Source organism: Ambystoma mexicanum, chromosome 3q, assembly GCF_040938575.1.
Source record: "Ambystoma mexicanum isolate Mex_15411 chromosome 3q, UKY_AmexF1_1, whole genome shotgun sequence".
NCBI lineage: Eukaryota > Metazoa > Chordata > Amphibia > Caudata > Ambystomatidae > Ambystoma > Ambystoma mexicanum.
Window position 1 is genome coordinate 131509064 of NC_090926.1, and position 144179 is coordinate 131653242.

General features: G+C 46.8%; 1 long non-coding RNA gene across 1 annotated transcript; it reads left to right on the forward strand.

Moving 5' to 3' along the window:
- The first annotated feature begins 32851 nt into the window (after positions 1-32851).
- On the forward strand, positions 32852-76947 carry LOC138582216 (uncharacterized). The gene is made up of 2 exons (XR_011304982.1): positions 32852-33316; positions 75507-76947. It is a non-coding gene; the product is annotated as an uncharacterized lncRNA (long non-coding RNA).
- The last annotated feature ends 67232 nt before the right edge of the window (positions 76948-144179 follow it).

Sequence of the window (144179 nt, forward strand, 5' to 3'; positions counted from 1 at the left end):
TATGTTGAGGTGGGGGGTGTGTCGGATGTGTATGAATGTTTGTGTTTGAATGTATTTTGAGTGTATGTTGAGATGCGGGGGTGGGGGGGTGTGTCGGATGTGTATGAATGTTTGTGTTTGAATGTATTTTGTGTATATGTTGAGGTGAGGGGGTGTGTCGGATGTGTATGAATGTTTGTGTTTGAATGTATTTTGAGTGTATGTTGAGATGCGGGGGTCGGGGGGTGTGTCGGATGTGTATGAATGTTTGTATTTGAATGTATTTTGTGTGTATGTTGAGATGCGGGGGTGGAGGGGGTGTTGGATGTGTATGAATGTTTGTATTTGAATGTATTTGAGTGTATGTTGAGATGCGGGGGTGGGGGTGTGTGTCGGATGCGTATGAATGTTTGTGTTTGAATGTATTTTGAGTATGTTGAGATGCGGGAGTGGGGGGGTGTGTCGGATGTGTATGAATGTTTTGATTTGAATGTTTTTTGTGTGCTGAGTTGGGGGGTGGGGGTTTGGGTCTGTATGGGTGCTTGTTTGAGAGTTTGCTGATTTGGGGGGCTAGGGGGTTCGGGTCTGTATGGGTGCATGTTTGTGTGTGTGTGCTGAGTTAGGGGGGTGGGGGGTTCGGGTCTGTATGGGTGCATGCTTGAGTGTGTGTGTGCTGAGTTGGGGGTGGGGGTTTGGAGTTGGGGGGTGGGGGTTCGGGTCTGTATGGGTGCATGTTTGTGTGTGTGCTGAGTTGGGAGGGTGGGGGGTTCGGGTCTGTATGGGTGCATGTTTGTGTGTGTGCTGAGTTGGGGGGTGGGGGTTCGGGTCTGTATGGGTGCATGCTTGAGTGTGTGTGCTGAGTTGGGGGTGGGGGGTTAGGGTCTGTATGGGTGCTTGTTTGAGATTTAGCTGATTTGGGGTGGTGTGGGGTTTGGGTCTGTATGGGTGCATGTTTGTGTGTGTGCTGAGTTGGGGGGTGGGGGGTTCGGGTCTGTATGGGTGCATGCTTGAGTGTGTGTGCTGAGTTGGGGGTGGGGGGTTCGGGTCTGTATGGGTGCATGTTTGTGTGTGTGTTGATTTGGGGGGTTTGGGTCTGTATGGGTGCATGTTTGTGTGTGTGTTGATGTGGGGGGTGGGGGGTGGGGGGTTCAGGTCTGTATGGGTGCATGCTTGAGTGTGTGTGTGCTGAGTTGGGGTGGGGGGATCGGGTCTGTATGGGTGCATGTTTGTGTGTGTGTTGATTTGGGGGGTGGGGGGTTCGGGTCTGTATGGGTGCATGTTTGTGTGTGTGTTGATTTGGGGGGTGGGGGGTTCGGGTCTGTATGGGTGCATGTTTGTGTGTGTGTTGATTTGGGGGGTGGGGGGTTCAGGTCTGTATGGGTGCATGCTTGAGTGTGTTTGGGGCATAGTGTTTGGTTGGGGGTGAGGGGGCCATGGGGCATAGTGTTTGGTTGGGGGTTAGGGGGGTGAGGGGGCCATGGGGCATAGTGTTTGGTTGGGGGTGAGGGGGCCATGGGGCAAAGTGTTTGGTTGGGGGTGAGGGGGCCATGGGGCATAGTGTTTGGTTGGGGGTGAGGGACAGGGGGCATAGTGTTTGCTTGGGGGGTGAGGGACAGGGGGCATAGTGTTTGGTTGGGGGTGAAGGGGCCATGGGGCATAGTGTTTGGTTGGGGGTGAGGGGGCCATGGGGCATAGTGTTTGGTTGGGGATGGGAGCCATGGGGCATAGTGTTTGGTTGGGGGTGAGGGGACCATGGGGCATAGTGTTTGGTTGGGGATGGGAGCCATGGGGCATAGTGTTGCACTCCAAGAGTGAACTCAATAATAAAGCTAAAACAGGCACAGTTAGGAGATGTACATCCTTTGCTTTTTTGAGGAAACCTGACTCAACGAAGGCCATACTCCTCTTGGGTAACCCAAACAGCAAACTATAGCAGTCCAAAATAACGGAATGTCCAATCAAGGGTCAATAAAATATATATAATTTAAATAAACAGACGATATACAATAACTAAATCGAAATAAATGATAGCAATGGAAAATGTGTAGTACAAAATGTAAGTTTGAAATGCAATAAAAATCGTTACCCCTCAGAAACATATCTTTTTCCATGTGTTTAATACAAATTGGGGGTTGAAAAAGCCTCCTGACATGTCCCGTCTACCGCCCCGCCCACTTTTACTTTTCGGCCCACTATAGCCCTCATGTAAGGTACTTTCGGCCCTCTGTCAAAATCAGTTGTGCACCCCTGCCCTATGCATACCCAATGCCTAAATGGCATATTGTTGCACCTCCCCTCATCCACCTAGGAAGAGTCCTGAAGACCTTGTAACGAGATGTGTATGTAAACCATTAGAATCTGATTAACCCTGTAAAATGTATGAAATCAACTTCTCAGACTCTACCTACAAGTCAGGCAGAGCTGACTTACCCTTAAAGAACACTTACCCAGACTTTACATACAGAACACCAAGAATGGACTTCCATTCCCATAACTCCAGGAATACTGGGACAAGGAAGATGAGCCGAGTAATGCAGAGCAGATAAGACCCAAGTGGACGCCAAGTGAACCCGTTTGGCTGCCGGTCTCGCTTCAACTCAGCTTCGCGTCCCTTTATTAGTCGGAAAGAGGAAGTGTTCATCATTTACTGCGAAACCTGCAAAGCCTCTACTGCTTTCCTGACTCCTTCCATTTCGCAGCTGCATTTTTTTTTCCTATAACTGGTGCGGGCCCGCGCACCCAAGCTGACGCCAAGTGAACCTGTTTGGCTGTCGGTCTCTTTTCAACTCAGCATTGCGTCCCTTTATTAGTCGGCAAGAGGAAGTGTTCATCATTTACTGCGAAACCTCCAAGTAAAGAACTTTGCTTTGTGTTGGCGGTTTATCTATTGTTGGACTCATAATCTTTGTGACTGGACTGCTCTGAGAATCTACTCTGCTGACATGGCTTGTTTTTCTTTTTTCTCAGAGCCTCTACTGCTTTCCTGACTCCTCCCATTTTTCAGCTGCATTTTTTTTCCTATAACTGGTGCGGGCTTGTGCACCCGTGCGCGTACCCAAGTGGACACCAAGTGAAGCTGTTGGGCTGTTCGGCTGTTCGGGTTTTGCGGCGGGTGCAAGGACCGGACTAGGGCCTTGGTGGAGCTGGTAATATCAAAATGCAATTGTTTGTTGTATTTTGTATCGAGGCCCAAGTGAGTTGTATTACGTGGAACCCCAGGTCAGATTTTACTGTTCGACATCTTCCTGGAGGAGTTTCCTCGTTTTCCCTCTTTTTTCGTTTTGCATAGTGATGCTGCTGTATGACACACATAAATTCATTGCCTTTAATGAAAGTGTAACACGTGGATTTACAATACATAGTTCCGCTCCAAGGGGCTGATTCATGGAATCATTTGCGCCGAAAAACGGGGATTTGTGCATCATTCTGCCCGCAAATCCGTTGAACAAATGCGATTTGCGGGCAGAATCCCCGTTTTTCGGCGCAAATTATTCCATCAATCAGCCCCCATATATTTTGGGGCCAGTGATCCAATCGCTGTGCATGTGGATGTGAGGGGCCTGACTACATAGCTGAACAAGCATATGCCATTGACTGGCTTTAATGATAGAGTGACGCTCGGATTAACAATACTTAGAATACTTGGGCCTGTTACATATTTATTGTAGCCTGTGATCCATTTGCTGTGTATGGGGTTGCGAGGGGCCTGATTACAAAGCTGAACAAGTATATGCCACTGACTGGCTTTGATGATCGAGTGACACCCAGATTTACAACACAAAGGCCTGATGTACATTTTGTGTAGTGTCTGATCTAATAATTTTGCACGTGGTTGTGAGGGGCCTGATTATAAAGTTGAACAAGCTCCTGCTACCTATTGGCTCAGAACTTAACTGTGATATTTTGGAACACCTATGATTTGAAGAACTTCCCCTTTCCAAATAGTTATGTGATTTGTTTCTTATCTTAATCTGACCTAGGGGATAATACACTACGATTGTGTGTATTTTTTGTTATTTGGCTGCAAATAGACTAAAAACAGACTCTTACTGTGTCAGAACTGATTTAGTTTAGTTTAGTTTATTCATTTATATTGCGCACCAGACACGAGGGTATGAGGCCGCAGGAGCAACAAGGTTATTCGAAGTTTGGTTACATGTTACAATGCAGTACAATAATTACAAAGGTTTTGTGGGTGTAATACAGTAAATACAATGGAAAGTAGATGGTTGACGTAGTAATGAAAAGGTGATGGTTTGCGGATATACATTTATACATATTTACAAGGTAGATAGCAGTGAGGTTGGAAGGATGGAGTTAGCAGTCATTGTTCTTTATCCAGTCTATGTAGTTGAGTCTGAAGTGTGTGTAGGTTTGGAGTGTCCTTAGAGAAGGTGGTAGGGAGTTCCAGCGTTGGGCTGCTTTGACCTGGAAGATGTTGCCACCCATTTTGGTGCGTTTGAATCTGGGAACTGTGAGGAGATTGGCGTTGGTGGTTCTAGTGGGTCTGTTGGAGGTGATTTTACTTATTCTATCGATTAAGTAGCGGGGGCCAGCGTTGTTGAGGCATTTGTGTGTTAGAGAGGCTATTTTGAGCAGGATTTTATCTGTGGTGTTGAGCCAATTATGGGCTCTCCTAATGTTGGAGATGTGTTCTCTCTTGGGGATGCTGAGCGCTGTTCTGAGAGCGTTGTTTTGGAGCGTCTGTATTTTGTTGGTAACCTGTTTGCTGATTCCTACGTATAAGGCATTACAATAGTCCAGTTGTGATAATACAAAGGCTCTGGCTAGTGTCATGCAACTCTGTGTGGATAAGAGGGTTTGGCTGCTCTTATAAGCTTACATGTGTAAGCCGTGCAGGATGCCATAGAGCTAACCTGTTTGTGGAAGGAGAGGGAGGAGTCGATGTATATCCCTAAGGTTTTCACTTCCTTAGCTACTTTGATCGGGTTCCTGTCTATAATGAAGCTGGAGTAGTTGAGGTCCAATTTGGTTAGGTTTGCGGTGGAACCCAGTATGATGAGTTCAGTCTTGTCATCATTCAGGCATAGACTGTGAGATGCCATCCATGCCTGGATGATGAGGTACACCCTGTTCACCAAGGCCAAATCATTGGTGTAATCTCCCGTTAACGGGATGAGGATCTGGGTATCATCCGCATAATTGGTGTAGGTGATACCCAGACCATCTAGATCATCAAACAGGGGCTTCGTGACGTTGTATAGTGTAGGGGAAACGCATGAGCCCTGGGGGACTCTGCATGTGATGCGGATGGGGTCGGCGGTAGGGGTGTCACGGTATTCGTTTTATGACGGTACGATAACCTTCTTGCCAAATGACGGTATATCATGGTTATCGCGGTATAGCAGGTGGAGTTATCTGATCTTAACAAATATTTTCTAAAAGGTCATAAATTGACAGATGTATCATCACAAACAAAAACAGGCACCCAGGGCCAGAATTGAGCTTTTCAACATACTTTCCACTGAAATGCCTTGCTTCCACCAAACACAAACCCACGTGTGGAGAGGAGGGGGTGGGGTGGAGGCCTGCTGCAACTGGCAAAGCAAACTGAATAGCTTTTCGTAAGTGGTCATTTAGGCTTTTTGCTTCCCCACTGGCTACTGGTGAAGATGAACATGTTGCCATCTTGATACCCTGCATGCCACAGATCAATGGAGGCTGATGGTAGTATACGCTTGTGCACATATACACACACACACACATTTTTTTTCATGGTGTATGAACCTGGCGCCATAGGCACCAGGACTGGCACCATGAGGGCTTTTGAAGAGGATGCCAGGCTCTAGAGGCCCGAGTCATGACTCCACCTGGCCAATGGGTTTGCCAGAGGGGGTTTTGGGCAAGGGCCGTGACAGCACTCCCCCCCTAAGGCCCCTCCCATGGTGTTCCTTCTGTCTGGCCCAAGTTTGATTGGGAAGTTCTGATGGAATGTCCTGATTAGACACACACACACACACACACGCACTCTCTCTTTATGTTACAGCCTTTAGTTTACTTGCGGGCCAAAAGGTGTTCAGTAATCACTGACATGTTACCCTTTGGTATGGCAGCAGGGAATACCCACAGAGATGAGTGAATTTCGCAGTGTGACTTATTATATGTACATTCAATGATAGAACCAGGGAAATCCCCCATCACCATATGTTTAGAGAACATTATCCATTATAAATATATAAACCCCAAAGCCGCCACCCCAAAGTAAACCCTTTTCCTTCTTGGCACTGTATCTATTCTTCCTATTGCTAACATATTGATTTTGTGTAAGGCACGTGTGGTTTATGGAATGGCATTAAAAACTGCTCCAATTAAAACTACTTGGCAGAGGCACATCCAACAGTGCAAAACCAAGACTGCGCAGCAATTGCTTACTGCAGCCTTTCCAAATCAGATTGAAAAGCACACTTAACGGTATGAACGGTATAACGGTATAAACAATGTGACGGTTATTATTGTTCAATGAAGTGGTTCACGGTGTCTTTAACGGTATACCGTTATACCGTTACATCCCTAGTCGGCGGCAGCTGTGGTGGAGAAGACACGCATGGATCTGTTGCTGAGGAATGACTCGATTCAGCCGATGGCTTCTTGGGAGAAGTGGGCAGCTGAGTCCAGGTGATTGCATAAGATTTTGTGATCAACTAGATCAAATGCCGCGGAGAGGTCAAGGAGAAGCAATAAGGCCGTTTTCCCATTGTCTCTAAGTGTGTCAATTTGAGCCTTCAAGTCGATGAGGGCTGTTTCTGTCCCGTGTTGGGGTCTGAAGCCTGATTGTCGGATACCTAGGAGATGGTTTAGTTCAAGGTACTTTTGGATTTGTTGGTAGGCTGTCTTGTCTAATATCTTGAGCAAGAAGGGGACAGTGGTAATGGGCCTCTAGTTGGTGGGAATGGATGGGTCCAGAGAGGGCTTTTTGAGAAGGGGGAGGACCCAGGACTCTTTGAGGTTGCTGGGGACGGTACCTGAGGAGAAGGAGGCTTTGATGAGTCTTGTGATGAATGGCGAGAGGTCTCTTGCCGCATCTTTAATAATTTGTGGGGGGCAGAGGTTGCCCTGACAGATGGTTTTAGGCTGAGGATGATTTTTTCCACTTCGAGAGTGGAGACTTTGGAGAAGCTAAAGCGGGTGGGGTTGGGCAGGGGCATAGGGGTGTGGGGCGCGGGGGCATGTTGGTGGGGCGGTTGGTTTGGCTAAGGAGTCTTTTTTATTTTTTATTTTAGTTTGAAGGCTTGTGACTTTATTGTTAAGGTCTTTTTGGACACTGGTGCACCATTGTTTGTCCTTCACACAGGTGTCTGGGATTAGCACAGGTGTTTCCAGTTCTTTGATGATCGTAAACAACTCTTTGGTGCTCAAATTGGATTGTGCGATTCTCAGGTTGTACGACTCTTGTTTGGCAGTTATGATTTCTTTTTTGTAGTTGGCCGTTATTTTATTGAGCAGTATTTTGTTGTGGTCTGTGGGAGAATGTCTCCAGGTTTGTTCCATTTTGCGTTTTTCTCATCTAAGGGTTTTGAGGTGATTGGAGAACCAGTGGTTGAGATGCTTTTTTCGGTTTACATTTTCTTAGTTTTAGAGGTGCAATGGAGTCTAAGGCAGTGCGCATAGTTTTGCTATAGCCTTCTACAAGGTCGTGAGGGTTGGAGAAGGCAGGGAGTTGGTTAAGAGTAGGGAGGATGAGAGGTATCAGTTTTTCCACTGTAATATTTTTTTTACTTCTCGTGGGAATGGCTGAGGCTAGCACATTGTTGGTGATGGGGCTCGAGGCTTCAAGGGTAAAGGAGAGGAGATGATGGTGGGAGTTATCAGTGATGGAGGCCGCGCAGTTGTAGTCTGCTACCCAGTCGAGAGTTCTCCCTTTGTTGTGAGAATAGTAAGGATTGATAGCACAGCATTTGCAATTGATTCCTTTATATACCACGTTTCATCAATACTTGGTTTTTATTTGGTATGGCAGGAACCTTGAGAAGTGGCAAAACGCAAAATATGCCATCTGGTAAAAGTTTCATGCCAGTTAACAATAACATCGGTCTGGAGAACGCAAGCATTATGCTTAATGAGGATATTCCTCTAGTTCAGAATACAAATGTTTGTACTATCATGGATATGTCAATTCCAGGAAAAACTGATGGTATTGATAACATTCAATTCACCCGATTCCCCTGGGCCCTTCCCCTTTCTTTAGTGTGTGCTGTGATGTCCCCCTATGGGCTTACCTTGATCTTTAGTAGGGTGTGCACTCCATCCTGCATTCACAGGGGCGCGATTCACTCATGTGATTGGTACCAAAGTCTGTAGGCTGAGTTCAGATGCCAAACACTGTTTTATGCCTTCACAGCGGGGCTGAGTGTTCAAGGCACCAGTTTCTTCACTGGCTAGAAAGTCCTTCCCACAAGTGAACTTTGCGTGAAGAATGTGGAGTGTCCAAAATTGTCCGTATTGTCTTTGTTTGCCGGTAGTTTTGTGGGCAAGTAGCGCTGCGTGTAGAAGCTCGCTGCTGGTAGGTTTACGCAGCGCCTTCCATTCGAGAACATCTGGTAATGTCTCTCCCTTTCCCTTGCAGGAGAAATTATGTGGTATTAGCGCCTTGAGTCCGGGTTTAGCGCTACGGGAGACTTGGTGGTTGGGTAAATATACACAGAGGCTTTTGTTAAGTATGCACCGCAAGCGCAGTGAAATAAGTGTCCGCGTTATTGGGACGAGCGCAATGAATAATGTCTCTTCTTTCTTTTGCAGGGGTTTGTGCGCTCGTACAACTGACCTGGATTGCAGCGTCGTGGGAAGATTCGGTGAGTGTGCGCAGCGTTATTGATGTGCGTGTGTTAACGCAGTTCTTCTTTGTTCTTACAGGTTCCGTTGTAGAAGTACCCTCTTGACTGGAGATAGCTGCGGCGTGGAGTAAGAACGGAGGTTCTTCCGGAGCAGGTAAGCTGAAGCAGAATGATCCGGAGCGGGTAAGCAGAAGTAGGATGATCCCGAGCAGGTAAGCAGAAGCAGGATGATCCGGAGCAGATAAGCAGAAGCAGGATGTTCCGGAGCAGGTAAGCAGAAGCTGGCTGATCCAGAGCACGGCAAGTGTGTTGCTGATACAGCTCACAGTAAGCAACACGAAGCACTGGAAGAATCTTGGGTGTGGTTTATATAGCCAGCCACACCCAAACAGTAGAGAGCTCATGAAGCATCATGCACTTCCTGTTTGGCAACAGGAAGTGGTAACCAGGAAGTTACTACAAACACTAGGAAGGAATTAAAGGAGGGATTTGCTATGGGTTCTTTGTGTGCCTATGCCAGACCTGCCAAGCCTCCACCCAGCTTGCCCCAACTACCTGCCTGATACCCATGACAGTGAACGAACTGTGATACATAATGTGCATCAATATCATAGGCGGCTACACCCGTCGCGGCATTAGCTGGGACCTCGACCTTTGGGACAAATGTCAGAGGAACCTCTCTCATAGGTAACTGAGAAACAGGCAACTCCGAACGCTTTCTGAGCAACAGAGCTAAATCGAGCGCTAGAGCGGCGGAAGGAGTGTCAGACGAAAAAGCTCTCTTATAGATATTCAATAATTCTGTGGGACAACAAATCTTTCTTTTTATACATTCATCCTGCAGGTATTCTACCATTACCTGTATCACTTTTCTCTGCATTTCTGGCATACACTGACTATACGTGTCATATACTTCTACGGGAGATATCAACATGTCTTTAAATCCATCTAAGTGCATCTCTTGTGTAAATTCACGTTTCTTCACTCATCAATTTACAAAGAGGAAGGAACCGTTTCTGTACAAAAATAGCATCCAAACTATCACCATCTATTTCATCATTCCGTAACTTTTCTAACTCCCTTCTAAACTCAAAAACCCTCTCGACATGCTCATATACTTTTCCGCAGTATCTCTTGAATATGCTAAAACATTCAGATCCCTCAACCCTTGTGGGAGATCTACATCATTCAGTCTGTTCCACATTACGGATAAATGGATTCCCATCTCTTCAATAAAGACATTTTGCTCAGGAAGACTTTCTAGATTAGAGAGTGTAGATAAAACATCAGATTGTTCACCTTTCTCCATACACTGTCTAGCCCATGCATTCAGATCTCGTTTCCTTTCTTTAGAAACTGTATTGCGAGTTACAATTTTCGATTCTGCTCCCTTATCAAGTACAAGCGAAGCAGGACCTCTTGGAAGAGAAAGAGTAGACAAATCTTGTACAATAGGTAACGAAGGTGATATTACTGGTGTCAAAGACAAATCTACCGGACCCATGGCAGCAGGCAAAGGTGGAGGTACAGGTGGAGGAGAAAAACAGGAATAGGTACATAAGGAGGTAGTGCAGTGGCACCAGACCTTCGTTCATTTAAATGTTTATCAATCAATTCATCTGATGCATGAAAATCTTTAGACGGATATATTTTCTGTATACCAAGTTGAAAAGCCCTATCCATGTTTCTAGCTGACTCTGACTGTTTTTGTTGGTCATACAATAGCGCTTTCTCTGCGTTTGACATATGTTGGCGCGCATGTTTCTCTCTACTTTTAAACTGCTGCATAGCTTCTTTTTTCCAATTTTGTAATATATCAAATTCTGCAGGTCTAGCTTTTTTCTTTAACAATATAGATTCCAAATATTCTATATGAGAAATCTCAAAGCTACCATTGATTGGCCACTGAAGTTTGGAAACATGTCTAGTTTGCCTGTGCCAAATATCATTAAACACTATACTAGCAATGCCGTACTTACAGTACATAGTACATGCCGGTGACCCCTCCTGTGGTGCCGGACGGCCAAATTCCAAAGATTGTCTCTGCGGAATAATGCCCTGAAACAGGCAGACAATTTCTCAGGCATGTCAGATTACTGGCGTTACCTGGCAATAATTGTACTCGTGAGAACAATACTCCAAATCAAATATCAGGATACTTAGGAATCGGGGCACGGCTCACCTGATTCAAAGGACAAAGGGAGGTCCGATCGGATTACTAAGGACAACAAAGGACCCTCGTGGTTGGTGATTTTGGCAAAACTGCCCGCACCCTCGTCAAGATGCTGTCTCAGACCGGGAGCTCACCGTCCAGGGATGGGGCTCTGTTGCGGTGTCGCTTCTCATCCAAGAAGGGGCCCCCTTTCTCACCGTCCGATCATGGTCCGATAGCCGCGTCAAACTCTTCAACGAGGTGGCATCAATCTTGAGGGTCTCTATTCGGGCGCCATCTGTAAGAACAAGAAAATATCGAGGCCGAGTACCACAAAGGAAATACACCAATCACGGGCTGAAAAGATTCAGAGATCTTTTATTCTGCACAGTTTACAAAGCAACACAGATAGCTATCTGGCTCTCAACACCCCGCAATGAGTACCAGCCTATCAGAGAGAGGTGATAGAGTGCTGGACATTTAAACCTTCATGCTTTTATACATTTCTGAGTAATATTGTCCAGCCCCTCTTCACGTTAATAATTCATGGTCTAGAGTTCGTGCCTAGTTCACATACAGCTTATACCAGGGATTACATCCGTTTGTATTTCCGCAGTGATACAATGACAGTGTATGTTCTCAAATCCTACAATAAGCATCTTTTACGACTATCTTACATTTGTGTTCGGCCTGTGTCCACGCTCGATGTTTGCTTTACATTGTTCCAACGTTTATACAGAGATGAGTCTTATGTGCACAGACAATGCTTGGACAACAGTTCATGTGTAGTACAAGGTTTCCTTACCTAGTCTAAACAGTCGGCTGTTGGACAGTCTAAACAATAACAGACTCAAAGGTCGGGAAGCTTGGTTGCAAGTTGAAAACACAGTCCACCATTTTAGAACAGAAAACATACAAACAGAAATCAAAATGGCAGACAATTCTTAAAATGGTGGTGAAGTCAATCCAAAATAGGAACTTTGCAATGCGGTTTTCCCCATAGAGCGACTAGGCTTAGGCCAATATAAATCTAAAGGAGGCACTATATGATTTCCGTTTTACATTAAGCTTGTATCCTAGGTCCAGCTGGAGTAAGAAGTCTGCGGCTGCAACTCTTCAAGAAATTCAAATGCTGCTTTGCCAACTCAACAACTGAACCAGCGAGGACCTGGATAGGCAACCTCTTCCTGTAGCTATGAGGGAACATTGTGCAACTGCTGCTCTTCACCCAAAGTGTCCTGGAAGCCAGTCCGGTAGGCCTGCCATCCAGAGAAGAGATATTTGTAGGTCCAGAAGAGGAGTGCCTGGACATCTTGAAGCCAAGATGTCCATCTTTGTCACTGAGGGTCCGGAAGAGAGTTTGTGACCACTCGGATCCAAGCTGCTGAGTATCGCCCGGTAGAGGAGGTACGCTGGCATATTGCTGCCCAACGCACAGAGCTGCCAAAGTTCCACATAATGGAAGAATCCTTCAAGGGGCACTGCTGCCACAACATATATCCACTTTCCTGTGCCGGAAAAGGTCCAGGGCCGGCGTCTGCAGAGGTGTGTCTGCCGGTGGGTTTCCCGCCACCAAAAACCAAAGAAGACGTCCCGTGGGTCCACACTTGCTGGAGGTCCGCAGTGCAGTCCAGTGCAGTGGTCGAGTCCAAGTTACCAGAAGCCATCCTGTCATCCGTGCTGTGGCACTGAAGAACTGAAAAGTGTCCCACTGTGATATACTGGAACACGATAGCTGCACCACTGCACCCGTCATCACCAATGACCACCAAAGACCGTTTCTTTTTTTTACAAGCCTTGTCCAGGTCCACAGCAAGTTTCATCTTTGTAGCACATCCTGAGTAGCAATCCGACAATGGAGACCACTTGTCACGACCCGTATCTAGAAACCCCCCTGGCCAGCCCATGGGCCAGGAGGGGCCTTGGATCGGTTCTCTAACAAACTCTGGCATCCTTTGCTGAAGCCCTCTTGGGGCCAGTCCTGGCGCCGTTGGCGCCAGGCTCATACTTCGTGAGGACTTGTGTTTTTGGGACTACTTTGTTTCCAGTGCCAGCCTACATGGAGTCACCCAGATAGCTTGGTTCCCTTGGAACCAAGCTATGCGGTATAGTGTTTTGGGTGTGGTAGCCTAGGAACTACTTTACCTGGACTACTTTTATGAAGCTATTCAAACCACACCCGAATTGAATGACACGCTTTGCGTTACTTTGCAATCCTGCAACGTGACGCTCATCGTGTTCAGCTGTACCTGCGAACCTCGGAAGAACAGCATCTGAAAAACAAAAGGACATTGTTAATAGCAGCAGCTTATCTGTAATTCCATCGCTAGCTGCCCTCAGCTCCTGCAAACAGCATCCAAAGATCAGCGAGCCTTCCGGACTGACGGATCTGCAAAAAATGGAGAAACAGGACATTAGAACATTTAACAATCGTGCCGGAAGCTTACCTCACGAGTCGCCCATCAACCAGCATTGCCTTGGGACTTCTTGCTCTGGGTGAGCACCGCAATCGACGGGAGCGAAAAGGCAACAGGTTAGCAAAGGCAAAGCATCATAGTGCTGCGCATGGCGCCTACTTACCGCATCAAGGCGCTCTCGATGCACCATCATTTACCGGCGAGTCCCAACTCAGCCAACGTTCCACAGTGAACTTCTGCGCACCTAAGGAAAGAGAAAAGACATTATTTAAATCAAAGAAAGGCATACAAGCATAACAGTAATAAGACCTACCTGAAAGACTCAAAAGGGCCAGCATCAGTGAAGTAACTAGATCGCACTCGCCCACAAAGGACAACACGCCCCTGCCAAGAAGGCAGGATGGAGAGCACACCAAAACTCATAACAAGGTGAGGAAAGGTCCTGGGGGGGTTGCTGCGGGCAATCAGGGTGTTGGTAGGCTCTTACCCCAGTTGCCCAGTCTTGAACATTGCCCACATGTATTCCAGGCAGAACTTCTCTGCTGATCATACCTGGGAGCCGCTGAGAAGGATACCAGAGTCCCCACAGCTGGGTGGCTTCCCCGTGGATACCAGGTGAGCGTAACACCACTGCGATAGACCTGCACTGCTTGGTTCCCTTCATCTGCTCGACACCGACATCCTAGCGACTTCTCCTTCCAGAGGAGGTCCATCCTCGAAGTGTCCCAATAAGTAAAGCAAAGAAACACCACCATTTCACCTGCAAAGGCACCAAAGGTACTGTGATGAGGAAGAGCAACTTCCAACCTCAGGATTCATCCACGGGTCCCAGATTCCTCTTGGATCCTGTTCTCCTGTGGCTTCCCAGATACTTAGGGGTACTGCGGGGTAGTGGGATCTGTAGAAGAAGAAGCAGACCATTGATGAACATTTTTGAACTGGGCTGTAATATACAACATAAAGTACACCTTAACTTTTCCTTGTAGGTTGCCCACATAGTAATGCCTTTTTGTTCCAAAGGATAGCATTCTGCCAATATTCTGAATAATGCCTGTCTTTTTACATTAATTGTCGCACTCACCTGGACTCTGCAGGAGCAATGGATCCCTCCGGTGCTCCCTCCTTCCTCAGGTAGTTATCTTCCCTGTTCTGGATAGGATCCCAGACTAGTAAAGGGCTGACCTGCTGATACAACTAAAAGATATCAGTGCACTGCTCCTGTAGGTATCCAACCCTCTCCCCCCCAGGTTCCCTGTGTGTGCTCTCTGGGTGTCTGTGCTAGGCTCACCGTAAGACTAGTTTAGTGGGTTCTCCATCCTGCAAGTCTTGGATTGCTTGGAGTCCAGTTACTTCACTGGATCCTTTGGTCCTTTGATCCTTGATTGCCAGGTAAATTCAGTTACTTGAGTCTCTAGCAGTTCGTTCGGATATGCTATGGGCTGCTGGGCTCTATGCGTGCCGGAAAAAATGCGTTCTGTCCATGTATTTTGTAGACCGCTGTGTGATTCGTAGAGTGCAGCAAGAGCTCACTAGATGCGGAGGTCCCGGGACACTGGGCCGGCTTGCAGCGCCTTGGAAGAGTTCCCTGGATGATACGACTCAGGTCGTGTAAGTATTATGCTACGCTTCTTTAGCTTTGTTCAATGCGCGGCTAAACCACTTATGTTTTCTCCTTTGTGTTTGCAGGGGCCTGAGCGGTAGCGCTGAATAAAGAACTCCTGTGGCAGATGTTCCGCCAGCTGCGTGGACTGCGACCAGAAGTCACCAGATGATCTTGAGCGGAGCTGAGGACAAATCAGGTAAGTGATGGTAACGGGTGAATGATACGAAGCTGGAGACTAACTCTCTGCTTCTTCGGATCCGGAGCTGTGGTAAGCGTGTGGATACAGAAATAACACGAAGCACAGGCTGAAAGTTGGCCGTGGCTTATAAAAGCCTAGACCGCTGCTATCCAAAGCTGACAAGGGAACAAGCACTCCATGTTAGATGAGCAGGAAATGGAACACTTACCAGGAAGTGTGCCTAACACAAGTTTTTGTTATCATTGCCACAGGGTTTTACCCTAAATGAGACTGAGTGGTTAGTCACTGGGAAAGCCTTACACGCCAGGCCCTGACCCACATAGCCCCTGTTTGCCTGTTGACTACCCTTCTAAGGGCTAATGAGAAGAGGTGCCTAACTGAGAGCCCACTACCCATGACATTATTATCTATAAAGTTACACAATGCTTAGTAATTTTTATGCTTTTTAATAACTGTCAACAGTTGGTGCAGTTGGTGCATTGTTACTGGTATCACATTGAGTTGTATATATTTTTGCCATTATTAGAATAGTGTTGTCCAAGATCAAAGTGTGTTATTTATTGGTATAAGATAACCCTAACTTTATCTTACTTACTAAAATAACTTTGTTAGCACGTAACATAGTGTGTGGGCATTTCTTTGTGGGAGCCTGGGGCCTCCCTGTACCTAAGATCTAGGCTGCATCTCCTCCCTTGAGTCTCAGGCTTGGTTGCTCGTCCATGGCTACCATTAGAGAACCTTGGCTTGGGTGCTCTGTGTCTCTACCCCAACTATATAGTAGGTGGAAGTACAGATAGCCCTTCCAGTTTTAACACTGGTGGGAGCAGTGGGATCACTGGTTTTGTGACTCAATGTTTAACCTTGCTACTTACAAAATATCCACACTTTTCTGCTAATTTGAGGTTTAGTGATATACATACTAGAAAAACCACACTACAAACAATGGAACTTATTGCAAATGGTAAATTGACAAGGATGAGCTTAGAAGCTTCAAAGAGTGCTTCTGAGAGAGAGACTTAGAGGATAAGTCTAGGGCAGCCCTTCTGGATTTTGTGATGAATCTTTGGTGTCATCACTTCCTCCCTAGTGGGGGGGGGGGTGCCCTCCGATGTGAGGCCGCTATCCGATAGTCGAACTGGTGGTGGTACTCAGTGGGAGGGGACCCCTCTGTGGAGGAAAGGAGGACTATCAAGGGAGAATGCGGTATAACAACTACCACACTCACCCCAAAAACACATCCATCTACACTGTTGGGGCCAAAACACCCCCATCCTCTTTACTCCCTGTTTCTACACTTATAGTTACTTTATGCAAAGAAGACAAGTCTACGAGTATGAGAGAAATCATCTGTGACAAGGAAGACTAAGGAAAACGTGGGAAACTATGGCTCTGTAGGTACTGGCAAGAGGAAGAAGAAAAAAGGATTAAAAAGCCTGTTGTGGAACTAAGGCAAATGTACTAGCTCTCACCCACACACGGCCATGACAAGATGGACTTCTCTCATTGTCTGATCCTCCCTGGAGGAACTGCAAACTGGAGTGAGCTGCTGTGCAGAGAACAGGGACCGAAGGAGACCGGGATGCTGACCAGACAGCAGACGTGTGCCCACAGAGCACGCTGCTGAGATACGAGGACCACAGCGGGAGAAACAGGCGAGCTGGAGAGCGGAAAGAGGAACCACTGTACCTGTGAGAGACCCTGGGATGTGGGCCTGCCAAACAACTTCCAAGGGCAAGAGAATCCCAGAGAAGCTGGAGAGAGAGAAGCAACCCGTGGAGCAGTGGTAAGGAGCACGTTGCTGGGGTTGTGAGAATCCGTAAATAGAATTATGTTAATGAACTGGGAATTGCTGTACAAGGCAGAGGAAAGACCCTGTTGAGACCCTGTAGAGTGGAGGTGAACCAATCGGTTTATAGTCATAGCATCGAATGCCAAAGCATTGAATGCCTTACCATCTAAAAAAAAGCATTTAAAAAAAAGCATCACATGCATTTTTTTAAAAATAATTTTATGGGGGGAAACCAACCCCAACTCCCCCAAATTTTAACCTTTTAAAAAACCAATATAATTAAAATAAACCCTTTACCTTAAAAAAAAAACTACATTAGATGCTTTTTTTTAAGATGGTAAGGCATTCGATGCTTTGGCATTCGATGCTATGACTAGATACCGAACCAAGCCAGGGCAAAAGATAAATCCCCAGGGTAAAACCAGTTGTTGAAAACAATCTGAGTACAAGAATCGACATCATCCTTGTACCACGACTTGGAAGAATCCAAGAGAACTTTGTATGAGAAACAGTGCCTGGCAGGATAGTGAACCGGATCCGATTAAGAGACATTATAATTTCAAACCAGAAAGACCGAAGAATATCAAACGAGAAATACTGCTTGGCAGGATAGTATACCAGGCCTGATTACGAGACATTATAACCTTGAGAAGGGGATCTGGGACCTGAGTGTTGAAAGGACTGAAGAATTGGATATGTGAAACAATGCCTGGCAGTATAGTAAAGCAGGCCTGAGTGAGAGATATTGTAAGCCTGAGAAAGGGGTCTGGGACCCAAATAATTGGAAGCAAAGACCAGGGGAAGTGAGAGAAAACATCTGGCAAAAGTCAAGAGAAGACCGGGGGGAAGAAGATTATATCTTCTAGAAAAACTACAGACATTATTGGGAATATTGGAAAAGAGCCTGAGAAAGGCTTTGGGAAGGGAGATATTGTCCCCCATCTTTTTGGAACTGTAAAGAGTTGCCTAAGAAGGCCTGATCTATATCAAAAGGCCTAGTGATGGCAGGGGAAGAGGGATATTCACAAACTGCCTAAAACTACTGAGGGAAGAGTCACCATTCTAGAGTCAGGGTGGAACATGTTGTATAGTTTTCTTTTGACGTGTAAGGGACGGAAATAGGTTTTGGGACACATAACAGTGGATTATTTTTCTTCTGATGGACATTTTGAAACAATCCTTAGTTTTGTTTGAGGCAGGGAAACCCCTTTTAGTTATAGGGACACATAGGGTGTTTCCTTACTTTCTATTCAATAAAGGTTTATGCCAACAAACATGCCACCTTTGTGTCCCGATGTCTACTTCTGCACCCTTATAAAGTTCAGGCAAATTGTGATACTCATGATGAAAGTGGGGAGGTCTGATGAATCCAATGGAGTCATCACGGATTTACCAGTGGTGACCTCCTCCCATGTGGCCAGGGACGGCAGCTGCTACCTCATCCCAACCCTAGGGGCGGTTATATGAGGAAGGATCACATGGGAGGAGACAACTACCGGGGAGATGTTATGGCTTCATTGGATGAGGCGCAGTATCCCCTCTTTACCGATGAGGAAGACTCCTTGATACCCAATCCCCTAATCGCCTATTGCCATGTGTTTGTTCCCCCTTAGGAAAATTAAAGAAACCTTCTCCCATTATCCTTTAGGTCAGATTCTCATCTATGACCTGAAGAAAAGAAGCTCTAACAAAACCCTTTGCACTCCTGGTTCCCCTTCCTGTAGAACTGATCTTTCATGTGGAATCATTGAGAGAAACCCTCCAAATTCTGTGCATCAAGTGACATCAATGGACTCCAACTCCCACACAACCACCAAAGTACTGATATGAGGAGGATGAAGGAATTGGTGCAAAGTAACAGGAGCCTGAAGCTAAATGAGAGCGTTAGTTGTTTGGTGAAACCACCTGTGCACAGGACATTTAAAAATGGCAACCACACTATGAGAGATTGTTCAGGAGAAAGTGTTGCATCTTCCACAGAGGCATGCAAACGCTGGAGACATGAGCCTGTGTGGCGGAGAAAGGGGAGCTTGCCAGCAGAGATGGAAACACACGTTGCCTGAGCAAGACGTGCTGTGGGGACACCAGGGGCCATGAGAGAGTTCCTGTGCGCTTGGCAGTTCGAAGAGGCAGCATATCCTTACCAGGACCTGAAGGGAAGCAGGCGTGCAGGAGCAGAACCGCGTGGGAAGCCGGAAAGACATCTGAGCAGCCCAGAGAGGGAGGCGAGCAGCAGAGTTCTGCCGCATAAGCGTGAACAAGCACAAAGACACCAGACAGAGCCGATGAGTCAGCCCAAAGCAAGTGGAGACCCTGGGCTGTTTGGGCGACCGCACCAACAACAATATGAACATTATGAGATTGCCCAGACAGAAATAATAAGAGGATTGTTGAAAAGTAAAAAGGGAAGAGTGCAGACCTAGACCCCAATAACATGAGTGCTTGAAATTCAAATGTGGGGAAAAGGTTGAACGAACATTGAAACAGACAGATATATAAAACCAAGAATGGCATATGCAGTTTTGAATATAAAGAGGAATTCTAACACAAGAAAGAAGTTCTGGCAAGAGAACTATGCCAGGCAGTTAAAATTATATACATCTACTGCAATATGTAACTATGTAAGCTTAGAATTACCTTGTCCTCGTGCCCTGATACCTCCGGGTCTGGCGCGCGTTACAAATAAACAAACATATACGAAGTCCTGGCAAGAGAAGTATACCAGGCAGTTGAAACTATATAAGAAGTCCTGGCAAGAGAATTATACCAGGCAGTTGAAACTATATAAGAATTCCTGGCAGGGAAATATACCAGGCAGTTGAAGTACAAGAGATGTCCTGGCAGGAGAGTACACCAGGCAGTTGGAAGTGCATAAAGAGTCCTGGTAGGGGAGTATAACAGGCAAATTCCAAACCTTTAAGAAATGATAAATAAGAACAGTGTTTGTTAAAAAAAGAAGGAACTTGTGTTAAAGAAACATCACTACAGAGCATTTTACCAACAGGATTGTTGTGGTCCAAGGAGAGTCGCAAAGAACTGTTAGATCAAGAGAAATTGCCATCCCATTAAAGAATCCAGAGGAAGGTGTATCACCCTTTGGATCCAAGGTCCTTTTCATCTTGGAGAACATTTACGTTTGAGCCATTCTAGTTTTCATTTATGAACACTTTTTTCCCCAATACCAGGTTAAAGAGATTTCCGTTCTCATTTCATTATTTTGTTTGTAGTGTGAGGGTCAGGATAGAATGTTTGGACACAAGGACAACTTTTGATTTCTGACATCCTGACACAGACAGATCCTTAGTTTTTGATTTTTAGGTAGGGCAATTCCTTTTTCGAATAGGGTCATCGAGGCATTTTCCCAACCCATTTAAGTCGAATAAAAGTCTTTAACCAAAACATGACAACTTTGTGTCCAGCTTTCATTTCTGACCCCTCAAAGAGGGCTCTGATGGGGACCTTGCCCCTGATGCAATTAGAAATTCTACCAATGTAATTGCCACCTCTCCTGCCACTTCTATTTCCAAACCCAGCATTGCTATTCAGGGGTATGCCCTGAAACCTGAACTATTGAAATTGAAGCTACAAAGAGAAAAGTTAGCCTTTCAGTACAAAAGGTTGGAAACAGAAGCTGAGTTGAAAAAGGAGAAATTGGCACTACAAGTAAAACTTAACAACAGAGACACTGAACATTAAATAATCCAACTGGAGAAAGCCAAGGTGGAGACGTCAGCTACACCAGTTGACAGTATCAGTTTTTCTGCATACATTAAAGATTTGGTGGGTGTGTATTGTAAGGAACTCATGGTGGCAACAATAATGACAGACGCAAGTGATCACAGTTCAAGGGTTTTTATTAAACGGTACAAATGGGTGATAAAAAAAGCCTAATCTAAATCTAAGATGGAAGAATGCTATGACCATCAAATAATAATAAGGCAGTCCTAGTGGCGTCTTGTCAAACAAAAAGGGCCTATTCTCAAAATAAACTATTACCAATCCTTACTGCTAAGTTACAAAATAGTGTGGGATAATATTTAACAGAAAAAAAAGAATTGTTCACAAAATGATAAGTCAGGATGGTATAACTGGGTTTCCCTTCCCCACATTTTTAGCACGGGACAAGGCGGGACTCTCAAGCACAGCACACTCCTGGCTTACAGTTTGTTTCCAAAATAACTGTGGCCAAGTCTCTTTTACACCAAGTCTCTTGCCTCAGAGGGCATGGTGTACTATAAACAACAAACAAAACGTTCCTTTCCGTAATCTTCCAATCGGGTGATTTCTCTTCACCTGTGGATCCTGATCAACCGGGTTCCAATCCTTTTGCAACGTTGGCCTCCCTCAGTCGGGTTTGCTTTTGCCAGTTTCACACAGTTCACTTATTCGTAATAGCTCGTGGGATTCACTTCCAATAGCTTTTTCTAGCCCCCAATCAGGCTTTCCATATTTTTCATTTGTACACCGTTTCCCTCAGCTGGGCGCACATGCCTGTTTCACAATGTCAAAACTTTGGCAATGGGTTAAGGACTTTCGATTGTACAAGGGATTTTGGCTCGACCCTTGTATGGACCACCTTAACTCTTTATTCCGGCCTTTTGTTACTATAATGTTCACAAGAAAAGGGGGCAAGCCAGAGTCTTTCGAATGGATGCCCACGTGGCGCTAGATCACTCTGCAGCTGGTCTTTCCCAGGGCTTTAAAAGTTCACTAGCACACAAGTTCTTTGTTCATAACAAGTTGCCGTTTGCAACCTTCGCTCAACAATGTCCGGTTTACTATTGGCTCTCCCTCTGACTCACTGGCTGTGCTGACCTCCTTGTTGTTTCTTGTCTCTGGAGTCAAGGATGGTACCACGGTAGTAAGCACACCTCCCTGCCCCATTTATCAGTGCGGCAGTGTCCTGTACATGGTTGGCATCTGTTACACCACATGTCAGCTGTAGTTGCCAGTCTTGTGATTCCTTTCACGGAGGCTTCGCGAGTCTGGGTCAAAAAGGGCAAGGGCACTTCCCTCCTTGTTAACCTTTCTGGCCTTACCACCTTTCTACGCCATTTGAACTCCTGCCCTGGAATAGCTGCTTCCTCGTGTGTTTGTCCTTGCTCAAACTCTCGTGCACCACCTTTTATCCTTGTGGGAAGGGAAAGGGCCATAAGGTGTGTGTAGTTATTGTCAATTGCCTGACTCTGCCTGACCCTTGTGTTGGGACACGTCAAGTAAACGGCTCTGCTGTTAGTCTGTTGTTTTTCACAGTGTAAGAAAGTGTTTGTGTTGAAAAAGGGGGGGGGTAGAGCTTCTAAATATTCTACAGGGTAGGATGGGGGAAACGTGTTATAAGGAAGGGTGTACCGCATTTCACCCATCGGTGTCCCACTTCCACTCCCGAAGACCCCCATCCAGGTGATCCTCCCCCACTGGTCTGCCCCTAGGAACTGGATCCAATAGTGATGGCGGTGTCCTGGCCAAATGTATGACAGACCTCCGGGCACTAGCGGGTGATAAGTATGTGACTGTCATGATCTCTGCTTCCAAAAGGTCAGGGTTTTCCCAACTCCCTTGGAAGCAGATCCATAACCCAGGTTCCGAGTGCCAACCAGTCCCAATTGGGACCTTTTGGACCCAGTCCTGGCGCCAGTGGCACCAGGCTCATAAATATGCCCAGTCCCAGTGCTGGAAGCGCCGGGCTCATAATGCTTGGGTGGACTTACCTGCAGCAGACCATGCTGCTTACTTGCCTGCCAGTTGAGCCTCTGATCCTCTTCTGTTTGGAACTACTTTTCCTGTTGGGTGGGGCTGGAGCCACTCCCTAGATTTAGAACACTGGAACTCTTCTGGAAGGCAGGAACTCTTTTCTTACCAGGAACTCTTTTCTTACTTAGGCGTGGCTCTGGAAGGAGACACCTAAGCACTACAGGAGGCTATTTAAACCACACCCGGTGGATGAATCTTGCTTTGCGTTATTCTGCACCCTCTGCAGCAGGACGCTCATCGTGTCTTCTGCATCCAGTCCTGGGCCTAAGGAAAAAGGCTTACCATTCTGAATCCAGTCTTCAGCAACACCTATAAAGACAAGAAAGAACAGGTTAGCATTCCGGCATCGGAAAGGCAAAGGCTTACCTACTCTTCGTGCGCTCCGGAGGTCTTCATACTGCATTCCGGGATCTGAAAGACAAAAGCTTACCAACTCTTCGCACGCTCCGGAGGCCTTCGGCGCTGCATCCGCATCTGAAAGACAAAACAAGGTGCGTTTAAAGACATTGGGGAACTTTAATACTCACGTGCCATTACTCCTTTCCACATCTAATCCAGTGGGTATTCCGGCACCCTGCAGCCGCTCCGAACTCGTACCTGCAAAATAAAAAGACAGTTAGAGCGCATCGTGAAGCAGGCAACAAGCGCTTACTCACGTGCTTCCAGGCGCTTCTATTCATCACACGGGCTCCATCTTCAACTCACTTCAGCCCGTCATCCCCGGAACCCTGCAAAACAAGAGACATCATTACTAAAGACTTTAAAAAGACATTTGAATGACTCGAAACTTACCGTTCGTGCAGTAAACGACGGACAGCAGTCCTCTGAAGTCAAGAGGCCTGCGCTACCTATCCAGTGAAGAAACTGGCTACAGCACCCTGCCCCGAGGCAGATGGAGAGCTCGGCATTCACTTACCTAAGGTGAGAGCGTTAACCTTTGGGGTCTACAGGAGAGGAGAAGAGGAAAGAGATAGGGACACCCCAATAACCCCAGTTCATTAACCCCATATTTTCTATCTGCAGACATCTTACTCTACACGTCAGGCATACAGTGCACAGAGGTCCAGCCCAAAGAGCCAACCGGGTGCTACACATCACCTTTGAAGATACGGTAGTCGCCCAGTCAAGACCGGCGCCTCTGCGAGAATCAGGTGAGCGTTACAGAACGCAAAGCCTACCGCAAAACTCTCGCCCAGGCGCTATGGAAACCTCAGATACTGACCCCCTAGCCCGGTTACTTGGGGAACTAAGGGCAGAAGTGCATGCAACTCGTCAGGAAACGAATGCTCTAAGAAGGGAACTAATTATTTCCAAGGAGAGAACAGACAATCTTGCTAGACAAGTGCTACAGTCACAAGCCGGACAGACCCCGTTACCCGCATCAGGGGCAAATCTTCCTTCAACATCCTCTATGACTCCAGTGCAGATCAACCTACCTGGGAATGTACCTCTGGCTCCGCCCGAGCGATTTTCTGGTGACCCAAAGAGGTTTGCAGTATTTATCAATCAGTGCCGGTTGCACTTCTTATGCCGGCCAGCAGCCTTTCCAACTGATCAAGCTAAAGTAGCTTTTGTACTTTCGTACCTTAGTGGCAATGCGGCAGACTGGTCGATCCCTCTAGTTCATCAAGATGATCTGGTTCTCCATGATTTTCAAGCCTTTCAGCTTAGTATGGAAAAACTGTTCGCAAGACATTCACAGGGACAGGCCTTGGACAATGAGCTTCTTTCGTTGCGACAGGGTAATCAAGACCTTTTGGCTTATATTGCATCTTTCAATAGACTAATAGTGGAAACTCAATGGCCTGAGGACAAAAGGATTACGCTGTTTTATAGAGGTTTACGTGGAGAGCTCAAAGACGTTTTAGCCCAAGTAGTGAATCCCCCACAAGACTGTTCGGATTACATAGACTTGGTCGTTCAAATAGATCACAGGCTGCAGAACAGGAAGGCCGATCGTTCCAAGTTTGATGCTCGAGTATTTTCCAAACCGCCAACTCCTTCCAAAGGAGTAGACTCCGGGCAATCCATGCAAATAGGGGGTCTGAGAGGTCCTTTAACACAACGGGAGCGGGAAAGGAGGAAACAGTTGCAATTATGCCTATATTGCGGAAACTCAGGGCACTTTCTTCGAGACTGTCCGGTGAAACCTGCCAAGAAGGCAGTAGGAGCTGCAGTTACCAAAGTTACAAACTCTGAGCAGGGAAACGACCTCGCCCGACAAGAATAGAGGTCCTCTTGCCGAGCGTAAAAACCAGTTCCGTGACCTCGCATTTCGTGATACCTATGGTCCTCATTAGCCCTGATAATCCGGATCGATTACATGCAATTGAAGCTTACGTCGACAGCGGTGCCATCGGCAATTATGTGGATCATGAAATGGTTTTGAGGATGAATCTAACTCTTTGTCCCAAGGCTGTAAAGGACGTCATTACTACGGTGGATGGTACGGAGATAGCCTCCGGGCCAGTAACGCATACCACTCAAGAAGTGACGCTAGTAAGTCAAGATGGACACCATGAGAAGATCGTGTTCGATGTGATCAAGGCCCCTCAGTTTCAGATTATTCTAGGAATACCTTGGTTAGAGAAACACAATCCTCTGATCGATTGGCGAGCAAGAACGGTCCAGTTTCCAGAATGTGTCTCTACTTGTCACCCTCCACCTGGTGTTGCACTGGCCGCAATTTCTTCAGAGACTCCCCAGTTACCTCCCGAATACCTAGAATACCAAGATGTTTTCCGGAAGGATCAGGCTAACTCTCTACCTCCTCATAGGTCTTATGACTGCCAGATAGACCTGATACCTGGATCTACTCCTCCTTGTAGTAGAATTTATGCCCTCACCGAGCCTGAGAACCTTCACCTTCGACAATACCTGGCAAATGGGTTTATTCGTCCTTCCAAGTCCCCTGCTTCTTCAGCTTTGTTCTTCGTTCCAAAAAAGGAAGGAGACCTTAGAACTTGTATCGATTATCGCTCCCTGAACCAGATCACCATTAAGAATAGATATCCGTTACCTTTGATCCCTGAACTCCTGGACCAAGTCAGAAAAGCATGCATATATACAAAGCTGGATCTTAGAGGAGCTTACCACTTGGTACGAGTAAAAGAGGGCGATGAATGGAAGACGGCCTTCCGCACCAAGTATGGGCTATTTGAATATCAGGTCATGCCCTTCGGACTTTGCAATGCCCCGGCCGCCTTTCAATATTTTATGAACGATGTCCTCAGAGAGCTCATAGATGTATGTGTTGTTGTTTACATTGACGACATCCTCGTTTATTCTTCATCGGAATCTGAACATCGGAAACACGTGAAAATGGTCCTCGAAAGATTGCGTCAACACAAACTTTTCGCTAAGTTGGAAAAATGTGTTTTCAACGTGACTGAAGTTGAATTCTTGGGATTCATATTATCACCTGGCGGGGTGCGTATGGATTCAAAGAAGGTCGATGCAGTTCTCAAATGGCCATCACCATCCTCCGTAAAAGGTGTGCAAAGCATGTTAGGCTTCGCTAACTTTTACCGCAGGTTTATCCCCGAGTTCTCTCGAATAGTCCGGCCCATCACTGCCTTGTTAAAGAAAAACAAACGTTTTGAATGGTCTACCGAGGCGGAACAAGCTTTCCAGGATTTGAAGACAAAATTTATCTCTGCACCAATCTTAAAACACCCTCGCCCCGAACTCCCCTACATCGTGGAAACTGATGCTTCAAGCCTTGCCATGGGGGCAGTTCTATCACAAAAGGACCCGGTAACCAATCAGTTGCATCCCGTGGCATTTTGGTCCCGCAAATTCTCGCCTCCTGAAGTCAATTACACGATTACTGACAAGGAACTTCTGGCTATCAAGTCTGCCTTTAAGGCTTGGCGGCATTATCTGCTGGGGGCCCGACACACCGTTACTGTGATTACGGATTACCGAAACCTGCAATATTTGAAAAACGCAAAAGCCCAATCCTCTAGACAACTCCGTTGGGCATTATTCTTTGCCGAGTTTGACTTCATAATTACCTATCGACCAGGTACAAAGAACGGTAAAGCCGATGCCCTTTCTCGGATGGGAGTGGAAGAACACTTGATCAACCCTAAACCTGTACCAATCATTCCCGAACAAAGAATTCTGGGTGTAATCGCCAAAGAATCCATAGAGGAAGTTAAGGATAAAGCCAGGCAACTTGTAACTCCAGCAGATATACAGAATTGGCATCTGCAGGGAAAGGACTTTGCAGTAAAGGACAACTTATTGTATTTCCAAGAACGATTATACCTACCCACCACAGATTTACAGAAAAAAGTAATCTCTTGTTATCACGACTCTTTAATGGAAGGTCATCCCGGTATAGCCAAGACCTCAGAAAAGATCAAGCGCTACTTCTGGTGGCCGTCTTGGAAAAAAGATATCAGAGACTTTATAATGTCCTGTGGAGTATGCGCCCAAAACAAGAGTCAAAAGGAAAGACCAGCAGGCCTCTTACGCCCTATTGACATCCCACCTCGCCCTTGGCATACGCTTTCTATGGACTTCATCACCGATCTACCTCCATGCTCCGGATACAATACGATTCTAGTAATCGTGGACTTATTCTCCAAGATGGCGCATTTCATTCCGCTCAAAGGCTTGCCAACAGCAGCAACTCTGGCCCGAGAATTTCTCGAAAACATCGTCCGACTGCACGGTTTTCCTTCGGTTCTAATTTCGGATCGAGGTAGTCAATTTATTTCTCATTTTTGGCGAAGTTGCTGTCGGTCGGCTCAAATTGATGTGAGACTATCGACCAGTCACCACCCTCAGACCGACGGACAAACCGAGAGGACCAATCAAACTCTGGAACAGTATTTACGCTGCATGCTGCAACAAACTGAAAACACTTGGAAAGATATCCTTTGGATAGCCGAGTATGCCTACAATAACTCTGTCCACTCGGGAACTGGGAAAACCCCGTTTTTTCTTTTGTACGGCAGTCACCCTCGAACCTCGGAGTTGGATCCCCTCCAAGATCTTGAAACACCAGCAGTAGACTACCTGCATTCTACAATCACCCAAGCCTTTAAGGAAGCTGTTTCTCACCTTCAAAGGGCTAAAGAACAATACAAGAAAGGAGCAGATCAACATCGGAAGGAAGCCCCTCACTATCAAGTAGGGGATCAAGTCTGGTTATCCACCAAATATCTATCTCTAAAAGGGCCACGCACATTCAACCCAAGATACCTTGGTCCCTATTCCATCACTACCATAGTAAACCCAGTAGCGGTCAAGTTGGACTTGCCCCCGCACATGAAGATACATCCGGTCTTCCACGTCTCTCTATTAAAACCCGTGCAACCTCAAACCCGACTAACCAAATCTCCAAAACCTATCCTAGTGGATGGAGAACTCGAGTTTGAAGTCAAAAGCATTCTGGACTCCAAGATCTCCAAATCTAAACTATTCTACCTAATTGACTGGAAAGGCTACGGCCCCCAAGAGAGATCCTGGGAACCTGCTGAATATGTCCACGCTCCTCGCCTAATCAAAAGATTTCACCGAACATTTCCTGACAAGCCAAAACCCCCGGAGAAGCCCGGTTTGGGAGGGGCCTTGAGGGGGGGTACTGTCATGATCTCTGCTTCCAAAAGGTCAGGGTTTTCCCAACTCCCTTGGAAGCAGATCCATAACCCAGGTTCCGAGTGCCAACCAGTCCCAATTGGGACCTTTTGGACCCAGTCCTGGCGCCAGTGGCACCAGGCTCATAAATATGCCCAGTCCCAGCGCTGGAAGCGCCGGGCTCATAAATATGCCCAGTCCCAGCGCTGGAAGCGCCGGGCTCATAATGCTTGGGTGGACTTACCTGCAGCAGACCATGCTGCTTACTTGCCTGCCAGTTGAGCCTCTGATCCTCTTCTGTTTGGAACTACTTTTCCTGTTGGGTGGGGCTGGAGCCAATCCCTAGATTTAGAACACTGGAACTCTTCTGGAAGGCAGGAACTCTTTTCTTACCAGGAACTCGGTGGATGAATCTTGCTTTGCGTTATTCTGCACCCTCTGCAGCAGGACGCTCATCGTGTCTTCTGCATCCAGTCCTGGGCCTAAGGAAAAAGGCTTACCATTCTGAATCCAGTCTTCAGCAACACCTATAAAGACAAGAAAGAACAGGTTAGCATTCCGGCATCGGAAAGGCAAAGGCTTACCTACTCTTCGTGCGCTCCGGAGGTCTTCATACTGCATTCCGGCATCTGAAAGACAAAAGCTTACCAACTCTTCGCACGCTCCGGAGGCCTTCGGCGCTGCATCCGCATCTGAAAGACAAAACAAGGTGCGTTTAAAGACATTGGGGAACTTTAATACTCACGTGCCATTACTCCTTTCCACATCTAATCCAGTGGGTATTCCGGCACCCTGCAGCCGCTCCGAACTCGTACCTGCAAAATAAAAAGACAGTTAGAGCGCATCGTGAATCAGGCAACAAGCGCTTACTCACGTGCTTCCAGGCGCTTCTATTCATCACACGGGCTCCATCTTCAACTCACTTCAGCCCGTCATCCCCGGAACCCTGCAAAACAAGAGACATCATTACTAAAGACTTTAAAAAGACATTTGAATGACTCGAAACTTACCGTTCGTGCAGTAAACGACGGACAGCAGTCCTCTGAAGTCAAGAGGCCTGCGCTACCTATCCAGTGAAGAAACTGGCTACAGCACCCTGCCCCGAGGCAGATGGAGAGCTCGGCATTCACTTACCTAAGGTGAGAGCGTTAACCTTTGGGGTCTACAGGAGAGAAGAGGAAAGAGATAGGGACACCCCAATAACCCCAGTTCATTAACCCCATATTTTCTATCTGCAGACATCTTACTCTACACGTCAGGCATACAGTGCACAGAGGTCCAGCCCAAAGAGCCAACCGGGTGCTACACATCACCTTTGAAGATACGGTAGTCGCCCAGTCAAGACCGGCGCCTCTGCGAGAATCAGGTGAGCGTTACAGTGGAAGGCTCCGACATTCTTCAGTGGTAAGAGGCATTTGAAATGGCTTGTGACATCCATGATGTTGACCAGAAAGACTGGGCTAAGTGTTTATTGAGTAGGGTACCTCAGACTAGTTATGACGGTATTCTGAAACTGAGTGTGGAAGAAAGGGGCCAGTAGGAGTGTATGAAAGCTGCTTCGATCACCAGGTTTGGCAAGACACCAGTACCTTAAGAGGTTCAGGGAACATAAGAAGAGAAAAAGTATGTCCTGGGTCACCAAACATCTTTCAAGCAGGTGAGATTCCAAGCCCCTTTAGGGCGCAATATCACAACAACAAAAACTACTTCAGAGGAAGACGAGGAAGAGGATCAGGGAGTAGCCGCAGGAAACAATACAAACAAAAGGCAAATCAAATAGGGTTTTGTCAAACAATGAGATAACACTACTCAACAGAGGTCTCTCGTTTGCTCCGAGTACCATGTCCGACATGACTGAATTCCAAATCGATTTATACAAATTTGTTAGGAAATTTAATTGAAAGCAATTCTTTCACAATAAGGTTACAATGTATGAATCATCCGTGCAAAAAACAAGAACCTCTGAATGCCCTCATAGTAGAAGACATTGAGAGTACACATTTGTTACTTTCTCTCACATCAGACCCACCCAAGACCAAAGAATTGACTTGTCAGGAATTAGGAGTTCACTCGCGAAATCGTGAACTTCAAGAACTTAAAAACAGTTCTGAATTCATTGACACATTCTACAGAGCAGTGACCTCAGAGATCCACAATTACATGCATCATTCCAAATGGGGGTACAAGATCCAGGAACCTAACCTCAGTTATGCTGAAAGGGCCTCTCGGATTAATTTAGCCAATGATTCCAACATTATGATAAAAGAGGGCGACAAAGGCGGCAATATAGTCATTCTCAATAGAACAGACTACCTACTAATCAAAACTAGACCATCCACACCAGATCTACAAGAGGCTGCTATAAGAAGCTCACTAGCAACCCCACTGAACAAACTGTTCAAAAACGAACGCTTTTGATTAGAGAATGGTATACCAGAGGTTTACTTACAGATCAGGAAAAAGCATTTCTAATGAAACCAAATCCGGTCATTCCAACAATGTACTTCCTACCCAAAGCACATAAGCATTTTGAACATCTTACGGATGTGCACCCCATTATGATCGGTATGAATTGGGCAACAGAAGGATTATCAGAATACATTGGCACAGCTACCACTATTACCATCCTATCTTAAAGAATCTACAGAAACTCTTGTGATTCTGCAAAAGATCTCATGGCATTCACAATATAAACTAGCAACATTAGATGTAAAATCACTTTACACTTCCATTAAGCACAATTTAGCAATAGATACTCTAGATAATGTCGTCCGTAACTATTCAGCCTCACACAGCACTCATGTCGACATGATCAAATCTTTTTTGCAATTTACACTAGACCATAAACAATTCCTGTTTAACAACCAATACTTTTGCACAGCAAAGGGTGTCGCCATGGGAGCAAAATATGCACCCTGTTTAGCAAACCTCTTTATGGGTTTCGTTGAGAACACATATCTATGACCCTCACAACTATGACACAGAGATCATTATATGGAAAAGGTACATAGATAATGTGCTGGTAATTGGGAATGTTTCCCTAGACCGATTTGACTCTTTTGTAAGATAATCTAAATAACAACACCTTTGGTATTGAGTTCACAGGGTGCATAGATTGAAAATGAAACATTATACGCACAGACTTATAGAAAACCTACCGAAAGTCAATTCGAATCTGTTTGCGACTAGTTGTCACAAGAAACTGTAATCAATAACATCCCAGTAGGAGAATTCTACGGTGCCAAAAGAAAATGTAGTTCCAATGAGATTTATACAGGCAAATGTGACTTACTCAGGTGCAGGTTCAAGGAATGGGGGTCCTCCAATAAATGTATTGATAACACTCGAATCAAGACCAACTTCCTACAAAGAGAGATGTTCAAAAAGAAACCTCAAACCTCGCAAGAACCATGCCAAGGAGTCAGTTTCATCATGAAATTCTCTCATGACAGCAACCGTCTATACAAATGACTCAAAAAACATTGGCATTTACTTATGCTAGACTAGGACCTGCACAAATACATTGCCACTTGACCCAAAATGATCTTTACCAATGCTCCGACTTTAAAGGACAAACTGAGTCCCTCTTTTCTTAAACCAACGCCTGTTCCTTGGATTGAAATCAATTGCCTCAAGCACACCTTAACAGGTTTCCACAAATGTGGCAATTGTAATCTTTGCAACTTTGCTCTGTCAACAACAAAGTCCTTCACTTGTCATGGAGGTCTCAAGTTTGAAATTAAGGATTTCATAAACTGTAGATCCAAGTTTATCGTGAATACATTTATTTGTGTATGTGGAGAAGTGTTCATAGGGAGCACCATTCGCGGGCTACGAGTATGGATACCAGAGCATTTATCCAGCCTAAACCATCAAGATCCTAAGCTGCCCTTGGCAGTGCACTGGCAAGCAAATCACCAATTGGCCATCAAGAAAGACATACGTTTCATCGGACTAAACAAGCACGACTACATACGAGAGGTGGCGATCGACAACTCCAACTTTAATCACGTATGATTTGTAAATTACGGTGCACTAAATTTGGTTTAAACACGGAACATGAACTCAACGTTTTCCTGTGACCCAGCCATACGTTTCTATTTGTCAGGATAACATTCACCATCCACATTCCTTCTTTCTGCCCAGTTAACCCAACTTTGTTCCAATTTGTGATGAATGTTAAGCCTATGAAATGTCATTACTTGTTTATTTTCTATGTATCTCACTTTAACAAGCCCTGATGTCTCAATTTGTCTATTGATTTCTAGCTAAATGCGAGAAAGGCCTAACTGAGCGATAACAAGGGCATTCTAGCCAGGTCGCCAACATAATAGCATGTGATGCACTATCAAGTTTTACTTTCTCAGCAATGACCGCTATTAGTGATCCTATTTTTGAGACAAGCCCAATGGGGGATCACTCCCACTGACTCATAGACCTTAGGCCTACCTTAATACAACCACATACCAGTAGGTGCAATACAGATTGGACCACCTGCACACAAGCTGCAATTATCTGACATATTCCACTACTTTTTGTGTCAAACAATGAACATATAGCTAACAGCTTATGTCTAAGTACGTTTTTCGGCACCTACACATGTGCTCATATTTTCAAACCCTTCATGCAGAACATGTCAGCAATCCTCTTTGCACAATTTTGTTCCCCGAGCTTATTGCGCACAACGCATCACCAGTCGCATTTAGCAATACATATAAATGTTATTCATAACAGACTATCCAAATGCTACTCCTTACCGCTATCCATGTACATAACGTTACAAATACCTTTTACATTATGCTTTATATCTTAATAATCTGAACATACTTTTTGGAGCCATGTATTTCAGCACTGGCGCTTTAAGAACTCTCAAGTCCTACTACTAACAACACACACGCAATATCACGTGATCTCTGAACACGGAGATCACGTGTTTCATTCTGGTACGATATCCTTTTACACTGTTCCGGCGCCTGCATTACATCCCAACATGCACGCCGGACAATGGCAGGGACGGTAGCTGGACAGACCCGAAATGACTGTTGGTAAGTCATCACATGACTTTTTAATCACATTTCTTGTCTGCAACACGGCCGAATACTCAGGAAGTCACTAATGAATGCACCATGTGCTTTTCCAAGATATCGGCCACCCACCTTGTTTTTGAGGGAAACTGCACTTCACTCAGTTTCAACATCCACAACCATTTGGAATAGGTGAGTTTACTCTGTAGCGTAATCAGGCTATTTGCATGGGTTTTTACACCGGATGTAAGTTTCTAACCACTTTCTGGAAACACCACTTCTTGGATCCATAGTTCCAACTTATGCACTTTATGGACTTCTTAGCACTTTAATAGAAATACACAAGCACCTTATGCCATTCACCAGCAACCATAATTTGTTTGCTTTGAATCCTTACAAGGCACATTCCATGTGCACTAATCTGTTGCACGCATTATTCAAGACCTGCCCATGGAATAGCATGCATTGTCTTTGCAGCAGCAACGGACACGGCACAAATCGTATTGATACATGGATCACTAAGATCATTACTGAACCCCTTTTCTTTTTTTGGGGGCTTCTTCTAGCGCCAAGGTTTCACACGTTTTCTGCATCCTAGCAGCATCAAGAATCTGACACACTTCAGTGCAATTTGGCATGGTAACAAGTGGGTAAGAAACAGAGCATACATACGGCAATTTCTGCCTGGTACCAATTGGTATACAATACCTTGTTACACTCAGTTTGACACTTTCTGCTGGCATTTACACTAATGTTCTAGATGCTTTATATGTCAATAAGTTGGAATCTAACAAGTTCCTTCCTGCCAATTCCCTGGCGCAGCTACACTGTGTTTTAAGGATTATGTTATGCACAGAACACACAGGTCTGCTAAATCCTAGATGAGGACAATATAAATTTGGGTTCGTGCAATTTACTGAATGACATGGGCAATGCCAATGATTTTCTTAACGACATAGTAGATAGCAAAGTGTATTATTTGTTACCGTTAACATATATTAATTACTTTTTTGGTTTTTCTGTTTCCTCCCTTTTCCATTTTTCGTTCCTCATTCAATTCATTTTGATACCATTCATGGTCACATTGTCACATGGATACTTAACTTTTAATTTTGGGATTTACTTTGATTCTTTTGTGTTACAATTTATACCAACATGACCTTTTGTTTGTTTGCTTAATATTCTGATTATACAATCATTAATTCACCCTGAAAAAGACTGATGTGGTCGAAACACGTGTCAGCACAGTTTTTTTGTTTAATAATGACCATGGAATAAACATTGACAACTCAATCCACCTATGCTGATTAACTCTGTCATATTATTTGCTCTGCAAACATCAGCGCATGCACATGGAACAATCTCTTTATCTGTTCTCTTACAGTAGGCAGGGGTAGCCTTGAGTTCCATAGTCTGCAGCTGATAACTGACTCAGTATTTCATTTTTCTCATTTACCTTTTTAGCCACCTTATTTGCCCAAACTCGCTTACTATGTCTTGGTTTGATTGGGTGAGTGCTGCACATATGAACATGATCGGGTGGATTGATAGATACTAGAAAGTGGCTGCAAGTGGCAGTCTAGCAGAGGACGTTGTGGATTGTTGTCCTGTGCTTGTAATGAGGAGTGAAGCTCTATATTCTGCTACTAGTGTCTGCTGGTGAACGTGGTGCACAGTGCTCTTCTGGAAGTTCTACATAAACTGATCATAGCGCATCAGCATGCGCATGTAGAAAGTGACTGCAAGTGGCAGTCTAGCAGTCTGCGGTTCAGTGGATTGGGCTTGAATATTTACGCACCCAATGCCCAGCAAAGCAAAATCAAAGCCCAGCCGGAATAACCTCCGCAAAGCAAAAGGGTCTGTGGGGGAATTGTGTAATCAACAAGGCCCATGGTTGAGGCCCAGGATACATTATCAGGCGAAGGCGTACAAGTGAGGTTATATCCTAAGGGGAAAATTACCTCCTTCTTCCACGCTGAGTCAATGGTTCCGATTTTGGAGGAGAGGCGGATAGCAGATTCTGCCATAGCCCCAATTCACGATATTCGCCTATCTAATGTGGGAAGTGAGGCATAGGACAGTTCAAACCTGGAGGACATTGATATTAACTCGTTATTAGAGTTATGCTACTCACTCATTACAACAAAGTATTGCACCGGTTGCTAACATGCCCGCTTTGTAAGGTACGGATAATGCTGAACCTGAGGCTCCTAGGAGGGCTGAGACAAGTGATTCTACGAAAGGCTTGGATAATAGATTGTCGGCATCCCCTAATCTCATTCCAGAGTCTGACTCTATGGACAGCTTTGCAGAGGCACATGCAGGAGTAGAGCCATTTGTTGAGATTCAACTATTTATGGTCACAATCCAGTTTGCGAAGAAGATTTTATTGAAATTATGTAGAAAGGTTCATGACAATATAAAGAATAATGCAGCCCCAATGCAGATCATGTATTTGAGCTTAGCTAAGGATCAGAAGTTGTCAATCAAAACTGTGAGAGACAATATTGTGAACACCCCCACAGTGTCAGGGGAGACATGAGAATCCAATGACTCTAATGTTAAGCTGCCTGTGTTTATTGCAGTGGAAGTGAATGAGTCAGAAATATTCGAAACCTCTGACATATACATGTCATGCAAACAAGGAAGCACTGTGACAGCGTGCAAGCCATAGTAAGGAGAAGTGAGACCAATCCAGCCATGAGGCAGCAGTTGGTCAGAAATCACTTTCCCCCCACGGCAAAACAACAATGAAAGTTGTAAAATGAAACAGCAGTCAAATAATGCTGGAACCTTGACTAGCCGGCTGTTGAACAGCAATACATCTGAAGCCAGTATTATCCTAAAGGTTGCCTCAGTAGATTTAGTGCAGAAGGTTGATAATTCTGTAATAAATAGAGATGGAGGCACCAAGTACAGCTCTACTCCAGTGCGTGTAAAATTTGGTGCGATAAAGTTGCTCTATGCTGGACATTTGAACAATTTGGGGTGTTGGGTAAGGGCACCAACCGTGATAAGATAGAAAGCAACACATTTAACATGAAACAATTGTACCAGAAACATAAAGAAGGATTAACCTGTCAAATTTGCTACAGCTGCTGCAATAAATTCCTCCTTTATGTGTTCTGGAATCTGACGATTTCGACCTTGTTGAGCCGCTTGACTGTATTAATCCTAATCTTACACAAGCAACCTTGCCACACCCACCGGGCCCCCACCACCCACCTCAATTGCTAAAATATTATCCTCACATTGTGGGAGGGAAATTAATGCCTTACACTAATCAGCAGACCCCCATTGGGTCTGCCTAATTCTCTCTTTCTAGCCAGAGTCTGAAAGGTGTGAAAACCATCAACATACAATTTTGAAAGCAACCAACTTTCTTGCAACATAAATATGGTAATTTAACCAACAGGGTAAGTAGCGAATCTACAAGCCATTTTAAGACTTGTTGTATATCTTCAAGTGAAGCACCTCCTACATGAATGTTTTCCATTGTCACCTTTTGAATATGAACCATTAACCTGGATGGAGGAATCTGGTGTGTCCCCGTCCACTTGTACCCCTTCCTTATTAGTTGCACATGATGATTATGAATCATCATGGCTCTATCACAATTATTACAGTGGTGCCTCTCTTTCCTTCTCCGCCCACATCTCTGAGGTCTCTAAAAAGTCAAATTTCCGACTGCACCTCCTCAGAGGTACTCTGCCTTTCCTCTCCTTCCCCCAGAAGATCATGTTATCTCAAGCTCTGGTTCTCTCTAGCTTGGACTATTGTAACAGCCTCTTTCTAAATCTACCTGCCTATACTCTCCGCCCTCTGCAACTAATCCAGAACAGGACTGCAAGACTTGTCCTTGGCCTCAAGCCCTTGGATCGTATCTCACCAGCTCTGAAATCTCTTCACTGGCTCCCAGTGGATGCAAGGATTAAATTTAAAACCCTCTGCATTGTCCACAAGGCTTTCTGGGGCCTGGGTCCAAAATATCTTCAGCAATCCCTCCGCAAATACCTCCCCTCTTGAGCTCTTCGCTCCTCTACCTCCAACTCACTCAGGGTCAGTCGTTTTTCTAAGAAACAAGCTGGGGGTAGATCTCTGTCTTCGGCTGGGGCCTCCCTCTGGAACAGCCTCCCTGCCACTCTAAAACTTGAGGAGAACCATCTCCGGTTCCGGAAGCGCCTCAAGACCTTCCTCTTTTCTTCTGCCTTCGCTCCCCCTCTCCCCTGCTGATCTGTTCGCTCTTGGCACTGTGCACCTGGCCACCCTTTGTCTTTTGGGCCCAGGTACCTGCTCATCCTGTCACCCTCCCACACTGCCTCCGGGCCACCCCTTGCACTGGGGTCTGTATCTGTAACCATACAGCCCCCCCTTTTTCTTCCTGCACTTATCGGACCTACCTTGTCTGCTGCCTTAAACCTAGCACTTGCAAATTGCCAGCTGCATTAGCACTGTTTGTTGCCTTTATTATTTATTTATTGTTATTTATCTGTTTCTCCTCTGCTTCGCACTTTCCACCTCTCCCCCCTTCAATGCACTTTTCCCCTCCCCCTTCTCCCATGCACTTGCGCGTTCTCAATGTCACTGGGTCTAGCAAGATCGCTGTTTTGTTCTCCCCTGTTCCCCTCCCTTGCCTTGTCGCGCTCTGAAACACTTGTGCACGAGCGCGATAGAAATAAAATATCAATCAATAAATCAATCTATGGAGGCTAATTTCTAATATCCTTACTGGGTTTCTGACGGGAGGAATCATGGGAGATAATGAAGATCTTGTACTGCTAGGGGACGATTTGAATCCTCAATGTGTATGTTGTAAAGAATATGTGGAGGCTTTAGGGGTGAAAGGTGAAAGGACCATGAGGCAGAGTTTCAAATGAGCAGGGACAGACATGGTTTGAGTTTTCTAGATGATTGGGGATTAAGGATGCTAAATGGATGTAAAATGGTTGATTGCCCAGGACAATATTCCTGGTCATCAGGTAATAAGAAGGCAATGCTGGATTATTATTTTGTCAATTATGATCTTCTACAATTGGTGCAAAGTATGGCTATTCACCCCAATAGTTTTAGTGACCGTGCTATGCTTACTGTGCATATATCCCTTAGCGAGGAAGATTATGGGCAACGAAAAATTGGAAAAGTTGATATTAACCATGCAGCGAACTGCATTCTTTGGTCTAGGCAAAATATGGAGAGTGCTAAGAGTTGCAGAGGTAACTTTGGGAACTAATTGCATCAACATTCGCCCATCGTCCTGTTCCCGGGCAGGAGCCCCATCGCATTCGTCCCAGCTGCAGGAGCAGCTCATCGCCCATCCACGCATCCTTGGAGCTGCAGGGCAGTATGTCGTGCCGAGCCACCCTCCTTACCATGGCGATTTGAATTCACGGGTGTTCACCTGCATATCAGTGTGAGTGTTCCGACCTTGGCCTCTTCATGTGGCTTACTTGTGCCCTAACGCCGTGTGCAGCCTGCACCATTATAATCACTTGGAGCATGCATTCCAGCTCCTAAAATGGCCGCCACACGGAGTGCGAAAACTTTGTTTACCACGGTTGCCTAGCAGCCTGCTCAGCCCGCCTATTTGCCTGATCCGGGGCGACCAGAGGCGGAAGCCGGCCCCACTTGGCTAAGGCCCATCTGGACAAGGCCAGCCTCTCTGCGCCTGTCCGCAACACCCGCACGCCCACGCCAGGACCCCTGCCCGACTGTCATGGCCACTGGACTGGAACTCCAGTCCTCATCCCCTAAAGAGTCCAGCTGACCCAGTCCTGGCGCCTTTGCCGCCAGGCTCATAAACCTTTTCCCCTGGGCATGTGCTATCCCATTTCATCTCAGTCAGCCACTCCCATCTGGCCCAGGCGTGGCCATAGGAATCCAAGAAGCTGCACATGCAGAAGCATTTCGGAGTGGCAGGGTGGAACCATATAGCAGAGCAAAGGGGCGTGGCCGAGACCAGGCTATTTAAGCCTGCCCCGCCTGCAGGCTTAGGCTTCGCGTTATTCTGCCCAAGCAGCGTGACGCTCACTGCCGCCTGAGAAGCACCCTACCTATGTTCCTGTGCAACCCTTCCGACGAAGCATCCATCCTGTTCTCCAATGACCCATCTCGGAGGAACCACTTACCTGCTGTAAAGCAAAACCATCGCGGAGAAGCATCTTACCTGCAGAAACAGCAAAACCATTGCAGAGAAGCATCTTACCTGCAGAAACAGCAAAACCATCGCGGAGAAGCATCTTACCTGCAGAAACAGCAAAACCATTGCGGAGAAGCATCTTACCTGCAGAAACAGCAAAACCATCGCGGAGAAGCATCTTACCTGCAGAGTCAGCAAAACCATCGCAGAGGCACACTTACCCATTTTTTCTCCATCAGAACCAGCTGAATCATCCCTGAAGCGCTTCTTACCTGCTCGCAGAGACTCCATCCTTGACCGGCAAGAGCGCACTTAGCTGACTCTCGACTCGAGCACCAACTCACCAGTCAGCTTCAACGCGGTCACAGACTTCTTTCACCGCCGTCAGGTCTGCGCTCTGCAACTCTTCTCAGGACGCCGCCAGACCATCCCTGCAGGAGAAAAGGAGAAATAAGGTTAGAATCCTGATAGGAACATTATTTAAGGTCGCGCGCCATCTCATCTCACGCTTACCTTAAGATTCCAACTTGTCATCCTCTTGGGAACACTTCGAAGTCCTGCACCGGCGTAATGGCTCCGCTGGGCCGCCGTCACCTGCAGGAAAGAAAGAGACATTGTGAGAGAACAAACTTAAATCATGTGACATGGAATTAATACCCATATGAACAATAATTAACACAAAAACTCTTACCTTCAAAGTGGTTGGGTCACAGCCGGTCTGGGCCACCACATCAACGGACCAGTGAAGCAACTGGGTCATCAGGAAGCACCCCTGCTGAAGAGAAGCAGGACGGAGAGCTCGCCCTCACTAAATACCAGGTGAGCCTACTCATCTCAATTTGGCACGAAAGATCCGAAGAGAGTCACAATACCTCCACCCCCTTATTACCTCTCGTGTTCCCGCAGGGGAAGTATCAGCATCCAGAACAGTGTACTGGGCAGCAGCAGGGGGTGAGAATCTATCCAGGGGAGCCAAATCCTGGGAGGGCTCCAACCGTGCCCGAACGACCGGCAGAGACCAGGTGAGTGTAACACTGACTCAACCAAGGTACGCACCAATGTACTAACTTCTACCATTCAGCGTAAAATGCAAAGTCAAAAACGTTACTTTTTTACCAGATTGACATGATCGTTCACACCGTTTGACTACCACTGGCTCTACAAAGCTACCGCCACGAATATTATGACAACAGATGCTCAAATAGCCACAACCACCCTGCGCCCAACTGTACCATGCTAACATGCATATTACCTGACTACAAGCCAGTACCTGCCGCTGTGCTAACAATTCAGCGCCTATCCATTGCCACCTGGATACCTGTTCTACCGATCATGGCCAGATAACCAGCTAACCTAATAGCGGCCCTCGCTACATCCAGGCCATTAGCCCTATGTGACCTTGTACATGCTGTTTGCACACTATTTTGCTACTAGTTAGTGCCTGTACTGTAGCTCATGCATATTGGCATATAACTATTGTGACTTAATACTTGAGCACCGATGTTACCATTGGTTGCTACTGCCACAATGCTGTTGAGACTATGATTTTGCCTATCTGAAATTAAACGCATATGTGGGATTTGAAACAGCCTGATGTGACCGTGATTTTAACTATCTGCTATTTTATCGCGACTGTGAGATTTTCAAATAGTATATCTGCAACTCTGATGTGCTGATGAGATTGCAAATCAGCCTACTGGCAACATTAACATGCCTTATTAATTTGCCTGAGAGCTCTGAATTAGCCTCTGCCCCCTGTAGGCACAAGACTTTGCCTTAACTGGCATCTTCCAATCTTTCCTTTCGCTATTGGCACCACAACCCTTTTTATTTCAACGTGATTGTGACCATGATATTTCTCTGTGACATCTGATCTGACTAGCTGAACATATATACTTGCTAGACTAGCCTGCCCTCCGTGATATCAATTCATGTTAGACTAGCCTACCTACCCAACTGTAGGCGAATAGCCTGATCAACTGCCTTACTAACTTTAAACAAACGTTTGCGCGTGCCACAGATCCTCTGAACGGGATGACTTTACTCTGTTAGACCATTGCCCCCAATACTCTGGCTTAGAGAACTGGCCACATGCTCAACCCATCATCATCACCACTGCCTCCCTCCTGTGATATCTTCGGGCAACAAACAATTTACATTAGAGCAATACCACTATGATGCTCCTAAAGCTAGTCTTGTACATACTACTGAGTCTCCCCTCATTGGGTCAACAGTTATCAGCAGTGCCGCCCGCCAAGCAAAAAATGTCATACCATATGGCCAAACCGACACCCTTCCTCCCCCCCTTACAAATGGACTTGCTATCAGACACTATCAAACCCACCCCAATCCTACCCAAACTAATTCAAACTAGGGAAAACAGCCAAACAAAACTTAACAGCCTTGACAGTCTTTCCACACTCTCCCCATTGCAATGGATCGAGCGGTTCACAACTAAGCCGATTCCAAATCAACCTTGCTGTGGCATCTATAGAAACGAAAGACTTGCCTCTAGGTTCACCATTTTGTCACCTCTAGTTAACATTTATCATGAGAAATCATCTAAGATCACCCACAGCTCCATACAGAGCTCACCATGTCTTACTGCCTCTGGCGCCCCACCCAAAAAACTGAAACTAAAGCGAGACAAACGACCAACATCCCCATCCCAACCTAAACCTCTGCATCTTCCAGCTCAGACAAAGCCTGCACTCATCAAAGGTGCACCTATTAACGCAGACAACGATCTTCACTTCCTAGCAGTTTCAGAGACTTGGCTGCATGGAGCAGTAGGGCCCTCTCTCATGCTAGCTATCCCAGACTCCTATACCATCACACGAGCAGACAAAGAAAATCATAAAGGCGGAGGGATTGCCTTCATAGCCATCACCAATTTAGCACTCAGACCTGCAATCACCTTCTCACCCAAATCTTGTGAACTGCTAACAATCAAAATACCTACCTCCCACTCTAGCACACCTACTGCCCATCTTATATACCGGCCTCCTGGCCCACTAGGAGACTTTGAGGAATTATCTCATTGCTTTCTGATAACACCAAACCAACGTCACAAATTGTAATACTTGGTGACTTTAACCTAGGCCTAGCTGACCCGAACAACCAGGCTGCTAAATCCTTGGAAGAATCTCTAAATGAGCTGAACTTTACACAGAGAATCAACCAATCCACCCACATGGAAGGACGAACACTGGACTGGTTGGAAGACTATAACTGCCCCACTGTAATCACTGCCATCAAACCACAATGCTGGACTGAACACTCCTTCATCACCTTTACTATTAATGCCAACCGTCCAGCCCGAGAAACTAAACCTATTGCACCTCCTCTACTTACCAGAAACAAGTGTAACATCACAGCTGAAAAAAGAGCCCCCCTGCTGATCCCAATACTCAACGGCAATAACTCTGAAAATCCAGAGGAACTAATAGATCTCTTCAACAACACCATGACAACGGCCCTTGACACTATTGCGCCCTTGAAATTATGCAAGAGTAAACCTAAAGATCACCTTAATACCTGGTACACAGCACAATTGAAAGCCCCGAGGGCCGAAAAAAGAAAATGCGAGACCACCTAGAAAAACTTGCCTACCAAGGAGAACAAAAATATAATCACAGAAATCACTGCACGCTACAAAGCAGAGATCATCAAAACTAAACAGGAAACATACAACGACAGAATCCAAAATGCCAGTTCCAGCATTAAGGAACTATTTGGAATCCTAAGGGAATTAGAATCACCTATAGGCCCAGACGACTCGCACCCAAAAGACAAAGCTTTGTGCACTGACATCCAAAACACCCTGGCCAATAAAATTACGACCCTCCAAAAGAAAATCGCCTCCAAGAGACTTAATATCAATGGCTTTGATACAGCTCAGAACTCAGAAAATTCTATCCTTAAGAATACTCTACCTGCATTCAAATTTTCTCAAGTCACCACAGCAGAGGTCGCAAAAATCATTAACTCTTTGAAACCCTCACGATGCCAAGGTGACATTTGCCCTGCGCAAATCATAAAAGATGCAGTGAAGGTTCTCACCCCTTTTATCACTAGGTTAATAAATGCCTTGTTCAAATCATGTCAGGTTCCTACTAATCTAAAAGACGCATGGGTACTTCCCCTGCTGAAAAAAGCCTCACTTCACCCTACCATCCCAACCAACTATAGGCCAATAACTAGTCCCCTTCCTTCTCAAAATCATTGATAAAGCAGCCTACCTCCATATTCAGTCCTGCCTAGAGACCAACAACCTCTTAGGGCTTAGACAATCCGGATTTAGACCTCTTCAAGGAACTGAAACAGCCCTTCTAGATTTGAAAACACAAATAGACTTAATAAAATACAATTGACAATGTGCATCACTTCTGCTACTAGACCTGTCCGCTGCCTTTGATCTGATTGACCACAATATACTTTGTAAACACTTATCATCGGCAGCAAACTTCTCCCCAGAGGCCACAACTTGGATTAAATCCTTCTTAAATGACCGAATGATGAGAGTATTCTCCCCTTCAGATGCAGCTGACCCCATCCCCATCATCTGCGGGGTGCCTCAAGGCTCCTGTGTCTCCTCTAAACTTTATAACATGTTTACTAAACCCCTATTCGACATACTGGACCGTCTGGGTGTCATCTACACCAACTATGCAGATGACACCCAGATACTAATCCTACTTTCTGGCAACTACGATGCCGACAACGAACGACTAAATAAAATGTACCTTGTCATTCAGGCATGGATGGCCACCCATAGCTTGTGCCTGAATGATGACAAGACTGAAATTCGTATATTAGGCGCCCCTATCTACCTAAAAAAAAACTCAACCCTAAATACACCTCGTTCACTATAGACGGCAACCTGATTACTACAGCGAAGGAAACTAAAACCCTAGGATTCCACCTCGATTCCACCCTGAACCTCAAGAAACAAGCTAGCGCCACTGCGACAGCTACCGCCTATACCTGCAAACCTATTCACGCATGTAAAAACTCTCTCTCTACCAACAACTGTATGATCCTGGTACGAGCATTAATCTTGTCCAAACTTGATTATTGCAACGCCCTCTATGGAGGAGCCAACAAACAAGTACTAAACAAACTCCAAACTCTGCAAAATAATGCACTAAGAACCGCCTTGAGCATCCCAAGAAAAGACCACATTTCGGAAACAAGAAGAAGACACAAATGGCTCTCTATTCGGGACAGAATCTTCTTTAAACTTGTCTCCATCTCCCACAAATGTCTTCAGAATGCCGCCCCGAAACACTTGATTGATAAAATTGTCCCTAAAACCTCTTCCATACCCCTGAGATCAGCCAATTCCCACTGCATTATTTTGCCTTGCTACAACCTAAAAAGAGCGGGAAGTACTAGCTTCCCGGTACAATCAGCCCTGGCCTGGAATGCTCTCCCACTGAACCTTCACACGGACCAGAACCTCCAGAGTTGCAGGACCAAAACCAAAAAACGGCTCCTCTCTCCAAGGACACTGCACGTACTGTTTGAGTCTATAATCTAGATTCCACTGGCCCCACCATTATGTCTAGCCCTCCCACTGACTAATGTATATCTGTATACTTATTTTATGCTAGTAATTGTTGCTTTTGACTGTTATTTGACGGATTTAGTGCTCTTTACCACGTCTTACTTTGCATTCTGTATTCTCTATCACTACCTATGTGTGTATGTATGTATTCTAAGCTGTCTTGACTAAAGCGCCCAGATACCTCAGGGTGTGGCACGCTGTATAAATAATAAACAAACAAACAAACAATTAGAACATTTAGACATCAATGAGATTGAGAATTGGCTGCTGCAGTTTTCTAATGATGTTGCAGTTCATAGGGCTGTCTATATAGAGTGTGAGACAAAAGTGGTATGGTTTACAATAACACTATTAGGGATAATAGAGTCATGCACAGAGATATTTGTTGCATCAAGAATAGTAGATCTGACCCTTCTATTATATTTCAAACTGTTAAGGCAATCAAAAACAAGTATAGAAATTGAGTCAGGTGATAACGCTGTTCTAATATAAGTGCATCCTGGCAAAACATTGTATTCGTATTGTACTCACGAGATACTAGAGGCATATGGCAACTATTGGGGAAGGGGAAAAAGATCCTTAACCCAATAAATGAGACCCAATGGTGTGAGTACATAGAAGCCAATTTACAACATGAGAATGATGCAAACATAGTGAAACGAAAGGCTTTAATATATAAAGCTGTGATACAAATAGTCAGGGATGACATAATAATGAATATTGGCAGACTAAAGGTTTTGAGATCTCCAGGACCTAATGGACTAGCCAGTATTGTATTAAAGCCGGTCAAGTGGCACAGCGAGTAGAGCGCTCGCTTTGACATCCGTGCAGAGCCTGCTAACGCAGGTTCGAATCCCGGCAGGGCCAAACTCAGCCTTTCATCCTTCCGAGGTCGATAAATGAGCACCACGCACTATGGGTAATAATAAGCAGCGCTCAGATACCTCCGGGTTCGTCGCGCTATATAAATGCCAAATTGTTATTATTATTATTATCCAGAGACCTGGGATAGTATTTTGGCAAGCTTGTTTAGAAAGGTCGGACAAACAGGTAACATCCCTATATCCTGGAGAACAGCGATATTGATACCAGTATTCCATAGAGCGGAGCGTAATGAACCCAGGAATTATAGACTTTTGTCTATCTTAAATATAACAGGGAAGATGTTTGCTTCATTTTTACTGAACAAACTCCAAAATTTGCCTGAATCACTCAAACTTTTAGACAGTGTGAAGTGTCAGGAATAAAACTCAGACACAAGTTAGCCATGTTTTTGGTTAAAGACTTTTATTGAAAATAAAAGTGGTTGGGAAAATGCCTCTCTGACCCTGCTCCAAGAGGAATTTCCCTACTAAAACCAAAACTAAGGATCCGTCTGTGTCAGAATGTTCAAAACAAACTGTTCCATGTCCAAAGTTCTATTCTGCACCTCACACTATAAACTACATTCTAAGGTGAAGATGGAAATGTCTGTAACCTTGGGTGGAACAACAAATAACTCCAACAGAGAAAGTCTTCAATGAGGAAGGTCCTTGCTGCAGAGGGTGGTTCTCTTCCCCTGGAGTCCTCTACTTTGTGATGTTTCAAAAACAACAGTTGCTTGTGCCTTCCTCGACTGGCAACAACACTGGTAGTTTTACTTTTGTGTTGTGTCCTTCAGGATTCTTGGTATTTTTTTCTGCCAGTGCTTTGCTCCTCCTGTCCTGGTTAACACACTACTTTCCTAGTCCTGATATTTCCTCTCAGGGCCGCTTTATTTCTGATCAACACAACCCTTTTCTTAGTCCCGATGTTTCTTCTCAGAAACTCTTTATTTCTTGTTCATCTCTTGTAACTGCCTGGTATACTCTCCTGCCAGGCAGGGTCACTTGTATCCACACACTTGTGATTGCCTGGTATACTCTCCTGCCTGGGCTGCTTGTATTCACACATTTGTAACTTTTTCTTTATTACATTTGTTCTGCGCACAATAAACCCGTGGGCGTGATGGCGCAGACAAAGACAAAATCATAAATACATAAACGCTACATAGCGTGAGAGGTAAAATTCTTCCTCGGCACAAGCAAAGTGACTTTAGACTGTGATAGCAAACTCATCATCAGAACTACTGTAAAACATTCATCAATAAATACAATAGCTATAATAGGGAGGGATACAACAGAACATTTCCGGTGAGAGACTGTAACACTTAAAGAATCAAATTACATTTAGAGGCACCTTTAGGCAGATATTTACAATGTCTAAGAAAGGTAGGTAGGGTGCTAGCCCCACAGCTCACTATGATGCAATCAGTATTAGGTTGCGAGCACCAATCGCTCTGATCTATCCTACGGGTGATAATTAGGTCCATGCGTCTAACCACTACTGGTCCTGTTCGCTGACACAGCCAGGCAAGAACCTTGTTGCGTAGTGTTTCTTTAGACTCTTTTCCTTCAATTTTCTGGACATTAGTTAGAATAAAATTTCTCTGATCCATTATGAAGTCATATGTGTTCACGTCCTTTATTTTTGGCATTTGTGACTTCTTTAGTTGTACGTTCGGGGGGGGAGTACTCTCTTCAGTTTATAATTCAGAATTGTATGCGGATTTACGTCTTTGTATACAAAGTTCGCCTCACGTTGCGATTCCAAAGGAGAGGTTTCATGGGATCCAGCTGTATTGGGGATGAGAATCTTTTCCTTACAATCCACAACTACCCCAATAGGTACCAGTGAGCCTTACAACACCAATCAGTTTGAGTCCCTTGGTCTATTATTTCCCTTTGTATAAGGGCCTGACAGGCAACCTTCACACTAGAAGCCTGTGATGAGACACCTATACAGATAGATCCATGCGTCTGGGAAGCAGTGTTCACTTTAGTCAGGCGAAAACTCGATGCCCAATTATTCAAGGGCTCCGCCAGTAGGCCAAGATCAAATGGGTCTTTGCATGCAAGTAATTCTTTGGCAATATTAGCCATATGCTCGGACCACTGGGAGGGAACAATGGAGAGAGCAAAAGGCTTTGCTTGCGCTGAGTTAGACACCATGGGTGTCTCAGTCCTTGGGGGTGTTTGCACTGTGTGGCCAGCCTTCACAGACGGCCTATCAATATCCTGCATTTGGCTTGATACTTTATGTGAAGGGGCAGGGTCTTCAGATAGGGACATTTCCATAGCAGGGAGTTTACTCTGCTTACTAAGCACTCTCAATCTCCTGCGCTCACTAAGAGCTGCAACCTCCGATACACGATCCCTGTTAGTCGTTGGTGAGAGGGCCGTAGAGTCTGCTAATGCCCCCAAGGCCAATTTAGATATAGGGTTGGCCCCAGTCTCCTTGTGTGCTGCCATCCCAGTACTCATATTGGGCCAAACTACAACCCACAATATGAGTGAATAGAAAGCAGCACATTGCAGAAGGAGAAACAATCAGAAACAATCAGCCAGCTGACAGCAAAGACACGAGATTCTTACCACGCAGGACGCGTCTTACTGGAATACTCTCCTGCCAGGGCTGCTTCTTCTTATATTCACACACTTGTAATTGCCTGGTATACTCCCCTGCCAGGGCTTCTTGTATTCACACACTTGTAATTGCCTGGTATACTCCCCTGCCAGGTCTTCTGTTCATACAGGGTCTCTGCCCTCTCTCAAAGTTGCACATATACTTTGTTTGATAATGTACCTTCTTGATATATTATCCTATTTGGGTTTCCCCATATACTTGCACTGTGTACATTCACATATTTATAAAGGTGTTGCTCTTAGTTCACTTGCCTCTTTAACAATGAGTCATTTTGCTTTTTCTCTCTTGTTTGTTTCCTTTACAATTACTTGCATTCGGTGTGGATGCCGATTTGCCCCGGTGTCGCTGCTGTCTCTGCGTGGACTTGCGGGCTCATGTGGCATTCCTGGATCCTTCTGTGGTCAACCGGTGAAGATTTTCCATCTGCTTCCTTCTCGCAACCACTTCCTATTTACTTATTTTCTTTATTTCTTAAGCACTGGAGACAAAGGTCCTGAGGCATAGGAGCGTTGAAACATGACAGACAACAAAGAACACAACACAGAAAAAAACAGTGATTGGTAGTAAGGGTGGACCGGCTAAGTTGTGTTAGGCATCCTAAGGGGAATTATTCAAAATGAACAGTTTTCAGCTTTCGTTTGAAGATAGGAAGGCTAAGGCAGAGCCAGAGATCAGGCGGAAGGGTATTCTGTAAATGTGGGGTAGAGAATAGAAAATAGCCATTCTGTACCAGTGCCAATTTGGATTTTGGTGCCCATAGTAGCCCTGATTGTTTGACCTCAGACAGCGTCTGTTAGGGAGCCATTTCAACTGATCATCCAGGTACGATGGACTCTGGCCGAAGAGACAGGAGTGTGGTATTCAGAGGGTGCGATACTGGATTCTCTTGGCAATGGGCAGCCAATGCAGTTCTCTCCTGGCAGATGACATGATCCGACTTGGATAATCCCATTACCGCCCTAACAGCATTGTTCTGCACCACTTGCAGATAGTTGAGTTTCCCTTGCCCACCCCCAATAGACTGCTAGCACAGTAGGCCAGTCAGCTACCAATAAGGGCCCTGGCTACTGTGGGCGAGGAGCAAGAGTAGTGGTTCCCCTGCTGCAAAGCTGGCTCCCAGAGATGCTAATTCAGTTCCTCACATACCTGGCACTTGATGGGGATGTGGGGCCAAGGATGGACCCCAAGTGAAAAGGTAGGCAGAGACACTGTGGCTAGCATGACTATAGTGGACAGAGCCCTGCTCAGGCCACAGGACCATATAGGTGCTCCTCTGAGAACCGTCAGGTTATCTGGTGGTCCTCCCAAACTTGCCCCTGTATCCTTAGTCACCATCCAGATTGATGACAAGACAGCCAAACTGCCTGTAATCGTACAAGACAATGTGCCTGCCCAGGTGCTGTTGGGAATTGACCTAGTTGAGTTGGGGTCTGTTTCTGATTGGCCACCTCTGGCTGCTGCTGCTGCAGTCACTAGGTCACAGGCGAAGAATCCCGGGAGGATAGCTCAGCGGCAACGTGTTCGCCTTGGAAGCAAGACGACACAAAGCAACACAGGTTCGATCCCCGGGTCCGCGCTTAGAAACCTCTGGGTATTTAAGTGCATTATAAATACGCAACTAAGACAAAAAAAAACAATTACACAACAACAAAAAAACTAAAAACAATTCCTGTAACAGCGCCTCAATGCCCGCGGGCTGTGTGAGCGCTTTGAAAAAATGCAAATAAATAAATAAGAAGGGTCTGACGGATAGTTACCCAAGCCAATGGGGAACCCGAAGGCAACAAGGAAGAGCAAAGAAGGCCACCTCTGTGAAGCAGACCCTTCTCTAACTGCTTCTTCTGCAGCTCCCACTGTGATTCATGCTCTTGAGGGACTAGGCCCAGTGGTGACCCTAAACACAACTCCTGAGGGAGAAGACCCAGAGGACCCTCCTCGGGAGAGGTGCTCACAGCAGAGGATCATTCTGACCTCCAGTGCTTGTTGGCTGAAGGTAGGCCCTCTAGGGCGGATTTCTGTAAGGGTCAGCGAGAATGCCACTCTCTTGAGGGTCTGAGGAAACAGACCCCGGAACAAGGTGAAATGTCTAGGTCTTTTAAGATTTATTGGGAGGGTGAGCTCTTTTATAATGAGCGCACATTGAGCCAGAACCCGCTGCAGTTAAAAGGTTGATTGTACCCAAGGTCTACAGGCCCTTCCTTCTGCAGTTGGCCCATGAGGTGCCAAGCAAAGGCTCTCAGCCCAATTCTACTGGCCCAGGATGGTAGCAGAAGTGGAAGCCTTCTGGAAGTCCTGCCTCACTTGTCAGTTGTCTGGCAAGACTGAAGGCAGTGTCATTGCCCAACTGCAGCCTTTGCCAGTGGTTGGCACACCATTTGAGAGGGTAGGCAAAGACATTATCAGTCCCTTAGACCCTCCCACATCAGGTGGACACAGATTCATCCTGGTACTGGTTGATCATGCCACCAGGTACCCTGAAGCCATACCCCTTTGGACCATAACTGCCACAGTGGTTGCCAGGGCTCTCCTGGGCATTTTCACCAGAGTAGGTTTCCCTAAAGAGGTAGTCTCTGAGAGGGGATCCAACTGCATGTCTAGTTCCATGCAAGCAATGTGAAAGGTGCATGGTGTTACTTACATGTTCTCTACATCCTACCACCCCCAGACATATGGTCTGGTTGAGAGATTTAACAAAACCCTCAAAGGCATTTTGGGGGAGACCCTGAGAAGGAAATGGGACTTTCTATTACCATGCCTGCTGTTTGCTTATAGAGAGGTGCCCCAGGAGGGTGTTGGTTTCAGCCCCTTTGAGCTCCTCTTTGGCCATTCAGTGAAGGGGCCCCTTGCCTTAGTCGGAGAAGGGTTGGATGTTACATCTCCAGGTCCTGCCTAGCAAGTAGGGGGCTATGTGTTAGGCCTCAGGAGGAGGATGGCACAGATGATGGGCCAGGCATCAGCAAAGCTCAAGCCCAGCCAAGAACTGAACAATTACTGCCATGCCCTTAATGCCTCTCAGGTGGACTGGACTCTTGGCCAGGAAATCCTTGTGATGGGGGCCACCAAGCCTCAAGCTTTGGCAGACAAGTGAACTGGACCTTTCAGGAGAATCTTCAAGATGAGCAAAGTCAACTATCTGGTTGACATGGGTACCCCTGGTATAGCCCATCAGTTTTTCCATGTTAACAGGCTCAAGCCATACCACCAAAAAGAGGAAGTCTTGTGCCTTCTGCTAGCTTCAGGGCTAGAGGAGGAGGAGAGTGAGCCCCTTCCTGACTTGCTGCACAACAACCCTCAGGATGGCTCAGTGGAGGGAGTGCATCTCTCTCCACATCCGACATCAAAGCAGCAGAAGGCCTGCAGGGCTTTGCTCCAGCAGTATGCCCCTCTGTTCTCATTGGGAACAGGCCTTACCCCATGGTGCAGGCATGACATTGACACTGGTGACAGTGTACCTGACAAAAGCAGATGCAACAAGGTGTCGGACACTGTAAAGAACGACATCCAGACAGAGGTTGCCAATTTGTTGGATGAGGGTGCAATTGAACCCTCAAACAGCCCATGGTCCAGCCCTGTGGTTCTTGTTCCCAGGGTCAGTTCCCAGGCACGTACCACAGATTGGAGGTTCTGTGTGTACTACAGAGGAGCCATTTAAGTCACCAAGACTGATGCTCACCCATTGCCCAGGGATGATTAGCTTGTAGACATCATAGGTGCTGCCAGGTTTTTGAGCACCTTTGACCTCACATCAGGCTATTGGCAAATAGCTCTGACCTACCAGGCCAAGGAGAAAACTACTTTTTCAACACGCGAGGGGCTCTACCAGTTTAGAGTCCTGCCTTCTGGGTTGAAGAATAGCCCTGTCAATTACGAAGTCTAATCAATCATGCCATCAGTGGACTAGAAGCCTTCAGTGTGGATTATCTAGATGACATTGTGGTCTACAGTTCCACTTGGGAAGAGCATTTGACTCACCTGGATTAGGTGTTGCAGGCCATGAAAAGGGCCAACCTCACTGTCAAGACCACCAAGTACCAGATAGCCCACGAGAAGGTCACTTACCTTGGTCAAGGGGCAGGAGGGGGTCAAATCCAACCTCTCCCTAGCAAGGGACAAGATGTACAGGACTGAGAGACTCCCACTACTCAAACCTAGGTCAGAGTTTTTGGGGCCTCACTGGGTACTACCGAAACTTCATGGCAGACACTGGCACCATAGCTACAGCTCTAACACCACCCAAGCAACCTAGGAAGGTTCATTGGACTGAAGACTGTCAGAGGGCCTTTTAGAGCTTGAAGGAAATTCTTTGCAGGGCACCTATGTTTTGTGCTCCTGACTACAACAAACCCTTTATTGAACAAACTGATGCCAGTGACACAGGAACTTGAGCCGTCTTGCCCCAGTTGGACAACAAAGGGAGAGAGCATCCCATAATCTTCATCAGTAAGCAACTGAAAGGTAGATAACTTGGGCCACTTTTGAAAAGGAATGCTTTAGTATAGTTTGTCACCTTAGACGTTTTACACCTTACTTTACTGGGTCTACCTTCAAAGTCCAAACTGCCCATAAGCAGATGAAGGGTGAAAACCCCAAACTGCTCAGGTGGTCTATCAGCCTGCAAGGGGTAGACTTCACTATTGAGCATAGACCAGGAAAGAGTCATGATCATGCAGATGGCATTTCCAGAAGTTATGTTGACCGTTTGGATGAGGGTGACCATCTCGTGGAAGATTAGCTCACCCTAACCTTAATCGGAGTGAATGAGATGCAGGAAATGCTTTTGGAGGGACAGGGAACTCCTCATCCTTGTCCTGCCACTTCTCTGTTGGTGATTTCTTTCTGTTTTTCTGCATAGGATTCCAGTTTGGACCCCTGGCAGTGCAGATCTTCATTTTTGCCTTTTGGTGAACAGTACCCACGAGATACCCTTAGGGCACCCATGGGTAGGGGTACACCCTTGTACCCCTAGTGTATGTTTTTGGGCGCACGTGTGTCGCCCCCAGAGCAGGGTTTGGGTCGGTGGCAGCTACCTGCTGACTTGACAGTGCTCTGGGGATCCTGCCTTTTTGGGATACCCAGACCCTGTCATAGCAATCAATGGATTCCTACACAAAGGCAAGGTGGCCACTGTAGCCTCTTGATTTCTTTTTCCTTTACCCCTTGTTTCTCAAATCCTGAGAAGCCCTGGCTCTGTTCCCTTCCCCTGAATGGCTGTTGGGTGGAAGGGCTCTGGAGCTGCTTCTTTCCAGACTGGCTGGAGCCTTTCCAGGAACAGCTTGTTCAGGGTACACCCTTGGGGTGGCACCTGTATGAATGGAGTATGGAGTCAAATCACCTTCTGTGTTGTGGGTGTATGGTTTTGGTGGTGTGAGACAATGCCCGAGCCAGTCCCGACTGAAATGAATGCAGTGAGTGCTATGAAAGGCTGAGGAGTTTCCCCCAATCCAGAATATGTGTTGTTTGTGTCTACGATAGGGTGAATGGCCTGAATGTATTTATTAATTTATTTATATAGCACTGAAAACACACAGGCATCAGAACGCTACGACAGAAAGACAATTTACAAAGAAGTATTAAAACTTAACAACAAAACAAATCAGGAAACCATAGAAAAGAGCAAATGGAGAATATAAACAAATCTAATCAATTATGAGGTTAGGATTCGAGGAGACTTGGACAGATAGGCAGATACTGAGGAAGCATGGTAAATTACTAGTCCCACATCCTACCAATATACAATATCTATTCTCCTGAGCACACCAATCGTCTATCTCAAGTCTGCCTAGGATCTTCCAATCAGAGCTTCTAACCACTCCTGGCCCAGTTCTTTGGCAAAGCCATGCCAATACTTTATTCCATAAGGCTTCTCTCTGCTCTTTTCCACAAGTTTTCTCAATGTTGGTAATGATAACACTTCTAAGGTCCATAACAAGGTCTTCTCCACAGGTGCCGGCATTAGGGATTTTCTTAGTCGCAAATTACTAGACATAGCTGGGAGTGTACGAGCATTTGCAGATCTATGAGCCCCTGAAAGAACCGACTTCGATGTATTTACGGCAACTGGGTGTAGCATATTAGGCACCAGCAATCTCTCGCTTACTTCAGAAGATGAAGACAAAAACATAGCCCTAGGGATGGAGACGATTGCAAAGCCCGGCCCATGAGATGTTTTCTGTATGGATAGTGGGGACAGGATCACTTTCCCTAATTGACAATCGGTCTGGCAACAGCTGTCTACTTTATCCAGATATTGGAGTTCCCCGGGCAAAGGTAAAAAGTCTGTTTTGTCTATTTGAGAAGAATTATCTATTTTAACCAGACAGGATTCCTCCACACATTTATCCAATGAATCCATCCATGTACAAAAATCAGTGAAGCTGTTGCAGATGTTCAACTCCTTAGACATATTGGCCTTTACTCGTGACCCTTGTTCTGGGTAAAGTGAGGCTGAGGACACAACTCAGATTCAAGTAGCAGCTGTGCTATTACAGGTGAATGTAGTTCAGGGTTAGCCCTAATCCCCATGTTACCAAAAGGAGCAGATGGGACCATAGGAGGGGATGTCATTATATGCATTTTATTTATTAGGAGATTTTCAAGGTTGACGGCCCCTGTGTTTACAGAGTCATGCATTTGGTAGGCCAGTTATTTACATCCATTGTGCATGTCAGTGGTATCACTACTATTAGGGGGGGGGTATTGGTTCTCTCAGAGTGTGATCTCTGCCTCCTGCAGGAGCACAAAACCTGAACCTCAACAATGCAGTCCCTGGTAGGAACTGGAGCGATGGCCACAAGAGGAGTGGCTGAGGTTTCAAAGGCATGCTTAGGAGAAATCAGAACAGGTTTAATGATTATCTGGGAGGTTAATGGCTTTTTATGAATAGTTTTCCTTTTTGTGACCGACATAGTGCCTCAGAGGCAGTGCTCACTGTGTGCAGTGCAAAGTTTGACAGTAAATAGCACCTCGCTATCCACTGAGACAGTACCTGAGGGACTCAGCTTCCCACAGCTGCTGGGTGAGCACCTCCAAGTGAGAGACTCGCAGCCTCTCCCTGAAAACCATGAATGCGGCACACCCAGTTGGCGGGCCAATTGTAGCCCCTGTCCTCATCGGCACCAGCTCTCGGTGCAGCAACTGTTTTACATTACAGGAGCGGCCCCTGAGTTCTAAAACAGAAATGTCAAGCCACACTGCCTCCTGACAGCCGCTTCCGACATAAGACCAACACTCTGACCATATTCAGAGTGCACCCAACGATGAAGAAGCACTACTGACCCGATAAGCGGAGTCTGTGAATGCCTGTGAACCTAATTGAGTGCTGCATGCATGAATGCACTTGAGTGTGATTGGCTGCCTGAGCCTGAATCGGGCAGAGTGAATGGGGAGTGTTTTGTATAACAGGGAACCTCAGGCTCACCTTTTCAGAAGCTGAAACAAAAAATCTGAAGCAAGCAGCTGAAGTCATCTTAAGCATGTATCCTGGGTCGCGCTGGAGGAAGAAGTCTACGGCTGCAACTCTTCAAGAAATCCAAAGGCTGCTTTGCTGTCTCAAGGACTGAACCAGAGAGGACCAGGATAGGCAACCTCTTCCCATAGCTACGAGGGAACATCGTGCAACTGCTGCTCTTCACCCGAAGTGTTCTGGAAGCCAGTCCTGTGTGCCTGCCATCCAGAAAAGGGATCTTCGTGGGTCCAGAAGAGGAGTGCCTGGACATCTTGAAGCCAAGAAGTCTGCTTGTGTCGCCCAAGGCCCGGAGGAGAGTTTGTGACCACTGAAAGCCGAGCTGCTGAGTATCGCCCGGAGGAGGGGGTACCCTGGCATAGTGCTTCCCGATGCCCAGAGCTACTAAAGTTCCAAATAACTGAAGACCCCTTCAAGTGGCACTGCTGCCATGACATCTTCCCTCTTTCAAGAGCCAGAGAAGGTCCAGGGCCGCTGTCTACAGAGGAGTGTCCGCCAGTGCGTTTCCTGCCACCAAAAGCCAAAGATGACATCCAGAGGGTCCAGACTTGGTGGAGGTCCGCAGTGCAGTCCAGTGGTTGAGTCCAAGTTGCCAGAAGCCATCCTGTCCTCTGTGCTGTGGCTGCAGCACTGATGAACCGAAAGGCGGCCAATTGCAAAATACCAAAACCAGACCTCTGCTATCGGCACTGCAGCCAGTGCCACCAAGGGTCACCAACAACCATCAAAGACCTTATCCTCTTCACCCAAGCCTGGTTGAGGGCCACATCAAGTTTAATCTTCGTAAAAAATCCAAAGCCGGTGTAGCAACCCGGCAACAGAGACCACCACGATAGATCTGCATTGCTGCCTTTCTGACACTGCCTGGTTTGCTTCTTCTGCTTGACACAGACATCCCAGTGACTCCATCTTCCAGAGGGGGTCCCATCCTCGAGGAGTCCCATCAAGTAAAGCCAAAGGTACTGTGACAAGGAATAGAATCTTTCAACCTCAGGTTTCATCCATGGGTCCCAGATCATATTGGATCCTGTTCTCCTGTGGCTTCCGAGGTAATTTGGGGTAGTGGCATCTGTAGAAAATGAAGCAGACTATTAATGAACATATTTAGGCTGGGCTGGAATATACAACAAAGTACACCTTAACTTTTCCTTATACTTTTCCCAGGTGGGGGGATACTCAAACAGTAATGCCTTTTTGGTCCTCAGGATAGCATTCTGCCAATGTTCTGAATAATGCCTGCCTTTCTACATTAATATCTATGAAGTTACAAATGCTTAGTAATTCTTATGCTTTTTAATAACGGTCAGCAGTTGGTGCATTTTTACAGAATCTAAGTATACTGTATGTATAGTATTATTAGAATAGTGTTGCCCGAGTTCAACGTGTGTTATTCATTGGTATAAGATTACTTGAACTTCATTTTTACTTAATAAACAAACTGTGTTAGCACATAACAGTGTGTGGACATTCCTTTGTGAGGAGTTTTGGGGACTCCCTGTACCTAAGAACCAGCCTGCATCACCCCCCTTGAGTTTCAGCCTTGGTTTCTCGTCCATAGCAACCATTAGACAACCTTGGCTGGGGTGCACCGTGCCTCTCCCCCAACTATATAGTGGGAAGAAGTACAGATACCCACATCCAGTCTTTACATAGGGACTGAACATCTGGAAGCAGCAAGGATTGGTGTTTTTCCTCCTTTGGGGTGGAAGGTATGGAGGGGTGTTTCCCAATGAACGCTAGGGTATGGCCCTGTTGAATGATGGCTAGCACCCATTTGTTGGTGGTGATGTTCATCCACTGTTCAACAAAGTCAGCTAGTCGTCCCCACAGGGGTGCAAAAGTGGGGGTTCGGGAGCATGGCCTTGTCATGGTTGCTTTGGTACCCAACTTCTGAAGGAGGCTCTGTATCGTCTCTGGTTTCCTCTGTAGGGCCGAGATCTACCCTTATAACCCTCTTGGGCAGCACTGATCTGGGATGTTTGTGGGTGGTAGGAGGATCTGTAATCCCTCAAAGTCCATGTGAATCTCTTTTTACCAGAACAAAATGACTGGGGACGATGTTGTAGAGTGCCCAGAGAACGAACTGTATCAGCGTCAGTCTTGATGGTCTGTAGGGTTTCCTCAACCTCCTTTCCAGAGAGGTTGGTGCCATCAAGGGGCATGTCGACTACCTGTGATTGAACTTCTGATCTGAAATTGGTGGCTTTTCAACCATCCTTAGCATCGGAGCACTGCTCCATTGCCCATTTGGTGGAACCCAGTATACGCTATATCCACAGCGATAGAAAAGGTGTGGTCTCATGCCACCTCTCCATGTAATAGCGTGAGTGCTTCATTCCTCTTGGTAGGAAGTCTAATATTGGTCCGAGCTTGAACCATAGCTCATGGTCGTAGCGGTAGAGAATCACAAGCAAATTTGTCAGAATGATGGTTGTCACAGCTGTGGATATGGCCTTTTTACTAAAGGTGTCCAGCTGCTTGTCCTCTATCTGGAGGCATCATGTAGGGAGAGGAAGGATTGGCAGTATGCTTGTGGGAAGCTGCAGAGACAACTTTGTGGGGCCAAGGTTGCGTGCATTGGCATTTGGGGGCTGACTCTGTAACTTTATCAAAGCTGTCCTTATTGAGAATGTGTTTCTCATTACTCGAAGCCCCCCAAATATCCTCCAATTCTGGAATAGCTGCCATTGATTTTCTGGAAGACTCCCGTCATTGGTATAGAAATCCCTCCTTTCCCCGCTCTTCAGGCAGAAGGTCAAAAAAGTGTTGCCGCTTGTGACATGAATGCATGAAAGGAGTCAATTCCATCTGGTGGTGAATCTAATGGCAGTAGGTATGCTGGTTCACCATCACCTGGCACTATATCTTTAAACTCATCTGTAGAGTGCGTGCCTGTAGAACCATTGGATGGGTAGTCGTCTGTGTCTGTCCATACCCGTAAGAGTTACAGGTGTTAACAGCGGTACTGCATCAGACGGTCAGGAAGGTGGTTGGTGGCATTAAACCATCCGTTGCTGGGAACCTGTCAGGTTGCTCTGGAGAAGGTAACTGGCACAGGAAGTCATTGCTGGAGTTCAGAAACTAATGTCTGCAGTGTGGAGAGTATGTCCATTGACACATCCCTAGAACCAGACAGTGGAGGAACCTGGGTAGGAACAGTGGGGTTCTACCTCAGAGAAGGGGTCCTTGAGGGCCTCTTGGTATGGGAAGGTTTTGTATTGGTGGGGCTGGCGGTGGCATGTTCACCAAAGGAGGCACAGTCGCCTCTCTATTGTCTCCGGAGGTCTCGACCTCTTGTAGCTCAACCTCTTGTACGTCCAAGTCCATGTCTGCATCCTGTTGTAGTAATCGCTATGAATTACCAATGGATGGACAGGTACATAGAAAAGACTGAAAAAACAGTGGCTGGGCACGTGTTGACCTGGGAAGGTAGGCCAGAGTGGACAGAACCTCCCCCCGTTCAGTTATTCACTTTCGGAAGGTGGAGTCTAATGGCCATTGGATTGGCATCATTGGCACTGTAGATGTGCTAGGTGATGGCATAGTAATGGTAGTAGACTTAGTCTTTGACGTAGACGAAGACTTGGTCATTGACGGAGTGGTGGACGGGCCAGGAGGAACTGACTTGGTAGTTGACAAGGCTGTCCTGGATGACGCTGAGGTGGACAACAGGATAGTTGACCGTGTTGTTGATGTGGATCTAGGTTGACTATGGATTGTCAACGCAGTTGTTGACGATGAAGGGGTGGATAGATGGACTGTAGTTGTGGACAAGCGTAATTTCTTAAAGTTTGTTCGGACGATGAAGTCGTCGATAATGGTATCTTAGGTGCTGAAGTGGTCAAAGAGGTGCCCGTGGACGAGGACATCAACATCATAGACGAGAGTATAGCATAGGCGTGTGGTCTATGACTCTTTTTTTGCTTTCTTCCCCCGGGAAGATTCCTCATGGGACCTCGACCTTGAAGAAAGAGTTTGCTCTATGCGCCTTTTCTATTGCGGCTGCACAACTCTGGAATACAATTCCATTCCATCTTTGTGCACTACAGATCTAGCCTTTCGTTGTTCATTGAAAACGTTCTTAATCTAGCTTTCTCTTCTTGGACACTTCTTTCCTTCCAGTTTATAGCACCATGATGCCCTTCCTGGTGATGGTCTGCGCTTTAAAAAATGGGCCGAACATAACATGCGTAGGATGATGCTGTGAACTGTGAGCTCCACATTTGCCTACTACATGGGCAACTTTGAGAAAGGAGCCAGCTGTCCCAGGTGTTACAATTTCAGCCTACAGCAGTGCTTGTCCCCAGCCACTCCCTTGGAGCCAGTATCCTAGTGTCCTTTATGCTGCCACCTCTATATGTAGGCCTTAGAGTCAGTTCACAACAGACACAGTGGTTCGAGAAGCAAAAGAAAAATATGAAACTTAAGTGAGGACATTGTCAAATTAAGACAGCTTAATTTAGACAAGAACATTTGGAAATTCAAAAAAGATTTGGCATATTATAGGGAGGAAAGAGCATACCCCTTTTTACAACCAGATTTTTACCAAATTGCCAAACAATGGAGAAATGAGTTTCCACCAAGGTTTGGAGGAGGAACACTGAGAAAGAAACAGTTTGTTACATTCTCTGAAACCAGTGTGAGCACGAGTGCGAGCAACCAAGATGATGGAGAACAAGGTCCGATGGCATCAACGTCCGGTCAGTCTAGACCACCACAACAGGTTTTTCGGGGCAGAGGCCAAACCAGAGGCGGCTACAGACAGGGGTACATATGAGGCAATGGGAAAGACAACAGGGAGCACAACAAACCCAGTGCCGACACCAATTTTCAGATTAACAAGCCACGTAATGACACTACAAGAGATCAGTAAATTTAAGGGCCTACATTTTGTGCCGACAAAAAGTGCAGTTATTTTTTTTAGACGTAACTAGAACTCAGAAAGTTCTTTAGACTTATCAGATTGAAATACTTCTTTAAAAACAACATGTACGACCCTCCGCCCAACTTTACTGGCCAAGATTCCATCGTCATTCAACCTGCCAAAGAGTGCCATCAGTCCAGAAATTGTCACCTTTCAAAACAGCATTTTGAAACAGATAAAGGAAAGGGGGCACACATTAAACTCATACAAAGATAACCTATCGTTAGATGAACATAGAGCCCTCCAAAATCTCCATAAACAAAATTGTAATAAAGCCAGCAGATAAATGCGGAGGGATTGTTGTCATCTGCCGCCGCCGAGACTGGCGGATACTTCCGCGGTATCGCTGGCAGTATGGGTTTAGAGACTGGTAGTTCTTTCTCTATGTTTATGGCTCTAGCGGCCGTCCCAGTTCCCTCAGCGCGGAGACCGCTGGGAGTATTTATTCCTCCTCCTCCTCCTCCCGGTGGACGCTACGTTGCAACTCCTCTGGATTGTTTCCCAGCTTCCGGGTTTACGCTTACTGCTGACACTCCGTCTGGATCGTCAGTGCTTTTGTCTGTTACTAACTTCGTCCTCTGTACGAAGTTTTCCTTCTCTTTGCTACTTTGCCTCTTACCGGTTTCATTCCAGTTCCGTCGCCCGGGTCGCGTCTCCCTCCTTCGAGACCCGGTGCCTTTGCTCTTTCTGCTTCTCCTCTCAGTTTTCCCTGGTCTCCTCTCCAGTTGGATTTCCAGTCTATTTCCTATTATTCATCTTTCTCTTCTCTTACCTGAGTCCTTTGCTTCCTGTGTCCTGCCGGGCTGCATTGGATACCAGCCACGCCTTCTGGCTTCACGTTTGCTATGGATCCCTGCTGTTTTGAGTCCTCACCTCTTCCAGCTACATCCTTCATTCCTGTCTGCAATACCACTTCAGAAGTTCCTACTTGGAGTCGGACAGAGTGCCGTTCGGCACCTGACAAGGGTTTTTTCTGCCGCTTGGCTTTTTCCCTTGTGTATCGGCTTGTTCCCGGGGAGGGAGCCACAGGCTTGCTGTTCCATCAGCGTTCACTGTGGCTTCCCTCCGTGACAGGCAATTACCACCAAAAAGGAGAAAGACTACCTCGCCAGACGAAACCTGTCCTCCGAAGGCTTCGACTCAAACAGCTCAGGTGAGGAGAGTGTGGAAGCAAAGGGGGAAGTGGGAGCAAAAGGGTCACAGAAAGGACAATTGTCCTTTGGGACGTCCAGGTCTATGAAGCTCAAGCCCTCTTGTTACTCAATAATACGGCAAATTGTGAACAATTTAAATAAGATCTGACCACTTGTCTACAACAAGATTTATCAAATATATGTAAAGAGGCAGAGGGATGGATCTGCGGCAATGAGAACGTAAAGTGAGACTGCACCGCCAGGAAGGTTGATTTTTTTCAGCAATCAGGTCCCTCCTAAAACCTTTGTCCACCTACATTTTTCATCAAATCATTTTTCCTCCAGATGTCAGCATACATCAAGGACACCACAGACATCAAGTGCTTGGAGGGTGTGGTAGTAGAGGCGAGCAACCTCTTAGTGTTGTTCGATGTAGAATCACTCGACACCAACATACCTGAACATGACAGTATGAAGGTCATTGAGGCATGTCTAAATAGCAGGGAAACAGGACCGGATGTGGCTCCTAAAGCCTTTATAGTAGAATGTGCTAGAATTGCTTTGATACAAATAGAAATTATATTTAAAAAGTGTCTTTACAACTAGATAAGCGGGACCAGCATGGGGGCGACATTCCCCCCAGATCTGGCAAATCTATACGTAGCATGGTTTGAAGACATGCACATCTTGAATGACACTAATCCATTCTGATAACGTCTGGAGGCGTTTCATCGACTTATTTTTTACAATCTGGAGAGAATCAGTTGAAAGTCTCAATGTTTTTCATGTGTGGCTGAACACCAGAGATCCAAATTTAAAATTCAGCATGACACAAGATGGCCATGCCCTACCTTTTTTATACATTTGGATAAAGAAGGGCCAGGTGGAACTTTTCACATCTCCATATAAGAAACCAACAGACAGAATCAGTGCCCTACATTTTGGGAGTTCTGTCCGAAGGCACTTAAAGAGAATTTACCTTTCGGACCATTTTTGCGAATCAGGAGGAACTGCTCAAAAAAGACAGATTTTGCAGTCGAAGCAGCCAAGTTGGAGCCAAATTTGGTCTCCCGAGGATACCCAAAAAATGTTGTCAGGCAATGCCATAAGAGGGTGTCCAACACAAATAAAGCAGAATGCATAGCCCAATGTCAGAGAGGACAGGAGAAGTTAGTGTGTGTGTCACAATTTACAGTTCGTTAAGTTACTTTATAATGAAAGAAGTGTGAAAAAACAGGCATCTACTAAAGACTCCAGGGTTCAAGCTGAACAAACCGATCTTTGCGATTTAAAAAAAAGTCTAAACATTAAACAAAAAACTAGTGAGAGTGCATCATGAGAGATCCAATACAGTGAGTAGGGGCACACCCTCTGGGGTTTACCCCCAGTCCTAAGCTATTTAAATGCGGCCAATGTTCAGTGTATAACTTGACAAAAAACATGAAAAGTATAGAGATTAATGGGATTGTGTAGATATTTAGCAGGTTTACCAACTGTAAAATCAAGTATGCAATATACAGGATTAAATCACTGTGTAATTTGGCATACTTGGGGAAAAACCAAACGAGAAGTCCGACAGAGGCTATGCGAGCATCGCTCCTGTGTCAGACACAAGGTTCCAGATAAACCCCTTGTGAAACATTTTGTGCACAAAAAGCATACAGCAGAGGACATTTTTTTGGATTGCCATTTGGCAGGTACATCAAGTCCCAAATGGCAAAAATGAGATTTTACAAAAAAATTGAACAGAGGCTAATCCAGAAATGTGACAGTGTAAGGAGAGGCCTCGAAGTGGGGTCCCCTACTAACCAGGCCACAGTGTGACTGTGCAAGGGTGACGACATAGGAGGGTGAGAACAGCTAGTGCAATATGTACTTCTACATTCTATGTCAGGACGGAGGCAAGCATTATGCTTCATCTTCATTTTTTTAAAAAAATATTTATTTGTACATTTTATACAAGAACAGTTAATCATCAATAATAAATAACCAAAAATGATATAATTACATACAGAATAAAATATCCATATTTACATTCAGACAAAGAACTAGTACAAATTCAGAAAGTTATCCCAAATCTTTGAATGTAAGGTCAGTTTCCATGGTCTCCTGTAAATTACTCTCTCCATGTTTGCAAGACAAGTCATCTCTTCAATCCAATCCGTAACTACAGGTGCAATTCGTGATTTCCAGCCCCTTAATATCATCTTGTTGCCTATACAAGAATTTTTTTCTCATAGACTGAAATGTCCAAGTAATTCATCACCTCCTAAGATCATCGTTTTGAAATCTAAGGCAACATGTACATTTAAAACTCACAAGCAAATATTACACACATCCTTCCAAAATCCATGCACTCATACACAGTCCCAGAGTAAATGTTCCAAGCTACCTACCCCATTCCCACAGCACCAGCATTCGTCAGATTCCACCATACCTCTCTTCATCATCCTTTGCGGATTCCAGTACACTCTGTTGAGGATCTTTATTTGCCTTGAACGTTCTTCCATGTTCATAGAGCAAAGCTTTATATTAGCACACATTGCCAAACACATCTCAGATGAAATCACACACCACAATCTCCTGCCCCAATCTGCTTTTAATCAGAATTTTCTTTATAATTGGATACAATTTGATTGTACACCCTGCTAGCAATTGAACCACTCTCTCTCTCCTTAAGAAAGAGATTCTCTATTGCATCACCCTACTCAACCACCTCTCTTATACATCTTCTCAATTTCCTGAAGTCACTTGTTAAGCAATTGTCAATGTTAAATTGTGCACATAACTCTTCTTCATCAATCCACTTACCATCCCTAATTACATCACCAATCCAATATATACCACTTAGAAGCCGCTCCGGCCATAATAAAGGCTTACCCCATCAACTATCGCCGGATTCAACCAAATTGAAGCATGAGAAGTCTTCACAGCCACGAGCCCAACATTTCATGCACATTTTTCCAAGTCTCTCTCAGAAACACACTCATCGGTATTTTCCTACATTGCCTATTTGTGGCCGTGAGGATTGCCCTAGGAGGATGTGGACCCAATAAACTCGCCTCTGCCAGAGCCCACCTATCCGGTGGCTCTTTCAAGAAGGGGACTATAAAGTGACTAGAAAAGGCCAAGTGATAGGCTTTGAAATTCGGAAAGCCCAATCCCCCTTTCTCCATAGGCAACTGAAGTTTCCATAACTTAAGTCGTAGTGGTTTATCATCCCAAAGAAACGACTGCAGAAATTCATCAATTTTCTTCCAATAAAACTGACTTATCTTCATCGGAAGCATACCCAGTATGTAATTGACTTTTGCAACCGCATTCATTTTTAGAGTGTTCACTTTGCCCCAGAGCGATAATCCTAACAAAGACCACCTCTGAATACTCATTTTCAGATCTCTACACACCTCAATCATGTTTTCTCCCGCCATATCATCAACCACTGGTGTACGCCAAACACCCAGGTATTTCAATCTTTTGTCGCACCATTCGAAACCCCATTCAGACACCAAATGCTTATCACAATATCGCGTAATCGCTAAGACCTCAGATTTAGACCAATCGACCTGATATCCAGCTACATCATGAAACCTGCCTATTAGGCTCAACAAGGCAGATAATGATACTGCCAAATCCTGCAATACCAGCAGCAAATCGCCCGCATAAAACCATATATTTTGTTCAACTCCTTGAAAGATTAGACCTCGTACCTCAGCATCACACCTCAACGCAATTGCCAAGGGCTCGATGTCTAAAACAAATAATAGAGGAGATAGTGGGCATCCCTGTCTTGTACCCCTCTGTAATTCAAAAGAATCAGACAGTTGTCCATTAGTTTAGACATTGGCCGTTGGGCAACCATATAACAAGGCAATCCAGGAAACAAAGTCTTCACCTAAGTTCATAGCACACAAAACTGAAAACAGATATTGCCAATTAACCCGGTCAACCGCTTTTTCAGTGTCTAACGAGAACACTGCAACATCGTCCTCCGAGTCTTGTGCCTGTGTCATCATCATTAACAGATTTCGAATGTTACTAGAAGTCCTACGACCTTGAATAAAGCCTGATTGATCAGAATGTACTAGCTTCACTAGTAAATGTTCAATACGTATGGGCAATAATTTCGACAATATTTTGTTGTCTGTATTTATTAAACTTTAGTGGACGATAATTAGACGTCAAGCAGCTGTCTTTACCTTTCTTTAAAAAACAGAAATAGTGGCATGACTGGTAGAAGTCAGCAACAGGCCCACCTCTTTAGATTCAGCAAACATATCCCGCAATAACTCCATTGCCGAATCCGGTAAAATCTTGTAAAATTCAGGCGGCAATCCATCCGGCCCTGGAGTTTTGCCTGAATTTAGCCTTCCGATTGCAAACTTAATCTCCTCAGTAGTCACTTCCTTATTGAGAAGTGATTTTTCCAATTCTGTAACCTTTGGAATCTCTAAACCATCCAGAAAAGCACCTCGAAGACCATTGATACCAGACTCATTCTGATACAGCTTCATGTAATATTCTTTGAAAGCTGCATTAATCTCATTAGGGTGAAACGTTACCCGACCATTCGTCCCCATTATCGAGGTTATTGCCCCTTCAGATTGTTGTAGTCGTAGTCTATAGGCTAGCCAACGGTCGCGTTTTTACCCATATTCAAAATACGAGCACCTTAACCTGTACAAGTCCTTCTCAGATCTCACTGTTAAAACTTCATTCAATTCTCTCTGTAACTTTCTAAGTGCTGATCTTTTGTCAGAATTATTTGGGTCATTTATCAAATCCTTCGTGATATCTTTGATGCGCTCCTCCACATCCAATCTCACTCTTTCCAAGCTCTTCCTCTTACTACTAGATAATCACAACAATAGACCCCTCATTGTACACTTGAAGGCCTCCCCAACCGTCTTAATACTAAGCCCATCTGTTCTGTTTTCTGCCACAAAATGTTCAGCCTCTGATCTAATTTTATCCACTATTGTCTCATCTTGCAGAATAGAGGTATTCATTTTCCAGCTAAACGCCCCATGAGTATCAAACACCAATTTTAAATTCAAAAACACTGGTGCATGGTCTGTGACTGCAATACTGCCAATCCCAAAACTCGCTAGGTTCGCTGTCATTGTGCCAGCCGTGCGGAACATGTCAATACGTGAATGTGTATTATGAGATCCAGAAAAAAAGGTGTACTCTCTCAAATCTGGGTTTCGTAGTCTCCAACAATCCTTCAAGCCAAGCTAAGAGACAAGTGACTGAAATTAGCAAAAAGTAGGATCTCCCCTCTGATTCACACGTGACCCACTACGATCCAAGGTCGGGTGAATAGTCAAATTGAAATCGCCTCCCAGAATAATATTAGGGGAACCAGGATATTTCAACAATTGAGTGACTTTTCTAAAAAATCACCATCGTCCAAGGAGGGAGCATAAATGTTACAAAGGACAAATTTAAACCACTGAATGTCCACATGAAGTATAATGTTCCTTTCCTCATCATCTGAGCATAATCTTAAAAGTTTAATCAGGGTATTCTTCCTCACCAAGACTGCAACCCCTCTACTCTTAGAGGTAAAACACGAGGCATAAAAGTCACCCACCCATCGCCTCTGCAATTTATTGATCTCTTCTTTTAACAAATGTGTTTCTTGTAGGAAACCGATGTCACTATGCATATCATTTGTCTGAAGACATTGCAACGATTTGTACAAAATACTGAAAAACTACTAGTCCAATAATTCAGCAAACACTCAAAAAGCCCTCCCACTCCCCTGAAACAGAAGTTCGAATCCAACGTTAACAAGAACTAAAATACCCCAAAAAAAACCCGACCCCCTCCCAATTCCACATAATAATTAATAAATAGCACTCCCAACCATCATGCCCACAACAGGAACAAAATGTATTAAATATTCTACCAATCTAAACTCCGCCTATAAGCATTCCATCTGAACTCGCATTCATCAAGACACAAATAGAAAGCAATATGAATCCTTTTGCTTGTCCTCAAAACACCTCATCACATATCGCTCTTCAACAGGTAAACAATAAGTAGGGAAAAAAGGAATTATTGCAAGCATTGTCAGCACTTATGTGTCTATTGGATCCCAGCTGAGCATATATCAACTGGAAGACGGTGGTAACCCCTCCACCCAGTCGCCAGGCAGGATCATGTCCTATCCATGTAATTTGGATAACCCAGCCCGTTTCCAACCTATCCCACTCCCTTCTGTTACAATACACATTGGCCTTTCCATAGGTGGTAACATCAGATATCTTTTGGAACCTATTAGAAATCAGACATCATAGTAACGCAGAAATCAAACGTATAATATGGCTATAGAACCTGCCTTATTTGATTTTACCCCAGCAGAGGATTCAGGGAATGACCAAGCCATAAAAAATGTCACTTTCAGCAATCAATTGTTAAATGGGCGCATTCATCTAAATGCAATTTAACATTTCCCAAATGTGATCTTCCCCAAAAAATGTGTGGCTATAGAAACCAACCAGGATAATGTACCAAACATGACAATGCTGATGAAGGGGGGAGGAGAGGCAGGTGAGCTGTATTGCACCCATCATCATAAATTTGGAAAATGCCAACATCCCCAAAAACATTCCAAGCATCCATTCTTCCCTTGCGCACCTCACCATACATCACAACATGGCCTGATGTATACCTGCCTTGCAAATGCAAAACACCATGTAAGAGCATAATACAAATAATGAGTAAGCAGTCAAGATTGTGACCTGTAACCCATGAGAGAAGAGAGGACAAAAAACTGCACCCGCTCCAAGGGTATCAAGAGTTGTCAACCCCAGACACCCAGCCTGAAAACCAGAAAGGAGGATAAACACACGTCCGACAATTCAATAGATGCCAAAATACAATCCCTTAAGTGCATTCCACCAGTATTAATTCATCCTATAAGTATCGGTACATATCAGTTCAGCCATGTGTGGGAGAAAAGTTAAACAGCAGTCTTCAAATGAACAAATGCATGAAAACAGAATAAGAGACGTGAATCTACTAGAAATTGCAAGGAAAATGTATTTTAAAACTGTTCCTCCGACATCGCTCCTCCCCAGTAATCGTGTAATTTGGTCCTGCCACATGTGTAGTACAGTACATCAGTCTGAAAGTCACCAGGATTCGAATAATAATGCGGCTTTAAAGTTGCTGAAAACCTTCCAGAGTATTTATTAAAAATGCCAATAGCACTCCAGACATCACGCGTTCGAGTCATGAGCCATAATACTCACACTGATCTCAATCCTCATCGAAGCCGTCTGTCCCAATCCACAAACGAAGTAACACAGGATGGCTAGGGCAGCTCGAGGTAGCAATTGGCACCCATTCTGCAATGCTGATGAATCTTTTCCTGCAAGCAAGGCTCTGTGCACGCAAGCTCGCTCTGCCCCCACAAGAGCGACAGCTCATTCCTCATGCGTAGCTTGACGCAACGTAACGGTCCGTAATGCAACTCATTGGTGGAATAGTCCCGGTCACCTGATCAGCACAGGGTCCTTTTCTCGAATGGGTATATTTCCTGTTGCTCGGTGGTGACTTTTTCTCCTTCAGGCAACACCACAGTCATTGGATTAAATCTGTTTAGGAAAGTCTTAACCTGAAGATTCTTTGCCAATTCCTTTACCCCCTTAAAATGTCTCCTGGCTGCCATGAAATCCCTAGGGAAGTCTGGATAGATATAAATTGGCTTTCCTCTGAAGACAACAGATCCTTTATCTCTTGCTGCATGCAATAAGCTTTCCTTCTTTCTTGCGAGGACAAAGGACACAAGTATGTGTCTTGGCTTAGAGCCTGGCAGTTTGCTGATCCGAAAAACATGGTCAAAATCCCCCTCCTTAAAGGATTCAATTCCATAGCAGTCCTTAAATATATTCAAAATTAGCGGAATCAGACATTCACTTTTGGGTTCAGGATTTTCTTCATTTCCAATCAGTCTAACATTTCTCTCCCGTAGTTTCATGTCCATTTCCATACGCTTGCCCTTCTCACATTGGAGGTCTGTCTTCAAGATGTAAGCCCTGTAACTACCTGCCATCTCTGAACTCATAGTGGTAGACTTCTTCTCCAAATCCTCCCCCCTAACATCCAGATGGGAAACCTTTGAGTTCAGCTCAGCCAAGGTGGTTTTGACTTCTACCATGTCCAGGGCCACCTGTCTCAAAAGCTTATAAATGTCCTGACTGCTAGGATTATCTTCATCCATCTCCAATAGTTGTTTCTGTTTTTTAGAAGTTGGGTTTTCTGGTTCTTGAATCTTTTTCTTGGAATTCATAATCAGTAATAAAATAGCTTCAGGGAGGAGGCCAGGAGCTGAAGGCTTAAGCTGCTGTCACCTTGGCCAACATTCCGGAATCCATGTTTCATCTTCATTTATTTCCTCTCTCCAGCAGTTTCAACAAATAACACTATTTCAATCTTTTCATTTGAAAGAAACTTTTTTTTCTTTTTTTTTTTTTTTAAACAAAAACAACTTGTCCCATCAGTTTTAGGCTCAGTTTTAGGCCCACTTTACTCCCAGTTTCCTGGTCACAGGACCTAGTCCGGCTACTTCCTGTGCTCTTCCTCTTCTTTCCTGCTCTCCAGAGATAAGTACCCTTATGTTTTAGCTGCGTAGTAAAAGCAGTTATATTACTATATTGTCATTGACTAGAAAGTTAGTTGAAGTATAATTATAGTGCGCGCTTCACAAGCAACGCAAATACGGAAAGGGCGCATAGACTATGAGGAGTTTACGAGGTAGTATTGTAAAGGAGCCAGTGGCCCCATGCTGCACTACCCTCACATTAGGGGCTCGCCGGCCCGCCTTCTCACACCAGTGTGCGCTCAGCGCGAAGCAGAGCAAAACAGCCCCCACCTTTGTGGGGATGGAGCTGAACCTCGCGGACACGAAGAAACGCTCCCCGCGAGGCGAAGCAGCTTGCCACCACCTTCAGGAGGGTGGGACTACGCCAGCACGGCCACAGGAAACGCCACAGAGACACACAGCTGAGCGTAGAGCTCATTGGAGGGCGATGAGCCCCCACCCTCCAGTAGGAGGAGCTAAACGAGCAGCGCACATAACGCTTCACTCATAGCTCATACGATCGTCCTGAGAGGCACAAAGTCAATTTCAGTTTGCCTCATACCCGCAGAGTGGATTCAATAAACAAACATCAATTGATAAAGAGAGAGCTCTCTAGTCAAACAGCTGAGAAGCTCTTACATAGCATTCTCAGCTATCTTGAAGCCTGCTTAGCAGATCAGGGTGCAGCCTCAACCACACAGTTAAGTGAGCTAGTGGACGTGCCACTAACCCTGCAAAGGTACCAATAAGGCACTTACCAGCACAGAGACATGGCAGATTTTGAGTGGAGCAAAGAAGAACAGGAGACAGTCTATCCAGAAGATCTAGCCTATAGTTTTAAAGAGGTGCTGGGGGACTCACTCATTGAGGCGGTGGCTCAAGGGGTCAGGCCCCTCCAAGATAGATTGGAAGAAATCGAATTATTTCTGAGCCAGAAAGAGAAAAGTACCCTAACAAAGCCCACCACGTCCACAAGGGGCATGCCAGAGGACCCACAGGGGTGTATGACGGTCCGGAAGAGCAAGAATTTAAGGGCCCCAGAGGCTACCGACGCATTGAACAGATTGCAAGATGCTTTCATGATTAAGTCGGGAGTGCCGAGCCTCAAGACCCCCTACCCAGGGGAAGATAATATGGGCGATGAAGGGGAAGGGGTCCCCGAAGAGGAACCCTCAGAGTCTCTGAGTTCCTCGCAAGAAGAGGCCGACAAAGAGGGAGATGAGGAGATACTGCATCCTCCGAAGAAGAATTTGAGGAAGCTCAACTATTTAGAAGATGAAGAGACATCGGATATGTTCCACCCAGAGGACATCCGTAATCCAAAGTCTTCAAAAAAGTCCTAGATTTAGCAGGTCCACTGGCAAAAATCATGGATTTACCCGGGGGGCAAAGGACACAGGAGATGAATTAGACCAAGGAGTACTAGCGAACTGGGCTCACAGAGCTGTATGCCTCTTAGGAAACGCTAACTGCGCCATCTCATCCGACAGCAGAAGGGGGCTGCTACTCAAGGTAGACCCCAAACTAGGAGACTTGTCATCATACGAAGAGGGTGAAGCAGCTCAAGGACTATTATTTGGAGAGACCTTCTGGAAGGAAATGGAAAGGTTCGTGGGAACCTATACCTCCCTGGAGAAGGCACAGGCCTCCATAAAGAAAATATTCCCCAGAAGAGTTTTTGGCAGGAGCGGCCGGTACAGAGGCCGAGCGAATGGTTGCTATCAAACCTCCAGAAGGCCTCAGTCCTACAGAGCCCATTATTGGGAGAACAAACATCCAGACACCTTCTTTCCACCAAGAGGCCGTTTCCCTAGCCACCAAGAGGCCGTTTCCCTAGAGGAAGGTGAGGTAGAGGCCAGGGAAGAGGACAGAACTTCCCCACAGGTGAGAGTTTTTGCATATCCACCGCTACGGGGTGGGGGGCACAGCGAGATTCTGGGAAAATTGGCATGCGCTTTCCAGCAACGCTTGGGTATTGCAGACAGCCAAAGGCTTGCGCATAGAGTTTACAGAGACCCCAACCCAATCCCGAGCCCCCAGTCCACTATTCTCGGCGCAAGCGGAGAAAGACTCATTACACACAGAGCTGTGGAGCCTAGCGGAGAAGCGAGCAATAGAACCTTGCAAAGCAAATCCGAGATTTATAAGCAGTATGTTCCTGGTATACAGGAAGGACAAAGTGAGACCAGTGATACATTTGAACGATATGAACAGCTGGGTGGTCTACCACTATTTCAAGATGGAAGGGACTCATCAGCTCAGAGATCATCTCAGACAGGGTGACTGGCTCTCAAGGATAGATTTGAAGGATGCCTACCTTACGATACCAGTGCAAGAGGATTACCGTCCCTTTCTGGTGTTTGACTGGGACGGGCAATTATGGCAATTTGCGACAATGCTGTTTGGGCTAGCATCGGTGCCATGGTCGTTCACGAAACTCATAAAACCCGTAGCCGCAGCAATCAGAGAGAAAGGAATAAGAATAATAATTTACTTAGACAACATTCTGCTGGTGGTGCAGAGACACGCTCCAGTACCAGACAGACTGGGTGGCGAATCTCCTGGCCTCTCTCGGGTTTCTAGTGAATCGAGAGAAGTCAGAGATGAGACCGGCAAAGAGGATAGAATTCCTAGGGTTCGTCATAGACACCAGGGCAGCTAACCTGGAGCTGCCGAACAGGAAGATGAGAGATAAGAAGCTGCCTCAGCAAAACAGTTATCTCACTTCGGATGACAGCACGAAATGTAGGTTTACTAGTAGCGTCAATCCAAGCAATATTCCCGGGGCCCTTGCGTTATCGAGCTCTGCAGCGGCTGAAAATAAATCCCCTACAGCAAGGCTTGCGGTACCACCAACTAGTACCCCTATATCTAGAATCCAGAACGGAACTGGAGTGGTGGTTGCAGAACATGGAAGCGTGGAACGGGAGAGCCATTTTTGGCGACCTGCCCAACATAGTGATAGAGTCGGATACCAGCAAAGCGGGCTGGGGGGCTCGCTGCGGAGAACTGCAGACGGGGCAAGTGGAGTTCGGAGGAACTCAAGCTACACATCAACTGTCTAGAGCTGTTAGCCGGTTCGTTTGCGATCAAGACTTTCACAAAGTGAATTCATGTATTCTGCTGAAAATGGACAACATATCAGCAGTCAGGTACATCAATCATTTAGGAGGGACGAAGTCCAGATTATTAGCGGAAATAGCCAAGGTCTTCAGGCATTCCTGCCTGGAGTCAGGGACTTCAGTAGTGGTGGATTATCTGCCAGGTTTGCTGAATGTGGTGGCGCACATGAACTCCAGACATTTAGCAGACTCCAGCGACTGGATGCTGGACAGGGAGATATTCCAACAAATAGAAGAGATCTGTTTGCGTCCAGATTGAACGCTCAGAAGAAAGAATTTTTCAGCTGGAGGCTGGACCCAGCAGCACCAGGGGTGGATGCTTTCCTGCAAGTCTGGACAAGAGAGATGCACTACGCATTTCTGCCTTTCATGATGATGAGCAGAGTGCTGATGAAGGTGCACAGAGAAGCAATGACTCTGATAATAGTAGCCCTGATATGGAAATCGCAAGTATGGTTTCCTGCACTCATGGAGTTAGTGACAGATTACCCGAGAATTCTACCGCCAGGAGAGAATCTTCTCACGGACCCAGTTGGGTCGTTTCATCCTCTGAGAGAGAAGGGGATTCTCCTGCTGATGGCGTGTGGATAGCAGGAGACGCTGGACCCTCCCGGGAAGTTCGACGCAGGCTGTAAGCCTCATCACAGAGTCGTGGACCCCATCGACTAGAAGGAGCTATGACGCAGCTTGGAACATGGTCGCGAAAGTGTAAAAGGAGAGGTGTTCAACCCGTTTCAGCCCCTCTATTGGAGATACTAAACTTTTTAGCAGAACTTCTGCAAGCTGGAAAGGCCTATAGAATGATATGAGTGTACAGATTGCCGATATCAGCAGGTCACACACCTATACAGGGGGTACCAGTAGGAGAGAATATAACAGTTATCCGACTGCTGAAAGGAATAAGATTTAGAAAACCTCCACAACCGAAGTATGATTCATTATGGACGTTGTGCTAAGGTTACTAGCAGGTTGGCCCAGTAACAGGTACCTGTCGTTAGAACAGCTGTCAGGAAAATTAGCGATGTTGTTATATATGGTATCATTTAGGAGAGTAGCAGATGTCAAAGTACTAGATGTGAATAGGACAATATATGGACCAGAAGGAGTGACTTTTAATCTGGTCAGGTGAACGAAAACAGACTCTTCCCCGATAACGTATCCATATATGCAGGATCATCCGAAGCGGTGCGTGGCAGCGTGCATAAAAGAATATGAGAATAGAACAACAGAGCTGAGATTGATGGGGACACCCCAATTGCTTAAAGCGCGTAGAAAGCGGCACAAGGGCATAGCGACAGCCACCATAGCGAAATGGGTCAAAGAGATTATGGCCCTAGCAGGAATAGATATGACTTGATTTGGAGCGCATTCTGTTAGGGGCGCAATGGCTTCAAAGGCGTTGGTACAAGGCGCGACTTTGCAAGATATTTTAAGAGCAGCCGATTGAGCTAGTGATACCACCTTTCGAAACTTTTACTTTAAACCTGTACATGCAGTAGCGGATTCAGTGGTAAGAAGCTTTGAACAAGCATAATGCTTGCCTCCGTCTTGACATAGAATGAAGATTCCCACTGCTAATAGCGCAGGGAGCTCTCTCTTCTATTAAAGACAAGGAGGCGAGGATTACTTTCCCGCCCGAGATACACGGGAGAGTTGATGTTGATTTATGACAAAGTTATGGATGTATACCAATCTGTTTACATTAATTCCTTCCCAGAATAGGGTGTGTATCCGCCTCCCTAACATATACTGTTGTTTCTGTCATTAGGAGATGATCAAAAGAACAGCGGAGATGGCTCTGGAAGTAAACGAGTTGTGGTGAGCAAGACTGCAAGTTGGAATGCGGGAGATCGGCTCAACAGAGAGATGAAAGTTCAGAGACTATGTTGGTCTAGTTGCCAGTTTAGTTTTCGGTTGGATTGCAGTTGAGAAGCAGTCAAGAAGAGGAAGAACACAGGAAGTAGCCGGACTAGGTCATGTGACCAGGACACTGGGAGTACAGTGGGCCTAACACTGATGGGACAAGTAGTTTTTTTTTTTTTTTTTAAACAAAAAGAGTTTATTTCAAATGAAAAGATTGAAATTGTGTTATTTGTTGAAACTGAAGTAGAGAGGAAATATATGAAGATGAAGCATAATGCTCGCCTCCTTACCTTTAATAGAATCAAGAGCTTCCTGCGCTATTAGCAGGGGGAATCTTCATTATAAGAACTTTGCGTCATGTTATGAGGAGAAATTCAAAGTTGTGGAGCACCAAAGCATTAAATATATATGTCATCCTGATCAAACAAAAATCCTTTCACGATGGTAATTTGGTGCACAACACGTTTGTGCAAGGTTCAAATGCATGCTGCAGTGTTTCTCCGGCTTTGTTTTTATCAAAAAAGAAAGAATAAACCAACACTTTTATATATGCAAACCAGTTAATCGTACAGTTGAATTCAACGGCACTGCTAGTGTCCGAGAACTGGCGTAGGCACGTCATCAGTTGACGCGTACCCAGTGTCAAGTTGTAAATAGAGAATTACATGGCGGTACCTTTAGCAGCACCGCAGAGGTTTCCTTGTGAAACCAGGCAGTGAAAGACAGTCCGGTAACAACGTTTATGAAATGGCATAATCTAACAACCGCTTTTATTTGTATAGTAAGAAGCTAATATACAATTAATATTGCCAAAGCAGAATTTCATTTTGGAACTGCGTCATTGATAGATGTAGTAGAGGAAGGTGTGATTAGGGACCACTGTATGAAACACCGAGTTTTTTGAGCATCGTGGTACTGGCACAGGAGCTAGTAACTCGCGAATTAATAATTCAGAGAGAACAGCCAATACTGTAGGATTTATACAAGGGCAGATTAAGCACATATTTTCCGTCGGAGTGCAGAGGCTTCAAGTTTAAAAGGATTAACATATATTTGGCCCCAGAAAAAGGTGTAAGAGTGAGGATGCAGAAGCAAATGAACAGTCAATAATCCTTAATCTTCGCGATACAGAAGGGTTCAAGCATTGCTGGATTTGCGCAGTGGGTGAAGATACAGTGAGCGCCCTAGAGGGAGTGGATGGGATTTCCAAGAAGCAAAATGTGAGTGAGCATGAACATTTGAACAGAGCACAGTGGCTCCTTGTTGATATGATATATGTGTACAGTAAGAATTTGTGCTCAGACGAGCAGTGAGAAAGCGGTATACATAAACATTATTTATTTTTCCTTTGCCTCTCGTTTTTCAGTATTGTTAACTGAATGGAAGTATCCAGGTATAGAGATTAAACCATGCCACTATAATGGATAGCCTAAAGATGGATTAATTAAACTCATTGGGAGAAGCAACCTGAAAGGTAAAAAGATGTTGGAGCGAGAAAAAGTAGTTCTCAACTGGGAGTAATGAATTGCACTAGACAAATTGACAGCGCCTGTTAGTATGTGCTTTCCTTTGTAGATACAGACATTCAAGTGTCCAACTGTTATATTGAAAAACAGTCAGTTTGGAAACTGCACTAAAGACAAGAAAATTGACAACAATGAAGGGTCCCAAGTAAGTTGTGTGCTTTTGTTATTCCTGCGTGAACTGCGACAACCCAGGGTGAATGAAATATTAGATGGAACTGTTGACTGATTGACATATGTGTTGTTTGTAGGAGCTGTAAATGAAAAAAGAAGGTTCTTCTCAACTGCTCCCAGAAGCATTGATTATGAAGAATGAAGTCGGGGCAAACATGTTCTTGTGTCTTGATGAAGGCCTCAAGAGAAAATGTCAAGGGTAACTCCACAAAGGGAGTAGCCCCCGAAGTAACAGGCTGAATAACAATGGTGTCGACATTCTGTTTTTTCTAAAAATACATTGCATAACCAGGTTATTGGGGTCTGAGACATAAAACATGGAGCCAATTATTGGGTTTGGCCAGTCGTGTGTGCCAGCCAGGTTTGGCTAATAGAGACTACTCAGGTGACGGTGTTCACTTAAATGGCCACCCAGGATCAATCCCACTCTTGAGTCCAGACCTATGCTTTGTTCTGTTAGTAGGCATAATGCCTAGAAATACGGAGTTAAATAAGAATATAATGTTGGCGCACTTAACTAACCGTATCACTGAGTTTCTGTTAAACAATTGAGTATTGATTTTTATTAGATGTGATTCACCAATTGTGGAGTACATTACTGTTTTGTAATTGTGTTATAAACTAATAACATTTATTTTGGTACATTAGAGGTTGGGTTGCTTCTGAATAAATTGTGTGGTTGGATAGAGAACAGCATGATTTGAATGGAGTAATAGAAAGCCAAACTGAGTTAAAGTATCTCTTTTAGGTGCTTTGTTTTTTTTGGTTAGTTGAATCCCTGCTGTGGGAGACACTGGTACTGGCCCCACCTTTTGGAGGACCTCTATATGTAGTCCACCAAACATTGCTACTGCTTTATGTGCTCTGAACTGTCTGGCCACTTCAATTGAATTTGTTTGGCTAAGGCAAAACATTGACTGGCCAAAGGTGATCACAGGTGTCCTTGATGTAGATAATAGCATATTTTAAGGCTTCAAATAAGGGCCTGATCATGGCTAGAGTATAGGCTATTTCCAGCAACAGTGGATACAGGCCTGTTGGATAGGTTGCTCGAGCTTCTGGTTTTTGGTGGATAACTTGAAAGGCCACACAATCTATGGGGTCTTGTCCCAAATTTATTTTCAAAGATTTGTCTGGCATGCTATAATCACATGTGTTCTTCTTTGGTCTGCTCTTTGAAGCGGTCTCTGGCAGCAGCTGGGAGACACCACTTCTTGATGCTGCTAGTAACAGGGGGGCTCATCAGTATATTGATGCAGCAAGTGGTGGCAATTCAGGGTAATCTAGATGTTTGTCCAGGCCTGCAAAGGAAGCTGGGCCGATTGGTTTTTGCTAGTTTTTGTTACGTTATCTGTTCTCTATGGTAACAAGCCTATAATACAGTGGTTAACAGTCTTATTTATATGGTCCGTTAAAACATTATCAATAACTCTCAAACCATACTTTAAAATTGCACTTTATCCTCAATTGAAGTATTAAGAGTCAAACGAGTGCAATACCCCCCTGCAAATTACTTTACGCAACCTCGCGATAGCTTTTGATTTCAACTATCCCAACATGAAATTACACAGAGTTGTAACAGCAGACATTTTGGTGGCTAATATGGAAAATGCCCACCATAGCTGTCCTTGACTAGATAGGCAGTGGCTTACTATTGCAATCTCTCAAATATATATATATATATATATATATATATATATATATGTTCAATGAAAAAACTTTGTTAAAGGGACGTTATGGTTACAAGTAAAACCGAAAAACCTCAGAAATTCACCAGTTATGGTAAGCTAAGCAACCATAACCCGCGCCACCACCATGCACTGATAAGACCAACACCCAGGACATCAAAGATGACATCAGAAATGTCATTGATAACATCACATGTGAAATTCATTTTGATGAAAGGTCCCTACAAGGGGTTGTGTTTATATTGTTGGTAACAAGATGTCGGGGGTGATCGGGAGACCTATCATGAACTACTTAATCTATTAAAGAATGTACTCATCTAAACAACATTGTATTGGAGTGTTGTTGTTAATACAAGAACCTAATCATACATAAACTTAGGCAATGGCTGCAGCATGCACCATAGAAGTACAATATTTATAATCTTGCAATTTTTTGAATAGTAAAATAATGCTACCTTATCAGGATTTTGAGTAATATTAAACATTGAATAACTAGCTAACAATACATATGAAGACCACAATGCATACAAATCAGAGGCACATACAGGGAACATAAAGTAAGGAAGAAAGAAACTGCATCATCAGAAAATGTTAACATGTCATGATGCCTAGCCCCGGAGAACCAGGCCAGGCCCAGCACCCCCGGAAGCAGGCATCATGCCCTCAGGTAAAAGCCCAGCGGCCCCTTATAGGGGCTCTTTGGACTCAGTCCTGGTGCCTTTGGCGCCAGGCTCATGTTGGACATCAGTCCTGGCGCCATAGGCGCCAGGCTCATAAAGGGAGGTGTTTTGTGCACTTACCTGATGCAGACCATGCTGCACGCTTCAGGCCTCTCTGAGACCTGAAAGGGACTATTTTTTCATAGGGACTATTTTTTCACTCGGGCGTGGCCAGGGAAGGATACATACCCAGTTGGGGAAGGATACATACCTGGGACTTCTTTGGAGGCTATTTAAGCCACGCCCAGACAGCAGCTCATGCTTCGCGTTGTTCTGCTTCCTGCAGCTTAACGCTCACCGTGTCTACTCCTGCTCCTGGACTCCAGCCACGCCCGCCTCGAACCTGGAAGACCTGCAAGGAAGGAAGAGAAGAGAAAGGTGACAACCAAGGACTATTTCAAACTTCTTACCTGCATCCGGAATCTTCTCGCCAGCATCCCTGAAGAAAGACTTCCATTTAAAAGCATCGCGTTGCTCGCTGCAGCGCCACGCTTCACTCACCTGTCCTCGAGACATCTCCCGGCTCCATCGCGGCTGTCAGCATCGGACGCCACATCTCTGCACCTAGGAGAGAGAGGAAGAAACAAAAGGTGAGCAGAAGGAAAGCCTGATTAACAGCCATAATACTTACCGGCTTTTCTTCCACATTTCGGGTCGGCGCCGCCCCGTTGGCAGGTACCGTACCCCGGCCCCTATGGGGAAAGGACAAGAGACATTTCTGGGGAATGATAAGGATATTTAGAGGGATCCACCTCATCACTACTCACCTCGGCAGTTTAACCCCTCGACGCATCGCCTTCATTCTGCACCTGAAATAAAGGACAGATCACAGGTTAGAAAAACAACATAAAGGGGGCCTCACTTGAACTTTGAACTTTCATACTTACGGCGCATCGCTCAGGAAAGTCAAGTGGATTTTGCCAGCGCCATTCTGAAAACCAGTGAAGTAACTGCACGAACACACACCCCTGCACCAGAAGCAGGATGGAGAGTTCATCCTTCCAAACCATAAGGTGAGCTTAAACCGGGGTTTGGAGGAAGTTAGGAACGAAGGGGGAAGGGGGAAAGGGGGGAGCTAGCACACTATTCTGCAGACTGTTAATCCCCTTTCGAATCTGCAGAAGGATATTCCTACGGGCCAGGCAAGCACGATTTGGAGGTCCTGTCCAATCGGTGTTCCGGGTCCTGCGCATCACGCTAGAAGAGGCCACAGCAATCCAGACTAGACCAGCGCCCCCGTGGGAACCGGGTGAGCGTTACATAACATAAAAGTTTATCTTCATGTATACAAATGAATTGTGTGTTTGAGGCCTGCTTATTGCCTCATGTATGTGCACCATGAGCTGAGACCAAACCCCAAGAAAAGTACTTTATGAACATATGGCAAGGTTAACGTCTAGATATATAGCACCTTTTGAATCTTAATATTCTGTCTGTCAATTAACAGAACCACCTGGCCTAGATATGTCAGTGAGCAGTGGCCGTGATATGTGATGTCATCAACGACATTTGTGATGTCATCTTTATGTCCTGGGTGTTAGTCTTAGCAGTGCATGGTGGTGGCGTGAGTTATGGTTGCTTAGCTTACCATAACTGGTGAATTTCTGAGGTTTTTCGGTTTTACTTGTAACCTTAATGCCCCTTTAACAACGTTTTTTTCATTGATTTCATAGGTTTTTATTTGTGCAACTTAACCATAACGTCGCTTTAGTTTTTTCAGTGAATTTCATGGGTTTTTACCAGTGCATGTTATTTTCCTACAACTTATTAATATCATGCTTACCCCCAATATAGCACCATTGTTGTCCAATTTACAAAGTTTCACCTTAAACCTCTGCCATTTACCACCTTCTAGCATCATTTTTAACACTTCTATACACTTTTTCCACTGTTTTTGCGTCCGTTGACGTCCGCGAACCTCGGACACCATTGCGGACCATGCCACATGACCATGCACTCGCGAGCGGCATGATGATACGTCATCAGACGCGTTTGCACTTCGCGATCGGGTCCGTGCTTCACGGACAGTTCGGAACTGCATTTTCTACTGATCTATGAACTTTCAAGCTCAAAATATACCCTTGCACAGCTCCTACACCCATTCTTACTAATCATCCATTAACAATCTAGTATAAAGGAAGAATATTAGCAAAACTGCCATTTATCTTAAAAATGGCATCAGCTATTGCCATCCCTTCTTAGGAGCGACCACCAGCTAGAGGACCTACACAACAAAAAAAGCACAGTACTCCCAAAGACAATGAAGAGCACCAATGAGATGAGATAGAGGAAGTGCCTTCCTCTAGCACCCAGAGAGAATCATGGGTGGCAGTTCTGCACCACTGTTGGGAATGTACCAAATTCTAAAGCTACAAAAGTGAAATGCACTGAGTGCAACTTAATCACAGACACCCTGGACATTACTCCTACAGGACCACCTCCATGCGCCGCCACACCAAATCCAACCACTGCAATGCTCTCAGAAAGGTTGTTTCTTTCTGAGCAAGTAGTAGGCTGTCTTCCTCCACATCATCTTCATCAACCAATACTGTAACCACACAGCCTACGTCTGTGGGAAATAAAATCCAACCAGCTATCTTGCAAGCAATAAAAGAGGCTGTTGATCCATATCTTTCGAAGACAATAGTTCTTTGTGTATATACTGCAACACACCACTCTGTAGGGGGAAGCAATTTCGAAGTGCGTTTGGAGCTGTAATCAAGGAGCATGAGAAACACTGCCCCTTACCTTAGAAGTAACACACGCGCAGCATCTTCCCCTGTCCACCTGCCCCTCCATATTAGTGCTTGGTGCTTCTCCTGCAAATCAAATAAAAAATACATAAAAAACAACAAAAAAAAGGTTCCTTCACAAACCACCTTTCACAGTAAAAAAATAGAACTAAAAAAGAAAAATCTTAGAGACTCCATCTACTTTACATTTCTCAGTAAAGTAGATAAGACTCAATAAGATTTTCCAGCATTTCCATTAGCATTTTGTGTTATGCTAGTGGGTACAAATTGGCGTTCCTGGAACGGGGATAACGGCCCGGCAGCCCAAGTTATCAGCCCAAGCGAAGTGTGTCATGCCACTTACCTGGGTTTCGGGGCACGGCGGCTGATTCCGGCATGCCCTGTCTTGGCGGGTCTACCCGCGACTCAGGCTGGGGCGTTCCCGGCACTCGGCGGTCCCTGCCGTTTCCGGGTTTCCTGATCGGGGGACTGTGCATGCACGGGCGCCCGTGTCTCGCCCTCCGCGCATGCGCAGTCCATAGGGCACTCGGGAGACACAGGCTTGCGGCCCAAGCCTCGTTCTGGGGACATCAACACCAGGGAACAGCATGGCTTGCGTTTCAAGCCTCCCGGGTGCTGGCTGCCCTTTACTAGGGGCCAGTCCATGTGAACAAGCCGCGTCTCAACACGTTTTGTTTCCGGATCGTGTCTTCGCCTCATTTAGCTCCTTGAGCTGCCTGCAGTTCCTTGACCCTGACCCAGCACCTGGTTCCTTCCTTCCTGGCTCTGGCTTCTTTTCCTGGTTGTTCCCTGGCCATGGGCTGGCCTTCCCTGGCTCTCTTGTTCCTTGGGCAGGGTTCCCCTTCCTGCTCTGGGTCTTCTGCTCCCTGTTTCCCTCCCTGACCACCTAGGGGACTTTTGCCTGGCCTCCTACATTGCTTGGGGATTCTGACTTGGGGTTTCACCTGTCATTCTGTTTCCCTCAAGTCCTTGGGTCCTTGTCCCTGGTTAGTCTTCAACCCCTTGGTTCTGTCTGGCCGCCTGCCTCTGCCTGGGTACTCTGCCTTGCGGACTTGTCTCCGTCTTCAGTCTGCTTCCTACCTGGAATTTCTACTTTCGCTAGGCTCGCCGGATTCCAAGATCAGATCATCGCTTCAATTCAAGTTACGCCTTCCTTGTCAGTGTGTGCACTGTCCTAACGCCACGCAAATCAGGGAAGTGCGCCCTGTGGCGTTGGGAGACGGTTCACCTCTCACCCGGCGTTCTCACGGGTGAGTGTTGGGCCGGTTTCTCGCATCACACAATCATCAGTAGGTCCTCCAACAGCCTGGCTACCTCACCACAACCATCGATGGGAAGTTCAGGTACTCTGCGCCCTCGAGCCGCTTTTCTTAACAGATTGAGATGCCTGCCTTCCAATTCTGAGATGGATGAAGCCCACGAACTGCGGGATGAGATACGGGCTCTTCGTGCCGAGATGGCCACGCTTCATCAGGAAAACCTAACATTACGTCAGATGGTGGCACAAGGTACCGGAGTCGCTTCTCAGGCCGTGGGCGCAATGGCTCATACTGCACCGATCAAGTTCGATGGGAATCCCAGACGTGTGGCTGAATTCTGTAATCATTGCAGGATACACTTCCTCTCCAGATCTACCTACTTCAACCAGGATAAGGCCAAGATTGGGTACATTTTGGGTAATCTGACCAGAAATGCTCTTGCTTGGGCAGCACCTTTGGTTGCAGCCAATAGTCCTATTCTCAATAACTTTATGGCCTTTGAAAAGGCATTTTTGGAGGTCTTCCAGTCACCCAATCTGGCATCAGCAGCACAAAACCAATTGATGGACATCAAACAAGGAAGCAACGATATAATACCCTACGTAGGGTGTTTCCGTCAGTTGGCAACTGATTCCCAATGGCCTGAAATAACTCAGAAGACCCTGTTCCTTCGGGGGTTAAGAGAAGAGTACAAAGATGAGTTGCTACACATTTCAGAGCCTGAAACCCTCCAGCAACTCATAGAACAGGTTCTACGGATAGATCATAGACTGGCAGAAAGAAGAGTGGAGAGACGTCTGGTAGAGAGAATGTTTCCCAGACCCCCTGCTGTACCAACAGGATCTCCTGAGTCTTCAGATTCCTGTCCAGAACCCATGCAATTGGGTGCCGTGAGGGGCCCATTATCTGAAAATGAGAAGAAACGTAGGAGGACTTTGCGTTTGTGCTTATACTGTGGGGGCGCCGGCCATTACTTGGGTACCTGTCCTCTACGCCCTCCCAGGAAGTCGGAAAACTAGTGGGCCTGTCGTGTACCGGAAAGGCAACGACAGGTCCCCCATCTCTTCCGGTTCTTTCTGGGTCAAGCCTCGTGCTCCAGCCCATGCAACCGGCAGTCTTGTTGGTGTTGAAGATCGAGTTGTCCTGGCTTGACAGAACAACGATGGTCTACGGTCTATTAGATTGCACTGCCTCTGGGAATTATATTGATGAAGTTCATGGTATATCAATGTATTCCATGAGAATGTCCTGCCTGTGGCGGTCATAGACGGTACTCCTCTATCATCGGGTCCCATAAGACAACATACCATGGGTCTCCTTCTCCGGATTGAGGAACACAGGGAACAGATCGCCCTGGACATAATCAAGTCACCCTCATACCAGGTGGTTTTGGGGTTACCTTGGCTGCTGCGACACAATCCTGCTATCAATTGGGAGACACTACCCTGGTGTTTGCCTCCACCTATTGCCTTCGGAACTGTTGTCTGTCCGGCATGCCCCAGAACTCCCCTTCTTCAGCACCACTTGCATGTGGTAAGGACTTGCCTGTTCTTTATTCTTTGTCACAAGTCCCACAGGAGTATGCCGATTTCCAGACTGTATTTTCTGAGCCTGGAGATATACCCCTACCACCTGACAGATCTTTTGATTGTTCTATTGGCTTGTTACCAGGTGGCGTGATCCCTCGCGGGAAGGTGTACGCCCTGACTCAATCCGAAAAACAGGTCCTACAGGACTACCTGTCAATGAGGGGTATATAGCGCCCTCGAAATCCCCCGCTGGGTTCCCTCTGTTTTTTGTGAAGGAGTGCACCTTACGCCCATGCGTTGATTACAGTCAGATGAATGACATCACACGGAAGGACAGGTATCCACTGCCCCTGATTCTTATTATCATGGAATCTGTCCGAACGGCTCATGTCTTCACGAAGTTGGATCTCCGTGGAGCCTACCATATGGTCCGGATTAAAGAAGGCGACAAGTGGAAGACGGCCTTTAAGACTCCATTCGGGCATTATGAATATCGGGTAATGCCATTTGGACTATGCAATGCCCCGGCCGTCTTCCAACGGTTCATGGACAACATCTTCGGTGATCTGATCGGCATCTTGTTAATGGGTGTATCTCGATGACATTCTCGTCTTTTCCAACACCAAGGAAGAACATGTGATACACGTCCGAGAGGTGCGTCAACGTTTGTCTCAGAACCAACTGTTCGCCAAAGCCGAGAAGTGGTGCTCTCATCGGGTGAATATGGAGTTTTTGGGCTACGTGATCAGCAGTTCTGGTATCCTCATGGATTCCGCTAATGTTCAAGCTATTCAGGACTGGAAACAACCACACGACCTAAAGTCTCTCCAAAGATTCTTGGGGTTTGCCAATTTTTATCGGCGTTTAATTCCCCATTTTTCACAGGTTACGGCCTGTTGACACGATTAACCAGCAGCAAGATACCTTTCCTCTGGGACTCACAGTCTGCCTCAGCTTTTGACACTTTGAAGACGGCTTTCAGTACGGCCCCCATATTACATCATACTAACTACGAGATGCTGTACATCATCGAAGCCGAAGCTTCCAGTTTTGCTGTTGGTGCCGTTCTCCTGCAGAAGGAATCTGGATCCGGCATTGAACATCCCGTGGCGTATTTCTCCCGCAAACTCTCTTCCAGTGAACGGAATTATTCCGTAATCGAAAGAGAACTATTGTCCATAAAAGCTGCATTGGAGGAATGGAGGCACCATCTGCTTGGAGATCATTTTTCTGTGGAAGCTCGCACAGACCATCGAAATCTACAGTATTTGCGTTCTTTACAGTGCCGTACCTCTTGCCAAGCTCGGTGGGCTTTCTTCTTTTCGCACTATGATTTCCATAGAACGTACATTCCCAACACACAGCACTTGAAAGCCGATGCCCTATCACGTTCCTTGGGAAATGACAACGAGGGCAATTGTTCGGAAAAACCACTGATCTCCTCCAAGCATTTTTTGCTCACGCTCTCACCTCATCTCCAGTCTATTCTACAAGAAACCCTTGCAGACCCCGGTCGTACGGACCTTCTAAAACATTCACAGATCACAGAACGCAATGGACTGCTATTCTATCAGAACAGGCTATACCTTCCCACAGGACCCCTTTGGAGGAACATTCTACATGGATTCCATGATTCTCAGGTCAGCGGTCATCGTGGAGTTAAGGCTACTCCGGAATTGATATCGAGGCAGTTCTGGTGGCCGGTTTGGAACAAGGAAACAAAGCGATATGTGGCGGGTTGTCCACTGTGTGCCCAAACCAAGCCACAGAGGAGGAGGCCCCTGGGGTTACTTCAACCTACTGAAGTGCCGCCTTACCCATGGCATACCATCGCCACCGGTTTCATTGTCGAACTTCCTCCATCAAACGGATACACCTGTATCATGGTGGTAGTGGACTGTTTCACGAAGACAGCTCATTTTATCACTTTTCCCAGGATTCCCACGGCATCCCAGATGGCCTTGGCATTCTTGCACAACATCTACTGGTTACACGGTCTTCCGGAGAAGATCATATCAAACCGTGGTTCCCAGTTCTTCTCTTCCATTTGGCGTCAGTTGTGTAGTCATCTTGGCATCCACAGAGCTCTGAGTTCGGGTTATCATCCTTACACTAACGGCCAGACGGAAAGAACAAACCAGACCTTGAAACAATACCTCCAGTGTTTTGCCAATGCCACTCGATCCGACTGGAAGGCGAACCCAGTACTGGCAGAAACATCCTATAACAACACGGTCCATACCACCACCGGTCTCAGCCCATTCTACTGTTCTTCCGGACAACATCCTAAATTGGTACCTTTTTGTCCTGTGCAGCCCAGTGCCGTCCTGTCTGCCGATCAGTTGGTCATCGCCATCCAGAAACCACATGACCTGGCATCCAGTACCCTTGCAGAGGTACAGGAGCGTATGAAGAAACAGGCTGACAAAGAGCAGACACTTGAACTTGATTTTCAAGAAGGGAATTTGGTCTGGTTATCCTCTAAAAACCTGCCAGTCCGTAACCTGCCCACTAAACTGGCTCCTAGCTATTTCAGGCCATTCAAGATCACTAAACGCTTGTCTTCAGTTGCCTTTCGTTTATAGTTGCCCCAGTCCTGGCAAGTATACCCGGTTTTTCACGTATCCCTCCTGAAGCCTTACGTAACTGACACCTATGGACGTTCCTTTTCCCATCCTACCTCCATTAATGTACAGGGGGTCCCGGAATTCAAAGTTCAGGAGATATGTGATTCGCGCATAAGGCAGGGGGTGCTCCAGTTCCTGGTGGACTGGAAGGGTTACCCTGCTTGTGATCGCACTTGTGAACCACGAAGTAATGTGCATGCTCCCTGTCTGGTTCGCAACTTCTATCTCCGCTTCCCTTGGAAGCCTGGGGCCACGGGTCTTTCTGGGAGGGGGCATAGTGTCACGCCACTTACCCGGGTTTCGGGGCGTGCCGACCGATTCCGGCGCGCCTCGTCTTGGCGGATCTACCCATGATTCAGGCTGGGGGGTTCCTGGCACGAGCAGTCCATAGGGCACTCAGGGAGACACAGGCTTGCAGCCCAAGCCTCGCTCTGGAGACACCAGCACCTGGGAAGAGCACAGCTTGAGTTTCAAGCCTCCCGGATGCAGGCTGCCCTCTATTAGGGGCCGGTCCATGTGAACAAGCCGCGCCGTCGGGGATGAAGGCCATTTGCACCCCGGGTTCCCAAATCGGGAACCCGGGGTGCTGAAAAAAGGATTTTTCTTCCTACACCGGGACGCTGTAGGAAGGAAACTCCTTTTCCAAGATGGCCACCATGGAAAGGGAAGGCAGGGCTCCGTACAGAGCACCTCTTCCCTTTCCATGGCAGCCTGCAGAAGGCGAGAGAGAAACCTATGACAAGATTACCACAAGCACATTTATTTTCCATTTCAAACCTATCCCACTTTCGAATAACTTTACCACGTAGCCGGTCCCAGGTGGACACGGCCACTTTAACCCCATTTGTCATCCCTTGCGGTCATGGCCAGTAGCCAGATTGTGCGGATCATGACCCGGACAATCTTGCCACTGCCCATGGCCACAGGCTATACCTCAGTCACCAAAAGGTTCTCTGGATTATCTTGTCCAAATTGGACTATTGTAACGCCCTATATCTGGGCGCTAATGAATATATCGTCAGAAAAATCCAGACTCTACAGAACAATGCTCTTAGAGCAGCATTGGATATAGCCAGGAAAGAGCCGAAGTAAGGAGACCGAATAACTGGCTGTCTTCCAGCGACAAAATCCTTCTAAAAACTTCCTCACTTACTCACACATGCCGAAACAACAATGCACCCCGCTATCTCAAAGATAGAATTATCTGAAAATCCTCCAACTGACCTACCAGAGCTGCTAATACAAACTGTTTGCTAGTACCCAGGGTCAAACTGATGAAAGCTGGAGGCAGCAGCTTCCCAGTCAAAGCGGCTCAACTTTGGAATTCCTTACCCCACTTCCTGAGGGCGGACCAATCTTACTCCCTCTTCAGACATAACATTATCAATTGGTTCAAAGAAAATGACCACTAAACATATTCCAGCTACTGGCCTACTATCCCCACTCACTGGCACTGTAAATAGATAACAGAATATAGACTGTAATAGACCTAACTTAGCTGCACTTCTCTTCCTATGTAATGACTTCCAACTTGTTTACTGCATGTATATACCGTGTTGTTGTACCCGATCCTTAACTTTATTATATTTGTGTATTTCTGTGACCATGTAATCCTAAGCTGAATATATTCATATATCCTGCGCCCTGCGCCCCTCGGGTCTGGCGCGCATTACAAATAATGAAAGAAAGAAACAAACAAACTATTTTTTGTACCTACATTATGACACTTGTCAAAAAATAAAACACGGGCACATTTGCAAAACCATGCTTTAAGTTCCTCGCCAATGCTCCTTACATGAGTTTGCTTGAAATCTGCCCATGTTTTATTTTTTCAAAAGTGTCAAAATGTATGTAAATACAATAGTCATAACATTTTTTTAAAAACTTTTTTTATTGATTTTTACAACAAAAAACATATAACCATCACACCCGACATTTTCAGTTACAAGCTTATTCGCATACATATGCATATTATTTATTGCTGTCTCCCCCCCCACCCCTCTTCAACTCGAGCTTCCACTTCAGTTCTTCCGGTTTCCCTTCTCTTAGGGTTTATCCCCTTCGCCATTCTCAGATGTGTCATATTCACTGGAGTTGGCAAGGGAGGATCCCGACAATGTAGCTACCATTTTTCTCCATGCTATCAGAGGTCCCACTTCATTATCTTCTCCTTTGCTGGCTGCCCCATACCATACTGCTGTCTCAGCGTCTGCCCATTTCAAGAGGTCGTTCCACCATACCTCTAATCTGGGTCTATGGCCAGCTTTCAATCCCATAGCTATTCTCCTTTTGGCTAGAATGTAGGCCAGGTCCTTGAGTTTGCACACATGTTTCAGGTTGCGTGGTCTGGTAAATCCCATCATGCATGCCCACACGAATTCCACGTCTAGCTTAATTCCCTTTTCAGATAGTCGTAGCTTAATTTCCTCCCAGAATTTTCCCACCTCTGGGCACGGCCAGAACATATGGATCATCCCAGCATCCACCTCCTCGCACTTGGGGCATTTTTGTACTTCGGTACTCCCAAATCTGGTGCTCTTCCAGGGAGTCATATACGCCCTATGGGTGACATATAACTATCTGCTGCAGCCTCGCGTTTCTAGACACCTTTTTGTGGTGTCTCTGAGCTCTTTCCCACTGCTTGTCCTGCATAGGCACTCCTGCTTCCTCCTCCGAGTCCCGTCTCAGTTGGAACAACTCCTTACCCATTCTAGTCATCACCAGTTCATAAGTCCGGTATATTTTGTGCTCTCCCTCCGAGATGTCATACATTGTTTCTATGGCAGTATCAGGTGGTTCTGCTAGTGCTATTTCAGACCACGTTTCCTTCACCCGTTTAACTATTCTCGTATATGTGATATATTGCCCCGTATGTATCCCAGTTCCGTCCACTATCGTTTGGAAGTCCAGTGCCTTCCCCTCTTGCCATATATCTCCCAAGGTCGCTAGGCCTACCGGCTCCCAGTATCTGCGGATCCCTCTCCTCACTTGCTCATCCACCTCGCATAGCGCCACAAGTGGCGCCTGCGGGGAGCATGGGGTCGGGTTCCCCATAACTCAACACATTTTGTGCCATGTCTTCCAGCCCAGTTCCAGCAATCTCGATCGCCCATGCAACTCTGGTTTGGGCAGCCATATCAGTTCTTTTAGGAAATAAGGGTCACATTCTCCCCCCCCCCCAGCAGTCTAGATTCTGCTGTCTCGTCTTCTAGCGACATATTGTAACTGCCCTGCCAGGTGGTATATCTCAAAGTTTGGCATGTTTAAACCCCCTCTGTCATATGTATACTGTAATTTCCCTAAGGTCACTCTATTTCTGGAGTTGTGCCACAGGAAACCTCTACATAAGCACTGGCGTTTAATAAAAAAACGTTTGGGAAACATGCGTGGGATATTTACGAAAAAATTAAGTAGCCCAGGCAGGACTACAATCTTAAGCAAGGCCGCCCTCCCTACCATGGCTAGGGGGAGCTTTGTCCAGAACTCCATGCTGTTCTCGATGCCTTCTACTACTTTTTCCGTGTTATGTTTGTGTTCGTCTGCAATTGTGTGGTATATGTTAATCCCCAGACAATAGTCTTATATCTTAGCCTCCACTTGACAAAATCCATTCAGACTTTACACAAACATTCAAGGTTGGGTCTATAATCTTTCTCAACACTTTTGTCCCAATTCGTCAAACGGCAACAAAGTTATAAGCAATCTAAAAGTGTTGAGAACCCCCCTCTAATTTAACCCCCTCTCGACAAAATCCCACCATATTTTACAAAAACATGTATATCTAGATTTAAAATTGTTTTGCAGACTTTTGTGCAGATTTGTCAAATTGCACTGCATTTATAAACCTTTGCAATATTTTGGGACCCCCCTCTAATTTTGTTCCCTCTTGACAAAACAGCTCCACACTTTCCTGAACCATTCAGAATAAGGTCTAGAATAAAATTCCAAAGTTTCATTGAGTGGCGCCAAATTTATGAGCCATCCAAGAACTGCTTTTGCCCAACCCTGTAACGCAGAAATTGGCATAGATGTCCCCAAACATCTGAAGTGTTAGTGATCATAACAGGCCTGTACTTGAACATACAGACTGTTCGCAGACTTCGGCAATGGAAAACACCCATTCTTTGGCTTCTTACGACCATAACCCATCCCATCCTCATCACTACTCACCTCCCCAGAGATTGATAAGTTTGACAAGTGCAATGTTATGTTTTTTAACATGTTTAATATGTTTTTACCACGATGTTCGCGGACTCCGGCCACTGTCCACTAATCCAACATGGTGGGTGTTTCCAAAAATCTGACGCACTTCACTCTTTTCACCATCCAATCAGTGGGCGTGTCCGATGTCCGCGGACATCACGTCGCCCTCTAGGTCAATCGGATGCCTGTTCACGGACCGAACCCAAATATCACTCATTTCATTTTACCTACTTTTGGGCCATTTTAAAACAAACTACTGGACAGATTTACACCAAATTTACAAAAGCACTCTTTTGGGACTAAGCCGCTGCTCCTGCCGCAAATTTGCTGAAAATCCGTCCAGTGGTTTCGGCTCTAGACGTGAGCAAAACATTTTTCCCATTGTGTCTATAGGAAAACAACTGAGGTTTTGGGACCCCGCCTTGATGAAACCTCACCCAACTTGCCCAAAAAATTAAAATGGGGCCATATATGTTTTTGCAAAGATTGGGAAGGATTTGCCGAGGGGGAAGCAAAGTTATAAGACGCACAAAAAGTGCTCTTCCTATGGGTTAGGCAACTTAACCATAACTACAGGGCCGCTACCGCAGGCCCTGTAATGAAAAACATTACTCCTCTTTCTGTGGCTTGTATATGCTTAGAATCACTTGTTTTGCATAAGCAGCGATCTAATGGTTGGTGGGGCGTGTCAGGCGTCAAAAGGGGCATACTAGCACAATCCTCCATGTTCCCATGATCCCTGTGCATTGACGTCCTCAGATTGTTTTTCAGACATGACGTCTGTAAAGTAGTTTGTATTTGTTTGCTTTTTCCTTCGCTCAAAAGTACAGAGGATGATGGGTGGGCACATGTGACTAAGCAGATACAAGCCACAGAAAGACGATAACTGGGTAAACGTTTTCCTTCTAAGGCTCATGAATCTGCTCAGATTCACATGCTTTACATAAATTAGCAAGCAGTACCTGGATGACGGTAGAGGGTGAACTGAAGGAAGAAATAATTGCGAATATATGTTTTACAACAGCTTGTCCCACTTGAGAATCAGTTCTTACGTGTGTATCCACACAATAGTGTTGTGTGAAAGTGTGAACAGAAGTTGTCGCTTTACCAATGGTCTACAGCTGTACATTAGCAATGAAAGCTAATGTTGCTCTTGTGATACATTTAGAGTGTGCTCTAGGAGTAAATGGTAGAATTTTGTTTGATGGGCTGTAACAAAGTTGAATATACCCAACTATTATCTAGGGAAACTGAAATGTTCTCTGGGTTGCAGCAAGGATGTGTGTTGGCACCATGCATATTTAACTTGCAGGTCTCAGGTTTAAATTCTGCATTTATTAATATGGCGTTAATCCCCGGTTCCAAAGGCTGGAATGAGGGGGTAACAGCCTGACAGCCCACGTTATCGGCCCGAGTGAAGCGATGGTGGATAATGAGGGCTCTGGGCAGTTACTCCCCACCCGCTCGTTCCATCAATTGGAACAGGGGATAAAGACTATTAGCACCCCTGGTTGCGATAGCAGTATTTTCCTGTGTTCAATGGGACGCTGCACAGAGCACCTCTTCCCTTTTCATGGTGGCCAATGGGAGCCGAGAAGGAGCGGCTGCAGCGGCGGCACTCTTGAAGGTGGTTAACATGTTTATTTGTACTCGGGTAGAGGTTGTTGCAATAGTGCAACTTGGCACGTACAGGTACAGTCGGGCGCAGACAGCAGTGGACAAAATTGTCTAAGAATCTGGAGGTGAAAGTTGGCAGAGCTCACCAAGCCACTAATTTGAGGATTGATAGATGAGGAGGAATCAAGAAAGACACTCAAAGACTTTACTTTAGTCATTAATGCTGCTTTGACAGGACTATACAGTTAGGAGGTTCGTTCAGCAACAGATGTGAAGGAGAGATACGCATAATCTCAGTTTTAGAATGACTCAGTCTTAACCAGTTTACAGACATCCACTCAGAGAGGTCTTGAAAGATACATTGTAAATGTACTAAACATCGACCAGAAACTAGGGGAGAATGTCATGTATTTCAGACACCCTGTTTTTACTAAAAAATAGGGAGAACCGAATAATTGAGAGAATGGAAACAAAAATGAATTCACTGGTTGCCCAAATTAAGAAGTTAACAAATTGATTCTGTTATTGGTCAATTATACCATTAATCCACATCTATAAAATAATTGAGGCTCCATCATTGATGTTTTGCTTAGAAGTCTCATTTAATTAATTTGACTCGATTAGAGAAGATTTAAGGGAGCATTTGGAGACTTTTTAACATCCCTTCAAAAAGGTTCTGTGACGAATCCAGGTAATGTTTCCCCTCTTCCCAAGGGGGAGAATTCCCCTTTGGGACTATGGAGGTGAGCCCACAAAGCGTAACACCCAATAGGGGACAGAGCAAGCAGGATCCCTGAACAGAGCATATGTGCTGCGCTCCCTTGTGTCTCATGAAACTAATGTCTTTGTTGGTTACATGGGGATTGGAAGAGGCAACTGTGTAAATATCCCAAGAGAAGTTACTGGTGTGGTTTCTGACGCGTTACTGTTGGCATCCTTGCACGTAGCATGGAACCAATGGATTGCCCCATCTCGTTACCAGGAGGAACATAAAGGTCTTATGAGACCAACACAGAGAGAGAAAGGTGCACGCCTGCAGAGAAATGCAGAGGACAGAATGTCCCCCTTCGAGGTGGATCAAGGAAACATCACCACACAAATGGCGTGAAAAGTGGAGGAGTAAGGAAGCCCACAGAGGGCTGTTGGGAGCCAAACAAAGAAGACCTGCAACCACCTGAAATGGATGCCAAAGTCCTGTTGAGCCCCGACAGAAAGGTCTGACGCAAGCGAACTGACTAGGACTGAAGGGAAACCAGAGTTGCAGTTCTGCAGCAGCCAAGGAGACTGCCTCCTTGGAGGAACACCACCGGAGGGAACAAGGAGGAGGCCTGGCCATAGCACAACCCAAGAAAGGGTGAGAGACTCGATAGACCAAGCCGGGGCAAGAAACAAGATGCTCCTAGGCCGGGTGAGAAATATGATACCCCCATGTGGGGTGAACGGCCAGCCAGACCAAGGCAGGGTGACAGGAAACCCCTAGGCTGGGACAGGAGATACCAAGACAAGGTGCAAGAAGCAGGACCCCAAGGTAAGTTGTGTGCAACAAGCCCCACAGGCAGGGAGAAGGAAGACATAACCCATAGCAGGGTGCAAGACACTTTATTTCAGGACTGAGTAATCACAAGCCGATCCAAATAGGCAGAGACTGTTATCCAAGGAGGAGAGGAAGAATAAAGAGACATTGGGAAAACCTTAACTTTGAACCATATAACTGGCCTAGGAGAAACCAAAGCGGCATTGCATTAGGTCAGAAGCCAGCCACCATTCAGTAGACGGCTCCCTGGCCAGAGTTTGTTAGGTTAATTTTGTGTTATCCTTTTGTTAGTGGTATGGGCAGGATTCAGCATAGGTTAAGATTTGGCCTGTGGACTGTTTTCTGTTGACCAGACATCCTGACAAGCACTCTATTTTTTTGATAGCATAGGGAATAACCTCCTTGGAAATGGGGACAAAATAGGCTTTACTTTCTTTATTTTAAAAAAGGTTTATATTTGAAATGACCTTTCCCGCCCTCCTGAGTCTGACTTAACACTAGCGGTGTCAGAAGTGGGATGTGAACAACCGGACACAAGGCTAGGGCCCATGTTGTTAAAACAACTTGCGCCCACTGACAAGTTACCTGAGCAAGTAACACCCCATTTCATTAAATGTATTCAGCACAAGTTAATTACAATGCAAGTAGTGGAGCAACTGCCCAGAGGGGAAAACATTGTTTCAGACAGGCTGACAAGAACGTAGCCCCCTACCTCACCTAACCTATGCGTCTACATCAACCAGACCTAGACAATATCACCACTCTACCAGATCTGGTCATCACACAGCAAAATTACCAGAATACTTTGACAAAGCCATCCCAGAGGAACAGGGCATTGAGCAGAACAGACCAATGTTCTTTGTAAAGAGAGGTCTCCTTTACCGAGGGTGTCTAGAGAGGGAGGATACTCTGAGATACCAATTGATTACGCCATGGATTCATTAAAAAAATATTGTCCTCGAACAGGCCAATTTTCACCTAATAACAGGACACCAGGGTATTGTCAAAACCCAAGACCAAGTACTCAATCGGTTTTACTGGCTCAGTTTTTCCACCGAAGTTAAGGCATATGTGGCTGCTTATAGAATTTGCCAGAAAACCACCTTTACTCCAGTATACAGAGCCACCTTGCAAACCCTACCCATCCTTCATATCCCCTTTTACAAAATAGGAATTGACATAGTGGGGTCACTAGAACGATATAAACGAGGGAAATGGAATATTCTTGTCATCGTGGATTATGCCACTTAGTGCCCAGAGACGTCCCCTCCACCCTCTTAGGAACAATACCTCCCAACATATCCTGAAGCAACGGATGCCGTTTTTGTCCCATGTAGGGTTCCCGAGGGAAATACTAACTGATCAGGGAGCAAACCTTGTGCACCAATGTTTTAACCAAACCTTAAAGCGAATACTCCGGACGTTGGTAGAGTCTGATGCTAAGAACTGGGATGTGATGATACCATGGTCCCTTTTTGCAGCATGCAAAAACTTCCCAATCCTCGCCGGGTTACTCGCCATTGGAATTATCGTATGGCATTGAACCCAGGCATGCTAAAAGAGACCTAGAACGAACGAGAGGCATCCCCATTACCAATCTCTCAATTTGCTGCAAATTAAAGCCACACATGAGTGTTGTAAGAGACATTGTTAGTCATCACCTCTCACAGGCCCAAGAATGTGAATAGGAGAATGGATAGCCATGTCCAGGACCTTTTCAACAAGCAACAAGGTACTCCTCCCCACTTTAGAGAAAGTGAAAGAGACCCTAAATTACCTCATATTACAAGACAGACCGCTACAAAGAAACAAGTGTACCATATAAACCTGTGTAGGAATTATCAGGTCAAACAAACACCATAACCATGGCCACCCTCCTCACTGAATGCGAGGACTATTCTGGTTTCATTCTGGACCATCTCGCCCAAGCCCAACAACAAGACCTTAAGGAACTCTCAGTATAGTTCTCAGAAGTGCCCGGAATAGTCGAGAACATTTTTCATTCCATTAGGACACCTCCTGGGCAACTGGTTAACCTAAAGCCATATGGGGTTGCTGAGTTTAGTTGTAAGATCATAGCGGAGATCGAAAATAAATGCTACAATTGGGCGTCAATGAGAGCCCTTGGTTTTTCCCATCGTCGTAGTCGCAAAACCAGATAGTTTGTGGAGGCTTTGTATTGATTTCAGAAAGTTGAATTCCAGCTCGGTTTTTGACAACTACCCAATGCCTAGGATTGATGAATAGATACAATGCCAAATGTACCACCCTAGATCTAACAAAAGGGTGCTTGCTGGTCCCCCTAGACCCAGCTAACCGGGAACAAAACACATTCAGTACCCGACAAGGCCTCTATCAATTCATCCTCATTCTGTTTGGCCCTCATTGCACCCCGGCTACGCCTGAGAGGCTAATGGATAATGTTTTGCAATCCTATTCATCACTCACAGGCGCACATCTAGAGGACATAGTCATGCATAGTAACACCCAGGAGAAACATCTACACCACTTTCTATGACAAAATGTCACTTGGCCCAGAGTGGGGTAAATTACATGAGGTATTTTGTGGGGAATGGCCTAATTCAGCCTCAGGTTGATGAAGTTAAAGCAGTGACCTTAACTAGCCCTGCAAAAACAAAGTGCAATCTTAGGGCCTTCCTGGGGTTGGTTGGCTATTATAGATACTTTAGTCCCAACTTCTCTACCATAGCGGCCAACCTCACAGATGAGCTTAAAAATACCGAACAGACTTGTCTGGACCCCCAGCTGAACAGAGTTGTTTTGATCACTTGAAGAAAATGATTTGCCAAGAACATGTCTGTAGGACGCCAGATTTTAACCAGGAATTCATCCTTCAGACTGTTGCCTCTAAAGCGGGCTTTGGAGCGGTACCCTCAGAGTTGCACAAAGGCCAGGAATACCTTGCATTATACACCAGCTAGAAACCTTTCACGTACGAACAGAGTTATACAACGGTTGAGCTGGAATCTCTAGACACAAAGTGGGCCATCACTACTCTAGTACTACTACTACGGGAAGTCAATTCCATCCCATAACCAATCATTCATCTTTGATGTGGATACATTTGTGTAAGGACACCAACGTCAGGGTAATTAGGTGGTTTTTAGATCTGAAGTACCAGAGAGCACAGGAAGAGAAAGAACAAGAAAATGTCAACTTTCCCAGTAGTTTTCCACTTGGGAAACTAGAGGAAGGCTAAAATGCAAAGGAAGGGGTAGGTAATGAATCCAGGGAATTCGCCCCATCTCCCAAGGTAAGCTCTCTTAGCTTAACACCCTCTTAGAGGACAGGGGAAGTAGGATCCCACTGGGCATTAGCCCCCGACCCACTGTGAGAACAGGCAAATATCCGAAGAAGGGGAGAGAAGCCAGAAGGCTCAAGAATAAGGGAGAAGCCAAAGACTCTAAGAAGGGGTGCAAAAACAGATAACCCACAGCAAGGCGAGACACCAAATACCCCAAGGAGGGGTGAGAAACCAGACAACCCAAGAAGGGGCAAGACACCTAATTGGACAAGCCAGTAAAGGAAAAAAAGATAGCCCTAAAAGGGCTGAGAAAGAGGATAACCTCAGGCAGGGTGAAAGGCCAGACGGCTTAAGGTGGGGTGAGAGAAAGGAAAATCCTAGGTGGGCTGAGAGACTGGAGACACTGAGAAAGGGTGTGAGAAGTTGAACACCAAGGTAGGGTGTGCGAGAAGAAGCAAACCATGGCAAGGTGTGAGCAACAAGGCTCCCAGGCAGGGAGAAGGAAGAAATACCCCCAAGATAAGGTGAGACACTTCTTTTCAGGCACAGAGGCTATTGTGACTGACCTAGCCAGAGACGTCAGGAGGGGGTCTGCCGAGCACCAGTTTCACAGAGCGTTCCTTCATTGCTTTCGGGTTCATGGCTAGGCCATATTGCCCCATATTGTGTCCGAAGCGGAGGCACCGCACACAAATAGTTTGAGGGTCCGTGAGGGACATTTTGGAGTTACAATCCATGCAGTGCTTGAAACCAGACGTCCTTGGCACAGTAAGAATATTCGAATAAGAAAAGCCAATTGAAGAATAAATAAATTGAACCATGTTACGAGGAGCATGCTGTGCACACAGAAAAAAGGAACTGAGGCATAGTGCAACACCTAAGTAGAGCAATCAACATGTCCTGAGTTGGGGGGGGGGTCTCAAACCCCCAGTATACTCCCTAGATGACGGATGCCACTCACAGAAACAGCCCCACAGACCATACATGGATGACATTACCAAAGTAATCATGAAAAGGCGACATGGCTAAACACACCCACAGAGACATTAGCCAGGTGCAAAACAACACATATGAACTGCTTGCTCACACTGAAAAATAATTATCAGCAAAATGGAAGCCACAGCTGCATTGAAAAGAATGGGGAAAGCTCAAAACACAGGGCTGAGGCATCATACACTGACTTTTCTGAGATACGAAACGGGCATGGCAGCATATCCAGCCATACCAAGGACAATGGGGAAGAGGGCTTGAGTCAGCTGAAAAGATACAGCACCTGCAAGGACAAACAGGCTGAAATCCCTCATAAATGCCAGCAGAGAACATTATTTTTACGGCCCCTGAACACGTGACCTGTAGATGGGGAACAAAGTCCATTCAGACAAATAAGGTCGTTCCCATCAAATTGAAGAAAGAAGATGAAAAAATGCAACAACACAAGAAGATGGAGAATGTAGTGTCCTTACTCAAGGTCTGGGAAGTCAGAGGGGTCAAACAATAGTGGGAAGCATGCGGTGCTCTGAGCTCACCTTGCCCACACATCATTTTTGCTCACATGCTGGTAAACTTCCTAAACTGACAAGGTTTGCACTGACCTGGGGGGTTGTGCCAGGTGGAGCTATCAGATCTAGCCAGACCAATCAAATTATCTGTCCCCTATAGACTGTAATTATGCCTATACTGTTCACCCAACCCCATTCCGCCTAAGAGCAAGGTTGTAAGGTCAAGGCAGGTTAAAAACTCACTGCCCACCTGTAATGAGCTGAGAGTACATTTGGAGCTGTGGAATCTGTTTGCGTATCCCTGCTTGCACTAAACAAAGCAGCAATTTGTCATATTTATGGACTCCTCTGTTTCTGGGCATGAGAGGATTTCCCTCGAGCCTAATTAGTTTTTCTAATTACAATTCAAGTGGAAGCAGAGGATGGTTGCTCATGCTCTCAGAGGCAAATCAAGTCTCCTCCTACCCCCCCACCCCCTGCATTCCTGTCTGCTACAGAGAGGAGAAGGTGGGGCTGGCAGGCTGGGGCAATGACATCGAGCCCGAGAGCTGCAGCAGATCAGCAGCGATGCAAGTATGAGCGCAGGAATCTGACAAATGCAGGGGGAGGGAACAGCTATGTGTTTGTTAGTTCTTTTGCCAGCAGATTATGCAGTGTAATATGGCAAACGGGGGAGGGTATGGACATGTTCCGCTTTAGGTTTGTGTTAAAAATGTTTTATATGGAATGTTGGTGTTAAATATTTTCTGCATGGTTAGGGAGCATTTGGTCTTCAGTGATCAGTTTGGGCAGTGAGCTTGGATGATTGACTTAAGAGTACAGATGACAAAAGGTATGTACATTTTGGATTTCCAGTGAGATTCATGTCGTAGCTTGCTTCATGGATGAGGGTTAACTGTGAGTAAGGTTGGCAGAAATAGCTAGCTCTTCTCATGTAAGCGGAGTTCCTTGGTTTTTTCCATGCAGAGTTAGACCTCTACAGGCCACACAGTAGATAAAAGAGGACCACAAGTATTATTGGAGAATTATTGGGGTTCTCTGTTAGATAGACTGGATGGTGGTGGCCAGAGATTGTTATTTATGTATTAAGTTTGTCAGTGTGTTCGGGAAGTGTTTAAAGCGGACTTGTATTGAAAGGGGACCTGTTCACTATTTTTTTGCGTTGCTGTAGGGTTTGTGACATCACAAATGAGCTTATTGAATAGGACGTTTGTTGCTATGTGGGGAGAAATGGTTTAACATTTATGCATTTGAGTAATGTATTGTGATCTATAGCGGAGCACGGGTTTGGTGGAGAACATATTGAGGGGTTTAAATATTGCAAAATGAAAAACAAAAATGAAATGAGGAAAATGTGACATTATTGGAGTAGATTTGAGAAGCATGTGAAAGAATGATAGTCTGGCCTAGGGTGGAGTGAAAGTAACTTGTGATACGTGTCCGTTTATTGTATTTATTGTGCAAGTGTATCTTAATACATGGGAGAGGAATGCATAAAACCGTGTGTTGTGTGGTAAGATATTTTGTTCTCCGCGTTTAAACAGACAACTCAGCTTGCACTGTCTTTAGAGAAGTGGACAACACACACAGCATTTTCTTTTGAGTTTCAAAGATTATACTCTTGCCAACATGGCCAGGGGCCATCAGTCAAGGGAGGGTGAGGAAACCTCAAGTAGGCGAAGTTGGCTAATGTAGCACACTATGGCGCATTCAGCTGAGTTCTCAACACATGTTTTGGGCAGCATGACATAAAATTAAGCAAATGGAAAATGGTATTAAGCACTGTGCTAGGCAAATTCAAGTGTAATGCAAGCAACAAGCACACAAAGAAACAATGTTTTTTGGCTGACAGGAGCATGCTAAAACCAGCAGACATAGGAATTCCAACATATGAATACATTTTGTCAACTTTCATTACATGACAACCTAGAATAATAAATGACTTACTGCATTGGGGAAAAGCGGAGGGGAATTTTGCCAAACGTGGGATTTAAATGGCTGGGACAGAGCATGGAGGTTTGTGAGGTGTGATTTGGGGAACAGAAAATAAGTGGGCTGTGGAGTTACCTTTTTTTGTTCAAGATTTAAACATTTACTTTTCTTCAGTGTTTTTTGGCCTGCTTAATGATGATCAGTTTTGTTTGCATCTAGGACGTATAGTAATGGGTTGGGTAATACAAATGATCTGTGAATATAGAGCCTACATTTTGTATATAAGGATTAAAGTAACATTTGGTGCGTAGTGGCAATGGAACAAGGGTAAAGACAAGTTATGGAAAATTATGGATATTAATGTGGGCCCTTAATTGCCCCAAAAGCATTTTAATGCTATGCTAGAGTAAGGACTTATTTGGTTGGTTACTTGTATTCAGAAAGTTTATAAAATATATAGGTAAGAATGTTGTTTTGACAATGGGAATGGATTGGCGGGAAGGAGGGTGGATATTAGAAGGAATTTAACATGAGGAATTTCTTTAATGAGGAAGGGAAAGTGAAGGGAGAATTTGTTAAAGGTGATGGGGTACATGGATGTGCAGGCCTTGTTTGGGCTAACAAACAATTTATTTGGGCTGCTAGAGCAGCTTTGCTGTTTCTTTGTCAAACGGTTTTAAATAACATTTTATTTTTCTCTCTCAGGCACTGCGCAGAAAACATTTGAGAAGGAGAAATTGACAAATAGCTATGAGCAAGTTTCAAAGATGCAATGGTGAGAGGGGGGAGAGTAACGGCAATGACATGAGATAAGGATGAAGGAGCGAGGTGGAAAAGAGACAGCATTTGATGAAGGGGCAGGCGAAGTGAGTAGACTTCTGGGGGCGAGTTTATACTAGGGTAATGAGTGTTCGATATAAGAACAAACCCAGAGAAGTGGATGATTTTACATTAAAATGAATTATGCTGCGAGCTGGCAGCAGACACAATAGTTACACATTGAAGGGAATAAGGTTGGAGGCATGGGAAGAGAGGACATAGTATATTGCTTAAAGGAACCAAAGCTGTGTTATAACAGGATTTGTTTTTTGTCATGTTTATGTTTGTTTATTATTTGATAATGCGCACAAAACCCAGGGGTAGCCGGGCGCAGCAGGTACAAGGATACTTAAGCTTAGGTTACATACATGTGATAAGAAGCATTTCAGTATAGTGCATACATGTCAATACAAACAGTTGAACTGAGAACTAGCATGTTACAGTGTAGAGAGTACAAATATACAAAAGGTAGAAGGGTAAAAGCAAACAAATAGTCTTAGAGCTGGGTTTCAGAGGTAACACGGCATTTAGGTACAGTGAAGATTAGTTGTCGCTGGACCAGAGCCAGTTTTTTACCTTGCGTCTAAAGCTGGAGTAGGGTAAATTGGCTCTCAATGCAATGGGCAGTGCATTCCAAGCCTGGGCAGCTCTGACAGGGAAGCTTACTCTGCCCGCTTTAGACCGTCTAAATCTAGGGGTTTCTAGCAGGAAGTGGTTAGAAGCCCTAGTGTGGTAGCTGGATGATTTTCTGGACAATCTGGCCGAGATGTAGGGGGGTGCTGTGTTGTTGAGCCCTTTATGGGTGAGAGATAGTGTCTTGAGAAGGACTCTGTCGCTAATTTTTAGCCAGTGGTGGTCTTTCCTGATGTTGGAAATATGTGCTCTACGGGGTATGTCAAGGGCTGCTCTAAGAGGGTGGTTTTGAAGGATTTGCATTTTATTTCTGATAGTTTTATTAGCTCCTGCATAGAGGGCATTGCAATAATCCAATTTCGACATTACATGTTTTCTTTTTGGCTGAGAGGGAAAGGGGGCACCCATGGCAGACAATATTATTGCAACAAGAGAATAATAGTGGACCAAGTAAAAGAAATAAGGTGTTTAACTGGACACAAGAAAGGCCACGAAGGGAGGCATACAGATGGAAGCACAATGTGCAAAATAGGAATAACCAGCAAGTAATGAAAGAGCGTATTAAAGTAACACATTTTGCATATTATTAATGGACGTTTCAATGTTCTGATGGATCTAGAGATTACATTATTTTGTGTAGCATCATTGGGGCAAGGTAGCAATGCGAAGAGAAGGAGCAACATTGAAGAGATAGGTACTTGTCTAAGGGAAGAATAGGTGAATAGAGATGGCAGGTTAAGTACTTGGGAGGTAAAGTATGGATATATAGGTGAGGAGAAGGAGAAGCGGGTAAGTAACAAATAGGAGAGGGAGATGAAGAAAGGGTTTGAATGTAGAGTATCTTTTTGTACAGGACTAGAGGCACAGATGAAGCATAGCACTGGGCAGACGGATCACAGCAAGAAGACAAGTATCCTTTTTCAATGAGATATACACAGCGCTGTGGTTATTTGAAGTGTGATGTTTATGTATAACTGTTTTTTAATGATTGGAAAAGCAATGTTTATTGAGATGTGTAAAGCATGGAAATGTAATGTTTATTTGAGATGTGTAGCCGTTTATTGAATAGAAGCAGACATGCATGTGAAAGAGGGCTAGGCAAACTTGGGGACACTTATCTCACTTGCACGCACTATCACCACCTGCGCTTGTCTCGGCATCAAGAAAGGTTAGGGAGGCAGCAGCATTACTTTGCAGGAACACCACATCACAAAACTGATGGACAAGGGGAAAATGCCAAGGAAAAGACAGCTCATGCAAGCTTGCCAACAACCAGCAACCCTAAAGACAAGTCCAGCGTTAAGGAGAAAAGGAAAGCATCTTGGACATTTCGGGGATAAAAAGAAAATACCATCACATTGTCGCACAGCACAGTCATCGCCAGCTCATCACATGAAGAAATCATACAGCAGCAAGGACACAGGAGAGCTAATCGAAAGGGGAGTACTGTTCGGTCTATTACTGTATTATGACTTTTGTCTCCATCGGATTTCTAACATGGACAGCTTAATTAAACTCAAGGATGTACCCAAGAGAAGAAAAACAGAAGTGGTAAGGGTTAGAAAATAACTATTTTATTGACATTTTTGTTATGTTTTTCTCTATTTCATGTGGTCAAGAAGGAAAAAATGGATATATAGGTGAGGAGAAGAAATTAGGCGAGCACCAACATTATAAATGACATCTGGAATAGAAATTGAGTGGGTGGTAGGAATGGAAGATGTGAAGTAGATGAAAGGAACAGATATATAAAAGGAATTCATAATACGCATTTATGCAATGATAGGGTGTAATAAAGAAAATGTATATACATTTCGAGAAACTCTCTGTAACGCTCACCTGAATCCCTCAGAGGCGCAGGTCCGGGCTGGGAGGTTTCAGTGTCTTCTAGGGTCACGCGCAGGCCTCTGATAACACCCTGGATGGGGCCTCTCCTCACCGTAATTTTGACCCAGAGGGTGAGGTGTCTGCAAGTAGGAGAACAAGGGGTTAATGTACGTCTGGTTGGCCAATCTGACTTTCCCCTTTCTGGACTCCCCACGTTTCTCGTAGGCGGAATGTGCTCACCTTAGATAGGTGAAAGCGGGGCTCTCCATCCTGCGTCTGTGCAGGGGCGCTAATGCCAGTTGCTTCACTGGTTCATAACCCACCCTCTTGATTGCAGAGGATGAAGTCGGGGAGCAAGGCCGTTGTTAACCGCACGAACGGTAAATGCTTCAATATGGAGTCTTATTTATATGTCCCCTTAAATGTCTCTTGCCTTTGCAGGTCCGGTATGCAGATACGGTAAGTGAGAAGAATGCCGGAGCTCGTGGAGGCACGTAAGTAAAAGAATGTTATTCGAAGTTAAATGCACTTCTTAATGTCTCTTTTCCCTTTTTCAGGTAGCCGTAGCAGCCGGCGTTGGAGATGGACGCCGAGGTACGTGCTGGAGTATGGGCAAGCAGATTACAGCTAGAAGACACGTGAGTAGTGATGGCGTACTGTGCCCCTAATGATGTCCTTGTTTTTGCAGGTGCGGTTGAACAGCGCTTGGCGGAGATCGAGACGTAAGTAGCACAGGTAAGCAAATTATCACGGAGGTTCACTAACCAATGTCCTTTGTTTCCGCAGGGTTGTCGGAGTATGAAGAGTGCGGCACGCGGCCTCGGGATGCACCGATGGACGAGGTAAGTGCAGCGCTGGTTTTGCCTTGTCCTAACCTGGTGTCCTTGTTCTCTTTCAGACGCTGCTGAAGACTGAAGACTGGTTTTCCGGGAGGTAAGATAAAGAATTCTTGTTCACAGATGCTGAAGCTGAAGATTCTCTGGAGCTGACACGGTGAGCGTCCTGCTGCTAATGCAGAATAACGCGAAGCACGTTGCACTGATCGAGTGTGGTTTAAATAAGCCACTGGAGTGCTTAGGTGTCTCCTTCCCCAGCCTTGCCCAGGCAAGAAAGAAGTTCCAGCTCTCATCAGAACAGTTCCAGTATCTAGTCCCAGGGAGTGGTGCTGGCCACACCCTGAAGGTAAAGTAGTTCCAGCCAGGAATGGATGAGGATCTCATCCTACAGGTAAGTGAGCAGCATGGTCTGCAGCAGGTAGGTCCACCCAAGCACCATTCCTCTCAATATGAGCCCGGCGCTTCCTGTGCCGCGACTGGGTTCCCTTATGAGCCTGGCGCCACTGGCGCCAGTACAAGGTCCAAAAGGCCCCTGTGGGGACCGGCTGGTGCCTGGAATGGAAGTTGTGACCCTGCTTCCAAGGATGTTGGGCTGGACCTGACTCCTTGGAGGCAGCGGTCATGACACTCACCAGGTTCTCTGTATTGTAGGTGCGAAGGATCTTTCAACTGCATAACAGGGTGATGTCCAGCAGGCGACCCAGGCAACAGAGCCAACGAGCAAACAAAGAAGGCCTATCGCCAGGAGGGCCTATGTGACCAGTATAATGCCCAGATGTCACGAACTAGGACACAAGAAAATTCCTCCGATTGTGTGCTCCCCAACAACTCTTACCGTTCTCCCCATGTAGTGACTGTATTACTAACTTATATGTAGACTTAGGTTCTCGGACATGGAGCAGTTCCTAGTAAACATGGTGCCCAAGCAAAGGACAAGGTGGATGGGAGCATGCAAAAGAACTATGGGGAGAGAAAAAAAAATTGGGGGTGGCAACTGTTAAAAGGAAAAGAGGGAAAAATGTTTAAATTACAAATGGAATGATGAGTGCCATTGGGAATGCTGGAGCGTCAGCTAAGTGGCCTCCCCTGCTCGTGGTGGCAAGGGTCACCTGTTGTACATCAAATATATAAAGTTGTGGGTAACTGGGAGAATACACATTTGCAATCTGTGGAATGGCAACACTGCAAAAGGTTGTGGCTTGGATTGTTTTGTACTCTGCTGTCTCTACTTCTGCCCCTCTTAAGATAGTAACAGGGAAACAAAGATACACATTTTCTGTATTTAAATGAAAAGTAGCGACTTTACTCCTTATTAGTAACACATTTAACATTATTTAACATTACATTACAAAACAATACTTGAAATATATACTGTTTGTCACTCTGCCTACTAACTCACAAAAACGCAGACAAAAATATGCTCAATAATGCATATATTCGGCGCAGCTTGTATATTTGTTTTGTTCTGTTAGTGTAAAATAAAAAACCCTTTTTGTTGTCATTCCCGCATCCGTGGGTTTTTTTGTCTATTGAGCTAGCAGTTACCTAGCTCCTCTGCAAAACCTGGTAACCCTATGTCACGCCTTTGGTTAGGGTAGCTTTTGACTCTTTTTCTCACTTACAGATGCCTGTGAGGGACATTTTGGAGTTAGAGTCCTTGCTGTGCTTGAAACCAGACCACTTTGGCTCAGGCCTTCTGGGACAGTAAGAATATTCAAATAGGAAAAGCCAATTGAAGAATAAATAAATCAAACCATGTAACAAGTAGCATGCTGAGTGCACAGAAAAAATAACTGAGGGGGGGCATAGTGCATCCCTTCAGTAGAGCAAATCGACAACATGTAGAGCCGAGGGGTGGCGCAATCGAACATGAGGCAGTTGATATGGAGCGATCATGATAAAACATTAGTGATCTTCTAATATCCAAACAATGAAGTGTTCTTTCTCCTTCCGGCTGAGGAGAACATGGGGAAACAAAAGTAGGAAGGAAAACCTCTTGATTGATATGGAATAACTAAACAACTTTGGGAAGAAAAGTCAGGTGTGTCCTTAGGGTAACCTTGTCTCTATGAAATACTATGTAGGGTTCTGAAGCAGACAATGCCTGAATCTCGCTAATTCTTCTGGCCATTGCAATAGCCATGAAGAATGTAGTTTTCACCATCACTAACTTAATATCAGCAGAAGCCATGGATTCGAAAGGCTTATGAGCGAGGAAGCTAAAACTAGATTAAGATCCCAAGAAGGGTGTGTTTTAGATACCAGGGGATATAGACTACCTTTTAATGAACAGATTGGAAGTGGAGAAAGAAATGGGGCAAGAGCTTAAGTAAGCACCAATTGCCGATAAATCTTTTCCACAAGAATCTACCCTGACACTGCTAAACCAAATATTAAAGAAAGTACATAATTTAGTAACTAAGTTTGTGGATTCAACCTGGGTCCTAGCATCCAGTAACAGAAACACAGCAATTTGCATTAGTATTTACTGCGTGCAGATGGTTGCCTAGCTGCCTGGTTGATTTTCCTCTGACAGACTGAGCTCACCATAAACTAGCACCTTAGGAACCAGCCTGACAAGATTATCGATAGAGGGGAGGGATACAGAACTCTTCCTTCCTCTTGGGTGAGAAGACCTGGAAATGCCGGAAGACGAAGAGGGAAGACGGGAGTACCAAATCCTTGTTGGCCAGTTCGATACTATTAATATAAGAAAGCAATGATGGGATACCGAAACTTCACCAGTACCTTCTTTATCAGAAGGACTGAAGGAAACGCATATAGACTTCTATCTGTACACCGTCACCCATTGAATCAGGACCCTGGCTCATTTGGGAAGCATTTAGTCTGCAGTTGTGATTGCGATATGTCACAAACCGGTTTCTCTGGTGTTCCCCAGACCTGAAAATATTGAGCACTACTGACTCCTTTAGCTCCCATTCGAGATTCACAAGAGAGAGGCGTCCAAGTCTGTCTGCTTCCGGGCTAGATGAATAGCTTGAAGTGGTATCTGATGCTGAATTACCCATTTCTAGATTTGCATAGACAGCTGGCACAGAGGAGATTATCTTGTCCCCATTGCTTGTTCAAATAAAACATGGAAATCATGCTGTTTGTTTTAATGCGCACTGAGGAGCTTTTGAACACTGGGAGAAATTACTTTAATGCCCTGAATATTGCTAGAATATCCAATACATTTATTTGTAGAGACTTCTCCTAAGTTCATAGTGCATGTGTCTGAAGTTGACCAAATGTCATCACTGAAGCTGTTAGTGAGGAGTCGTAAGGTAATACATGGTGGTGAGGAATATCTTGAAACGGCGTCCCCTTTAACAGATTGCCGTTGGCACTCTACCAGCTAAGGTCTGTCTTTAACTCTGGTGGGATTGGTATTTTGAAAGCTTTTTTGTCCTGTTCCTGATTCCAATAGGAAGCTAATTAGAGTTGCAGAAGCCTCCTATTCAGACGAGCAAACGGAACAGCTAGAATGTAGAACGTCATCAGCCCTAGAAGGTGTTGAAACCACCAGGCTGAGGTTTGTTGGCGGCCTAGGAAAAGACTGGTCTCCAATTCGATATCCTGAACCCGTCCCTGCCATATGGAAAACATTCCTTGTGCTTGAATCACATCGGAAGCCGACGAATCTCATGTCTTTAGTCGGTAAAAGGCAAGATTTCTTCTCATTGAAAGAGTACCCAACTCGAAGAGAAAGCCCAAATGAAGATGGTGACTCCTGAGCTTGTTGAAACGATTCTGCACATCAGCTAGTCGTCTAGGTATGGATAAACATGTACCTATTCACAATGTAAATGAGCTACAAATGGAGCCATCAGTTTTTTTTTTTTTTTTTTTAACTTCTTTTTATTATTCAGCGTGGCAGCAACAAACAAGCGAACAACATGAGGCATTACAGCATGAATACCATATAAACATTGTAGGTGCACAAGGGTCGTTACACATAACATCCCAATCAGTGGGTACAATCACAGAATAAATGGGGAACCAGAGGTCCGTTACAGGGAAGAGGACCTGGGTCGGTGGGGGGAAGTGGGCGGGGGGGGGGAAGCATCCGGTGTTGCAATCATAGCGGACATGTAAGAGCGGAGCTTGAGCCATACATTTCTAGGTTTAGAGTGGGCAGTTTGTATATGGGACCAGGCTTCCTCAGAGTCCGAGGCCCAAGTAACTGCCCTCAGCCATTGAGCGTGTGTGGGGGGCAAGGGACGGAGCCAACAGAGTAGGATAGTGCGTACCGCAAGCAGGAGGCATAGGCCGGCTAATTTTTTGGCATCACGGGAGAGACCTGGGAGATCGTGGAAGAGACACACCAGTGGAGAAGGGACAATGGGATGATCGAGAACCGCAGACATTGTCGAGCAAACAGCCTCCCAAAACTGCGAGAGGCGAGGGCAGGTCAGAATCATGTGAATGTAGTCAGCGTCGTCATGATGGCACCTAGGGCAACTGGAAGGGTGCTCCCCGGACATACGGTGTAATCTGGTCGGGGTATAGTGAAATCTATGTAGTACTTTGAATTGAATGAGTTTAAAACGGGAGTTAAAGGATACTCGATGTGTGCGCTCGCACAGATGTGCCCAGCGTTCGTCCGAGATCTCAACACCCAAGTCCACCTCCCATAACCCCCTCAGTCTAGCGAAATCGGGGACAGATCTGGACTGCAACATCGTGTACAACCTAGAGATTTTGCCCCTTGTAGGCCCGGGGGAGGTGAGCTCTTCAATAGCTGGGTCATCCGGGGGCGACGCCGGGAATGTTTGGTAATTGCGTTTGAGGGTTCTGCGGAGGGATGCGTATTGGAGCCATGTGCCCCGGTCACTCCTCAGGGGCAACGGGAGATCAGACCATTCAACAAATATACCCTGGTCAAACACGTCACGCAGCAGCTCATAGCCTGCATCCGCCCAGCGACGCACCGTGCCTGGTGGGACCTGCGGGACCCCCGGGAGGAAATTCCAGAGGGGGAGGTTGCCATGAAAGGCGTATGTAGTTTTGACTAATTTCCACATTTTCGCCAGAGCAAGGGAAGTGCAAGCGACCGGGCTCTGTGAGTCCAATGCTGAGGAAGTGGGGTGTATCACCAAGGAGCGGATATCACGGTCACAAACCGCAAGCTTCTCAAGTCGAACATGCGGAGGAGGGTCTATTGTATTGAACCAGTGAGATGTGTATTGGATCTGGGATACCAGCCAGTATTTGAGAAAATTAGGGTCACCGAAGCCCCCGTTAGAGATGGGGGTAGATAAGGTATCGAGTTTTAGGCGAACCGCTCCTGAGTGCCACAGAAAGGAATTCACAGTGCGGGTCAAGTCCCGGAAAAAGTCCTCCCCCGGCCACAGGGGTATGTTAGTGAACCTGTAAAGCAACTGGGGTAACACCACCATCTTCAGCAGCCCTATCCTGCCCGCCAGGGAGATCGGGAGCCTGTCCCATGCCCGAACCTTAGCCGTCAGGTGTGTGAGATATTTCTGATAGTTTTCCTGGAAGGACAACGCCCGTTGGCGAGTCACTGCTATGCCCAGGTAGGTGAATGTAGACTGAGCCCAGGTGAAGCCCAAGGTATCAGGAGGGGGGAGAGTGCAATCTGTAAGTGGGAAGAGAACGGATTTTGAACAATTCACTTTGAGGCCAGAGATTCGGCCGAACCGAACAATGTCCTCCAGTATTGGGGGTAAATTGATGGAGGGAGAGCGCACAAACAACAATGCATCATCCGCATATAGGGACACAATATCCGCCTGGCCCGCCGTGCGGAGGCCCCTGTGAGCGTGAAGTTGGCGGAGCATGTCAGCGAGGGGCTCTATTGCTATGGCGAAGATCAAGGGCGAGAAGGGACACCCCTGTCTCGTCCCCGTGGCGATCTCAAAGAGGGGAGAACAGTGGTCGTCAGTGCGCACCCTGGCCACCGGGGAAGAGTAAAGCAATCTGACCCAGGAGAGAAAGGAGGGGCCGAACTTGCAGCTGTCGAGAACCCGCCAAAGGTACCTCCATGAGACCGAGTCAAACGCCTTTTGCATATCAAGGGTGACAGCTACTGCCTGCGTGTCGGGGCTGATTCTGTCAATCATATTGAATAGGCGCCTCAGGTTCAGGGAGGTGGAGCGACCAGGGATGAAACCCGCCTGATCTGGGTGGATAATAGATGGTAGGATGGGAGCCAGCCGGAGCGCCAGGGCCTTGGCATATACCTTGACATCGCAATTTATGAGTGAAAGCGGACGGTATGAGCTACATTGCAGGGGGGGTTTGCCCAATTTGAGTAGTACTGTGATAGTAGCCTCCCGGAGTGAAGGGGGGAACATGCCGGACTCCACAGACTCCTCCCAGAGAGCTAGCAAGTGGGGAAGCAGCTGTGCCTTAAACTGCTTATAAAATTCGATCGGTATACCGTCCGAACCGGGGGCACGCCCCGAGGATAGGGAGTCGATAGCGTCCGATAGCTCCTCCAGTGTGAGGGGGGAGTCGAGGGAGGCCGCAGCTTCTGGGGACAGGGCTGAGAGAGGGAGGGCTCTGAGAAAAGAGTCGATCTCCGTCACCGGCAGCTCATCTGAGTTGGAGTATAGAGTTTCATAAAATGTAAAGAATTCCCTATTGATATCTTGCGAGGAGACAGCCATGGAGCCGTCAGGTCTCTCGAGCCCGATTATGTGTGGGGACTCCGTCTCATGCCGGATCAGTCGTGCCAGAAATCGGCCAGGGCGCTCTCCCTCCCCATATCTCCGCGCCATGCTAGGATTATCCAAAAATCTTTGTTCACGATCCGCGAGGGACCGGAACGTGTCTAGTTCCGACCCTATGTCAGCCAGGCCGCTCGAGGTAGGGTGAAGTGAGCATGCGGCCTCCAGGGTAGATAGTCTGAATTCACTAGCAGCGAGATCCCTTCGGATTGACTTCAGGACCCCATTCTCCTTGGACAACGCAATCCCTCTGATATATGCCTTAAATGACTCCCATAGAGTGGCCTGGGTCGCTACCGAGCCCGTGTTAGTCCCGAAGAACTCCTCAATCGACCGCTCGAGTTCTGAGCAGAACTCCGGGTCCAACTGGGACAGGGGCTTCAGCCTCCAGCTACGTGGCCGGCCAGGATCGGGACCCCAGCCAATGGTTGCAGTAACTGGCGAGTGGTCAGATAGGGTTCTGGGGAGGATCATTAGTTGTGTAACGCTCTTGACCAGTACGTTGGAGATCACCCATCTGTCATTGCGGGAATAGGAGTCGTGAACCGAGGAGTAAAAAGAGAACACACGGGAGTCCGGGTAAAAGAATCTCCATGCGTCCACCATGGAGAGACGGGGCAGAGATGATAGTGCAGCATAGGCTGCCCTAGAGAGTAGACGGGGCCTGGAGCCAGATCTGTCCAGGGCCACGTCGAAAATCGTGTTGAAGTCGCCTCCCCAAAGGATGGGAACCAGGGGGAAGCCTTCGAGGAGGGACGTGACGTGTACATAAAAGTCTGGGTCGTCTAGGTTTGGGCCGTAAATGTTCATCAGGACCACCTCCCTGTGTTGAAGCGTAGCATGGAGCAGAACATATCTGCCTTGAGGGTCTATTTGTGAGGAAATAACAGAGAACTGGAGGCTTTTGTGAATAAGGGTCATGACCCCCCGGCTTTGGGTGGAGAAATCGGTGAAATATCTATGAGGGCCCCAAGTTTTGGCAAACCGCATGCATTGTTCCGCGCGGGCATGTGTCTCTTGCAGAAACAAAATCTTGGACCCATGACGCTCGGTCTGCAGTTGGAGCTGTCTCATTTTTTTGTAATTTCCCAACCCACGTACGTTCCAGCTCATAAAGGTCAAGTCACTCTTGGTCGCAGATATGGTGGTGATCGAAGGAGACCGAATGACAGTACCCAATGGGTCAAAATCACAGTCTTGCCGCACCAAGCCCTGAGCACCCCCCCACGGCTCGCCGTCGCTGCCAGCGCCAACTTTTTAACAACAAAAACCCTAACATGTCCCACCCCCGCCCACATCCCCCCCCCCAAACAGAGGGATGACAATCCCAACCCCCCTCAACCAGAACCAAACCAAAGGCATCAACGCCTGGGGGCCTGAGGGCCGGACTAGCCGCCGTAGTCGGGGCAACGGCAGATCAGATAAGATAAGGTGTGCCCACAGTGGATCTTAACACATGATTTGGACAGGGTTCTGGCACATAATGAAAGGCACACATTTGTAAGAATGAACACAACAAGTAAATTACGAAATAGAGGATCAAGTGACCCCGATGCAGGAAGGCGACCTTGCTTGGTCTCTCCCCGTCGGGACAGGAGGATAAATGCAGACTCGTGAGGAAAGGGGAGAGTTCAGCCAGGGAAATGTTCGTCAATGAACCTGTAGGCCTCCTCCGGAATCGTGAAAAAGAACACCTGGTTGGCATGCTCTATGCGGAGCTTGGCAGGGTAGAGCATGGCGTATTTGACTGAGTGGATCCGCAGCCTGCGCTTCACAGCCTGAAAAGTCTTGCGTTCGCGTTGGACAGCTGTGGAGAAGTCCGGATAGAGATGAATTCTGGCACCATCCAGTAGTAGCTCCCCTTTGAGTCTAGCCACCCTGAGGAGGGCATCCCGGTCACGGAAATTCAGTACTCGGGCTATGATGGGCCGGGGTGGAGCCCCAGGTCTGGGTTTAGCCGTCAGGGCTCTGTGTGCCCGCTCAATAGCGAAGTGTGGGGAGAGCTTGGGAGAATCCAAGAGTGAGACCAGTGTGCGCTCGACAAAGTCCTCCATCGGCTCGCGCACTTCGTTCTCGGGAACCAATATGATGCGGAGGTTGTTACGCCTTGAGCGAGATTCCATTCCTTGTTCTTCTTCTCTACCTCAAGGACTCGATTGGAGAGAGCGGTGACCTCGGAGCGCAGGGCTCCCAATGCATCCTCGGCGGAACCGACACGTGTCTCGACTTCTGACACACGGCTGTCAGTTCGCTCGATATGGGCCTTAATAGAAGATATAGTACCATTCATGTCATCCAGTTTTGAGTGCAGTGCGGTGAAGCCCTCGCGAATTAAGTCAATCATATTTTGGGATTCCGGCACTGCATCCGGTGAAGGTGTGGCTGGGGTCTGTTCGCTGGTCTCCCCTGACGATCTCGACGCAGCCTTAGCAAACATGTTGATAGAGCTCTGTTTCCTCGCCCCTCCCTTGGTCATCCTGGCGATGTTGTAAGTCAAGTGGGGAGAGGGGGAGGCCCAGGCTCTATATCGCCCGAGGTAGGGCGCAGAGTATGGCGCTAGACAGGGAGTGATGTGGGTGAAGCCGTGGCCGAGAATCCGTATAGATGCGGAGTTTGTGGGGCAGCCAACACACAGGGATTTTCCTCAACACCGCACCACCGCAGGAGGCGGGTATGTGTCCCTTCTGTTATCAGAGAGGTACTGTAGCACACAAAGCAGACTGAGGGACCCACAAGCCCCCCCAGAGCCGATCAGCATGCCACGCAGTTAGTGCGACGACACGACCACCAGCCCCGGCGAAGCCCACCGTTTCCCCAGATACGAAGCCGTGGTCACCAGCGCAGGCTAGAAGGGCCCAGTCAGTCCAAAGAGGCGCGGGGAGAAGTGTGAGGAGACCTCGGGGGCAGTAGATCCCAGGGTTGAAGGCAGAGGCGCCCAGCGAGCAAAATGTGGTCCAGGTACGGGTAGTTGAGAGCGAAGAGAGACGGGGGGGGGTGCCTCCCGGCACAACACCCAGGCGGCAGAGAAGCCGCGGCCCCGAGCAGAAGACAGGTCAGGCAGCCGGTAGGTCGAAGGGCCCGGGCGGTGCAGCGCCAGCGGGATCGCAGCGGCCCTCCCTGAAGGCCACCCCGGAGGGAGACACCCGCAGCCCGCGGTGGTCAGTGGAGCGGGGGGATGAGATAGACTCCGGGGGGGGGCACCAGGATCAGTTTGGGCCGGGGGAGGCACCAGGCCCGGGGCAGGACTGGCGGCAGATGGGGCCAGAGGCAATTGGTCCTCGGCCCCGCGTGTGAGGGAGGTAAGGTGATGCCGCAGCCCAGGGCAAGTCCGCAGGGGCCCCCCCGGCACACGTACCTGGCGGCGCAGGGATCCACCGCACTGCGCGTCGCGCTGTCGGCAGCAGCCCCGTCGGGGTCCAGCAGGTGCGGAGAGGGTCCCGAACAGCTCCGGTGCGCACCAGGCCGCGGGCGCCTGAGCAGGCAAGCGGCGCGCGGGCTGAAGAAGTGTCCCAGCCGCCGCCAGCTGCACCTCGAGGTTGGGGGGAGGCGGACTGCCACCCGGCAGCGCGCATCCGCCGAGGCGGGGGGGGCAACGCCGGCCCTGGGCGAGCCCGTCCGCTCCACCAGAGGGCGAGTTTCTGCGCGGGAGCGCCGCAGCCAAGTGGGGGGATGGTGCAGCGGCGTTCAGAAGTCACGTCCCGGGGGTCCGATTTTTGACGGGATCCAGTCCGCTGGGTCCTCGGGGTGGCCGCTTCAAAAGCGCACGAGCCGGGAACGACTATCCAGTGTCCAAATGTGCCGTTTCAGGATTCCGAGATCTGCCGGCTCCGGAGCTCGAGACTCAGGCGGCCATCTTGCTCGGCGCTCAACAGCGCCCCCCGGAGCCATCAGTTTTGTGAAAACATGAGGAGCTGCATTCAGGCCAAATGGCGGAAATCTGTACAGAAAATGACGGCCCGCAATATAGAATCTCAAAAATGTCTTGTGCCCTATTGCAATAGGTATATGCAAATACTCATTGTTCTGCTCCACAGCGCACAGCCAGCCCCCTTCCAAAAGACAGGTCAAATCAGAGGAGTTAACAGCTTCAATTTATCTGATTTGACTGGTCTATTGCAATAGCGCACAAGAGATTCTTGAGATTCTATCTTGCGGGCCGCCATTTTCTGTACAGAGTTCTCTTGAGAGAGAGAGAGAGAGAGAGAGAGAAAGAAAGAGAGAAAGAAAGAGAGTAAGAGAGAGAGAGACACACAGAGAGAAAGAGAGAGAGAGAGAGAGAGAGAGAGAGGACATTCTCTATGGCTTTGATCTGAAGTGGGTTGTTCAACTCTACAACTCTACGAATAGAGCTGCTAAACCCACTGGAAGGAGGGGTGGAGATGAATGAGAAAGAGGAATTGGTCATTGTTAACCTCGAGAGACAACAGAGATGACACAGGAATCCTTGGACATTAAACGGCAGTTGTTCTGTTCTGGAGCTCAAATGCTGCTGCCCACCACGAATGGGTGGATCCAGAGAGAAATGTCACTGCTTTTATGAGTCCATAGTGGACATTGAGGTGGGTGAAAAAAAAACTTTCTGGCAGGTGTGCTGCAACAACAGTGAGAACCTTGGTGAATAGAGGAGGCACTGATCAATTCCAAAAGGGAGCAACTTGAATTGATAATGACTTTGGCGTATTTTGAAGCAAAGATACCCGATATGATCTGGGGTTTGATGTATTTGTTCACTGGCCTTAGATCTAGAACACGTTTTTTTAAATTTGTTTTTGTTAGGGACTAGGAATTACCAGTTCAATTTAATACTCCTCCCTAACCGTATTCAAAACCCACTTGTATCAAGTAATTTCCTCCCATGCGTGGGCATAAATGTTCATCGACTACCAATGGTAATTCATTTTACGGACAAGGACACCCCTGTAGGCGACTGCCCTTTGCTGTACATGATATATTTTATATGTATCACGCTCATACACACGTGTTTCCTATGCTCTTCCTCTGCCTTGTCATTAAAGACATTGGGCTCCCATGTACCCTGAGGATTGTGGTCTAAATTTGTGAACAAAGTACTCCCTGATGGGTAGGTGTCATAGAGTGCATGTTGGCTAAAAGGCTGACCACCAAAGGAACGCCTGTTGACCTGACTTCCGGTGCCACGCAGCTCTCTTACTAATGGTGGATCCTGCTACCAGTCTCCTAGCTGTGACTGGCGAGTCTAGAGAATTTTTAATGACAACCTTGGCTGATTGTTTACCCTATATAATCATTTTGGGCATGGCTGAGTGGCTCTAGGACCTCTCGTGACGCCTTTTCCTCCAGAACCATAAAAGACAACATTGCGTCTCTCGCTCCAGCATTGGACGATTTCTGTAATCACTTCTTCGTGACTGGATCTTTCCCCTCTCTTCTCAAGCATTCGCTTGTGCACCCCCTACTTAAAAGGCCTCATGCCTACCCCTTCATTCCAGGAAACTATTTCCCGATCCCTTATCACTTTTTTCCTGGGCAAATTCCTGAGAAGTTGGCTATCTCCCAGCTAACCCTCCACACTGGATCTGTTGGTTGGCTCCATGACCATCAGTCTGGCTTAAGAGCAGCCAGAGGCACGAAAACTGCACTCTTGAATACCCGTGAAGATCTGCTCTCTAATCGTGACTCTAGCTCTCCCTCTGTCCTCATTCTCCTCAACCTTTCCTCTGCATTTGACACAAGTCAAACACAACATCCTGATTACTCGTCTCTGCGAGACCCTTGGCATCACGGATCAGGCTCTGGCGTGTCTGGCCTCGTTCCTCCTGGACCGACTTTCCCAGGTTCAGCTTGGGCCCTTTCTCTACACCACCTCTCACTCCACCACCTCTCTCCCCAAACGGTGTGTTCCCCAGGGCTACATCCTCTCCCCCTGGCTCTTCAATGTCTATTTGGCCTTCCTGATCTATACTTTTAATCCAACTTCCAGTGTTTTGCAGATGACACAAAGCTCCCTTTCAGGCTACCCCCGGTCTCCTACTCCTCGCTCATCCCAGAATGTCTAACCACTATTCAGGCATGGTACACCTCTACCAATCTCTGCATTAATGCCAGGAAGACTGGGATCCTTCTCATTGGGACCCCTTTTCCCGCTTTTCCTCTCACTCTAGCTGCCGTCCCTTGCGCCCTCTGCCCTGACCCTCCTGTGGGGCAGAAAACCTTGGGGTCATCTTCAAATCCACTCTCTTCTCCTCTCCACATATCACGGATCTTGCCAAGAAGGCCTACTTCCAGCTGCATCTCCTCAGAGGTATTCTCCTTTTACTCACCTTCCCCCGGAAGCCACTGTGTCTCTAGGCTGGGCTACCGTAACATCCTCTTTCTCAATCTGCCCATCTATACTCTTCACTCTCTTGTACTCATCCAGAAGAGGACTGCAAGACGTATCCTTGGATTCAAGCTGAGTGACTGCATCTCTCTGGCCCTGAAATCCCTCCACAAGCTCCCGGTGTCTGGCAGGATAAAGTTTAAGGCCCTCTGCATCATCCACAAGGCTTTCTTGGGTGTGGCCCTCACTACCTTTAACTCTCTCTGCCCATGTACCTTCCTCCTAGAGCCCTTCACTTGTCCTACTTCAAACTCTTAGCGGGGGAGTTGCTTCTCCAAGCAGAGAATGGGGGTAGATCTCTCTCCTCTGCAGGTGCCTCCCTCTGGAATGGCCTCCCTGCCTCTGTCCACCTTAAGCCAAATCTCAGTTCCTGAAGCTCCTCAAGACCTACCTTTTCTCCTCTTCTTTCTCGCTCCCTGTCCCCTGCTAACCTTCCCTTGCTACTGCTCTGCCTGCTGACTAGCTGCTCTGTGTCCTGCGAGAAGGCCATGAAAAGTAAGGATATGAAATTAACGATCATACTCGGCTTGATGACATTTCAAATAGTGCTAAAACATAGATAAGGAAAGAAGGGGGGAGTGGGAAGGAAATGGAAACAGACAGGCGACTGCCGAACTAGGCCTGACAGCATTTCTGGGAGAGCCGGAGAAAACAAAAGGTGAGGGAGAGGGGTGCAGAAAAGGAGGGGAGGAACAACACAAGTGACTATTGTACTAGGCTTGACGGACGAGGGAAGGTGAGAGGAGACATACTCACAATTCTATCTAAATGTAGCACTGGCAATCTGATTAGTCTATTCCATTGGGCTCTATTCTATCTTGCTATTTAGAGCTCTGGTGTTGGAAATTCTGAATTTACATGGTGAGAAAGTAGCAACTACACAGCCAAACACAGATTTTTTTTAACTTTCCTTATCTGGGTGGCATTATTTGATAAAGGGATTCAACCTTGTTTTCTTGAAGTAGTGACAACCAGAGAATCTGGTTTTAAATGACCCCTAATGTTCAGTCAGTGGGTGATAGCTTATATTTCTTCTCTATTTTTAGGTTTACAGGTTTTGTTTTGGGCTGGATTAATTAGGGAGCGCGATAACCTTTTTTGTATACTTCTTAAAGAATTATGTTTCCTTGTACAATATCCTTTATGAATCTACCAGCTGCTCTTTTTACAACGTCAGTGAAAACACATTGATCTTTAGCAGGTGATGAGGTTATTGGTGGTTCCACAATGTCCGCAGAAGGAATCGGGTGCTCATCTGGACCGATTGTATTCCCATCATCTAAAATCACCTACTCTACATTATAGTTGCCCTCCTGTTCATCCTCGTCTAGAAAGGACTATTCCAGGCGTTCCTTCATCTCTTCTGAAGGTGTAATTTCTCATATTTATAATGGAGCTGAAAGGCTTCTTATAGCACTGTTTTCCTCTGTACTTTCTGGAGTGGAGAAGATTGTAACAGGTATATTATCATCCTACAACTCATCCTCCAACTCAGAAAATTCAATGAGTCCTTTCCTTTGCATAGTCGAGATGACGGTCCCTTCCCCTTCAATTGATATGAATAATCCTTTGTAAGAGCTTTGGATCTTAATTTTAAAGGACATTTGTACAGCGCTCACCACAGAAGTGGTCCCCTGGCGGATCTTAAAAGGAAAGGGTTGTAAGGAGAGTTAGTGGGACTGAGCGTGAAAAGTGCAAGAGAGCAGTGATGTGCAGTTGGCAGCTTCAGTTCGGTTAACACTGTTTGCAGAGTGTGGGTGTTATTTTCAGTTGGTAGCCGTTGTGTTCTGTTGTGTGAGGCTGTGTGTGATGTGTTTTGTTGTTGCAGTGTAGTGAAGTACGTGCAGTTTGCTGCGCTTTAGAGGTGTGGTTGTGTTTGGTTAGAGTTTGAGAGGTGTATGCAGAAGGGTGACATTTTTGTGGGTTGTTAGTGGCATTGCTATCTAGATGTGATGCATGCTAATTTGAAATTTATTTCTAGATGTGGCACGTGAATATCTCCACATTTCTGTCTGAATTAGGCACACACTAATATTGATTTGATATGATTGTGTATAGGTGCTATATAAATAAACTATGTGTTTCAAAGCGCTTCAAAGGAGGGAACAAGGTAAAATACAATGACATTTCTACAGGCCATGAAAAGTAAGGATGTGAAATTAACTATCATACTCGGCTTGATGACATTTCAAATAGTGCTAAAACATAGATAAGGAAAGAAGGGGGGAGTGGGAAGGAAATGGAAACAGACAGGCGACTGCCGAACTAGGCCTGACAGCATTTCTGGTAGAGCCGGAGAAAAAAAAAGGTGAGGGAGAGGGGTGCAGAAAAGGAGGGGAGGAACAACACAAGTGACTATTGTACTAGGCCTGACGGACAAGGGAAGGTGAGAGGAGACATACTCACAATTCTATCTAATTGTAGCACTGGCTAATATTGACAAACCTGTCTAGATGTGACACAAGCTAATATTCACAATCCGGTCTACATTTTTTTTTTTTAATTTGGATTTATAAAGCGCCCACGGCCCAGGGGCATCGTGATGCAAGCCAATATTCACAATCCTGTCTAGATGTGACGCAAGCTAATATCTAATATTCATAATTCTTTCTAGATATGACACAGGCTAATGCTTGTAGTTCTTTCAGGAGTGGCTAGCACAGTTAGGAAACAGTTCATCTCAATGTGAGCTATGGCTAGACAATACAGTTTAGTGGAAATATATGTGGTTAACAGTTGACAAAGGTGATTGTTATTTCATACAGGCTTCAAGCTCATGGGTGTTTGGGAAGACAAGGGGGTGGTGGGGGGAGCTTAGTGGGGCGCATTGATTGCTGTGCCCCCCGTCCCCACCACAACTACCTTGTCTGTTGCTGCTGGCTGCCTGCTTCAAGCTTCTCCTGCAGACACCATCAGGAGCTGCTTTTGTTGGAGCTGCCCTTTGCTTCTGGGCCCTTAGCTGAGGGCTGCCTTAGTGCAGGGTCTTAAATGGGCAGGAGCAGTCAATCAGGTGTTAGGGGTGGGTTGGGAGGCGGGCGCGGTGGAAGGCGCAGGGGAAGAGGACCAAAAGCGCATGCTGCGCAGTTACTTTTTTAGAAATCCCACCATATTGGGCAAAGCTGGGGTTCGGGGGCTCACCTGTTTCTGCCTCAGACCACTGCTGCAGGGGATGCTTCCACAGCACGACTTGACATGGGCCCTATGGAACTAGGTGCCGACTTTGATAAAATACTGTAAGTTTCCTCTCTAATTTGCTCTTCTGCATTGCTTTCAAAGCCAATGCTCAATTCTTTGCTTCAAGATCGGCTGCCTGCATAGCAAAGTGTTTTGCTTTACACACCTTCAACCTAAAGAGCTTACAGGCTCGACAGTGCTATTCATCAAGGTCCCTTCGAAGACAGCTGTTGAACACACACTGTGCAGGTCCTTCCAAGGGAACTCCTCAGTGTTAAACGATGGGGCGAATTTAAAGGGATCATTCCCCAAGGGAGCCGAAACACTAAAATTAGCTGATCAATTTTAAACGGTGGGGGTTTTAGAGGCATTCTACAATATGGACAAAAATATTGTAAACTTGGAATTCCCCCACACTCCCTCACCTTTCGGCATGGAGCGCCTCTCAGCAGGTCTTTATTGCTCAATGCCACTTCCCCCATTTGACTATGCCGATGAGCAGTAGGTTCGTCTTTGTAAAAATCCTTGACAGAAGTCAATAACTTGATATGTATAGTTAACTAACTCAGCATTTTATATCCAATCTAATGGCAGAAAGAAAACAATTGGAGGACGTTGACTTGTGCAGGATCATCCCTACCCGTATACGTCAGATAGTGCAACAGGTATGTCCCTGTAGACATAGCCTTTTTTGAATTCGATATACAAGATGGTAAAACCACTAGATGGTGGCCTATGGAAAGCATCAGAATCTAAGATTTACAAGCCTCGGAAATATCACCTTGAAATAATCTTTCTATGGCGTACATCAACTTAGAATCACATGCTATGCATAGGCCGACATCCAGTGGTTAAAGCAGAGCATTATATTGTGTTTTTGAAAAGGTCATCAATGGAGGCATTCCTGTAACAATATCCCTAACCTACGTGTACTGTTACCCATGCTCGTTCACGCATCAATGTCCTCAGATTGCTGTTTCTCTGTCCTGTGGGAATGTGAGGAGATAAAAGCCAGACAAAGACAGTCATGCAGTATGTAATATTTGTCTTTTGGGGGTTGTGAATGTGCTTAGAGTCACATGATATACATAGTTTAGTAAACAGCACCTGAAGAAGGTGGCGTGAGAACTGAGGGACAGCTGCAAATAAAGGTTTTAAACACTGCCTGTGCCACTTGTGAATCTGTTTGTGCTCGAAAATCTACACAGTAGTGCTGTGTGAATGTTTACGGAACTCCAGGTTGCTGCCTTACAGCTTGCATGTAATGGAACATTCACAAGGAAAGCAAGTGTAGCTCATGTTACTACATGTTGTTTGTGCTTTTGGTGTGAAGGAATGTGTCTTGTTGGACAGCATATAACATTGTTGTATACATTTGACAATCTACCTAACAAAAGTAGTGCTACCTTCATCACCTTCCATTCCGGTTGCCATTAATACAAACAATTGGTCAGTCTTTCTGACTGGTTTCATTTTGTTTAAGTAGTACATAACTGCTCTTCGCACATTGACTGTATGAAGTGCCCTTCCTTCTGTTTTGAGGGTTTTGGAAGAAAGTGGGTTGTACTATGAACTAATTGACATGAAACCTTGATATATAGTTAGGTAAAAACCTGGAATGAGTCCTTAACACCACCTTATCTTTGTGTATAGAAACAAAAGAATCCAACACAGATCATTAATGTAATTTACTTCTCCTTCTATGGATGTGATTGCAATTAGCAAAGCCCCCTGGTAAGTCAGGTCTTTTATTGAAGCTTTATCCATAGGTTCAAATTGGGGACCTATTTGCATGCTTAACACAATGTCAAGATCCCATTCAGGTGGCGGTTGTGCAATTGGTGGGCAAATACATTTATCCCCTTCCATAAAAGCTTTGACAACTGGACATTTCCACCAAGAGATTTTGTTGAGATGTAGTGTGTGCTGATAATCAGCTAAGTGGACTTTGCATGATTAAATTCTAGACCTGTGTCTAATACAGAAAGGAGTTAAATTAGTGTATCCGCTAGAGCACAGTCAATGGAACTTTAACAATTTGTTTAACCCCAAATGACAATCTTTTCTATTTATTGTTGGGTTTATGTCCCTCACTTAATATTTCCATACAACGGGGTGATAAAGGTCCCCAAATTCTACGACTTCCGTAGCGGAGCTGCTAAACTGGTTGAATGAGGTGTTGGTTATGTGATCTGTTGACACTTTTGTGTAAAACTGTCAACTTTTGTCAAACTTTCATGTTTAGCAGATGGGAATACCCTGGCTGCCTTGCCCACATTGGAGCAATTATCATTGTTGCACATTCCTGATGAAACTCGTCAACCAGCTTTGGTAACAGTAGTGTGTTGGGGGATGGAATAAGTTACTTACCTGTAACTCCTGTTCTCCAGCATTGTACCTTTCATGGATTCTCACACTCTTGAATATTCCCTGTCAACAGGCTGGGAAACCTTGTTAACATTAAAGCAGTTGCCTTTACATTTCTAAACTGCTGGTCACTTTAGTGCTCTATTAAGAGTCATTTTGGGTCATACTGCCGACAGCCAACTAGACGGGTCCCCTTAGCCCCCTCCCCTGGTAGCCATTTTAAGATTTGCCAGCGCACATAATGTGGCTGTATGAGCGAAGAAGAGCCAGAGAGGGATATGAGAGTCGCATGTGAATCCATGAAATATACCAATGCTGGTGAACAGGTGTTACAGGTAAGTAACTTATTCCTGCTCCGGCCTTGGATCTTTCATGAATTCACATGCTCTTGAATAATATTATATAGTAGTACATATAAACAACCATAGCGGTCAGGGGCACAACTCAACAGAAGTAACCAAACTCACTGCTGGAACACTCTCCTCATACAAACAGGTGGCAAAGCACTTCCTGGCTGACTTGGGACACCTGTTGGAATCCCTATCAATGCAGAAGAACCTTGTGAAGTTATGGATAGATCTCAATGTGGCTGACCTGCAGATATCGAGCAGGGGAACCCCAAACAGGAACGTCATACTAGAAGTCACAGCTCTCGCCGAGTGTGCTCTTGGTCTTCCTTGAAGGGGGCCTGCTGGCCAGACAATGACAGTGGGAAATGCACGCCGACAGTCACCTCGCAATGGAAGACTTTGAAAGGGCGTGTACCTTGCCGACAGTCCTGACGGCAACAAACAGTAGTGACGACTTTCTGAGCGCCTTTGTGTGTGCCACATAGAACTTTAGGTTATTGGGCGACATCTAAAGAGTGTAAGAATCACTCCGCCAGAGAACACCAGCAGAATCAAAGGTTCATTAAGATGGAATGCCGAAGGGACCTTTCGAATGAAGGAACAAGTTACTTACCTGTAACTATTGTTCTCCAGCATAGATTGACATGCTCATTAATATTCCCAGTCATCAGGCTGGGAATCTTCAGTAAAAGAAAAAAAACGGTTTCACTTTCCCTTGCAAACTGTCTTTCTCCTCTAAACCAATCACTGAGCTCTGAGTCATATTGCCCTTTCCCTAAGCCCCTCCCCTGGCAGCCATCTTCATATTTGGTAAGCACGTAATTGGGCACTATGATCAAGAAGAACCACAGTGGAGACAGCGGGAGGGTTTGCATGTGAATCCATGCCAGACCCATGCTGAAGAACAATAGTTACAGGTAACTTGTTCCTTCGCCAGCATGGGGTCTGGCAGGGATTCACATTCTCATGAATAAACAATACATAGCAGTACATTATTACACAACCATGGGAGGTGGCAAGGGTCAACAGAAGCAAGGGAATAGTTTCTTACCTGTAACTCCATTTCTCCAGCATTGGTATCTTTCATGGATTCACATGCTTAGAATATTCCCCGTCGTCAGGCTGGGAATTCTCGGTAAATTTTATAGACCTTTTCCATAGGAAAGATTTTGACACTTGTGTCCCATCTACGTCGTTTTGGGCCGCGTACACCTGCGCCACTAGGACGTGGAGGTATAAGTAGCCCCGCCCCGGCAGCTCCCTCAGATTTCGACCCCCAAAGTAGTATGGGGGACATCTGGTTTGCATGCCAGGGGAGGCCGGCGGGCGCATGTGAATCCATGAAAGATACCAATGCTGGAGAAATGGAGTTACAGGTAAGAAACTATTCCCTTCTCCAGCATTGGATCTTTCATGGATTCACATGCTTAGAATAGATTTATAGCAGTATCCCCCAACATTGGAGGTGTGTATGCAAACCAATATCACAATAACCATAATGCATATTTATCATGGCAAAACATCACATTATAGTATGTTAACAGTGAAAACATCACACTTCACTGTACATTGGCCGAAGGATGTGACCCCTAAATTGGGGCTTCAGGTGCCGTAGGACTGCACAACCCATCTGTGTATCATCAGCACGTTGCTGTCCGAGGCAATAATGCCGGGTAAATGTGTGTGGTACCGACAGGAAGCCGCCTGACAGATATCTCCCAGTGGAATTCCGGACCACAATGCCATCGACGAAGAAGTGGATCTCGTCGAATGGGCCCTTGGACGCTTCTCCAGCGGTTTTCCGGCTTTTGAGTGACAAAAGGAAATGGTAGACGACACCCATCGGGCTAGTCCTTGTTTTGAGATCGGTTTACCTTTAGCCGAAGGGGAAGAAGCCACAAATAGCTGTCTCGTGTCTCTGAAGCTTTGAGTGCGATGGAGGTAAATTTTCACGTCCAGTGTATGGAGAGTCTTCTCCGCAACCGACGAAGGTGTTGGAAAAAACGTCGGCAGCACTATAGAAGAGTGCTTATGGAACATGGTAGGTACTTTAGGAATGAAATGAGGATTAGTAGCCAACACAAATTAATTATTGAAAAATCTCAAGTACGGTGGATCGATCACTAAAGCTTGTATTTCTGACAGTCGTCGAGCCGAAGTAATAGCCACCAGAAAAGCCAATTTCCACGACAAAAATTTCAATGAGGACGATGACATCGGCTCAAAAGGGGCCTTCATCAGCACTGCCAGAACCAGGTTTAGACCCCAGCTTGGAGGAAACTTTTTCGCGGGAGGAAAGGTTCGGAACAATCCTTTAAGGAAATGTTTAATCAGCCGGTCACTAAATAACGGAGTTGAATGTCTCTTCCGAGTAAATCTCGAAATGGCAGCCAGATGCACTTTATGGAAGAAACAGACAAGCCTTTTTGAGCTAGGAGTAGCAGGTATGGTAGAAGCTGTTCCGGTGTGATATTAAGCGGGACCAAACCTGGTTGACCTGCACACCATGTGCAGAATCTCTTCCATTTGTATGAATATGAAGCGTTTGTGGACGGCGCCCTCGCCGCTTGCAAAATGCGACGACAGTCCGCTGGAATCTCTAACGTGCCAAACTCGGAGAAATCAAGAGCCAGGCTGTCAGACTGAGGCTGTCGGGGTCGTGATGCCAAACAACCCCTTTCTCCTGAGACAGAAGGTTCGGGATTTTCTGGAACTTCATTGGTTCTGCCGCTGAAAGATGGAGTAGATCGGAGAACCACACTTGTCTGGCCCAGTACGGGGCCACCAGGATCACCCGACATGGATATCTGTGGATCCATTGCAGCATCCGACGTATGAGTGGAAACGGGGGAAAGGCATACAGAAACTTGTCCGTCCACGGGAAAGAGAACGCTTCCCCTAGTGAGTCTTGCTGTGGCCACCTGCTGCCGTATTGTGGGCATTTCTTGTTGTCTCTCGTCGCAAAGAGATCGAGGGCCGGACGACCCCATTTCTCGAAGACACGGTGTAGTTGTTGGTCGTTCAGTTCCCATTCGTGTAGTCGATTCATCTCCCTGCTGAGAGAGTCTGCTTGCACGTTTTTGACTCCTGGCATGTGGAACGCCAATAGATATATCTTCTGCTGAAGGGCCCAATGCCAGATCTCCTGGGCTTCGGTTGACAGAGTTCTGGAGTGAGTTCCTCCCCGTTTCCTTAGATAAAACATTGTTGTGGTGTTGTCTGTCATAATCCGTACAACTGATCCCTTTATCCGTGGAAGAAAGGACGTCAGGGCCCAACACACCGCCCTTAATTCCAGCACATTGATATGAAGGCCGGACTCCTCCGATGACCAACAACCCTGAACCTGTAGGGAATCCAGATGAGCTCCCCATCCAGTTAGAGAAGCATCCGTCACCACTGTCATCTGGAACACCGGTTCCAGCAAGGGCATTCCCTTTGTCAGATTTATGGAAACTCTCCACCATTGAAGCGCCTGCACGAGTTTGCTGTTGATGGTCAATTTGTCCGACCAACGCCCTTGACTCTGTGCCCATCGGTCCGCCAAGAATTCCTGAATCGGTCTCATGAAGAGACGACAATTGTTGATTGAGAGTATGCAGGACGACATGGTCCCCAGTAGGGACATGTACCTTCGCACTGACACTCTGGTGTCGACTTTCCAATCCGATGCTTTTTTCTGCAGATTCAGAACCCTTTCAACGGATGGCTTTACCAGTCCTGACTGCGTCTGAAATTACGCCCCCAGAAAGACCAAGGTCCTTGATGGCAATAAGGAGGACTTTTCGAAGTTTATTGCGAAGCCCAAACGTTGTAGTAGGCACATGGTGGCATTTAGACCTTCCTGTGCCCTTTCCGGAGACAATCCCCTCACTAGCCAATCGTCCAGATAAGGGTACACATGATGACCTTCTTTCCTTAACCAGGCTGCTACTGGAGCCAGACATTTCGTGAACGTCCTGGAAGACGATTTCAGTCCGAATGGGAGGACCTTGAACTGATAGTGGGTTCGTCCGACGACGAACCGTAGGAATCTTTTGTGTCGTCGACGCATCGGGATATGGAAGTATGCGTCCTGAAGGTCTAGCGACGACAAATAGTCTCCCGGTTGTATCGAACGGATCACTTCTTGGAGTGTAAGCATTTTGAATTTTAGATTCTTGAGCAGTTTGTTGAGAGCTTGTAGATCTAGAATGGGATGCCATTTTCCATTGGGTTTCTTGACGACAAAGTAACGGGAGTACACTCCCGGTCCTCTTTCTGCCACCCGGACCAGTTCTATAGCCCCTTTCTGCAGCATAAGCGCCACTATTTGAAGGTGGGGCTGCGTCGAGAACGCCGGTGGAATGCGTGGTGGCTTGCCCTTGAACTGTAGAGAATGGCCCAGATGTATCGTGTCCAAAACCCACTGGTCTGTTATGCGCGCCCACTCGTCGACGTGACGAGACACTCTGCCCCCCAGGACGTTCTGTAAGTTGTCATTGCTGGCTTTTGGCCTGTTTATCCTTCGTCGACGAGGAGTAGGCGCCTCGTCGTCTGGAGGATTGGTAATCTCTGCCTTTACGAGTAGCTTGACCTGCACATCTGTAGCCTTGGGAAGAGTAGGAGGGTCTGCTGAAACCTCGGTCTCTAGATGATCCAAACCGGGAGTTACCTGATGCACCTCTGAAGGGACGAAAGGAACAAAAATTCCTACCACTTTGGAGGGCTCCGAGGGAACGAGCCGTGTCAGAATCTTCTTTCATGCCACTTTCTCCTCAAACAGGTGTTCTCCTTCGCACGGCATATCCATTACTTTATATTGTACCTCTGGTCTGAACGTCGTGCACTTAAGCCAGGCTTGCCTTCGTAACACTACGCCATTGTTGATTTGCTTAAAGCCTGATTCCGCCAGGTCGACAGCAATGTTAATGGAATGATTGGAAGCCTCTTCTCCCTCACGTACGAGCAGCATGGCAGACTTCCTGTGTTACTCCGGCAGATGGTCCAAGATAGGAGCTAGCCGATGCCACATCTCCCTATCATACCTGGCCATAATAGGCAGGGAGTTGGCTGCTTTAACTGTAGTCGCTCCAACCGATAGCACTTTATTCCCAAAAGCATCTTGTCTCCTGGCTTCGTTGTCTGGCAGGGTCGTGCATTTGTGTTGCGACCTTGCCTTACTGGCCGTCGCAGCGGATACCGGTGATTCCGGCGAAGGTTGAGACGTCAAGCACTTGGGAGTCGATTCCGGAGCCTTGAATTTCTTTTCCAATCGACCTTTTACTGCCGGTTCTGAAAAAGGGTGACGCATGGTTTTTAGTCCCTCCTGCCAGACATGGTCTAAAATGGGGATAGCAAATATCGCCTTTCTTCTCTTGCCTATATGATCAAACAGAAAATAATCTTTTTCTCTTCTTTTGGCACTAGGCCAAATTCCGCACATGCCTTACCCATCATGGCATGGAAAGCACCCACATCATCAGGTGGTGATGGCTGCGCCAGACTCTTCGGAGTTTCCATCTCCGCTTCAGAGCCCCATGTAGGGTCCCTTGAGGGGGATAACGAGATGTCTGAACCCGACCCTTCACGTTCCGACTCTGATAGTTCTCCTTCCTGTGGACGAGAACGATCTTCCTCAACCGGGTAAGCAGTAGGAATTCTGGATGGAGGGCGAGGAGCCAGGCCTGGCTCATCGACGACTGGCGAGGCCTGTAACACTGTCGGGACAAGCTGAGGTAACCGAGTGTCCAACCGCTCCAACAGCTTCTGTAATGTGTTCAACACCTCCAGGGACAGAACAGCCTGGGGATTCAGTAAGGAAGAGGTAACTGGAATGGCACTTCCACTAAAGAGCGACCCCGAACCAGTTGGTTGTAATCCCAGATCGGTTGGATGTGCGACCGGATCACGGTCATCCTCCGCCGACGAGATGGAGAAAGCCGCTTCTGGTTGCAGCAAGGCCTCAGGCGGGATCGGATCAAAAACCTCCGGTTGCCATCCCAACGACGGGGCCACCATCGACGATGACATATTTTCCATAGGCGCTGTTTGACCTGACGAAATAGTCGTTGGAAGAGCCGTTGCCGAAGACAAAGCAGGCGTCGACAACCGGATCGTCGTCGATGAAGTCTGTGGAGCAGGGCCTTGAGGCGTTCCCGCCATTTTTGACCTCGACTTGTGCGACGAGGATTCTCGAGGTAGACTTATGACGGTCTCCTGAGGAGGATTTCGATGAGTCTTTTCTCTCCTTTTTAGATGAGTAGGAAGACTAAGCCTTATATGAAGAGGAGGACTTCGCAGGATGTTTCTCCGAGGGGTGTTTTTCAGATGAGCGCGATTTCTTCGCCAGAGGCTCCGCCGACACTGATCGACGAGGGGGGACAGGAGACTTAGATCTCGAGGCTGTAGAGCCTATCTCCGATGCCGCTCCGTCTTTGAGCCAAGTAACCAGGCGTCTGTTGCGGTCTTTTAGGGTCTTTTGTGAGAAGCCCTGACAGATCTCACACGTGTCCGCCGTATGATGAGGGTGAAGGCAGTAAATACAGTTCATATGCCCGTCTCCTTCATATACTTTCTTAAGACCGCATGTAGCACACCGACGAAATAACACCTTTCCAGACATTCTTCGAAAAGAAACAGTCGAAGAAGAAGAACGCACAACCTAATAAAATAGTAGATACTCGAGGTAATCCCACTACTTTGGAAGACAGTTGAAATCTGAGGGAGCCGTGGGGGCGGGTCTACTTATACCTCTATGTCCTAGTGGCGCAGGCGTACGCGGCCCAAAACGACGTAGATAGGACACAAAAGTGTCAACATTTTTCCTATGGAAAAGGTCTATATAATTTACCGAGGATTCCCAGCCTGACGACGGGGAATATTCTAAGCATGTGAATCCATGAAAAATCCAATGCTGGAGAATTACTCTTACCTCCGGAACAGGCTCACCTTCAAGCGAACAGGTTGCGTAACAGTGCTTGGCCAACCCTGGACTCCTCTCTGCAATCCCTGTCAACGCAGTAGAATCGTGTGAAGGTGTGCGTGGACCTCCACGTAGCAGCTCTGCAATGTCCAGCAGGGGCACACCACATAGAAATGCTGTCATCGCAGCGATCGCTCTGGTGGAATGGATTCTCGGATGGCCAGGCAGTGGTCGGTTTGCCAACCAATGAGAGTGTGTGATACAGCCGGAGAGCCACCTGGAGAATGAAGCTTTGGACAAGGCCTTCCCATGATTCACAGGACCAAAGTTCATGAACAGTTGGGATGTCTTCCTGAAACTCTATGCACGTGCCACCTAGAACTTCAGAGCACAAGCCACATCCAGCGAGTGCAAAGTCCTTTCAGCCAGCGACGAAGGTTACAGAAAGAATACAGTTAACACCAAAGGCTTGTTGAAGTGGAATTCAGACTGAACCTTTGGCATGAAGGAGGGGTGCATACGCAGCACCACCCTCATGTCGTGAAAATTCAGATAAGGCTGTTTGCAGGATAGGGCCTGGATCTCACCTACCTTCCTGGCAGAGGTGATGGCCACAAGGAAAGCTGTCTTCCATGAGAGGAACTTGGGAGCGGCCTTATGCATAGGCTCAAAGGGGGCTGCCATGAGCCTTGTCAGCACCATGTTGAGTTACCACACCGGGGCAGGCACCTTCACTGGTGGGAACGATTGAAACAGTCCTTTGAGAAACTCCTCGATAAGACAGTGGGACCAAAGAGAAGACCGTCCTGGATACCTGGTGTAACAGGATATAGCCGCCAGATGCACTTTGATAGAGGCACGCCAGCCCAGCCTTGGCCAAGGACAAGTACAAGTATGGAAGAATCTGCTGGACCATGCCCCTAAGAGGGTTGATCTTCTGCGTCCGGCACCATGTTGCGAAACATTTCCACTTATGCCTCTAGCACTTAAAAGTCGATGATGCTCTGGCCCTGGCAAGGACCACCCTGCAGTCTGCCAGCAACTCGAACTCTAAGGCTGCAGGAGAAAAGCCTTCAGGTTCAGCGACCCTGGATCGTGATGTAGGATTACATGATATTTTATTTATATAGCGCCTATACACAAAGTGTTTCAAAGTGCTTCAAGGTGGAGGAGAGAGCAAGGGGAAAAACAATAACATTCTTACAAGGCCTTGAGACATTAAGCATTAGCAAATAAACTATCGTACTAGGCCAGACGACATTTCTGACAGTGCAAGTGCATTGCCTTTGGGGAGGGGGAGGAAAAAGAGAGGATAAGGCAGGGGCAGAAAAGGGTAGTTATAGAGTGAGAATCAGAGGGAGTATAGAGGGCAGAGGTAAAGCTGGCAAAGATCAAGTGTCAGGAGGAAACATGCAAATGGAAGGTGGTGCAGCGATGTAAGAGCACACCAAGATTCATCATATCCATCAATTCATTTAATATCCCAGCAAACGATGATTGTACCTCTTTAATGTGTACGCCGGTTTTCGTACCTCAGAGACATTGACGTTTGTGGATGCAGTAGGGACATTGCTGCTGGACCGGCAGAGGAAAGCGAAAGGTCCGAGTGTTCGCAACGCTGCTACAATAAGGTAGCTCCATACAGTCAAATTGTCCAAAGCATGAGTAAGGGGGGGGCTTTGGGGAGGGTAGGAAAAAAAAACAGAGGGGGGAAAATACACACATAACTGGAATATAGAAGGAGGGGAGTGCTAGGGTCGAGGGGGGAACAGGAGATGAAACGGGGAGGAAATGGAGGCTATAGATGGCACATCTAAGTTCAGAATTAGGCAGGATGATGAAAACACACATGGCAGCTGAGCACATCATAGTTCGAAATTAGGCAGGATGGTGAAAACACACATGGCAGCTGGGCATATCTAAGTTCGAAATTAGGTGGCTGCTGGGCGCATCAGAGTTAATAGGAGTCGCAGGAAGGGATGGACTCAGGGGTGGTACAGTCTCAGGTGTAAAGGAAGGTAGTCTGAAGATGGTTGAGGGACTGACAGAGAGAAAATGCTCCGTGAATCTGAGATCTCAACATGTAGGGCTCACCTCAACCCCCATGTACACGCAGGTGTAGGAAAGGCCTACAAACCTGGGCAGACAATGGACAGGGAACAGACAGGGGCCTTACATCGCAGGCCGGCATTCACCTGCTTGGTCTAGATGAAGAATGAAATGGACCAATCCCAGGCGAGGGGGAAGGCAAACCGGCACTGCAGGGACAAAGGCATCAGCCATGTTGGAAGGCCTGCTTAGGGTTGAGGATGCACAGCCGAGAAGCGTCGTAGTAGCACGTAGATGAAGAGAAAAGAAACAATTCCTCATTTCAACTGATGATCACTGCAAAAAGAAAATTACGTGCTGTGCACAGAGTGCATCGTGGGCCAGCCCATAATTAGCCTAGAGGGCTTACCTTCAAGTTGGTGGTGGGGAGTGGTGTGGGGGTCGGGGGGATTTCCAAGGCCTCAAGGCCATGGAGTGGAGGAAAAGAGCCCACCCGGCATCATGAAAAGGGAGCAGTGAGGAGATTGCGCCTCCTTCTCCGGAGAAGATCTGGATACCAAATCTGCCTCAGCACCGTTGAGTTGATCGATGACTCGCAGCAGGAGAGGCAATGGAGGAAGAGCATACAGCAACAGGCCATCCCACGGGAAGGAAAACACGTCCCCCATGCTCCTTGGCTGCTGGGACCTGCTGGCGAATCTCCAGCACTTGGCGTTCATTGCCGTCACCAACAGATCGATATGCGGTCTGCCCCATCTGAGAAAAGTCTGTGCACTAGATGCTGTTGAAGTTCCCACTCGTGGCAAGAGCGTAGCTCCCTGCTGAGAGAGTTGACGATAGTGTTCTTAACTCCCGCCAGGTGAAAAGGATTGAGGAACATCCCTTGGGCGGGGTCCTGTGCCACAAGTCCTGGGCCTCACTAGAGAGCGCTGGGGATCTAGTGCCCCTCCCCCGCTCCCTGATGTAGAACATTGTGGTGGTATTGTGGGTGAATACCCTCACCACCTTACTCTTGAGGGACGGAACAAACAACTTGAAGGGCCAGAACACTGCCCGCCGCTCCAGGACATTGATGTGGAGATCCCTCTCCTCCGGCAGCCACAGGCCCCTGGCGTGGAGAGGTGTGGGCTCCCCAGCCCTCCAGTGAAGCATCCATGGTGACCGTCTCCTGCTACGGGGGGCTCTGGAAGTCTGTGCACCCGGCGATGTTGGAGCGCACACACCACCTTATAGCTCAACGGAACTCCTCGTCGACAACAATCTTGTCTACAAAGCTTACAGACACCTGGCTCCACCGACCATCTAGGAATTCCTGAAGGGGTCACATCCGCAACCTGCAGAGTCATATCAGGTAAATGCAGAATGATATCATGCCGAGCAGTGACTTGATGGTCCACACCATGGCAGTCTTCATTGCCAACAGCAGTTGCACCTTGCCCAGCACAGCCGCTATCCTTTCCTCCGTAGGGGCTGCCAGGCAGGAGACCGTGTTGAGCCTGGCCCCCAGGAACAGCACATTCTGCGATGGAATTAAGCAGGACTTTGGACAGTTCACAGAGCATCACAGATCCGTCAGCAGCCGGATGGTCCTCCCCATGTGTTCGACGGCTGCGTACCTTGACTTGACCTGGATGAGCCAGTCGTCCAGGCACGGTTACACATGTCCCTTGTAGGCGCAGATAGGCCACCACTGGTGGCAGGCACTTCGTGAAAACCCTGGTGCCGACTTCAGTCCAAAGGGAGGGGCCTTGAAATAGTAGTGCCTTCCTTAACCTATGAAGCGCAGGAGCTTTCGATGCTTCACGTGAATGGGGACGTGGAAGTATGCGTCCTCCAAATACAGCAACGTCAAGAAGTCTCCTTCTTCCAGCTGGTTGAGCACTTGCTGCAACGTGACCATTATGAATATCTGGGACTTGAGGTGTTTGTTGAGATGCTGCAAGTCTAGAATGGGCCTCCAGCCACCGGTCTTCTTCTTTACCAAGAAGTATCTGGAGTAGACTCTGGAGCCCCGGAATCGCTTTGGAACCACCTCTATTGCCCCTTTTTTTGGCATGGCCCGTAGGAGCTGAGAGATGTGATGCTCCTGCCAGGCCACTGGTGGTATACGCAGCCACTTCTGCTGGAACTGTAGAGTGTGTCCGTGGGCGAGAGCGTCCAGAACCCATCAGTTGGTGGAGATCTTTTCCTACTCGCTGACGAAGTCCGTGAGCCGGCCTCTCACCGGGGTGCATGGGTGGGGGCCCGACATCCTTGCCGGTTCCATCTTGCTTCGGGGCCTGCATGCCGCCTTGGGGGAAATGATGTTTGCCACCTCTGCCGAAAGCCTTGGTACAAGCCCCTGTAGGCCTCTTGGGTCATAGAGGACCCTCCGCTGAAACCCTTCAGCGATCTGCCAGGTTTTCCACCGGAGGCACGAAAGAATGGACAATGCTGCTGAAGAGTGCGCAGGGCACGGGCCGCCTCTGTCTTAAAGGCCTGCAACGATTCGTCGACGGCTTTCCCAAAGAGGTTGTCCCAGTCGAAGGGCACGTCCAGTACCCTCGTCTGGACCACTTACCGGAAGTTGGTGGCCTTCAACCAACCACAACAACGGCAGACACCATTCCCCATCTGTCAGAGCCTTGTGTCTGTGATGTCTAGGTCCACAGTGATGGCATGGTCCGATGACACTTCGACCTCGGAGAGGATCTCAAGCGCCTCGACCAGTTTGTCGACGGGGAGAAATTCCAGCAGCTGATCTATCCTATACCACAGCTCCCTGGCGTATCTGGCCAGGATTGCAAGCACATTTGCTGCCTTGACTGTTGTCACCGCCGAGTAGATCACTTTCCTACTCATGGCGTCCAACTTCTTCCCTTCGCTGTCCGGGGGAACAGAGGCTGAAGATGAGGGATTAGAAGACGTCTTCCTTGCATGCCATCAAGACCACTGAGTCCAGGGAGGGCTGCGGTCATAGGCACTTGGGTGATGACTCCGATACCCGTACTTCGTTTCCAGCCTGTCGTTCTTTGCCAGGGCTGAGGCCGGATTTCTCACCAGCACCAGGCCCTCATCCCAAACATTGTCCAGGAGAGGCACAGCCAGAATGGTCTTCCTCTTGGCCTCACGTCATTGGTAAAGGAAACCTTCCTTCTTGGTCTCTTCTGGTGTCAGCTGAAAAAGCTCAGATGCATGGGCGATCTTGGCGTGCAATGACCCCACTACGTTTGGGGGCAAAGACCTCAGCGGTGGAGAAATGCCGCCATAGTCGTCCATGTCTGTAGTTACCCTGTTCGTCCCCATATTCCCAGCGGGGAGGGCATGTGTGGCGGTTGATGAGGTGGTGTAGGGTGCTGTTTTCTCTTCTTTGCCGGCGGCGGGCCCAGTGCCACAGAGGCTGGTGCCATCAACATCCTCTTCTGGATCGCCGACACCAGTGTGTGGAGAGTTGAAAGGATGTCCAGTGATACGTCCCTGGGAGGTGTCGGGGGAACGGCGTGCTTGCTGGGCCCAGCACCCACGTCGTCAGCGGCATTCCCGCCATCGTCATCCCTCGCGTTTCCACTGTCATCGTCCTTTCCGACCGTCATCGTTCCCCACGTCCTCTGGGACCGTGTGAACGGACACCAGGTCCTCCTCGCCCAAGGAAGAAATATCTGTGCCCTGGAGCAAGGTTGATGCCCCAACCCCCTTTTTTGCATCCTGAGGGGTTGGTCTCAGGCTTCGGGATGGCATCCTCTTCTCCAGCGTTTTCTCCACCAGCTTGGCCAAGGCCTCCTGCCTCGGGGTGAGGGCCACTCTGGCTACTATCTGGGCCCCTTGGACCGGGTCACCCCCTTTCACCTTCGAGAGGGCGGTCGCCACCAGCTAGATCGTCGAGGATGACTTCGCCTTGACCACCTGGGCCTTCAAGTGCAGATTGGACACCTTTCCCTGCGCATTGGCCTTCTACGACTTCTCCTGCAGCTTCCCTGGGTTAGCCGATTTCCACTTCAAGGAGGAGCTGAAGTGATGACTGGAGATCGAGGCAACAGTATGAGCGCACCCTGCCCGTCGCGAGACCCGCTTGCGCAGCGACCCCGACGGAAACTGACTCAGTGCTTGGCCTAGTCTTGGGCCCCCACGGATGGAGTGCCCTTAAAGGGCTTAGAAGCCTGCTCCTCCGACCGGCCGGTCTTGGGTGAGGCATGCCCCTGCTTGCCGCATAGGGTAGAGGCCTTGGCGTTGCTCCATGCTGCTAACCTACTGTGATGATCCTTGACGGTGCGCTTGGAGAAAACAAGGCAGATTTCACAATCCATCCGGATGGAGACAGTAGAGGCACTGGGAGCGTTTGTCCTCCACAAACACGTTCCTCAATCCGCAGCTGGTGCAGAGCTTAAAGAGGGAGCCTCCCTCCTTCTGCAACATGGTCCGGCGTGCAGTGTAGGCCCAATGGCCTTCTGCAATCTTTTATGAAACGCTCAACGATTATTGCCGTTAAGGGGCGTTGAAAGACGTGGACAAACGGATCCCCTCTTGTGGGGCAAAGGAGCGAAAGAGCACACAGGTTCTATTTGACAAAAATAGGAACCATTTATCGAATAAGCGCGAAAACCTAGAAAAGCTTTCTGAGCAAAACACGAGGACTCCCAACACTTGAACGTGCGGAAAAAAATCTGAAGGTGGCTGCCAGAGGAGGGGCATGGGGAGAGGGCAATCATTGGCTGTGGGCAGTATGACCCAGAGCTCAGTGATTGGTATAGAGGAGAAAGACAGTTTGCAAGTGAACGTGAAACAGTTTTTTCTTCTACCGAGGATTCCCAGCCCGACGACAGGAAATATTCATGAGCGTGTGAATCCATGCCAGACTCCATGCTGGAGAAGGAAAGGTTCATACGCAGAAGCACCTAGACTGGTGAAAAATAGTGGGAGGTTTGCAGGAAAGGGTTTGTAGTTCGCCCACCTGTCCAGGAGAGAAATTTCAAGGAGGCTCTGTGTAGTCTCTCAAAAGGTGGGCCCATTAGCTTTTGCAAGGACCACATTGAGTTCCCAAGCCAGAGCAGGGCTCGAACAGGCAGAAACACACAAATCAGTGCCTTGAGAAATTACTTCACCAATCTGTGCGACCACAGAGAAGGCTGACCTGAGGTATCCATGTAAAGTGAAATGGCTGCTAAATGCACCTTGATAGAAAAGTGGGCCAAACCAGCTTTTGCTAAAGACAGGAGGTATGGCAAAACTTGTGCAGCCTGAACGTGCAACAGATCCAGGTGCCGAGTTGCACACCAAATGGTAAAGCATTTCCACTTGCTTTTGTAGTTGGACAACATAGATGCAGCTCTTGCCCTGGCCAAGATTCTTTTGCATTTGGGAGGTAGTGGAATGCTTCCAAATTCTAAGGCTGCAGGTGCTAGGCCGTAGAGTTGGGGGTTGCTGGGTTGTGTTGTAGCACTGATCGCCGTTTTACTGAAGAGCAGGTCCGGATACAGAACCATTCTGATGAATGGCGCCACCTACAGGTGAAACAGGTGCAAGTACCAAATTTGCTGCTGCTGGGTTGGGGCCATCAGGATCATCGTGCAGTGGCTCTGAGTGTACTAAGAACTCAAGGTAGTAGAGTGATTGGAGGGAAATGAACAGTCCTTCCCATTGGAATTAGAACGCATCCCCAAAGGTCTCTTCTTGAGCAAACCGGCTTGCAAACTGTGCATGTTCTGTTGGTCACTGTAGCGAACAGGTCGATTTCTGGACCACTCCCACCCCCCACTTGGAGAAAAGACAGAAAACTTGGCTCTGGTGAAGTTCCCATTCTTAGTAAGACCCAAGTTCCCTGTGGAGTAAATCCGCTATTGTATTGTGGATCCCTGAAAGATGGAAGGGAAGGTTTAAGTTACTTACCTGTAACTCCTGTTCGCCAGCATGGGTCTGGCATGGATTCACATACTCAAAATAAAGATTACACAGCAGTACATATATACAACCACAGCAGGTGGCAAAGCTCAACAGAAGTAAAAACACTCACCCCTGGAACAGACTTAAGTGAACAGGTTTCATACCACCGCCTGGCTGAACTGGGACTCCTCCCTGGAATCCCTGTCGCTGCAGTAGAACCTTGTGAAGGTGTGCATGCACCTCCATGTAGCAGCCCTGCATTTGTCGAGCAGGGGCACACCAGAGAAATGTTGTTGCTGCAATGGCTCTGGTGGAGTGAGCTCTCAGCTGGCCTGGAAGAGTTCTGTTAGACTGCCGTTGACAGTGCATGATGCAGCCAGGGAGCCACCTGGAGATGGAAGCCTTCGACAAGGGCTTCCAGTGATTCACAGGTCCAAAATTGACAAACAACTGACAAGTCTTCCGAAACCCTTTGTGTGTGGCACATAAAATGTCAAGGCATGAGCAAACGTACAGCTGGTGACAACGGATTCAGGAAGAAGACAGAAAACACCAAAGGCACATTGAGGTAGAACTCCAATGGCAACTTTGGCATAAAGGACGGGTGTGTACGCAGTACCACCGATGTAGTGTGGAAGGAAATGTACAGATGTTTGCAAGACAGGAGCTGGATCTCTCCGACCGGCATGGACGAGGCGATTGCCATGAGGAAAGCCGTCTTCCATGAGAAAATCTAGCGGGGCCTGATGCATCGGTTCAAAGGGGGTCCCCCATCAGCTCAGTCAAGACCACATTGAGCTCCCAAGCTGGGGCCGTAGCCTTTACTTGCGGAAAAGTGCTGAAGAGGCCCTTGAGGAACTCCTTGACGTTTCTGTGCGACCACCCGGCGTCATGTTGTAACAGGATTTGGCAGCCAGTTGCACTTTGATAGAGGCATGGACCAGTCCAGCCTTGGCCAAAGAAAGTAGGTATGGCAGGATCTTCAGGGCTGTGTCATGCAGGAGTAATCTTCTGAGTCCGGCACCACATGGAGAAGTGTTTCCACTTATGCCCGTAGCACGGCAATGTCGAAAAAGCTCTGGCCCTGACCAGGATGTCCTTACATTCTAACAGCTGGAAATAATGTCCAAACTCTAGGGCTGCAGGAGCCAGGCCACGAGGATCAGCAATGCCAGGTTGTGGTGCAGAATCGCCACGCCTTCTCTGGCAAAAAGATCGGGAAGTAGAGGCCGCTTGATGGATGCAGCCGCCAACAGACGTAGCAGGTCTGGATACCAGATCTGTCATGCCCACACCGAAACGATGAGTATCATCCTGCAGTGACACTGTCTGAGTGTGTTGATCACTCATAGCAGGAGTGGGAAAGGAGGAACGGCGTAGAGATAGAGTCCCTCCCATGGGAACGAGAAAGCATACCCCATGCTCCTCGGCTCCAGGAACCTGCTGGTGAACCTCTGACACTTGGAGTTTGCCACTGTCGTGAAGAGGTTGATCTGGGACTCACCCCACTCGCAGAAACAGAAGAGCCACTTGATCCTGGCCAAGCTGCCAAGCTCCTATTCGTGGCAAGGACGTAGCAATGGTGTTCTTGGTGCCTGCCAGGTGAAAAGGGAGGAGGAACATGTCCTGAGGAATGGCACAGGGCCTCCGCCTCCTGGGAGAGAGCAGGAGCGTGCTTCCCACCCTGCTTCCGGATGGAGAACATGGTGGTGGTGTCTGTGAAGATCCCCACCACTTTCCCCTTCAGTAACGGCAGGAATGACCCAAGAGCACAGAGACCGCCCGAAGATCCAGGATGTTGATCTGAAGGGTCTTTTTGCCCAGTAGCCAGAGGTCTCTGGTGTGCAACTGTCCGGTGTGGGTTCCCCATCCTTCCAGGGAGGCATCTGTGGTGACCATCTCCTGGTACCAAGGGACTTGAAATGGAGCTCCTTGCGTGATGTTAGGGCGCTGCCCCACTGCTAGATCGTCAGCCGAACTCCTCATTGGGAACGATCTTGTCCGTCCAAGAGCCTTAGACCATCAGCCACCTCACATCCAGAAACTCCTGGAGAGGCCTCATGTGTAGTCTGCAAAGAGGGATGAGGTTGATGCAGGAGGACATCATGCCCAACAGCGACTTGACAGCTCGCATTGTAGCTGACCGCGCCAACGTGGGCGCTGTACCTTCCCCAGGATGGCCATCACTCTCTCTTCTGAGGGGGATGCCAGACAAGCAACCGTGTTGAGTCAGGCACCCATAAACAGAGCATCCTGCAATGGCTCCAAACAGGACTTTGGATAATTTATGGAAAACCCCAGATCAGTCAGCAGATGCTTGGTCTTCGCCGTGTGTTGGCTTTCCAGCGCATGGAAGAGTGATCGGACGAGCCAATCGTCCAGGTAAGGGTAGACGTGGATGCCCATGAGACGAAGGTGCACCGCCACCAGAGCCAAGCCCTTCGTAAATACTCATGGGGCCAATTTCAGGCCGAAGGGGAGTGCCTTGAACAGATATTGTCGTCCCTGGACCACGAACTGCAGGAACTTCTGGTGCTTCCAGTGGATGGGGAAGTGAAAGGAGTTGTCTTCCAGATCCAGCAATGCCAGCAAGTCACCTTCCTCCAGTTTGCAGAGCACGTGCTGCAACATGACCATCCTGAACTTCTGGGACTTCTAGTACTTTTTGAGGCACCTTAAGTCCAGGATCGGTCTCCAACCTCCTGACTTTTTTCAGACCAGAAAGTATCTGGATTACACTCCAGCGCCCCGATGGGACAGGCGCCAACGCCTCCTTCTCTAACATGGCGTGGACCTCCTGTAGCAGCTGCACCACGTGCTGTACTTGTCAAGCCACAGGAGGAATACAGGGACACCTGCGTTGGAACTCCAAGGTGTGCCCCTGCTTGAGAACGTTCAGCACCCATCTATCGTGGTGATGTTCTTCTGCCTGCTGATGAACCTCGCCAGCCTGCATCCCATGGGGGGGCACAAGTGGGGGCCTGCGGGTGGTGTAGATGCCGTCCTCTGCTGCTGTATGCCTGTGAGCAACATCTGTACACCTCTCGAGTTGTGGAGCGGAAAGGTTGTCGATAATGGGTGGTACACCTCGTGGAGGACCTGCCAGACTTCTCTCTCGAGGAACGAAAGGATGACTGGGAACATGCCGTCTCCATGTCCGTCTTGATAGTTTGTAGAGACTCGTCAACGGTCTTGCCAAAAAGGTTCTCTTCATCAAACGGCATGTCCACCACTTTGGGTTGGATGTTTGATCAGAAGTTGGTGGCCCTCAGCCATTCTTGAGACAGACACGGTTGCCCATTTGGCAGAACCCTGTGTCCGCGATGTCCAGGGTCACTGTTATTGGGTGGTCCAAGGCCACCTCCCCCTCCTGAAACAGGGCCAGGGCCTCAACTCTCTTTTTCCCAGGCAGGAAGTCCAGAATAGGGTCTATTTTATACCACAGTTCCCAGTCATAGCGGGACAGAATGGACAGGGCATTAGCAGCCTTAATTGTGGAGGCTGCGGAATATAGAAATGATCCTCTTGCCCGCCGCATCCAGCTTCTTCCTCTCCTGGTCAGGGGGCACCATGGACGAAGACTATGGGTTCGCCGAGCACTTCCTGGCGGCAGCAGAGGGCACCGAGTCGGGAGAAGGCTGGGACCTCAAGCACTAGTCCGGGGAACCTGCACTTCTTCTCTAGTTTATCCTGCTTAAGAGCCACAGTGCTCGGTGTCTTAAATCAGATCCAAGCCCTCCTCCCAGACATCATCTAGCAAGCAGACAGACATGGTCTTCCGTCTGGACTCGCGTCGCTGGAAAGAAATCCCTCCTTAGTCTGTTCGGGTTTAAGATGAGAGGTCAGATGTCCTGTACATCATGGGGTGATAGGAACCAACCTGGCAGGCTCATCTGCGCCCAACGGTTCTCCATCAGCCGGTATGACTAGCTGTATTTGTGCCAGTGCGTAGTGCCAGCTCCTCAGATGGAGTCAAACCGCGATGCAGAGTTGGTTGTGGGGTCGGTTGACACCGCAGGCCAACAGGGTTCTTCGACTTACGCTTAAGGCCATGGTGGGCTTCGACCAGAGGCCTTGGGGGCTCTGAGATGGGGCAGGTCCCGGTGTGGAGGGTAGCCTCTGCTGGATCTCCAACACTAGTGTGTGCGTCAGAATATCCAATGACATGTTTCCCCCCCGCTGAGCCCTCCACAGGCACGGTACCACAACCCCCTTCGTAGTCTGAATAATAGTGCTCAGGCTGATTATCGATGCCTTCATCAGAGCTTTTATAGATCTGCACCGGTTTCTCCGGAGCAGCTCGTTGCCCTGCACCCTTCTTAGGGTCAGTAGGAGGGAACCAACCCTTCTTTTCCAGAGACTTCTGGAGCAGGGCAGCAAGGGGAGTT